The 135384-nt window shown below is 56.0% G+C and overlaps 8 protein-coding genes and 1 long non-coding RNA gene across 18 annotated transcripts; 4 read left to right on the forward strand and 5 right to left on the reverse strand.

Moving 5' to 3' along the window:
- Window positions 1–969: 969 nt before the first annotated feature.
- PRPF6 (pre-mRNA processing factor 6) lies at window positions 970–45730 on the forward strand. The gene is made up of 21 exons (XM_028095689.2): window positions 970–1153; window positions 2785–2953; window positions 4045–4163; window positions 8683–8761; window positions 9225–9401; window positions 9634–9789; window positions 17008–17102; window positions 17458–17614; window positions 18445–18607; window positions 23428–23546; window positions 24701–24919; window positions 31981–32103; window positions 35828–35949; window positions 37642–37780; window positions 39428–39547; window positions 39896–40072; window positions 40534–40667; window positions 41387–41478; window positions 42657–42771; window positions 44773–44899; window positions 45447–45730. Exons 1-21 carry the CDS (start codon window positions 1083–1085, stop codon window positions 45597–45599), a joined length of 2826 nt encoding a protein of 941 aa, XP_027951490.1. The 5' UTR covers window positions 970–1082; the 3' UTR covers window positions 45600–45730.
- Window positions 45731–45820: 90 nt separating this feature from the next.
- Window positions 45821–50428, forward strand: CUNH20orf204 (chromosome unknown C20orf204 homolog). 2 transcript variants are annotated; one of them, XM_088026867.1, is made up of 4 exons: window positions 45821–46981; window positions 49401–49676; window positions 49777–49929; window positions 50096–50428. In XM_088026867.1, exons 2-4 carry the CDS (start codon window positions 49449–49451, stop codon window positions 50231–50233), a joined length of 519 nt encoding a protein of 172 aa, XP_087882993.1. In that variant the 5' UTR covers window positions 45821–46981; window positions 49401–49448; the 3' UTR covers window positions 50234–50428. The 2 variants fall into 2 exon arrangements, with proteins under 2 accessions (XP_087882993.1, XP_027951492.1); XM_028095691.2 differs by having other exon boundaries at window positions 45821–49676.
- Window positions 50429–59599: 9171 nt separating this feature from the next.
- On the reverse strand, window positions 59600–60986 carry SOX18 (SRY-box transcription factor 18). Its single transcript, XM_028095685.2, has 2 exons — window positions 60629–60986; window positions 59600–60443 (listed from the first exon to the last, which is right to left on the reverse strand). The coding sequence occupies exons 1-2, from the start codon at window positions 60984–60986 to the stop codon at window positions 59638–59640; spliced, it is 1164 nt and encodes a 387-aa protein (XP_027951486.1). The 3' UTR covers window positions 59600–59637.
- A 9208-nt stretch (window positions 60987–70194) lies between these two features.
- Window positions 70195–81128, reverse strand: LOC148163622 (uncharacterized). Its single transcript, XR_015769054.1, has 3 exons — window positions 78828–81128; window positions 73409–76868; window positions 70195–73023 (listed from the first exon to the last, which is right to left on the reverse strand). It is a non-coding gene; the product is annotated as an uncharacterized LOC148163622 (long non-coding RNA).
- Window positions 72812–81065, forward strand: TCEA2 (transcription elongation factor A2). 4 transcript variants are annotated; one of them, XM_028095718.2, is made up of 10 exons: window positions 72812–73053; window positions 76140–76202; window positions 76532–76637; window positions 77677–77767; window positions 78865–78995; window positions 79210–79266; window positions 79667–79821; window positions 79894–80037; window positions 80579–80650; window positions 80846–81065. In XM_028095718.2, the coding sequence occupies exons 1-10, from the start codon at window positions 72982–72984 to the stop codon at window positions 80852–80854; spliced, it is 900 nt and encodes a 299-aa protein (XP_027951519.2). In that variant the 5' UTR covers window positions 72812–72981; the 3' UTR covers window positions 80855–81065. The 4 variants fall into 4 exon arrangements, with proteins under 4 accessions (XP_027951519.2, XP_027951521.2, XP_027951518.2 ...); XM_028095717.2 differs by having other exon boundaries at window positions 72816–73053; window positions 79891–80037; XM_028095722.2 differs by lacking the exon at window positions 72812–73053 and adding an exon at window positions 74690–74751 and having other exon boundaries at window positions 79891–80037.
- A 702-nt stretch (window positions 81129–81830) lies between the features above and the next one.
- Window positions 81831–87830, reverse strand: RGS19 (regulator of G protein signaling 19). Of its 2 annotated transcripts, none has more exons than XM_028095716.2 (6): window positions 87769–87830; window positions 84634–84731; window positions 84332–84453; window positions 83000–83074; window positions 82682–82916; window positions 81831–82590 (listed from the first exon to the last, which is right to left on the reverse strand). In XM_028095716.2, exons 2-6 carry the CDS (start codon window positions 84661–84663, stop codon window positions 82399–82401), a joined length of 654 nt encoding a protein of 217 aa, XP_027951517.1. In that variant the 5' UTR covers window positions 84664–84731; window positions 87769–87830; the 3' UTR covers window positions 81831–82398. The 2 variants fall into 2 exon arrangements, with proteins under 2 accessions (XP_027951517.1, XP_027951516.1); XM_028095715.2 differs by lacking the exon at window positions 87769–87830 and adding an exon at window positions 87191–87434.
- Window positions 87831–90449: 2619 nt separating this feature from the next.
- On the forward strand, window positions 90450–106339 carry OPRL1 (opioid related nociceptin receptor 1). 4 transcript variants are annotated; one of them, XM_088026868.1, is made up of 5 exons: window positions 90450–91523; window positions 99361–99625; window positions 101988–102066; window positions 103813–104168; window positions 104267–106339. In XM_088026868.1, exons 2-5 carry the CDS (start codon window positions 99508–99510, stop codon window positions 104788–104790), a joined length of 1077 nt encoding a protein of 358 aa, XP_087882994.1. In that variant the 5' UTR covers window positions 90450–91523; window positions 99361–99507; the 3' UTR covers window positions 104791–106339. The 4 variants fall into 4 exon arrangements, with proteins under 4 accessions (XP_087882994.1, XP_027951525.1, XP_087882995.1 ...); XM_028095724.2 differs by lacking the exons at window positions 90450–91523; window positions 101988–102066 and adding an exon at window positions 95139–98857; XM_088026870.1 differs by lacking the exons at window positions 90450–91523; window positions 99361–99625 and adding an exon at window positions 100005–100085.
- On the reverse strand, window positions 91313–92362 carry LKAAEAR1 (LKAAEAR motif containing 1). Of its 2 annotated transcripts, XM_028095727.2 has the most exons (3): window positions 91964–92362; window positions 91600–91722; window positions 91313–91517 (listed from the first exon to the last, which is right to left on the reverse strand). In XM_028095727.2, exons 1-3 carry the CDS (start codon window positions 92351–92353, stop codon window positions 91458–91460), a joined length of 573 nt encoding a protein of 190 aa, XP_027951528.2. In that variant the 5' UTR covers window positions 92354–92362; the 3' UTR covers window positions 91313–91457. The 2 variants fall into 2 exon arrangements, with proteins under 2 accessions (XP_027951528.2, XP_087882997.1); XM_088026871.1 differs by having other exon boundaries at window positions 91313–91722.
- A 3893-nt stretch (window positions 106340–110232) lies between the features above and the next one.
- On the reverse strand, window positions 110233–111243 carry NPBWR2 (neuropeptides B and W receptor 2). The gene has a single exon (XM_028095684.2). It carries the CDS (start codon window positions 111238–111240, stop codon window positions 110233–110235), a length of 1008 nt encoding a protein of 335 aa, XP_027951485.1. The 5' UTR covers window positions 111241–111243.
- Between the last annotated feature and the right edge of the window lie 24141 nt (window positions 111244–135384).

Genomic DNA, 135384 nt, shown 5'->3' on the forward strand with positions numbered 1-135384 from the left:
GCAGCAGGCAAGAGGGAAGAGTTTGCTCCAGGACCCCACTGAGAGGTGCTCGGGTGGGCTGGAGGCTGCCCGGTGCAGAAGGCCAGACTTGGCCTTAAGTTATGCCTGCTCTGCCAGAAGTCTGGGTGTAAGTGGGAGCAGCTGTCCCACAGAAGGAGCAGAGGTACACACAGAGATCCAGAAGTGTATGCAGAGTAGTCATGTGTGTCCACCAGGTCATCCGACTAGTGCCCAAGCCCAGGACACACTCAACTAGAGATTTGCACGGAATTCACCACGTGCCGTGGCCACGTGTGTCCCATACCGAACTGTTCCCGGCATATCTCCTGCATTTATTTATTTTCGCCAATTAGCCTCCACCCTCACTGCCATGTTCAGGGTATGGTGGGGGTGGTTGGGGTGGCGGCGGAGCCTGTACGGGGACCGGTGCCTGAACTGCGGCTCCGGAATCTGAGCGCCAAGAGCTAGAGCCTGCACACCGGGGCACGCGCAGACAGGTGTGCCCACAATCACGACACATACACCGCACACCAGCTGTCCACAACCAGACAGGTGTGCGGCACCGCTCAGATGTGTGACGGTCGGCCCCGTGGCCGAGACAACTCTGAAGGGAGAGGTGAATGAGTGGGCCTGATTCTGAGGGGTCCTTGGCAGCTGGGCTGACTCAGAGAGGGAGGGGGCCCATGGCTCCCGCTCGTACAGGCGGGTCTCCTCGGAAATGCGCAGATGCCCCACGCTCAGTTTTGAGATCCTGCAGGGTTTCTCCAGGATGAGGTCGCTCCCGCACGTCCCCTGCAGGGCCGCCCGCACACCTCGCCACCGTCAGGCGCCTCCGCGCATGCGCCTATCAGATCCCCTCGCCGCAACCGCAACCGGAAGTCGCTTTTCAGGAACTTCCGCCCGGGGAAGGCAGAACGGGCGGGGCTTCGCGCAGCCCGCGAGTTCTGCTTCCGGGGCGCGGGTGACGCATTTCCCGCTTGCTGTTCCCGCTGAGGAGCCGGAGTCGTCAGTGGTCTTTTTCGCCTTCGGCCGGCCGCGGCTACCGTCCCGTCCCTTCCCGGCCCCTAGTCATCACCGGCACCATGAACAAGAAGAAGAAGCCGTTCTTGGGCATGCCCGCGCCGCTCGGCTACGTGCCAGGGCTAGGCCGGGGGTGAGGCCTGGCGCGAACCGCGCTCGGGGGGCGGGAGCGGGCGGCGCGGGCCCCGGGGCCCGGCGGGCAGAGCGGGTCGCGCGCGCTTGGGGCAGGGGCGGGGGGCGGGGGGCGGGCCCGGGCCAGGCCGTCCTCCCTCCCCGCCCTTGTCTCGGGGAGGCCGTGAGATGCGGCTGGCGACGGGGAAGACGAGGAGGACCCGTTAGGGTGTGTGGCCACACGGTCTGGAAGGTATCACTGGGCTTGGCTTACCGCTCGTTGGAGGAGTGCTTTGGGGCCGGGGCAGAGCCGGGTACCACTGCTGCTTGCCCCCGAGATGGGAGCCTCGGGCTTGAGCCGTGCGTTGGCTGTGAGCCCGTGTCCGGGCTCTGAGATGCGCAGTGGGTGACTCCTCGAGCTGGGGTGGGACCTCCGCGGCTCCTCTGCCCAAGCCGGGCAGACCCGCGCCCTCGTCTGAAGCGCGAGCGATCCCTCCCCTGTGCTGTCGGTCGTCATGCGCGGCGCTCAGCCCTGGCAGGGACGGGGTCTCCCGTGCCTGGCGCACAGATGACTGCCGTAAATTGTCGAGTAAACGAGCCATCGTCGTCATTCTGTCTGCCTGGTCCTTCGTTTGTGTAGAACAAGTACTGGGTTTCGTGTGGGGGTGTGGTGTTAGCGTCTGTGGGGAATGCACAGTCTCCCTTACGGATACCGGCTCCCGAGGACCTGCAGTTTACGAGGAGATGTGAGAGATTTGCATTATTAAGTACATAGAGAGAAACATTTAGAAGTCTGGGGTGGCAGCGGTCAGGAATGCTCTGTGGAATGGTAGCATTTGAGCCCCGTTTGACACAAGAGCCGCATTTAGGGATGTAGAAATGTGGTAGGGTTAAAGGAGGGATTGACCTTTTGTGTGTTGGGTAGTTAAGAAAAAAAAGAGCGGCATGGAGGAGGATGAGGGACTCTCACGGAGTCTGTGAATGGAGTGTGCGGCGAGTGGTGTCACAGGGGCCGGAGCTGCAGGAGAGACAGGCGTCAGAGTGCCGTGGTCAGAGCTGTGTTGAAGCAACAGGACGGCTAGAGGCAGGGTGGCTGACTAGGCTCCCAGCTGTGATGGGGGCCAGGGTTTGGGGAGGGGACGATTTCGAAGGTGGACTCAGTAGAACTTGATGACTGATAGGGTGGAGAAGAAGGGAGGGCTGATGGTGTAGTGCCGCTGTGGTACTTGGGATGGCCCTGCAGTCATCAGCTGAGACAACCCAGGGCCGGTGCAGGATGAGCACGGAGAAGGAGTTCTGATGGAGTCACGCTGGGTTTGAGGGCCCGGTTGGATGTGTGCTGGGGGAGATGGTCAGCAGGTTGTTGGAAATGGGAGGGTGGAAGTTGGGAGGGGGGAGGTCTGATGCTCTGGTGAATCTCTCAAGGAGAGTATGGGGTGGTAACCTCCTCAGGGTAGGTCAGAAGGTTTCTCACCTGAAGAGAACAGGACTAGTAGCGTTTGAGAGTGCAGCGTGCCTCGTTTGTTGCTCCCTGGATCTTCTGCAGTTTCTCAGAGATGTTAAAAAAGGAGGTGTTATTAAGTGAGGACTGTGGAGGGAAGAACAAAGGAACACGGTCACCCAGGTAAATGGGTGTCTTGGGGTCTCCTGCAGTGCCACTGGCTTTACCACCCGGTCAGACATTGGGCCCGCCCGCGATGCAAATGATCCTGTGGATGACCGCCATGCGCCCCCAGGAAAGAGGACCGTCGGGGACCAAATGAAGAAAAGCCAGGCTGCGGATGATGATGACGAGGATCTGAATGACACCAACTATGATGAGGTGACTTGTGGTGCACCCCCAGCCAGTCTCCAGGAGGGCTGACCAGCTTCTTAAGCCAGTGCTCAGGGAGGTGGGCACGCCTAGTGTTTCAGTCTGCTTATGGGGTGTCTTTAGCAGTGTGAGGGGGGAGCAGGGAGTCATAGAAAGAAATGTACATTTTGTTGTCTCTTCAGGAGAGATGTACTTGCATTGGGGTTTTGTCTCAGCTGGTCCTTGATGAAAATTCTAGGTGGAATTGGTGATGATACCGTGATTTATTTTGTCTCAGTGCATACTCTCTTACTTAACTAGTATTTGGTCAGTTGAAGTTTTCTTCAGGTGTGTTCCGACAGAATTTTTGCTCAGAGGAAAAAGATTTTTAAAATTTCAATTCTGAAATGATTTTAAACTTCCAGGGAACTTGCAAAAATAGTATGGACAATTCCTGCATACCCTTCATAAGCTTCTCTCCATCTTACACGGCTTTAGTACAGCTACTGACACAGCACTGTTAGCTGCTCTGTAGGCCTCACTTGAATTCCACCAGTTTTTCATTGGTGTCCTGTTCCTGAGCCAGGACCCTGCATTGCACTTAGTGTGTCTCTTAGTGTCTTCCCGTTGGGGTAGCTCCTCCATCTTTCGTGCCCATGACACCCTTTTTTTTAAGATTTATTTTTATTGTTTTTTAGAGAGCGCGCGTGCTTGCTCACACGCACACACGGAGGCGCGCGCGCGCACACACACACACACAGTGGGGGAGGGGCAGAGGGAGAGGGAGAGAGAATCTCAAGCAGGCTCCCTGCTGATCCTGAGCCCGGAGCCCGATCTGGGGCTCCATCTCACCACCCTGAGATCATGACCTGAGCCAAAATCAAGAGTCAGATGCTCAACCAACTGAGCCACCCAGGTGCCCCTCGTGCCCACCCCCCCCACCCCCCCCCCCCGTGACACATCTGAAGAGTACTGGTGAGTTATTTTGTTTTCCCTCATTTTGGGGTTGTCTGATTGAAAAAAAATTGTTCAGCAAGCATTTTATAACTAGAAGTATTCTCTGTTTCTGCTTGAGGGAATTGTGTTGTAGGAAAAGTTGACCTATGTTGTTTTGTGCTTAGTTTAATGGCTATGCTGGGAGCCTCTTCTCAAGTGGGCCCTATGAAAAAGATGATGAGGAAGCAGATGCTATTTATGCAGCTCTGGATAAAAGGATGGATGAAAGAAGAAAAGAAAGAAGGTAAGATAAATTATTGCTCTTTACGCTGTAATTACCCAACTTTATTTCTCTATTATTTTATTTAATTTTTTTAAATTTATTCATTTGAGAGAGTCAGAGAGAGCGAGAGAGACAGCACAAGCAGGGGGAGAGGCAGAGGGAGAGGGAGAAGCAGACTCTCCGCCGAACTGGGAGCCTGACATGGGGCTTGATCCCAGGACCCTGGGATCATGACTTGAGCTGAAGGTAGACGCTTAACCAGCTGAGCCACCCAGGCGCCCCCTATTTACTTAATTTTTTTTTTTAAGATTTTATTTATTTTTTAACAGAGAGAGAGACAGCAAGAAAGGGAACACAAGCAGGGAGCGTGGGAGAGGGAGAAGCAGGCTTCCCACTGAGCAGGGAGCCCGATGTGGGACTCGATCCCAGGACCCTGGGATCATGACCTGAGCCGGAGGCAGACGCTTAACGACTGAGCCACCCAGGCGCCCTACTTAATTTTTTTAAAAAAGATTTTATTTAGGGGCGCCTGGGTGGCTCAGATGGTTAAGCATCTGCCTTCGGCTCAGGTCATGATCCCAGGGTCCTGGGATCGAGTCCCGCATCGGGCCTCCTGCTCCTTGGGAGCCTGCTTCTCTCTCTCTCTCTCCCTCTCTCTCTCATGAATAAATAAAGAAAATCTTTAAAAAAAAAAAAAAAAAGATTTTATTTATTTATTTGAGAGCGAGAGACAGAGAACATGAGAGAGAGAGCACGCATAAGTGGGGAGGGTGGGGCAGAGAGAGAGGGTGAAGCAGACTCCCTACTGAGCAGGGAGCCCCACATGGGGCTCGATCCTAGGACCCTGAGATCATGACCTGAGCCACCCAGGTGCCCCTATTTTATTTTATTTTATTTTACTTTTTTAAGTGGGCTCCACACCCAGCATGGAGCCCAGTGTGGGGCTCAAACTCACAACCCCGAGATCAAGAGCCACACATTCCCTGATGAGTCAGCCAGGCACCCCTGTATTTATCCAACTTTAAAAGAAAGTTTTGTTTTGGCTTATTTCAGACATGGACAAAAATTGCAAGTATAGTACATGTGTCTGCTCAGCTCTGAGGCCACCTGGGTCTTGGTTTATGGCAGCCACACTTGGATAAACACCAGGCAGTTGGAGAGTAGCCTTAGGGTCTGGGGACCGGAACGGGGAGCTCAAGATCGCTTTGGCTTTCCAGAAAGCAATGGGATTTGGGGGATTATTCTTTTTTTTTTTTTAGATTTTTATTTATTTGACAGAGCGAGAGAGACAGCGAGAGAGGGAACACAAGCAGGGGGAGTGGGAGAGGGAGAAGCAGACTCCCTGCCAAGTGGGGAGCCGGACGCAAGGCTCGATCCCAGGACCTGGGATCATGACCTGAGCTGAAGGCAGACGCTTAACGACTGAGCCACCCAGGCGCCCCTGGGGGATTATTCTGACCATGAGTTAGGATTACTGTCTTTGAAATGGGTGTAGTGGTGTTGATTAATGTATATTAAGTAATTTGAAAGTTAACTGAAGGGCGCCTGGGTGGCTCAGATGGTTAAGCGTCTGCTTTCAGCTCAGGTCATGATCCCAGGGTCCTGGGATCGAGTCCCGCATCGGGCTCCCTGCTCCTTGGGAGCCTGCTTCTCCCTCTGCCTCTCTCTCTCTCTCTCTCTCTCTCTCTCTTTCTGTCTCTCATTAATAAAATAAATAAAATCTTAAAAAAAAAGTTAACTGAAGAGGACAAATGAACATGTAAATCCTCATAGGCAGGGATTGTGTCTTGAGAATCTCGTTCCACACATCCGTGTTGGGACATGAATGTGGGGTGTTGGGCTAGGCTGGTGGGGACAGACTGCAGTGAGTCTGGAGGGAGCATGTGTGCTCTGTCCTTGGGGGGCCTGTTTGAAAGAAGACTACTCAGCAAGGCTGTTGTATTTTGTCTTTGGGGGCTCTCAGGTGGGTATTTTGCACTGAACTTTGGTCTAGCAAATTTTTTTTTAAAGATTTTATTTATTTACTTGAGTGAGAGAGCATGTGAACGAGTGGGGGCTGGGGGGGTGGCGCAGAGGGAGAGGGAGAAGCAGACTCCCCTCGGAGCAGGGAGCCCATCGTGGGGGCGCGATCCCAGGACCCCGAGATCATGACCTGAGCCAAAGGCAGATAGATGCTTAATGGACTGAGCCACCCAGGTGCCTCAAGGTCTAACAAGTTTGTTTATTGACGTTATCTCAGTGTACCATTTGATGTGGCAACTTTCTGAATTCCCTGTCCTTGTTTCTAGGGAAATTTAAGCAAAGTGAGCGCATAATCTTTTATTTATTTATTTATTTATTTTAAGGATTTTATTTATTCACCTGAGAGAGAGAGACACAGTGAGAGACGGAACACAAGCAGGGGGAGTGGGAGAGGGAGAAGCAGGCTTCCTGCGGAGCAGGGAGACCGATGTGGGGCTTGATCCCAGGACCCTGGGACCGTGACCTGAGCCGAAGGCAGATGCCCAATGACTAAGCCACCCAGGCGCCCCAAGCACATAATCTTTTAAACCGTAATAAAATATATAGCTTTGTAAGTCTTCTAATATTTATAAAAAATTTTTAAAAATGAAGTTATGAATAAACTTATAATTTTTACTACTGAGAGAACACGTTATCGTTAAAGCGCATCAGGACAGTGAGATGAAGTATAGGCAAGAGGAGGATGATGTTCCAAGTCTGGAAAGTGAGAGTTAACGTGGTTCACTTTCCTCTTTCCATTGCTCATTCTTGTGATTCTGTGACTTCCCATAATGTATGTAGTGTTTTCAGTTTTAGAAGAGTGAAATACAGTTGTTCAGGATTTTTTTGTAATACTTGTTATTAAATTGATGTGCATGAACTTACATATATAGAATAAGTATACGTGGTTTTGCATATTAAGGACGGTTTGATTTCAGTCTTCTGGAATTTATTTAAAAAAAACTGAGTGACATGGATACATGTAGAAAGTCATCTCATTAAGTGTGTTTTTATTATTATTTAAAGATTTTATTTATTTGTCAGAGAGACAGAGCACAAGCAGGGGGAGCGGCAGAGGGAGGAGACTCCCCGCTAAGCAGGGAGCCCGACACAGGACTCGATCCCAGGTCCCTGGGATCATGGCCTGAGCTGAAGGCAGATGCTTAACTGACTGAGCCTCCCAGGCGCCCCTTATTAAGTGGCTTTAGAAAAATGGTTGGCTTTTAAAAACTTTGTTAGGAATGCTTTTCAGGATACAAACCAGTAGAAAGAACAGTGCAGCAAATACCGCTGCCCTCGTGGAGTCTGAGTCCTGGGTCACAGCTTGCATGTTTGTTTCTTCCACACCTGCTGGTGGTCTTTGCTGGGTCGTATCAGGGTCAGTTTATGCTCTGCACTGACAGCACCTTTGTTGCATCAGCAGCATGAACCCCAAAGCTCTAACCCAAAGATGTCCTGAAGCCAGTTCACATCCATATTCTCCTGCTCGTCTTCAGAATAGAGTAGAACTGCATTTTTTCAAACCAGGACACAATCAGAATCACTCCTCATGTCATGTCTCCTTAGTCTACTCCCCTCCGCTGCCTTTTTCACCTCTTGGTGATATTGGCTTTTTGAAGAGATCAGTTGTTTTGTAGAAGGGCCCAAGCTATGGAACGGCTGCCTACCTCCTCAGGTATCCTTTAACTTGTTCTGCTCGCACTATTTCCTGTGGAGTGGAAGTTGGATCCTGAGGCTGCATTCAAATCAGGTAAAACGTGTTTGACCAGAAAGTCTTGATAGGTGCATCTGTGCATGTTGCTTCACATCAGAAGCCACAAGGACTGACTTTCTCCAGCTGCTGGAGCGGTGTTTGTCTTTTCCAAGCACATCATTTGTCCTAATACATTCACATTCCTGATATTTTCCTTTTACCTTATGGAAGAGAATGTAAATTTCCATGTTAGGAAGTATTAGCTATGTGGGTCACATTAACTCTGGTTTGCTTAACTTGGTTGATGCTTTGTCACAGTAACCCACAGATTTCTTCCGAGTGCCTAGACCTGGTCCTCGATCACCAGAACCCAGTAGCTGTCCATCCCTGAAGACCAGTTGCATGGGTGGATAAAACAGCCCATGAGTTCTGGCAGGTGGAGCAGAGAGCTGTCTTGACAGGTGCACTTGCTGCTTCGAAGGGAGGGAGGCAGTGACAGGCAGAGAGTCAGAAGGGCAACTGGGGACAGTGGGTCAGCTTTCCTGAGTCTTTGTAGGGTGGCCCTACCTTTGGAATTTTGTAGAAGTTTAAAGCTGTAAATACACTCATGTTCAAATACAAGTATTTGTATCAGAGTAAGACAACTTGTTTTTATTTTAGTGAGTTTCTGCCTATTTTCATTTGGTAAATCATTGAGTCAGTATATTTGTGGATGTATTCATTGCGCCCTTTGATTTAGCTGCTTGGGTGTGGAATTATGCTTCTGGTGGTTTAAGTATAATAAAATGACTTTGTTTCAGAATGGGTTTCAGTATTTCTAATGCATGCACACATTTTACTTCCTAGGGAGCAAAGGGAGAAGGAAGAAATTGAGAAATACCGAATGGAACGCCCCAAAATCCAACAGCAGTTCTCAGATCTCAAAGTAAGTGGATGGATAGCATGCACCTAACCTACTCAGCAGAGAATTGGGTAGAATTGATGAGACTTTACTAACTTTGCTTTTTTGCTCTTTATTAGATTCAGATGGTAGAGGAAGGTCCCTGCTTTAGTGTGTTTAATTTTATGTGTATGTGTGCAAAAAAATCTCTTCCTCCACTGAAAAAAATGGGACATATGAGCTTATTTTCTTAGTAACTTTAACTCTATTTGTACATAAAGTTCTCCACCCTGTGTCTTCTGGGCTTTGACAGAGCAGTTTACATTTGAGTGAAGTAGAGCAGATCCAAGAAACTGAATTTTCTAAGTGAAGTAGATAATTTCTGCATCAAAATTCCTTCTAAACCATGACGATTTGGGGGTTAGGGGTCAGGGAGAACATAGTTATTTTTGTGCATATGAAATTTTGCCAGAGAATAAATGTTTTTGGGGGGGCCAAATGTTCCCAGAGGAAGTTGGCAGAAGTCACCGAAGAAGAGTGGCTGAGCATCCCTGAGGTTGGCGATGCCAGAAACAAACGTCAACGGCACCCACGCTACGAGAAGCTGACTCCTGTTCCCGACAGTTTCTTTGCCAAACATCTACAGACTGGGGAGAACCATACCTCAGTGGATCCCCGGCAAACTGTGAGCATCAGAAAAGAAGGCGAATAGGTCTTTAGGCTGCTTGGGTAGACCCGTAGTGGGAGCCTTGGGTGGTGGTAGAGTAAGTGCTTCTGTAGTTCAGAAGCTGGGCTGTGCTGAGTCTGGAGGATTGCATGTCTGTCGGGCTACAATGGAAAGACGTCAGACTTGATAGGGTTCTTCTGCATGAAGATACAATCCAGTGTTTTTGTCCTCCCCCCGCCCCTGCCCCCAGCAATTTGGAGGTCTTAACACACCCTATCCAGGCGGCCTGAACACTCCATACCCAGGTGGAATGACACCTGGATTGATGACACCTGGCACAGGTGAACTGGACATGAGGAAGATAGGACAAGCAAGGAACACGCTGATGGACATGAGGCTGAGCCAGGTGAGCCTGTGTCATGCAACATTTTCCTACAGATTGAGAAAATTGTTTTCTGATTATAAAACTAATCTATGTCAGTGGCAAGTTCATCTTTCAGAGTGCTTTATCACAAGATAAGCAGACCCGTGAGGATGTATTTCCTGTCCCATCGTCAAGAGTGGCAGGACCCTGCACGCAGGCTGGTCTGTGCATCTTCCTACGGGGTATGCACAGGTGCAGTGCGCCCGTGTGGCACTCCTACTCCCTCTTAGGGGGCTGAGGACTGTTGCAGGTGACAGAGGGTGGCCTGGCAGGCAGGCTGAACAAAGGCACTTAGGACAAGCTGCATGCTCTCTGTTGCTGAAGTCTCATCCTTCCATAGAAATTAAGTGCACGTGTACATCACTCAGCCATACGAAAGAATGAGATCTTGTCATTTACAACAATAGGGGTCGGCCCAGAAGGTATTATGCTAAGTGAAATAAGTCAGAGAAAGATAAATACCATATGATTTGATTTATGTGTGGACTTTAAAAAACAAAACAAGTGAGCAAACCCACCAACCAGAAACCAGACCCTTAAACACAGAGAACAGATTGGTGGATGCTGGAGGGAACTGGGGGAATGGGTGAAATAAAGGGGGTTAAGAGGTACAAACCTCTGGTTATAAAACACGTCATGGAGGGAGAAGGACAGCGTAGGGAGTACGGTCAGTAACGTAACGTTGTCCGGTGCCTGCATCTGTTGTGGGGAACACTGCGTAACGTACGAAGTTTTCAAATCATTGTTATACACCTGTTACACGTTGTACGTTAGTTACACTTCAGTAAAAAAAGTTAGGTGCGCATATTTTTCCCCCTGCACTTGAGTGAATTGTTCAGTGCTCTAGAAAACCCTTTCTGATTATGACATGCACACCAGAAACCATGAAGAAAAAGACTTTCAAATTTGATTACATACGAATTAAAAACTTGTGTGTAGTAGAAAACACTAAGGTCAAAAGAACACGCAAACTGGAAGAAGAGTGCTCGTGTGCTTGACTGCCAGTGGTGGGGTTGTGTGTAACACTCCTGTGCACACGCAGATGTCCAGGCTACACTCTCACACCACCGGGGCATGAAGTAGGGGTGTGGAGTGGGAGCTTCATGTTACATTATTTTAAGGAAAAATTTCACATGTAATTGCAAGTGGAAAGATAGCGTAGTGCTTGATGCAGTAGGAAACTTGTACATTTTAATTGAGCTTTTACTGTACTTGAATTTTTTATGGTGAGCAAATATTTTATAATAAAAATCAGTAGCTTGTAAATTTAAAAAATTGCAGCTTTTTATGTTCCTGGCTGTGTACTCTATAAACTGGAGAATAGTTCACTGTTTATGGGTATTGTGATTTAATCTTTAATTGAGGGACTTTTTGGGTTTCTACTTTTTTTGCTATGACAAACCATGTGTTGGTGAACGTCTTGTGAATCTGTCATTTAAACATTTTTATAGTATCTTTAAAGTAAAATTAATGGATTTTTTTTTCATTTAAATACTAAATTGTCTCTCCCGCATGTGGCATTTCAGAGTCTGTGGGCACTGGGTTGAGGGCATCACCTCTGTCGTCATCACTGATTTGAGGGCAGGACCCCCTCTGCCTCCCCCCCCCCCATAAGCAAGCCTTGGTTTAGTTTTCGGTTTTATTAGTGGTGAGGTCGAGCATCTTTCCCTGTATGTTTTAGTCAGTCTTTGGCAGTTTTTCTGTGACAAGCTTCTTTTGTCATTTGCTCTGCCCATTTCCCTCCTTTTTTTTTTTTTTTAAGATTTTATTTGACAGAGGGAGACACAGCGAGAGAGGGAACACAAGCAGGGGGAGTGGGAGAGGGAGAAGCAGGCTTCCCGCGGAGCAGGGAGCCCGATGTGGGGCTTGATCCCAGGAACCTGGGATCATGACCCGAGCTGAAGGCAGACGCTTAACCCACTGAGCCCCCCGGGCGCCCCTCCCTCCTTTGTTTTCATGAGAATTATCATCTCTGTTGCATGTGTCTTCTGTACTTGTTACTCTTTTAGACTTGTTTGTGGAATATAGAAATAAATTCTTTATTTTTATTTTTATTTTTTTAAGATTTTATCTTTTTATTTGACAGAGAGAGAGAGCACAAGCAGGGGAAGGGGCAGAGGGAGAAGCAGACTCCCCACTGAGCAGGAAACCTAATGCGGGGCTCCATCCCAGGACCCTGGGATCATGACCTGAGCTGAAGGCAGACGCTTAACAACTGAGCCACCCAGGCGCCCCAGAAATAATTTCTTTAGAAAAACTTTATATGGTAACTTTTTTGGGGTAAAATATGTATGATAAAAGCTACCATTATAACAATTTTTAAGTGTACAGACAATGACATTAAGTGCATTCATACTGTTGTACAGCTGTCGCCACCACTGGTCTCTGGAACTTTTTCATCTTCCCAAACTGAGGCTCTGTCCCCATGAACTTCCCATTTCCTACCCCAGACCCTGTTAACTTCTGTCTTTATGAATGTGACAGCTCTGGGTTCCTCCTGTGACTGGATCCGTACAGTATTTGTCCTTCTGGGCCTGGCTTGTTTCACTTAGCATAACATTCCCAAGGCTCATCCACGTTGTAGTTGTGTGTGTCCATATTTCCTTTCTTTTTAAAGCTGAAAAATACTCCATTGTATGAATGGATGGATCCCGTTTTATCTACTAGTCTGTCAACAGACACTTGGGTAGCTTCCACCTTTTGGCCATTATGCATAGTGCTGCTGTGGACATGGGTGTGCAGATAGCTGTTTGAGTCCCTGCTTCTAGTTCTTTTGGGTATAAACCCAGAAGTGGAATTGTGGATCATATGGTGATTCTTTGTTTAATGTTTTGAGGAGCCTCCATACTGTTTGCCAGAGCAGCTGCACCATTCTATATTTCCAGCAGAGCAGTGCTGCGTAAGGGTTTTGGTTCCTCCATATCCTGGACAACATCTGTTATTTTCTGATATTTTGGAAATAGCCATTGTGATGGGTGTGAAGTAGTATCTCATTGTGGTGGTTCTCCTTCATGTTTCCCTGATTAGTGTTTTTGAGTGTCTTTTCATGCGGAGAAATGTCTTCTTGTGTCTTTTCCTTGGAGAAATGTGTACTCAGGTCCTTTACCCATTTTTTTTTGATAGTTTTACAGTTATATTCACAAATAAAACATGCACGTAAGCCGTCTTTTCATTTTCTTTGCTGTGCAGCCTGGCATTGAGATTGGTGACTCTGAGGGCCAGCTGGGTTGCTCTTTCCACAGTGGCTCTGCAGTTCTTGGAGGAAAAATTGTGAGCAGTCTCTTCACAGTGGATTTGTTGCGCTCAGCACCTCAGGCTTCTTGACACTGGGATTAGGAACTTCCAGAGCCCCTGGCAGTGTGTGCATTGTCTTGTTGCTGCTGTAATCATTGCTGGGCGTCAAGATCTGGCCCTTGAATCTTGCATGCACCCTGCTGTCAGTGCCTCTGGGTTTCCACCGGTTGCACTTAATTTTGACATACCGGTCTGATTGGTGCTGGATGAACTTTTTGGTCCACTTTTTGATGATCTTGGGCTTCACCAGAGGTCAAGGGCAGCCTTGATGCTGAACAGGAGATGGCTGCCACCTCTGCAGCAGCACTGGGGAGGAGCTGCCCATTTTTTTTTTTTTTTTTAAGAGCAGTTTTTAGATTCACAGCAAAGTTGAGATGAAAGGACAGAGATTTCCCATGTAACCTCTGTGCCTGCACATGCACAACGTCTTCTGTTACCAACGTCCTCCCTGGAGTGGGCCATTTATTAAAATTGATGAACCTACATTTACGTATCGTCACCCAAATCCATAGTTTATGTTAGGATTCATTCTTGGTGTTGTGCATTTTATGGATTTGGACAAATGTGTAATGACATGTATCCACCATTATGTAGTCGACTTTTGAACAATGCAGGGGTTGGGGCATTGACTTCCTGCTCAATTGGAAATCCGCATATAACTTTTTACTCCCCAAAAACTTAACTGCTAAAGCCTGTTGTTGACTGGAAGCCTTATTGATAACTTCAACAGTTGACGAACACATTTCACATGTTATATCTATCACGTACCGTACCCTTAGAATAACATAAGCTCAAGAAAAGAAAATGTTATTAAGAAAATCATAAGGGAAAATATATCTATAGTACTATGTCGTATTGAAAAAGATCCATGTGGACCTGTGTAGTTCAGCCGGCGCTGTTCAAGGATAAGCTACAGTATCACAGAATAGTCTCACTGCCCTGAGAATGCTCTGTGTTCTGCCTGCTCATCCCTCCTCACCCCCTAACGCCTGGCAACCACTGATGTTTTACTGTCTCCATAGTTCTGCCTTTTCCACAACGTCACATAGTTGGAACCATACCGTGTGTAGCTTTCTCAGATTGGCTTCTCTCACTTAGTGATATACATTTAAGGTTCCTCCATGTCCGTCCTTTTTTTTTTTTTAAATTCACATTAGCCTTAATTTTAATAAGATTTGGCATCTTTTTGCATGCTTGATGGCTGTTTCTTTAAAAAAATTTTTTTTAATTGAAGTATAGTTGACACACAATGTTACATTAATTTCACTCCTGTATGTTTTTTCATGGCTTGACAGCTCCTTTCTTTTTTTTTTTTTTTAAGATTTTATTTATTCCAGAGAGAGAGAGAAAGCACATGCATGAGTGGGGAGAGGGGCAGAGGGAGAGGGAGAAGTGGACTCGCTGAGCAGGGAGCCTGACGCGGGGCTCGATCTCAGCACCTTGAGATGACCTGAGCCGCAGGCAGACACTTAAGAGACTGAGCCACGCAGGCGCCCCGACAGCTCATTTCTTTTATCACTGAATATTGCTCCATTTTCTGGATCTACTGCGGTTTATTTATCTCTCATCACTTACTGAAGGACATCTTGGTTGCTTCCAAGTTTTGGCAGTTTTGAATAGAGCCGCTACAAACATCTGTGTGCAGTGTTTTTTTGTGTGTGTGTAGATAGAAGTTTTCGACTCCTTTGGGTAAATATCAAGGAGTGTGGTTGCAGGATTATATGGAAGAGTATGTTTAGCTTGGTAAGAAACCACCAAACTGTCTTCCAAAGTGACTGCGCCATTTTGCATTCCCACCAGCAACCAATGAGAGTTCCTGTTGCTCCACACCCTCACCAGCCTTTGGTGTCAGTGTTCTGGGTTTTGCCCATTTTAAGAGGTGTGTAGTAGTATCTCACTGTTGTTCTCATTTGCATTTCTCTGGTGACATATGTAGAGCATCTTTTTTCATATGCTTATTTGTCATCTGTATGTCTTCTTTGGTGAGGTGTCTCAGGGTCTTTGACCCTTTTTTTTTTTTAAGATTCTATTTACTTATCAGGGAGCACACACAAGCAGCGGGGAGGGGAGAGGGAGAAGCAGACTCCTTGCTGAGCAAGGAGCCCGACGCCAGACTTGATCCCAGGATCATGACCTGAGCCAAAGGCAGACACTTAACCGACTGAGCCACCCAGATGCCCTGACCCATTTTTTAGTTGGATTGTTTTCTTATTGTTGGGTTTTGATAGTTCTTTGTGTGTTTTGGGTATAAGTCTTTTATCAGATATGTCTTTTATGGCTTGTCTTTTTATTTCCTTGACCAGTGTCTTTCAGAGAAATTTTTTAATTTAATGAAGTCTAGTTTTCTTTCTGTTGTGGATTGTGCCTTTGGTGTTGTATCTAAAAAGTCATCACCAAAGGGTGTAAGGTCTGTGTCTGGTTTTGTTTTTCTGCATGTGGATGTCCAGTGGGTCAGCACCATTTGTGGAAGAGACTGTTGCTCCATTATGTTCCTCTGCTCCTTTGTCAAAGACCAGTTGACTGCATTTCTGGGCTCTGTTCCCCCTCCCTCCCCCCACCAAAGTAAGTTCTGTGCCCAACACGGGGCTTAAACTCACGACTCTTAGATCAAGTGTCACATGCTCTAGCAACTGAGCTAGCCAGGCGCCCCTGGGCTCTATTCTGTTCCACTGATGTACTTGTCTAATTTTTCAACATTACACACTGTCTTGATTACTGTGACTTTGCAGTAAGTCTTAAAGTTGGGTAGTATCAGCCCTCTGACTTTGTTCTTCAGTGTTGTGTCAGCTACTGTGGCTCATTGATTTTCTATAGAAGCGTTAGAATCAATTTGTCGATATCCGCAAAAATGGCTTGCTGGATTTTGACTGGGATTGCGAGGACTCTGCAGATGAAGATGGGAAGAAGGGACATCTTCTTCCTGCCCAGGAACATGGACTGTCTCTCCATTCATCTAGTTCTTTGATTTCTTTCCTCAGAGTTTGGTAGATTTCCTCATAGAGATCGTGTATGTATTTGTTAGATTAACACGTAAGTATTTCACGTTTTTGTGCTAACGTAAATGATACTGTGTGTGTTTTTTTTTAAAGATTTTATTTATTCATTTGAGACAGAGAGAGAGAGCATGAGCAGGGGGAGAGGCAGAGGGAGAGGGAGAGGGAGAGGCAGAGGCAGGCTTCCCGCTGAGCCAGGAGCCTGATGCGGAGCTCGATCCCAGGACCCTGGGACCATGACCTGAGCCAAAGGCAGACGCTTGACCATCTGAGCCACCCAGGCGCCCCGGTACTGTGTTTTTAATTTCAGATCCCTTTTGCTCATTGCTGATATATAAGAAAATGGTTGACTTTTGTATGTCAACCTTGTATCTTACAATCTTGCTAAAATTGGTTTTATGTTGATTCTTTGGATTTTCTACATAGACAGTCACCTACAGACAGAACTTTACCTTTTCCACCCCAGTCTGTGCCACTTTCCTCCTTGTCTTGCTGTGTTCCCTAGGACCCTCTGCCCATGTTTCATTTGGGTTTTTTTGGTTATTGTTTATCGTGGTGATTTTAAGACTCACAGCTGGAGAGAATGGTATAATGAACTGCTGTTAGCATGTTTAAAGAAAGTTAGCTGGAATAATCTTTGATTTCTAGGTTTCACTCATTTTTAAAACTTATGTTTAGTTGAGTTTTTTTCCTGGGCCTTTTATGATTTCTTTTTTATGTATTTATCTTTGTTTTATAGATGTGAAATTCGTTTGTGATCATCACAAACTGTTTGAGTTAAGGTTTTCCTACTTTTACAGTTTCCATGTTCACTCATGGTCAGGATCATGGGAGGGGCTCCAGGGGCCTCTGGGTACTTGGTTTTGGGCATCTTTGACTCTCTGCAATCCACTTGGCTTGGCCTGTCTTGTAGGTGTCTGACTCGGTGAGTGGACAGACTGTGGTTGACCCCAAAGGCTATCTGACGGATTTAAACTCCATGATCCCAACCCACGGAGGGGATATCAAGTGAGTGCTCTGTGGAACTGGTAGGGTGGGGTGGGATTCAGGTTGCCTAGAATATTTTGGATTTTGTTTGAAAAATATGCAGCCAAAATAGGATGTGGTTACTCCAAGAAATACACGGTGAAGTGGGTTGGTTTTCTACGTATCTCTGTTCATTGTGGATATTAAATGTGTTATGAATAATATTCCAAATTTGTGTGCATGCTGAGAAAGCACCTTGCTAACAGTGTCCTACACTGCTACTTACATCACTTAGGACATCACATTTGACAGTCGCTACACGGGTGCCTGCACTCTGGGGCCGGGCACATCCTCAGTAGTGTGGCTGCTGACCCTGTGTGCTTTCTCGCCCTCACAGTGACATCAAGAAGGCACGGCTGCTCCTTAAGTCTGTTCGGGAGACTAACCCTCATCACCCACCAGCCTGGATTGCATCAGCCCGCCTGGAAGAAGTCACTGGGAAGCTGCAAGTAGCACGAAACCTTATCATGAAAGGGACAGAGATGTGCCCCAAGGTAAGGCCCGAGTTAGGGCATTTTCCTGGAAGGCTGTACCATGCCAACCCCAGGGGGAACCTGGGTGTCTGTCGTAGGCAGGAGGGACGTGTCCCGTGGGATGTGAACTCGAGGTAGACTAACCTACCTGCCTTTTGGTGTTGAAACTGCAGACAGGAGGACAGGCAAGAGGGAAGAGGGGAAAAAGTGGGAAAAGGCTTTTCCTGCTTATTTTCACTTAAGAGTGAAGGCCCACCTACGATTAGTTTAATGGCAGGATAACCTTAACAAGAAAGGTAACTTGGTCAGCTTTTCCACCCCACCTAATGTAAGAAACATAAAAATTAATGTAACTCTTGGGAGACTATTCCAGCACTTTTTTGGGAGGTAGAGTGACTAGACAAGTTTTAAAAAGTCCTATGAGAACCTGTAAAGGTCGCTCTCTGTTGTGCAGACTAGGGCGCCCTTGGCAATGAAAGATACCCTCTCTGAATACTTACGCCAGGACATCAGGCATAAAGGAGAACTCAGGCCATCGCACAGCCAGCTGCTGATAGGTCTCTGTTTCGTCTGTTGGTTTGCCTGTCACCCTGAAGGGCAGACTATTCTCTCATGGTGCTGTTGTGTGTCTCCCCGACTTGGGGACACAGAGGTGCTGTAACCACGTTCCCAAGCAGTGACATTACAGGGGTCTCTGGTGTAGGCGTACTTGAGGCCAAGCTGATGGATTTTTGTTTGATTGTAAAACCTGGGGCCATAGGTCTGATGAGCCCAGCCCCTCCTGTTCCTGAGGCTCCATCTCAGATTCCAGTCTGCATGTACACTTCCTATTCTTTCATTTTGCCCCACAGAGTGAAGATGTCTGGCTAGAAGCAGCCAGGTTGCAGCCTGGGGACACAGCCAAAGCTGTGGTAGCTCAAGCTGTCCGTCACCTTCCACAGTCTGTTAGGATTTACATCCGAGCAGCAGAGCTGGAAACAGACATTCGTGCCAAGAAGCGGGTTCTCCGGAAAGGTGAGCCTCCCTGGGAAGGCCATCACCAGCAGGCGCGTCTGGGGCTGTGGTCCCCCTGAAGGAGGTGCTGTCTCTTCTGTTCCTGGTGCCCAGGCTCTTGGAGAGCAGACTTTTTGCTGCTTTGCTCAGTTTTTTGGTGGTACTGGCTAAGGAATGGGTAGCATTTTGGGGCCTTTTTCTGGGCTGGGTTGTCCCTGCTCCTGGACTGTCTGGGACTGGGAGGCAGTTTCCGGTTTGGGTTTAGGTCCCACTCCTGCCTTTTCCTGTCGTGTGCCCTTGAGTGAAGTGAGCAGGTTTTCCACATCTGTAAGATGAGAGCAGTACTCACTCGGAACCTGCTGCTTAGGGCTCGATGTGGGGGTGTATTTGAAGGGCAAGCCAAGCCAGTCCAAAGCAGGTCTCGGGGTGTTGGTCCTTTCCACCATGAGGAGCCTGATGCTGTGGCAGCTAGCAGCACATCATTTGGTTCTAAGGCTGAACCAGTTGGGTAGTCACAGCAGAGGTGTGCATTAATTGAGCCCCTCCCATCTCCTGAAGCCTGTGCAAGGTCACGTGACAGCACCTCATCGTCTCACCTGGTGCTGCAAGCAGGGTGGCGTGTGCCGTCAGCTCCTGTCAGTGCGTGGTTTGCATACGGGGGAAGCCGATTCCATCCAGGATTCACTGCCGAGATGGAGCTTTTGTCGTGCTTTGTCATTATTGTGGAGTTGGTATAAAGAGCAGCATTTCTCCCTCCCCCGAACTGTGCTTTCAATCTTCGTTCCAGAGCAGATGCGAGTCAGAGGGTTGATGTGGAGTAAACTCGTGCAGATGGCATATTCTACTTGAACTTGTAGTGCAGGTCAAATAAAGTATATTTTGTGGGATTGAGGGCAGTTTTCAGTGAGGTTTCCAACTCTTATTGTTAAGATGTGTGTTTGAGTAAAATATTAGAGGTGTGTGACATCAGGCCATGCGAGTGTTATCACATACAGTTTCTGTGTTTGATAGAGGCCAGGCAGAGTCCCCCTTCTGTGTGACCATGACTGTGTGCTTCTGTGCATTCAAGTGTGTTTTCCTCTCTTGGGTCTGGTTTCCTGTTTTGCTACCCATTAAATACTCAGAGCCACTCTTAAAATGAGGCCAGGAACAGAAAGTTAGAACCTGTCTTGGTTTATAGGAATCAACTTATCTTGGGGTGCCTAGGGGGCTCGGTTGGGTGTCCAACTCTTGGTTTTGGCTCAGGTCATGATCTCGTGGTGGTGGGATCCAGCCCTGCCTTGCGTGGGGTTCTGCACTCAGCGGGAGTCTGCTTCAGATTCATTCTCCCTCTCCCACCCCCTCTGCCCTTCTCCCCTCTCCCCCTCTCCTCTCTCCCTCTCAAATAGATGAATAAATAAAATCTTAAAAAAAAATCAACTTATCTTTTTTCAGCCAGAAAAATAGTTCTTTAATGACAAACACATTAAACTCTGGGTAATTAGCATTATTTATTTGGGAAAGCTCTCCTGAATCTCGCCTGCCACAATCTCGTGATGAATGGTCAGAATGTCTTTGTGGCCACTCCTTTTTCACCACCAGATTACCTGGGTTCATTTCCAGCTGGCTTCAGATTTGGAGAGGGGAGTGGGGCATGGAGGTGGGGCCTGCAGGGCCTGCAGGGCAGTGTTGAGTGATGGCTTTTCCAGGACGTCCTGGATCTCTAGGGCAATGGCTGTCCTGGCTCTGCTTCTCTCAGAGAGTTGTGCTAAGGTAGAGAGAACACTGAGTCCGCAAGCCGGCCTCTGCCCCTGCTCCCTGGTCTTAGTCCTGGCCTGCCCCCATCCTTAGACTACTTCCAAAAACAGCATTCTTTTTTTCAGGTGCCACTTCATTTAGTTCTTGGTGAAAATCAAGATGACAGTTACTTCCATCAGTGACTCAGGACACCCTGCCAGCCCTTAGTCGCTGGCATGTGAGCTCTGGGTCTTAGTTGGTTGGCAGCTGACATCTTAGTCCTTTGTTGGGAGAACTTGAGCTTGGAATGCTAGTCTGACACCTGAAGAGGCCGAGTGACCTTGAGTGTGATACTTGACCTCTGAGCTGCGATATCCTTGTCTGTAAGGGCACATGTGGGCCTGTGGCTGGGCCATTGGCTGCTTCCTGTCAGTTCAGCTCACCACGATAGGTATGAAGCCCTATGTTACTCTGTAATTAATACAGTCCTATAAAAGCGAGGTTACTTTGCCCCGAAACCCTGTGTTGGGGTGCATAAAGCACAGCAGCCTCCAGTGGCTGTCACTGTTGGGTCACTGTGAGCACAGGGATAGCACCGGAGTGTCCTCCCTGCAGGGCCAGAGCTGTGTGTGCCCATCCTCTGCTGGCAGGTATATCTAGTTCCGTCTGGTCTTTTCCCGTCTGGGCTGCCCCTTATACACCGGCTGGGTGTAGCCTCTCAAAGTAGCCTTACAGCATGGTCGCTGTCTCTGGGAAGACCCTTGGTAGGAGCTGGACCGGCTGGCAGCAGTTGGCTTTAGCTTTATCGTCTGGATAGCTGATGGGACGCCAGTGGAGGAGTTCCCACTGTCTCCCAAAAAGTGGAGACACAGGTTCCTTGGTGTCATACCCATCTCTGGGTGAAGTTAGTGACTCTGAAGTTAATGACTTCAGTTCCACCTGGAAGTTCTGTGTGCTAGAGGTTGAATTATGAAGTTCACTTCCACTGATACCCAGTGTAATAGGGAGAAGGAAGGCAGAGGCAGAGTAGTCAGCATGCGTCTGCAGAAGCAGCAGGAGAATGGGTGTAGTTCTGTGTCCTTGTTTCTCTGGCTGGTTACTGGACTGCTAGCACCTTACCTGGTCAGGGTTCTTTACCTGGACCAGTGACTCAAACTATTATTTCTGAAGGGGCTAAAGCCTCAGCGGTCTTGCTTTCTTGGGCTGCTGTACTCCCATGAACTAACTCTTGGAAATGGGAATACTGAGCCAGGCCTTAAGACTCTGGGCTCTTGTCCCCCAGGACACTGTGGCAGCTCAGTCTCACCTTGGGCGTCAGGGCTCCTTTCTTCAGCCAGGGCTGGTGCACTGGCGTCAGAAGGTGGAGAGATGCATGCCTGTGTCGGTGTTCAGTGTGGGACGGCTGTGGCTGTGTGCCTTGGTGGGCACATCTTCCCTTGGGAGGAGACCTCCTGACAGCAGAGTTCACAGGTTGAGGTGGGAACCAGGCTTTCCCAGTGGGACCTTCAGTCGCTTGGATGTCACTCCTTTTTCCTAGACCTATGTGTTTTGGCTGTGTGAGAACCACCACTGTAGTTTGTTTTGGTTTTTTTTTTGCATCCTGTAAGGTCAAGGCCTGTTGCTTTGGGGTGTTTCTCCCAGCCAGTGTTTTGAATGCTCTGTAGTGTCCCACTGTTCTGCCAGGCCTTGGCTTCGAATGATGGGGGTGTGGTAAGGCCAGGGTATCCCATGGCCTGACCCCTTTGCTGCATGTCTTTTGCTGTGAGGTAAGTTTCTTGAACACATGATGAGTGTGTGGTGCTGGCATCCAGCTCTGTGGATGGTGGTGCTGGCAGAGTTCTGTAGGCAGGGAAGGCACATCCAACAGTGAGAGCCAATCCCTACCCCTCCCGATGGATTGGGTCCAGGATATCAGCCTAGTCCAGGGGCTGACAAGGGAATGGTTCTCTGGGAAGGGACTTGGCTCAGTGGTGGGCTCAGTGGCACCCTTGGGAGGGATTCTGTGAACCCCGAATGGCCCTGTGTGATCCTGCTACATGTACACAGCCCCATGGAGCAGGTGGGGGCCATGTGCCCCCTGAGGCCTGCCAACTGCTTCTGCCGGTGAGGGAGGCTCAGCATGTTGCATCCTGGCTTCCTCTAGGTGTCCTAGGTGGCCCCAGTCTGTGCCCTGATTCCATGTGAGAAACTTTGTGGGTCTGCGGATTCTGCACTGTTACATATTAGGAATGTTTTCTACACGCTTGGCCCTTCTGTTTCTGAGAAACAAGAACCCCTTTGGGATCTGCCTTAGAGGTGCTCTGGCTTCCTGCTGGTGACCTGAGCTGTGCTTTTCTCTGTCAGCCCACCCCTGCCAGGGGCTGACTAAGGCCCTGACCTCACTCTCCTGATACTCATACCGCAGAGCTCTGTGTTTATCTGCCTTCTGTTGGGGGCTTTTTGGTAAATTGCATATGAAGAAAGGTTGCTTAAACAAAGGTTTGGAAGTTTCTGGACTGCACAAACTGGTAGCTTTTTCTGGGAGCCTGTCCCCCTTCCCTGATGTCCCTACATGTGCTGGCTGCCTGTGGGCCACCAAAGGAGCCCACCTGCTCCGGAGCGCGTGAGGCTCGGCTGCCGTGATCGTGATGTCACCACACAGCGTGTGGCTCAGGGGCCAGGAAGGAGCTCACGCCCAGCCAGCCCTCTGATGCACGCCAGCCTGGAGATGCGTGTATCCCAGGGCCACTTCTGCTTTCCTTTCCCTTGACCTCTGCACACTCACCCACAACCTGCCTGGCCGAGCTCTTCATGTGAAGGTGATTTTCTTCTTGTGGTTGCCTGGCTTTGTTTTATAACGTTGATTTTCAAGCCTGGATGGGAGCAGAGACCACGCACAGCCCCCTGTGCCGCCTTCAGTCGTCTGCTGTGGCTCAGCCTTGCTTGTGATTCAGGATGCTCCACCTTGATCTTGGTTGCGTCTGCCCCAGACTTGAGAGGCCCTGTATAAGGGGCAGGTGTATGATCCTGGCCTGTCCCTGAGGGAGAGGTCTTCTGACCCTGCTGGCAGCAACATTCTTTGGGACATGAGCATCCTGCTTTTGCTTCTGCTTTTCTGTGACCTTTTCTTGTTTGACCTTTCCAAGCCCTTGAACATGTTCCAAACTCTGTTCGCTTGTGGAAGGCGGCTGTTGAGCTGGAGGAGCCTGAAGATGCTCGAATCATGCTCAGCCGAGCTGTGGAGTGCTGCCCCACCAGTGTGGAGGTGAGTCCACCAGGCTTGGCCTGCGTCCAAGTACAGCGGCGGGAAGTGGCATCAGCTGAGCATTGAACCCTGATTTCTGGGACTGTGAGGCAGCATGAAGTCACAGGAGGCCACCTTGTACTGCAGCTGCCAGGCAAAGTCACGCTCCTGATGCAAGTGCAGAACAGGAACTTAGCTGGTCTCTGGCCACTCCAGAGAGTTCTGTGCACAGCACTCTTTTTCAGGGCCCAGGCCTAATTCAGCTCAGAGTTTGTAAATGGGACCTGAACAGTGGAGGGTGATAGAAAATACTGATCGATCTTTCTCTCAGCCCAGCATGAGCTTGGCTCGTTGCCTCAAAGCTAGTTGGATGTCTTTAGTTTCAAACATTCTGGTTCACAACATTCTGTGCGATGATTTTTAGTCTTGGTTTTTTGATATCCAATATGTCCTTAATTATCTTAAGGGTATTGTGAAATTCTCCAAGCAAAATTAATCTTAATTTATTTATATAAAAGTAAATAGAGCCCATACACATCTTTGGTGATGAAATGTTGCAGAATTAACAGCCAGGGTGTGAGAACCCCAGAAAGCTGAACACCCATGTGTCCTTTGTGAAGTCAGCAGTCACGTCCTGCTCACCCTCTGTCCAACACCCGGAATGAGTCTGACATACTGTGTACGTTTAACTGGTGTTTGAAACGTGTGACTGAGAATCTCAGCGTCTCACGTTAACCAGAGTCACTAAGTCAGAAACATAACTGAACAGTTATCAGATCAGGTGAAAATGTTGTACACATTGGTGGGTTCTGTTTAAAGGATCCTTGAGAGCTATTAGAAAGAATTTTGTGGAGGGGCGCCTGGGTGGTTCAGTCGGTTAATCGTCCGACTCTTGGTTTCAGCTCAGGTCATGATCTCAGGGTCGTGAGATCGAGCCCCACATCGGGCTCTGCTCAGCGTGGAGTCTGCTTGAGATTTTTTCCTTCTCATTCTGCCCCTCCCACCCTGCTTTCTTTCTTGCTGTCTCTCAATAAATAAGATCTAAAAGAAGGAGGGAAGGAGGGGAAGGGAGAATTTTGTGGAAGTGTTGCAGCCCAGTAAGGTTGGCTCACCGTTTGACCTGGCAGGTTGTGCTGACTACCGTCCTCTTGTTTGCTGGTGTTCTCTCCATACAGCTCTGGCTTGCTCTGGCAAGGCTAGAGACCTATGAAAATGCCCGCAAGGTCTTAAATAAGGCGCGTGAGAACATCCCTACAGACCGGCACATCTGGATCACGGCTGCCAAGCTGGAGGAAGCCAATGGGAACACACAGATGGTAGAGAAGATCATTGACCGAGCCATCACCTCACTGCGGGCCAATGGTGTGGAGATCAACCGCGAGCAGTGGATCCAGGTGAGGTCAGCAGGTAGGACTCCCCGCTGCGAGCAGGTGTCAGTGTCTGCTTTAAAAATGCACGTTGGAGTCTCTCATAGGGTAGGGGCTGCTGGATGGTACCTGAGGGTTTTCATGTCGGCAGGGGAAGCAGGCATGTGTGGCCTTGCCTTATGTGATTGTGACATAGGTTTTTATAGAGTTGACACTTAAGAGTACGTCTTGGGGTTGGATACTCTGAAGAACTTTCTGTGTATGGACACTGGTGAGTAGTACTGATTTGTAAGTAGAAATAATATGACATAAGGAGAATGATTGTTCCATGGCTAGTGAAGTCTCTGAAGATCTTCTGACCCAGCCTCCAGGCCAGGTGACCTCTCCTGCCTTCCACTTCCATGTGAGCTCTCTGGGCGTGGGCCCCTCATCTCCTGGGGGGCCCTGTCTGAAGTGTAGTCAGCATAGGGGAAAGTGCTTCTTCACAGTGATCTGCTCCGTTCGGCCACAAAGGGCCCTAGAGGGCAAGGCTCCTTGCTTCACCTGCTGCCCCTTGGCACTGGAAGATGGCCTCAGGCCTCCTGTGCCCTCCCTTCTCCTGCTCCTGCTGCCACACTTCTGATGACCATTCTCAGAACAGCCCCCGAGCTAAACTGTCCCCAGTGTGGCCAGGAGGGCCTCAAGTGGTGCTGCACTATTTCTGGGGTCCCTTGGATCAGTGCCCCTACTCTTCCTCACATGGGTATTAAGCCATGTGGCCCCTTTCTGTGTTTAGGCAATTTTTTTTTTTTTTTTTAAATCCTGAATGCGTGAGGCCTTGCGTCTCCCTCTAAAATTTAATCATTGAGATTCAGTCCCTTTATTTCTTTGGTGTTTTTAGCCATGTTGTTACAGTTTTGATGCCTCATCCCTTTGTGCAGATCCACCTGTCCAGCCAGTGTCTTCTTCCCTGTGCCTGAGAGACTGTAATTTTTCTTGCAGTGCAGGTCTGACAGTAGATTCTTCTAGCTCTTACACGTCTGCAAACAGTCTGTATATCACCTTTGTTTTTGGAGGTATTTTAAAGATTTTATTTATTTATTTCAGAGAGAGAGGGAGAGCACAGAGAGAGAGGGAGAGGGAGAAGCCGACTCCCGCTGAGCAGAGAGCCTGTTGTGGGGCTTGATCCCAGGACCCCGGGATCATGATCTGAGCTGAGGCAGACGCTTAACTGACTGAGCCACCCAGGGGCCCCCAATCTTCTCCTTTTAAAATTGGGTTGTATGTCTTTATTATTGCTCACTTATTTTCCATTTTTTACTATCAAGTTGAGTTGTGAGGGTTTTTATATATTCTGGATATAAGTCTCTTTTCAGCTTATATGATTTGCAAATATTTGCTCCCATTTTGTGAGTCATCTTTGCACTTTCCTGATTGTATTGCTTATAGCACAAATGTTTGTAATTTTTGTAGAGTCCAGCTTATCCTTTTTTCTTTTTGTTGCTCATGCTTTAGGTGTCATATCTAAGGATCCTTCCCTAGCCCAAGGTCATGGAGATTTGCTCCTGTGTTTTCTAAGATTTTTATCGTTTTAGCTCTTTTATTTAGATCTGTGTATCTAGTTTTTGTATGTGGTGTGAGGGAAGGGTTTCACTTCATCCTTGTGCACATGGCGAGATTTTGGTGCTATTGTAGGAGCCAGTGGTCATCAGTGTCCGAGGTTATTTGTGGACTCAGTCCTGTCTCCTAGACTGTATACCCTGACGCCAGCACTGTGGTCCTGTGACTGCCGTGGTTCTGTAGAAAGCTTTGAAGTCAGGAAGTGTGAGTCCTCCTCCGTTGTTTACGAGATCAGCTGTGCTTGCTTCTTTGTGTTTCCATAGGAATTTTAGGATCAACTTACTAGTTTCTGCAAAAAAGAAACTTGGACCATCTTTGATTTTGATAGGGATCCCATGGGACCTGCAGATTGCTTTGCGGACCGTTGCCATCCTGACAGTATTAAGCCTTCTGATCCATGAACATGGGATGTCTTTCCATTTATTTATTTAGGTCTTCAGTTTTTTTCAACACTATTTCAGTGTATTAATATTGCACTTCTTTTGTTTTATTCCAAGGTATTTTATTATTTTTGATGCTATTACAAGTGGAATTTTAATACCGTTTTCAGGTAGTTCATTGTTGGTGTATAGAAATACAGTTTGGGTGCCTGGGTGGCTCAGTCGTTAAGCGTCTGCCTTCAGCTCAGGTCATGATCCCAGGGTCCTGGGATCGAGCCCCGCGTCGGGCTCCCTGCTCGGCGGGAAGCCTGCTTCTCCCTCTCCCACTCCCGCTGCTTGTGTTCCCTCTCTCGCTGTGTCTCTCTCTGTTAAAAAATAAATTAAAAAATCTTAAAAAAAAAAAAAGAAATACAGTTCATTTCTGAATATTGAGCTTGTGTTATATGATCTTGATGAAATTTAAATCATAATAAATTTTGTGGATTCTCTAGGATTTTCTGCTTATGGGATCTTGCCATCTGCCTGTTATAATCTTACCCATCCCTCCCCCGGCCTTTCTGAATGCCTTTTTATTTCTTGTCTAGTTGCCTTGGTTAGAACCTCTAGTGAAGTGTTGACTAGAAATGGGGAGAGCCAACATTGTTGTCTTGTTCCTGATCTAGTTGAATATGGTGTTAGTTCTGTAGCTCACTGATGCTCTGATCATGTTTTAAAGACTAATTCTTTTTCTCTCACCATTTTGTTTTGGATCACTTCTATGGCTTTGTCCCCAGAGTCTGTTCTTTAACATCTGATCTGCCTTTTATCTCATCTAGGGGGTTTTTTTCCTCAGATCTTGTCATTTTCATTTCTAGGAATTTAATTTTGGTCTTTGAAAAATGTCTCTCGTGGGGTGCCTGGGTGGCTCAGTCAGCTGAGGTTCCTACTCTTGGTTTCGGCTCAGGTCATGATCGTAGGTCCTGGGTTTGAGCCTTGCATTGGGCTCTGTGCTTGGCATGGAGTCTGCTTGAGATTTTCTCTCTCCCTCTCCCTCTGCCCCTCCTCCCGCTCACGCTCTCTAAAATGAACAAATCTTTAAAAAAAACTGTCTTTCACTTTTTTAATGTGAAACGTTAGATTTTTTGCTGCCTCTACCTGATATTTTGAATACATGGAACACAGTGATAACAACTGGTTTAGTGTCCTTGTCTCCTAACTCTGACGTCTGTCAGTTTGGGATTGATTCTGATACCTACGTTTCCTTTCGTTACAAGTTGCATTTTTTGTTTCTTTGCATAACTGGTAATCTTTGATTTGTTGCCAGATATTGTGAATTTTCCCTTTTTGGGTGCTGGGTATTTTAAGCATTCCTGTAAATATTCTAGACTTCCCGGTTGGGGTGCAGTGCATTACTGGAGGCAGTTCGACCCTTTGGCTCTTGCTTTGCTAGGTCGGACCCAGCAGCGGTGGATGTGGGACAGTTTAGAGCTAATTGTCCTATGGAGGTAAGACCTTTCTGTGCATTCCACCCAGTGACCTGTTTCTCCTGGGGGTTTCCAGTCAGGCTAGTGGAAACAAGCACTGTCCCTGGTCCCCTGTGAGCTCCGATCCTTTCGGATGGTTCTTTCCAAACACTCATGCTGTGTTTGGTGCTCAGTGAAGACTTTAGGTGACCCTCTGCAGAGCACAACGCCAGGGTTCTCTCTCTGTGTTGCACTATTCCTCTCTGGTGCTTGGTCCTGTGTACTGGATGCTCCTTGATCTTCTAGGGCTTGGCTCTGCCTCCTCCACTGGCCCTGCCTGGGTCCCCCTCTCTGCACCGCGGCCTGGAAAGTCTCTAAGCAGGGAGCTGGATCGACATGGGGTTCCCCTTGACTGTTTCTGTATCTCAGTCATCACACCCCTTTGTTACCCACTGTGTTCCATGTATTCAAAACATCCTCCGTTTCATGATCATCATCTGGGTTTGTGGTTGTCTCAGGAGCAGGGGATTCCGGCTGGGTCAGCAGTGTTTCTCCGGTCCTCTGAGGACTTTTGGAGGGTGATGGTGCACCTGCCAGGGCTTGCTGCTCCAGCTCTCTGAGTGCCTCCTTGGTCTCCTTTGAGCCCTGGGAACTGTGTTGCACGCAGTAGAGCTGAGATTCCTGTGCTCCCAGAAATGCCCACCTGTCAATTCCCATTCCTGATCCCCCTTTTGGGACGCACTTGCTTGGCCACAGCGAGTCCATTTCTTCTGCTGTGTTTCCATCTTGTCAGGACAGATGATTGCAAGAGGTGACGGTGTCCTCTCCCCTTGCTCGTTCTCACACCAGCCTCCTACAAACCCTTCATTGAGAACACTGCCCGTGTGCAGAAAAGTATAGCATGAGCTAGAATTTTTTTAAAACTTTCTTCAGATTTTGTGTTTTGCTTTTACTTCTACTAGAACGTAATGAAAAGGATCTGAATGTACATTAGTTTTACTTCAGTAATTTTAAGGTTAATACATACTTTTTGCGTGTGTGGTGTCCTGCGAAGTGTTATGACTTTCAGGTGTTTTGCCTCCTGAGCAAGTCACCGTTTACTGAGCACCCACTGTGTACCAGACTCTGCTAAATGCATTTTACCCTTGCCTTCTTACTTCCCATTTCCTATTGTTTGTGGAGCCCAGTCCAGGCCCTGAACCCACAGCTCTGCTGCAGACAGGAGCCTCCATGGCAGGTCCGGCTCAGCCCGCCTGCGCCCTTGAACCACGTCTGCATGTTTTCCTTTTGTCTCGCTGGTGCCTCTTCTTCTCCTTTCTTTGCTGGTTCTCTTTCTCCTCTTGTAATCTAAATGCCTTGGTGGTTTGGCCCTCAGCCCTTTTTTGAGACTTCTCTGTGCTTCTATGGTGATCTAATCTTCCCACATTGTCAGGAATGTAGCTTCCATGCCAGGAACCCCCAAATGTGGACTTTGCTCTGGGCGCTCCCCACGTCCTGGATCACTCCCCTCCTGCCCTACATCCCCCTGGGACATGTGACAGCACCACAGCCTGATGTGTCCGGGATGCATCTCCTGCTTTCCCCACAAAATCTACCAGTCCGGCCTAGCTCACCGCGGCAAGCAGTTTGAGTCTGTCTTCCCATCTATCCCTGGTCCAGGTACTCCTTGTCACCCAGCTGCGGCCATCCTCGGCCAGACACAGCCTCTCCTGGATGTGGCAGTGACTCCTAATGTATATCCCTGTTGGTGCTCCACCCAGTAGTCAGGGCGGTCCATTTATTTTTTTATTTTTTTTCAAAGATCTTATTTGAGAGAGAGAGAGAGAGAGATCGCATGCACACAAGCAGGGGGGAGCGGCAGGCAGAGGCAGAGGGACAAGCAGCCTCCCCGCTGAGCGTGGAGCCCGACATGGGACTTGATCCCAGGACCCTGGGATCATGACCTGAGCCGGAGGCAGTTGCTTAACCGGCTGAGCCACCCAGGCGCCCCATCAGTCTTATTTTAAAAGGGCCGCCCCAGGGGCACCTGGGTGGCTCAGTCGTTAAGTGTCTGCCTTTGGCTCAGGTCATGATCCCAGGGTCCTGGGATCGAGCCCCACACATCAGGCTTCCTGCTTCGGCTGGAAACCTGCTTCTCCCTCTCCCACTCCCCCCACTTGTGTTCCCTCTCTCGCTGTGTCTCTCTCCGTCAAATAATCTTTAAAAAAAAAAAACAAATGAAAAATAAAATAAGATTGATTATATATGACTCATTCTCTGATTTAAAAGTCTCTGGGTGCCTTCCTGCCACACTGCAGTAGAACCCAGAGCTCTTGCTATGACCTGCAAGGCCCTGAGCTCCGGGCTCGGCCATCGCCCCACTAATTTGCCACTATGCTTCCTTGCTCATTACTGGCCTTCTCATCATGCCTTCTCCTCAGGTCTTTGCTGTTGGCTCTGCTCCCTGCTTGGGATGCTTCTCTGACGCTTGTAGGGCCCCGAGGACCTCTGCGTGGGGCTTCTGTGGCCCCTTTCACATGAAGGTCCAGCTAGGGTCACCTCTGGGTCAGCATGTCCAGCATGTCTCCTGCACCCTGTTGCCCTGACCACTTACCATAAGTCTCTTAGTAGAGAGAATAGGGTGGTTTCTACTCTTTCTTGTTGCAAAGAGTGCTATAAAAGTGTCCCAGTATGTAGGTTGTTTTGCACGTATGGAAACGTATTTGTAAGGTGAATTACTTAAAGTAGAATTGCTGGGTCAATAGATACACTTTTTATTTTGATGGAGAACTTGAAATTGCCCTCTGGGGGATTGTCTATTTGTGCTCCTCAGCCGTGTGCAAGTGTCTGTGTCCCCACCTTTGCCATACAAGTGTCTTGGCACACGTTCTGATGTTACTGATTTGATGTGTATAAAATGTGCTTATAAAAATTAAGAATGGCTTCTTTTCCGATGTTTAAAAGTCTCTTGTAGTTTTGTTTTCTGGAGAACTGTGTGTTTATGTCCTTTGCTTAATTGCATTTTGGTCCTTCCCTAATTGGCGTGCGAGAGACTTGAGTGACACGTTTCTGTGTCTCAGCTGTAGAACCACGACTGTCTTTTCTTTGCACATCCCAAGATCTGCTTCTGGGGCCCACCTGCCCACCTGCCTGACGGGGCAGCCTTGTGGTGGTCCTTCCTCTGGGCTTCTCTCTTACCTTCCATGTGCCAGGCTCCTCCACTCCCATCCCCCGTCTGTTTTGGTGTGAATATGTCTTTCTTTTGTCCATTTTGAATCCTGAGTTCAGACCCTCAGACCCGTGGATACAAATGTTTGTGAACTTGTCTTGATTCCTATTACTTTGGAAGTTTCTTTTGTGTAGGAACCTCTTATAGCCACTGAGTTGCTTACTACAGTACTTTGTATGCAGTAGGTGCTTATGTAATGTTTGTTGAGTGGATAGAAGTGGCTTTGTTAAGTGCTTAGGTATTTGTCTAGCATATATCTGCTTGGTGGCAGGGATGGGTACACCCGTGAACGAGCAGACCCAGTCGGGTGGGCTGTGGCGGGGCCCGACAGACATCAGAACCTTGTGTGCACACCCCACTTGCCATGCAGAGGCTCTCTCGGTCCTCATCCCATAGGAATAGTGTGCCCCCCGTCAGGCACCTGCAGCTCTGGACTATAGTCTTATGCCCCTCTTTCAGGATGCCGAGGAGTGTGACAAGGCCGGGAGTGTGGCCACCTGCCAGGCTGTCATGCGTGCTGTGATTGGCATCGGGATTGAGGAGGAAGATCGGAAGCACACGTGGATGGAAGATGCTGACAGTGTAAGTCCAGCCCAAGGGCCTGGAGTCCATCTGGGGGGGACTAGCCCGCTGTGAGTCCGGCACAGGGGCCTGGATCTCCGTCCATGGGGGGCTAGGCTGCCGTTGGAAAGTGTTTTTGATCTGCTGATTTTTGAACATAGTTGTCAGGAATCCAGTTTTCTCTTCACCCGGGTTTACCTGGGGAGCTACTCTTTGCATACCTCCTGATCTGCAGCGGTCTGGGTGAGCTGATTTTATGCTGTGGACCGGAGGCCAGTACAGAGTGGGCGCCCACAGAGCTCTCCCAGCTGTTCCCTCTCCGCACCCTCCGTGGTTGCTCTTGTAAGTTGCAGTTCGGAGAGTAGTTTCCTACTTTGAGATTATTTCCTTAGAATAGGCTTCCAGAGAAGAAAGCATGGGGTCAAAATCGATAAATATTTTAGGTATTTAATGCCTTAATTGTGGCCCTTCTTTTTTTTTTTTATCTTGTTATTTTGAAATAATTTGAGATTTATAGAAAAGTCGCAAAACTGTACAAAGAATTCTTACATGCCCTTCACCCAGACTCCCCCAAATTCGACCACTTCGCCACATCTGCCTTCTCACCCTCCAGTCATACTCAACAAACCCACATCTCTTACTTTGAACATGCTGCAGAGGGGGTGGCCCCTTTCCTCTAAGTGCTTCGGTGTGTATTTCCTTACAAGAGGGTGTTTTCCTACACAATCTCAGCACAGCTATCAGAATCAGGAAATCATATTGATACCGTACTATTATGTAATTTGCAGACCTTCCCCAAATGTCACCCATCGCCTCCCTAAGTGTCCTGTTAACAGAAGGAAAACCCCAGCTGTGCGATGATGCAGTAGCTTCCCAGGGTGACATTGTCAGGCCCTGGCGGCCCTGATATCTGCAGGAGGGCTTTGGTCTGTCTTTGTTTCTCATGAGGCTGACTGTTGTCAGGACAGGCCAGTGACTTTGTGGAGCCCCCTTGATTCAGGTCTCCGTGATGTTTCTGTACCATGGGGTTGAGGTTCTGCATCTTTGCGGGACGTTGGGTCCTCCTGGCAGGTTGTGTTGGTAGGTTTAGGTGCCTGTTCAACTCTGACCAGCTCAAGTGGCATCTCCACTGGAAGGTTATTCTTGTTCTTTGTAATTAATAAGTGTTTTATGGGGCGGCACTCTGAGACTAAACATCTGGTTTCTTGTCAAACTTTGACCTACTAGTTTGCAGGTCCATTAATGAGGTTTTTGGCCTGTATCAGTTACTACTGTGGTATTTGCCAACCAGCGCTTTTCTAAGATCGTTTCTTCTACGTAGTATTAGTTTATCAGCGGGAATTCTACAGTAATGAAGAGCTTTCCTCTGTCCGTTATTCACATGGGTATTTGCTTCCTTACATTAGCAGAGACTAGGGATCCCGGCTCCGTTCTGTGAGTCTATAGCGCCTGCTCGCCTCACCTGTGTGGAGCCTCACAGAATCTCCTCTCGAAGGCCGCATGTGCCCTGACCCAGACCACAGGTGCTGGCCGCACCATGCATTTCCAGGGGCCTGTGGCCGACGCATGGCCTTGTGCACAGTGATATACTCTTGGTTCTTTTTTTTTTTTTTTTTAAGATTTTATTTATTTATTTGACAGAGCCCGATGTGGGACTCGATCCCAGGATCCCGGGATCGTGACCTGAGCTGAAGGCAGCCGCTTAACGGACTGAGCCACTCAGGCGCCCCATACTCTTGGTTCTTTAGGGGGGACAAGACACAGGCCAACTGTGATGATTTTTAAAAGCTTTTCGTGATGTGGAGACACAAGTATAACAAATATGCTCAGTCTCTATATTGGAAGAAATTTCCTAAATACGTAAAAGAATCCCAGTTCCTGGTTGTTGCGCTCCTTTTTATTCTAGATGTGGGGTTAAACACCTCACTTCTTTTTATTTTCCTTGTCTTTGACAGCATTGGAGGCCCTGGGAGTCAGGTGGAGGGCATTGCCCTATGGCTAACGGATTGTGAGAGCAGAAACCCACGAGCTGTTGCAGATCTTCTCTTTCTTTGTTGCGTCTGCCAAGTGTACCGGAGTGAGCACAGCTGTCTGTCACAGAGCTGTGCACTTCTGGAGGAAGAGCTGGAGTCCCTGTGCTTAGAAGCAGAGTGTTTTCCTGATACTCCCATGGCTCAGGGACTGGCACAGGTCACCCACACCTGAGACCCTGGGCAAGCTGTCCCGTGATCCTGGGGGGCCATGTTAACTGTCCTCAGGACCTTGGTCAGAAGTCACAGAGAGGGGTACAGACCAGTTCGTATGGGGTCTAATCCTCACTTTTCCAGACGCTGCTGGTCAGGACTCACCCGAGGCAGGGCCCTTCCTGGTTTTTGTGGTGGTTGAGTCAGATTGAGGCCATGTGACCGAGGAGGAGCCCAGTCTGAACAAGGGGGTCTTAGCTGCGTGCCTGCTCTTTAGACTCCTCCACACCCATTTCCACGCTGGTGGTCTTTGAACAGCAGGAGGCTTGCTAGTGGTTCTCTTGGAGAATGCGGCTGTCAATCTGGGAAGTGGCCTCAGGAGGCCTAGACGCTGTGAGGCTGCCTGTCTAGTTCCATCCGTGCCGTTTGGATGATCACTGTTGCAGAACTTTGTTTCTGACACACTTCTAGTGGCTTTTCACTTCCCTCAAGACACACAGCTTCTTTCGGTACGAGAGTGCTTCCCGAGTCTGCAGCGTGTGGGAGAGCCACAGGTTTTCCTGGGCAGCCCAAGTGTGCGTCGTGAGGCTCCGTGACAACAGATCTCAGCCTGTCCTAGTGAGAGTGTCCCTGGGTGTCGTGACCATCTAGAGACATTATCACCGTAAACAGTGACTGGTTTTCTTGTGTTGCTTAATGCTAACCAGGGAATAAAATCATTCTTGAGTGAGGAAAACAGCATCTGAAGAGAATAACATGTGTTTATGGTAGGTCTGTTTGAGTGGACGGGTTTTTTCTTTTTTAAGCTGCATTTTTTATTGTGGTAAAATACACATATCCTGGGGCGCCTGGGTGGCTCGGTTGGGCGTCTGCCTTCGGCTCAGATCATGATTCCAGAACCCTGGGGTCGAGTCTCGCATTGGGCTCCTTGCTCAGCGGGGAGTCTGCTTCTCTCTCGCCCTCTGTCCCCCCACTTGTTCACTCTCTCTCCCAAATACATAAATAAAATCTTTAAAAAAAACATACACATATCCTAAAAGTTGCCTTTCCAACCACTTGGAAGGCTGTGACTCTGCATCCAGCGCATCCACAGTGTTGTGCAGCCAGCCCCGCTGCCTGACTCTAGAGCTGCTCCATCCCTCACGCCAGAACCCACACCCGTTCACACTCACTTGAGTGCGTGGGTGCTTGCTGTTTCTTCTTTGTATTCACGTGTGTTTTACAGATTGCTGACGACTGTATCTTTATAGTGGAGAGTATATAGTACACCTAATTTTTAAGAAGGAACCCGTATGTGTAGTGTGTGGTCGCAGCATGCCTGTCTCACTCACCTGTGGCTGGTGTCTGCCGTTTGTCTGCACCAGTTCCTGCTGTTTGTTGAAGGCTAGCAGACAGCCCCAGGCCCCCGTGTGCTTCATATCCCCGTCCTCCAGGACTTCCCTCTCCTGGACTGTGTTTCTCACTGGGTCATCCTGTTGTGTGATTTTGAGCAGAGGTCGTCACGCCTCCTGCTCTGGTGCCGTGCTGGGCTGCCCGCTCTCATGCCTGTCTCTCTGCTCTAGTGTGTGGCCCATAATGCCCTTGAGTGTGCACGTGCCATCTATGCCTACGCCCTGCAAGTGTTCCCCAGCAAGAAGAGTGTGTGGCTGCGAGCCGCGTACTTCGAGAAGAACCATGGCACCAGGTACGTGGTTGGGCCCCAGGTGCAGGGGGTCACTCTCCACCTCTGTGTGTGCATTGACCCTCTGACTGCAGGTTGGACAGAGCTGAATTTAAACCTCATGTCCCCACAGGTGGGCGAGGGCCTGAATTTGAGATCCAGTTCTCTGTGATGAGGGGCGGGGGCTTCCACAACATGTGAGACTGTGAGATCTGTCTTGATGGCTCCTTCTGCCATAAGGTCATCACTGCTCTATAGCTGAGAGACTGAGACACCGAGGGTGTCTGTGCAGCAGAACCTGCAGCTGAGCTGGTGGATGCCCGGTGGCCCAAGGGTGCCTGGGGCGAGGCAGGGGCCTGAGGCCCCACGTCCGTGCTAGGACTGGCTTTAGCAGTATGGGCGGTGTGGCGTCCGGCCCAGGCAGGCATGGTTTTCATTTAAGCTGGGCTGACTCTGGGTTTGGGCTAGTTTTGTGCTCTGAGGAGGTCCTTGACAGTTTTCTCTAATTGTATTCTTTAATTGAAAAAACCTTTTGGGTCTGCCTTATTGGCTGTAACTGCTGATTAAATTAGGTGTTGCAATTTCTGGTGTTCAGGGGGTGCCTCTTCAGGGCACCAGGCCCATGTTGCTGTATGCACCCTCTGCCTGGGCTCTCCGCTGCCCTTCGCTGTGCTAGGGTGAGGTGAGGGGGGCAGGGCTTGCTGATCTCTGCAGGGCTTCTGCTGGGAGCACACCGAGGCTCTGCTTCTTTCCTTTCCTGGTGTTGCTGAATCTCAGTCTGCTCAGGGTGTCTGTCCTTATGTGTTGCTGAGGCTCCTGTCTCCTCCCCACTCCCACCATCTGGTTTGGTGTTTGGGAATTAACTCCCTTGGGGATGCTTTGAGATGACTCTGCTGGCTCACCCCTGTGCAAGTTCACCTGTGACAGTCCAGGTACGGAGCAGGGCCTCTCCTGGAGACTGTGGTTTGTGGATGTGCCTCACTGGCACTGCTACCCCAGGTCCCTGCCCTGGTCTCGGGACCATTCCCTCCCCGTCTCTGGCACCCTTCCCATCCAGCTGACTCATGGAATGGAATGGCGAGAGGAGGTGGGGCGCTATGGATCTGGGGTCCTGGTTCTGCTGTTGCCTGGGAAGCATGGTGTGTGCTCTCTCGGGCTTCACTCCACACAGAGCGAGTCCTTCGTCTTGCTGTTGAGGCCCAAAGAGGTCATCTGTGCCAGGTGCTGCAGCAGAGGGGTGGTGGCCACATGAGGGTTGGGGGCTTCATACCTGATACCCAGGCTGGCGGTATTCTTGCTCAGTAGTGACCAGAATAATTTGTTTCCAATAAGGCAATTTCTTTGGATACCGAAAATAGGTTCTGGGTCATAATCTTTATCGGCGGATCTGTGGTTATAGATGAAAAGAGGTCTCCTGTCACCCAGACCGTGAAGTTATCATTCCCCTCAGGACACATGGCCATAAAAGGGCCCCTGAGAAGTCCCTCCATCAGGCTTAGCCACATAACAATGCCTTGCTTTGTAGCACCCTCTTCAGTAGTTGATTTTAGAACCTTTATGAAGAGAAAAGATTTCCCCACACTCTCCCCATTGTAAAATCTGGTAAATCATTTATAGCACCGAACTTTGGAGCAGTTAACTATCTTTTCAGCACCCACGCTGAGGCTGTGAGCACCCTGCATGCTCTGGTGGTGACTGTGGCCCCCTGTCTTCCAGGGAGTCCCTGGAAGCGCTGCTGCAGAGGGCCGTGGCCCATTGCCCCAAAGCGGAGGTGCTGTGGCTTATGGGCGCCAAGTCCAAGTGGCTAGCAGGGGATGTGCCTGCGGCGAGGAGCATCCTGGCTCTGGCCTTCCAGGTGGGTTGAGGGGTCAGCGGGGCTGCAGGGGGCGTGTGCACTTGAACCCCGACCCAGTGCCTGTTGGGGACTGAGGGCTCCAGAGTGCATGTGCCCTCAAGCCCTCCCCCTGCTCATTGATGGGAGCTGACCTAAGAGAGGGGATGTGTGTGGTCAGAATGCACCGAACTTGGGGTGCTTTATAGGCAGCTGGGGTCCTGAGGGGTTCCAAGAGTGGGAGAATGGCCAGCTGGTGGACCTGCCTTGTGGTAATGGCCACTCACTGTAACCACAGGCCACATGTTCCAGAGCAGAGAACATAGGGCCAATGGGTGATATTGCCCAGCAGTCGCCAGACACCGTTTCCCCACATAAGAGCACAGTGACAACCTCTTTCCTATGTGGAAATTCGATGGTCAGTCCCTGCACTCTGCACGTGGGCCACCGGCTGCAGCCAGGCCTCGTAGGTGGCTGGAGTCGCACCCAGCCAGGCTGACGATGGCTGACGTCATGAGCTGGGCAGTATGAGTGTTAGTAGTTTGCAGCATACTTAATTCTGTGAAATTTTCATTCCAGGAGAGTTAACGTACAGTGTTATGTTCGTCTCAGGAAGTGTGCGACATAGTGATTCAACACTTCGATGGGTTACTCAGTGCTCACAGCATAGGTTGTTTTTTAGGTTTTTTTTTATTTGACAGAGAGAGACACAACAAGAGAGGGAACACAAGCAGGGGGAGTGGGAGAGGGAGAAGCAGGCCTCCCTCGGGGCTTGATCCCAGGACCCCGGGATCATGACCTGAGCCAAAGGGAGATGCTTAACTGAGCCACCCAGGTGCCCCACAGGTTTTTATACACTGTTGAGTGCAGCATAAATGTCAGTCTGCTGTTGCAACCCTGACGAGCATAATAATAAAGTCTGTCCTTCCTTGAGTAAATGCCGCGAGAGGGATTGTATCTGGCCTTTGGCTTTCTGCTGTCCGTTGGAGGACAGCCACATGTTGAGGATGCTGCTCCTCTCTGGCTCACAGCGTCTCCTGCCATCTGCCTGGACATTGCTGCTTGTCCCCAACACCCCCTTCCAGGTGGCTCTCCTCTCCCTGACAGTCACCCAGGGGATGCCTACCAGGTCTATGATGCAGCCAGGCAAGTGTGGCCAGTGGGTGGCTGTGCTTTCAGGAGGCCGTGAGGATACCACCCCTGTGTCTGCTGGATTCTGGGTTGCATGTGGCCCAGTCCTACCCCGTGGGAGCCCTCCACACCATTGGTGATGCCCTTGGCATCCTTCTTTCCTGCTCCCGTGGACACACTGAGATGGCTGGTTTTCCTTGTCACCAGGCTTGGGAGAGGATTGGGTGTGGCAGATCCACACGGGTCGTTTTGAGAGGTCCCTGGGGCTTAGAGTGGGCCCTGGGGAAGATGGCTCTGCCACTGCCGGTGTTGTTGCCTGGGCGCCTAGAAAATGCGCTGGCTGGTTTTCAGGCGGGTCAGCATTCTTGGGCTGGACCCGACTTTGTCAATCTGTTAGCCCTGGAAGTGCTTGGATCACACTGTCCTGCAGCAGAGGGGGCCCCGGCCCCATGCCCAGGCTGGCTGCTTTTGATTAAGTGTAACCTAGCCCTGGCCACTTTGTTCTGATCCCCTCCTGACACTGTTGCTCTCTCCCTCCAGGCCAACCCCAACAGCGAGGAGATCTGGTTGGCCGCTGTGAAGCTGGAGTCAGAGAACAATGAATATGAGCGAGCCCGGCGGCTGCTGGCCAAGGCGCGGAGCAGTGCACCCACTGCCCGGGTGAGCAGGCTGCCTGGGTCTCATGGGGTCCCCAGGGCCTGTGGCGTCAGGAAGCTGTGAGGTGCCCACTAAAGCCTCGGTACACTAGGCTTGTTGGTTCATCCTTGACTTTGACACGTGTTTGTGTATTTAGGCCCCCATCTTGTTGCAGGGGATGCAAAACAGCTTACGAAAGTCTGTAAAACATGGTGGGGCAAATGACATTTGAGGGGAGCTATGGTGTGAAGCCTGTGTCCTCCTGGTGCAGGTGCCTGTCCTGGCTGGGCCCAGTGCTAGAGGTGGTCATGCTGTCCAGACAGATGGTGGGGGTGGGGGCGGGGGCTGCCTGACAGCGTGTTTGCCTCGCAGGTGTTCATGAAGTCTGTGAAGCTGGAGTGGGTGCTGGGGAACATTGCAGCAGCCCAGGAGCTGTGTGAAGAGGCACTGAAGCACTACGAGGACTTCCCCAAGCTGTGGATGATGAAGGGGCAGATTGAGGAGCAGGAGGAGCTGATGGAGAAGGCTCGGGAAGCCTACAACCAGGGGGTGAGCCTGTGTCCTTGGCTGCAGCTCAGAGCTTCCCCTTGCAGACGGAACACCTGGCCCTGGGGTGCCATCTGTCCCCCCTTGTATGGGAATTGGAGGCCTAGGGGTCAGTGACTTGCTTAGGCCCCAGCAGGGCCAGACCCTGGTCCCCTCACTCAGACCTGTGCTTTTCCTTCTGCAGAGCCTTATGCACTGCACTCAGTGAAGCGTGGTTACAGCTCACCTCATGTAAGGGCTGCTGTGTATGCTCCCCATACGCACGCGGGCACACACAGCCGTGTAGTTGGCACACACGTACGTGTGGCATGGCCATGTACATAAATCTCCACACCCAGATGTGAAACGGGCAGGTCTCTATGGACGCAAGCATCCCCTACTCTCCCGGCCTGAGGAGCTGGCCACAGCTGTCACAACCCCTCCCTGACACCAGCCGAGCGCTCTCTTGTCTTTGTTGGCTGCAGTTGAAGAAATGTCCCCACTCCACCCCTCTGTGGCTTTTGCTTTCTCGGCTGGAGGAGAAGGTTGGGCAGCTGACCCGAGCTCGGGCCATTTTGGAGAAGTCTCGCCTGAAGAACCCAAAGAACCCGGGCCTGTGGTGAGTCCTGGCAGACCCAGCTCACCCCTCCGACGGGCTGTCCTCCCTCAGTTGTTCACGAGGAGTCCTTTGTGCAGCAGTGTTTCCAGCTCAGGCTCCGTGGGAAACATGGCAGGTGCTGTCCATGAGGAAGCACGGTTCCTGCCTTGGGAGCGTTCAGCCCGGACACTCAGACGGGCCTGTAGATAGTTGGATGCAGCTTAATTTGTGCTCTGGTAGAAGGTGCCCAGGGGAGCCAGGAGCTAACAGTGGGGGATCGGGGATGGATGAAGCCAAGAAGGTAGACCCCACAGAAGAGGTCACATCTAGACGAGCCTTTAAGGGATGAACACGAAGTTGTCAGGTGAGGATGGTGTTCTGTCCATAGGAAACAGCTTGCGGAGAGGTGCCGTGTAGGGTTCATGGTGTCAGAGCTGGGGTGTGGTGGTTGCCAGAGGAGACCTCAGAAAGATGGGCAGGTCCTGGATGCTGCTGACATGGTGCTCATTGTTCCAGTGGTGACAGCATGCCAGCCGGACCTCGTCCTGCACGTGTTTACCCGCACCTGCATGGTGTCAGGGTCCCAGGCCTCCTCACTTCTCTGGCGGATGGGCTCTGCTTGGCAGCGCAGGGAGCTCCAGCCACGGGGGCTTCCCAGGAACTTCTGGGACTGTAGCTAGGCTTGTCCTTGGGCTTCTGTGCATGGGTGCTGGACCTGCCCTGTGGGCCCCATTCCTCAGGTTGGAGTCTGTCAGGCTGGAGTACCGTGCAGGGCTGAAGAACATTGCCAACACGCTCATGGCCAAGGCGCTGCAGGAGTGCCCCAACTCCGGTAAGCGGCTTCCTGGCTTCCCAGACTCGGCAGGCAGTGGCACTTCCTGAGGGAGTGGATCTCAGGGTTCAAACGTGCTATGAAAGCGTTTTGTTTGTGAGAATTTTAGCTCTGCTTGGTCTTTCAGACATTTGAGTTACGTCTCCAGTCTCGTTGTGGGGAGTTTGACTTCGTGTTCTGATGCGCCCCCATTACTTTTTCTTCTGAAACTTAATTTCCATTTTCTTACCTTGCATCTAAACATACATGTATCATGAACATATTTGGAGTTAAAAAAAAAAAAAAGGATATTAAAAATCACCTATAGGGGCGCCTGGCTGGCTTAGTCGGTGGAGCATCCAACTCTTGATCTCTGGGTCGTGAGTTCAAGCCCCACGGTGGGTGTAGAGATTACTCAGAAAAAAAAAAAATCACCCATAAGCCCACTACTGAGAAATTGTTACTTTTTGCTTATTTGTATTCTTACAGCTTGTGTTACTACACACAATGGAAGTCCTAGTGTGTTTAGTGTTGTGCCTTGTAAAGCTGAAAGCTTTGTTTTGTTTTTTTGAGATTTTTTTTATATGAGACAGAGCAAGAGAGAGAGAGCACAAACAGGGGGAGCGGCAGGGAGAGGGAGAAGCAGGCTCCCCACTGAGCAGGGAGCCCGATGTGGGACTCAGTCCCAGCACCCCAGGATCATGACTTGAGCCGATGGCAGGTGCTTCACCATCTGAGCCACCCAGGTGCCCCTAGAGCTGAAAGTTTTGTGAGAATTTTCCATTATCATCAAATCTTCAAGAAAGTAAATTTTTCAGTGGCTTCATGGAATGTAGCAGTGTGGGTATGCCGGAAGTATACCACTCCCCTGTTGGTCAATTTGAATCTTTACTAGCATTTCTGATTGTTTTGTTCTAATAAATCCTTGGATGTGGAATTACAGAGTTGGTGGGAGTGAACCTTGTAGGTTTGGGGTTCTTCCAACCCAGTCACCACCTGTGATGGTCCGGCCTGTGCCATCAGGGCTGCTGTGTGGCAGGCAGGCCCTGTGGGCAGACATGTGGGAGGTCATAGCCATGGTCAGAGGACGCCCCGGGTTAGAATCTTAGCAAGCCCCTCTCGGGGTAGCCTGCACATGGACAGGCCACTTCTGAAAGCAGAGGTGGGGTCTGAGTTGTGCTCTTACGTCTGAATTGCAGGTGTCCTGTGGTCTGAAGCCATCTTCCTTGAGGCAAGGCCCCAGAGGAAGACCAAGAGCGTCGATGCCCTGAAGAAGTGTGAGCATGACCCCCATGTCCTCCTGGCTGTGGCCAAGTGAGTGGGGGCATCCTCGTGGGGTTGCTGACCCTGGAGACCTGATGGAATCTCTTAGGGTCCTTGGCCACCAAAGCTCCATGATAAAGCACTTTTGCTTTGACCCAAAGCAGGCACATCTCCAGGCAGAGGCCATGCAGACCTATGCTGCCCCAGTGGCCTGGGCTGTCCCTGACCCACAGACAGGCAGCTTCCTGTGGGCCTGGCCCTCCTTTCCTCCGTCCTGGGCTCCTTCTGATGGGAGTGCTCTGTCTGTGGCACTTTTCAGTCTACACCTACACGTGTCCTAGGTTGTAAGAAGGAAACTTGCTGATGTTGGTCCACACAGAATTGAAGTAGTAAGCAAAGCAAAGGGCTCTAAGCAAGGAAGTTGTTTTTCTTGTGTGAAAGTGAGAAAACAGACATTTTCACCTTGGTGACCTCAGGGACAATCCAGGGTCTGTCGGTCAGGCCCAGTCAGCCCGCCTGGGGGTGCAGAGATGTATGTCCTGGAGACCATCGTTCCTTTAGGGTGCATGATCCCAAGAGCAAGAGGAGGTCAGCCAGTGACCTCACACCATCAGCTCGAGTGTCGGGGGCTGGGTCAGGGGCTCTCTGGGGAGGCATGTGGTGTGCGGGGGTGTGGGAGGGAGCTCGGGGCCTTGGGAAGATTGAGTGACGTTGTGGTCGTTGCATGGAGGGCCTGAAAGCAGGATGGGGGTTGGGTGTGTTGAGAGGAGGCTGGGAGGGGACCGGTGTGTTTGAGGTGGAGGGTCATCAGGAAGAGCCTTGGCTGGGCTCCTGGGACTGCTGCTCAGGCCTCACCTTGGGGAGGCGGCACGTGTGGCCCAGGAGCTCCCGTGTGCTGCTCTTGCTGGCTGAGCAGGAGTCGCCCCCCCCCCCCCCCGCCGCAAGGTATGCCCAGATGGCGTTGGCCCCACTTCTCAGGTCCTGCAGGACACCCCCTCACCAGCTGCTGCGAGGCTCCCCACCGGCTCCTGAGGCCCAGCTTGGGCCCGTCTGGGGCCCCCTCCCTCCTGCTCTGGGCTTCCGCCTCCCAGAATGACTGTTATGTATGACACTCTGATAGGGTGGCCATAAAACCTCGTAAAAGGCTTTGCTAAAGTAAATAAGTCACTCTTTGCTGTTCCCAGGTTGGTGTTCTGTGTACCTGCTATCTGGGTTTGTGCTCTTTAAGTCATAGTTTATCTAACACCAAGCAATTAAGAATACCACAAGGCTTAAAAAACAATCAAGCTATCAGGGCATGAAATCACTCCTTGTTGTAACTGAGACCAGCCCAAGCAGCTGCCCTGAATGGCGGGTTCGTTGTGCGGGGGCTGCTTTGGTGCCTGTAGCTACGGGGCCGGGGGAGCCCTGGGCTGTCAGCGGGTCACCCCACCGCCCTTCCCACCTCCTGCCTTCACCGGTGTGTTGGGGAGGGTGCTTATGGGTCCTTCATTTGGTTTCTGACCGTCCTCACTTGTGGCTTCTAGCCCGGGCCTGGGTTTTGGGTGTCTGTGTCTGCTGTGGGTCCAAGTTCCTGGTACTGACCCGAGGCCTATCTTGTCAGTGTTGGCTGGGTTCTGCTGGAGGCTGCCAGGGGTGGGCAGAATGATCTAGAAGGTATCTGTTGAGCAGGTTGAAACTTGACTTTTTCTGATCAAAGTCTTAATGGAGTTTGAAGTTCTTGCTCTATGTGGACTTTTTAAGAAAGAGCTGTTTAGACCCTTGAAGGACAGTTGCAGGTTGGTGACCTGGAGCGACACCCAGGGAGCCAGGCCCCATTCCTCGGCCCTCCTGTTGGGAGCCCAGGGCCTCACCAGGGAGAGGAGAAAACTCTGTGCTGGCCGCAGCAGGGGCTGGGCTCACCGTCCACCTCTCGCACGGGTGAGCAGCAGCCAGAGGAGGCCAGGGCTGGGCCACCCCCAAGGCCTCTGTGGCTTGTGCTGGCCAGCACCCCTCAGGCACCGTGAGATGGGGCCACTTACTCTGGGTCCCTGCACCGATGCTTCTGGACAGGCTCTTCTGGAGTGAGCGGAAGATCACCAAGGCCAGGGAGTGGTTCCACCGCACAGTGAAGATTGACTCGGACTTGGGGGACGCCTGGGCCTTCTTCTACAAGTTTGAGCTGCAGCACGGCACAGAGGTGAGGTGTTGCATACGGCGGCTGGTGACTGGGGTGTGGGATCACAATAGAAATGGGGGTGGGGTGGGGTTCAAGCCCTGAGGATTGGCCTTGTGCCCCGGCGAGTTCTGTCCTGCTCCACACGAGCCTGGGGGTGGCGTGCGGGGGAGCCTGGGCAGCAACCACCCACATTCCCCCCCCCCCCCCCCCCAGTGCTAAACATTGCTAGAATTGTGCTCATGGGGTTGGGGATGGCCAGGCTGTCCTGGGATCCCCACAGGAACTGTGGAATCTGGGCAACTCCTTGTTCAGAGAAGGCAGGCTCGGGGCACTCGTTTGAGGCAGAGACGTGGGGGCTTGACTTGGCTCAGCATCTGTGTGCTGAAGCTAGCTCCTGGGAGGGTCCGCGCAGTGGGGCTTGCCCCCTGGAGGAGGGACTGTCTCAGGAATACACCTGAAAGACAACTCTACCCCCTGCCTGCCCGGGGCTGTGGTGAGTGTGGTGGGGTGAGCAGGAGGGGCCACCTGGGAGGAGCCCTGACTCAAATGCCCGCTGGTGCCTGCTCAGGAGCAGCGGGAGGAGGTGAGGAGGCGCTGTGAGAACGCCGAGCCCCGGCACGGGGAGCTGTGGTGTGCTGTGTCCAAGGACATCGCCAACTGGCAGAGGAAGATTGGGGAGATCCTCGTGCTGGTGGCTGCTCACATCAAGAACACCTTCTGAACGTCCAGTCCCTGTGGGGCACGGTCCTCGGGACAGCACGTGGAGGAGTGCGTGATAGTGAGGGGTGGGGTGGAAGGGGTCCTGAGTTGTCCATCTTGCTCTTTAATTAAACGTTTTCCAGGTAGCGTGTCCGGGTGGTGCCCTGCTGGTTTCCTCCGCGCCCTCGCCCCACCAGGAGCAGACTCGCTTGTGGTCCCGGTGGGCTCACCGGGGTTCTGGTTCTCAAGGGGGCCACTTGCAGACAGCCTGTATCCCGCAGAGAAAGCCTCCTTGGGACTCTGTGAGGAGGACCTGGGCAGCTCCTGTTTTGGGAACAGCTGGGATAGGCTCTCCTGGTGACCCTCTGGGTGGGGGGCATTGCATAGGTCTGCCCACCGGGGAGTGCACACAGCAGGCTCAGCTTCCTAGAGTGCCTCCCAAAGTGTGTTGCTACGGGGTCACTGGGAGGCTCCTTGGGTGTGCGTTCGTGTGTTCAAGGGAAATGTTACTGGAAGAGATTTTCTCACATTTGCACGTGAATTTATTTTTGCTAATTTATAATCAGTTTTGTTCTAAAGCACTTGTAACTGCCCTCATCCCTGGATTGACAAATGCATAACCTGGGAAGCGTATTTTCACTGTGGACGTTGTGTGAGGACAAAGTCCTTCCTCAGGCTGTGGACCTCTGTATGTGTGTCGGGCTGGAAACCAGCGGATCCTCTTAGAAGGGTTGTGTTGGCCGCAGCTGCAGGCATGTGGCCAGAGGCCATGGGTTGCCGGGAGGCCGTGGGCCAGGGAGAGGAGATGCTACTTATTCCATGTGGTGTGGAGAAGAGTAAGCTGGCCGCTGTCCTCACATGTTCATGTACAAGAAGATTCCAGAGCGGCCCCTGGGTGCCTCTGGGTGTCCCGTGACACCGATGAGGGGGCCTGTGGTGGGGCTCAGTCACTGACCCACGGCTCGGCCCTCCCCAGGCAGCCCAGGTTGGGGAGCGCTTGCCTCCACGGCAGCATCCAGGGCACGGGCAGCTTTGCCTGGAGAGGGCAGGCCCTGCCAGGTCCACCTCTGACATTCTGGGAGCCACAAGGACACTGCCAGCCCAGAGCGGGCAGCAGACCATCCGTGTGGCCTGGATCCCACTCACAGACTGTGGATCTGGAAATGCTTCCTCTGCTTCTCACCCTGAGTTGGGCTAGGCCTGAGAAGTGGTGCCAGGAGGCTCACGGGGTCTTCACTGAGCCTTAGAGGAGTCTCCGTTGATCTCTCGGAGGAGACGGGAGGGATCCTGCCTGTTACACTGAAGAGGGAGTCCTGAAGCTTTGAGGAGCTTGAAAACCAGCCCGTTCCTATACAGACATAGAAACCAAGGCCCCTGCAGGAGCAGTGACTCGGCCACAGTCAGGTGAGGCCTTCTGCGGAGCCCTTGGAAGGTTCTGGAGCATCTGGATCATCTAGTGTGAATGTCTTCTCCTTGGCGTGGGGTTATTTGCTCTAAGGTGGGGAAACTGCTTTCCTCTCTGGGAAAAATGAACCTTAGCTTTTCTTCACTGACATTTCTTCGGTTCCAGCTCAAGGCAAGTTGGCTTCTGGAGGCTGCCCTTGTTCTGAGGTGCTGGTTGTGGGGGTGACCCCCCCGGGCACTGCCAGACCAGGGGTGTGGTGGCCCAGCTCCCCGAGAGCCTGCTTGGGCAAGTGGCCATGACCTCCCCCAGCAGAAGACCCCCTCAGCCCAGGAGGCCTGAGCGGCAGGAGGAGCCTGGGAAGTCCCGCGCCTGGGACCTGCTGGGGCAGGACCCCCCCCCGCCCCGGACGTCAGGGTGCGGGGCCTGGTGGCTGTGGCGGGGCTTAGGTCCAGCTCACCTGGGAGCCAGGTTCCCAGAAGGGGCAGTACCTACTGACCACTGGAGGGGTGCAGACAGGCAGGTCCCTGGCCTCTTCTGGCTACCCCCCTGCCACCAGCTGGACCCTGCCCTGCCCACCGGACACCCCACCTCCTCCTCAACAGTGCATATCTTCCTGGGGCTGATGGCTTAATCTGAGACCCACTGGATGGGAAGAGAGCCCGCAGCTGCTGGGCTCCAGGGTCAGGTTAATTGAAGAAGCAATTGGATAGGAGGTGGGGAGAGGGAGGGTTAGGGCTGGGATCCTGGGGCCTCCCTCCTGCTCCCTCCCTCCTTTGCTCAGAGGAGCCAACTTCAAAAGCCTTGTCTGCCTGCCGCCAGCCTGCCCTGCTGCAGCCTGTCCTGGGAAGCCCTGTTGGCCAGGCTTGGAGCAGGAGGACCTGGAGTGGCAGCCACACTCCCTCCCTACCTGGGGACCCAGGATCATGTGCAAGGCCCACTGGCGGGAGTGAGGGAGGGCCTTGCCCTGAGAGGCCCATGGTGAGTGGCATTGGGCCATTGGGGAAGGGGCTCACCCACGGCCGCAGAGGGTCTGGGAGTGAGCATATCCCAGGGGAGGCTGCATGACCTTCCGTGCCCTACTGGGAAATCCCCCTCGGTTCCCGTCACCTTGGCCTGGCCCTGGTGCTCTTGTCTGTTCTTCCTGGCAGTGGGGGGAGGGGGAAGGGGGTCTGCTGGGCCGTCCTGGTGCCAGGGCTGCCCCGACTGGGCTGGGAGATGGGCAGGCCTTCCGAGGAGCACCTGGGCAGCCCTCCTACCCCATGGGGATCTCTCTCCAGCACCCACAGCTCCTGCTCTGGCTGTGACCTCTGACCTGCCGGGCATGCCTGGGGGCAGGTTTGAGGAGGGGCTACAGCAAATGGCATCTGCTCCTCCTGCCAGTGCTGCACCCCAGGTCTCTGTGCTGGTTGGGGTGCTGCTCGGTCAGGCTCCCCTCCTGGGGCTGGGAAGCGGAGTCGAGTCCTGCGTCTCGCTGGCTTCACATGATTAATTTTCCAGTCGCTGTTTGACTCCAGCCGGGGGGCCTGAGGGTGGGTGTGTGGCCCAGGGTCTGGGAACTAGCTGCTCTCTCTCTTTGATGTTGGGGCTTCTCGGTGGGGGTGGGCTTCTCCCCAAGCCAGTCCCTTCTGGAGGGGGAGGCCTGTAGAAGGACTGTCCGGTGGGGCACCAAGTGGCCCCTTCCTCCCTTGTCCCTGGGGGTTTCCCCAAGCCTTCCCCTCCCAAAGGGGTGTGGCCTTGAGCTCTGAGCCCTCATCCCTGTCCTGGCGGGAGTGAGGGAGGGCCTCGCTGGAGGCTGAGGGGGGGCTGGAGGTGCAGGGGTACCCCATTTCCCATGGCTATGAGAGCTGCTGGTGGCAGATCCATTGATGAGGAGTGGGAGCAGGTCAGTTCTGCCCCTGCTGTGGGGACCCAGAAGTGAGCAGTGTTCTGGGGAGCAGAGGGTGCTCCTCAGGAAGAGAGCCTGGCTCTGGTGGGGGTTGTGTCAGGGAAGTGTGGGGATGAGGTAGGGCACGGCCAGGGGAGAGGCCGTACCCCTAGACCGAGGTCAGCCCTGCCCCACAGTCTTCTGGACTCTTGGCCCGGTGCTGCTGCCGCTGGAGTGCCCTGTCTCCTTCCTGGCCCTTCAGGGCTCAGTGGGCCTGCCTTCCCAGCCACTCCCCCCACCCCATATCATTCACCCCACGGATCTCTGCCTCGAGTGTTGAGCTGTCTGGTTTGCAGGCCTGCTGTCTATCCTTCCTCTGCTCGGTCCATGCCTAGATCATGAACGGCACCGTAACCTCTCCATTTTATACCAGCTCAGAGATTCCCTGGTGGTTGTCTGGGGGGCTGTCCAAAGCAAACTGCCTGAGGGCTTGCTATAGGGGAGGCCCCCTCCCCAGGCCTGAGCACCCCATCCTGACGCAGTGTCCCTTCCAGGTGCCTCCCAAGCCTGCACTCTGGGCGCTCCTGCTGGCTCTGCTGGGGATGGCCCCTGGCCAGGCAGGGCTCCGCACCTGCAGCGTCCCTGACGTGCTCCACCACTACCGAGCGGTCATCTTTGAGGACCTGCAGGCCGCTGTGAGGCAGGGTGGGCCAGGGGCACAATGGACTGGGCCAGCCTCCCAACACCTCCATTTCATTCAGAAAAACCTGACTGGACCTGCAGCCCCTGGATGGCGGGGTCGGGTGGGAGCTTCCTGCAGTGCCCAGAAGGTATGGAGGAGACGCCCCCACCCGTGCCCTCTGGTCCCCTCTCGGGGCCTCCTCATAGGGCTCTTCCCCCAGCCTCCAATTTCCTCCCTTCCTTCCCCAGGAGCACAGTATCCTACTGTCCATTGCGTCCCTGGGTCGGACCCTGCGCAGGGTGGTGGCCCGGGGCCGCCGCGGGGCACTGGAGAAAGCAGCGTGGACCGTAGCCTTGCGCACCGAGGCGGTGATGCGGCGCCACTGCTGGATGCTGCGCCAGGTGTGCGGGGCCGGACCCAGCTCCCTCCCCTCCCACAGGTTCCCCCCCACCCCCCACTGAGCCTCCCGTAGCCCCGCGGTGTCGCCATCTGGGAGCTGCAGGGGTTCGACGCAAGCTTGTGGGGGTAGGGACCGTGGGCACTCGCTGACCGTCCCGTTCCCAACAGCGGAGCCGGTGGCCCGAGAGGCGCCCTCCCCGGCGTCGCGGCAGCCGGAGGAGGCTCCTACTGCGCGCCCTGGACGCCGTCGCCACCTGCTGGGAGAAGCTCTTCGCGCTGCGCGCGGCGGCCACGGAGGGCGCCTAGCGCGCTTCCTGCGCGGGCCCGGGAACAGCCGGCGGGGCCGCGGAGCCTGGGAACGAGCTTCGTTAGGTGACGACCGCGTTCTCTCCCTCTTGGCTCACCGCTGGGTCCCGGCCCCTCCCTTGTCGGAGCCCGCGCTCCTCGGAGGGCCCTAGACCTGGAGGTGATGCTCCGGGCGCCAAGCCAGGACTCAATAAACTGCTGGTGCTGCGGTCTGGTCTTCTTCCCTTCGCCTGCTGGCCGCGAGGCCGGCCGCCCCCGGATCTGCGCCTCGGCGGGGAGCGGGCGCCGGGGGGCAACACGGCACCTGCTCGGGGAGCCAGCCTTACCCGCCACACCTGGACGAGGACGAGGGCGCTGCGCTCCCAGCCTTGGGCAGCAGGGGGCGGCTCGGGACCCTGGATGGGACTCCCCTTGTCAGTGGGCAGCTCCAGGCTGAGGGCGGGGTGGGGGGTGGGGGCTCTAGCGGGCCCTGAAATATCCGGTATCCGTCCTGCTCCACTCTGGAATGGGGGAAGGGGTGGACATGGAGGGGAAGGGAAGGCTGAGCTTTGTGAATTCAGAGCAAAACAACCGGATAAAGGAAACGGGCCTGAAGGGAAGCCAGAGTCGCTGGCCCTGGCTGCAAGTGGGGCCAGGCCATTTCCTGCGGCCCTGGGAGGGGTGGCCACTGCCCCATCTGTGGACCCGGACAGGCTGGTCAGGGATCCACTGTCTCGTGCTCTAGGACGCTATGTTTGTTGGCAGGGTGCGGGGCTGACCCTGGACTCCCCAGCCCACAGCTGCATAGACCTGGGTGTCCATGGCCCCCTCCCCAATCACAGCTGATGCAGGAGGGACAGTGGGGCAAATAGAGCCCCTAGCCAAGGAGGATGCCTGGTGGACTCAACACCCATCACACTCCTCTCTGCCAAGCAGATGGACCGAGGAGGCAGCAGAGCAGGCCCTGGCAGAACAGAGACAAGCCGGGGATGCAGAAGGGCCTTCCTGGTGGGGCAGTCAGCACCAGCACAAAGTGAAGAACTAGAGAAGGTGACCCTGACCTAGCGCCCCGCTGTACATGTGCTAACACATTTAGTCTGTGTGACAGGAACTACTGTCCCTGATGAGACCGAGGCACTGGGAGGTTATCCCTGGTCCCAAATCACACAGCCGGGAAGTGTAAAAACTGAGATAAGACCCGGGCCCTGAGCATGGTTCCACCCCACGTGCGCCCCGTGCCCAGGGTGGGGAACCAAGCTTCCACCCCACGTGCGCCCCGTGCCCAGGATGGGGAACCAAGCTTCCACCCCACGTGCGCCCCGTGCCCAGGATGGGGAACCAAGCTTCCACCCCACGTGCGCCCCGTGCCCAGGATGGGGAACCAAGCTTCCCAGACCTCAGTGTGCACTCAGTCGCCTGCTGCCGCAGTGTGTGGCTGCCCTGGGGGCCTCGTCGTGCGCATGAGGGGGATGCCCACAGTGCAGCTACTGCATGCCCCGTGGAGCATTCCATGGCTCCAGTTTCTGCAGCACATGCTCCGTGCATGTGCCACGGTATGGAGTGGGCCAGTGTGGGGGCTACAGCTGGGGCTAAAGGACATGGAAGGAAGCTCAGCTCAGGCTGAGGAGGTGGCATGGGCGTGGAGGGTCTAAGCTGAGGACGGTTCCTGGAGTCCGGATCAGGAAAGATCCCCATACCTTGCATGGAGATGGTATGTGGGGGCTGGGGCTGTGTGGTGGAGGTGAGGCTGTAGGAGGTGGGCTGGACCTGGAGGGGTGAGGAGTGACCAGGCAATGCCAGGGTCCTGGCCCGAGTGCCTGGATGCGTCCTTGTGTGGGACCTGGAGAGGGCTGATAGAGGAGCAGACGTGTGTGGTGCAGTTCCTGTCGCTGGCTCCCCAGCCTGGGCCCTTGCCTGCATGGGGCGGGGGGTGGGGGGCAGATCCAATTTGGTTGGAGCATAAGGTGTGGGGTCACTGGGTTGAGGGCTGAAGGTCAGTAAGAGGGTCCAGGGGTGTGGGTTCAGGGACAGGGCGGGGACAGGCTCTCTCTGGAGGCCCCCACCCTGCTCCTGTTTCCCCAAGGGCTCCTTACACGTAGATCTGCCCCGGCCCAGAGCCCATGGGGACAGCACTCCTCTCCTAATGGCCCCTGAGCACAGCCTCCTGGGCTGTCAGGCCTGCTGCCCACCCGCAGCACCCCCTTTCTGCTGCTGAGCGCAGTCGGGCTGTCCTGGGGAGAGGTAGGTGGGCAAGAGTGCAGCCCCTCCATCCACGGATGCCTGAGGACAGTTCAAATGAAGAGCAGCTTGGGGTGGGGGCGGTGGGACGGGGAGCAGAGGCCTCAGAGTTTTGGGGATGCAATCCCTGAGTCCTAGACCATGACCACATGAATGGGCACCCTGACCCCACTGTTCTCCCCTGGAGGCTCCTGCCAGAGCCCACCCGCAGGCATGTGTACGTGTGTGAGCGTGCATGCACAGGTGTGCCGAGGGGCTGCCTGTGAGTATGTGCACCCAGGTGTGTGTGTCCTAGATCTAGCCCAGCCCCCTGCCTGGCAGAGCCTCCCTCTTTCAGGCAGCCCTCCTGAAGTCTAACTCTGGTCTGTCCTGGCAAATTGAACACCTCGGGGCAGGGACTGGAGGCCTGTGGCCTGAGCCGGCAGAACCCAGTGCCTCCAGGCTTGCTCCCGACTTGTTCTCAGCGTGAGCCACCCCTCCCCATCCACTTTCTGCCCTAGTGAGTGGCGTCCATGCTGGGCAGAAGCCCCGCATGTCTTGCCAACCCCCCTGATGATAGGCCAGCGTTATGGGTGTGGAGACCTGGGCCCTTGTCCCCATATCTCACACTGTATCAGTTTCCTGGGGCTCTTGTGACAAATCATCACAAATGGTGTGTCTTAACACAGTAGAAACTTCTTCCCTCACGGTTCTGGAGGCTAGAAATCCAAAATCATTGTCATGGGTTGGAAATCAAGGTGTCATTGGGCTGTGTTCCCTGCTGGGGCAAATCCATCCTGGCTTCCTGCAGCTGCTGCAGGCTCTTCCCTTCACGTGGCCTTCTCCTTCTTGTGAGGGTCTTTGCCACTGGGCTAAGGGCCACGTGGGTGATCCAGGATGACCTCCTCACTTCAAGATCCTGAGTCACACCTGCCAAGACCATTTTTTTTCTAAATAAGCTCCCACCCACAGGCTCTGGGAGGTGGACCTCACTCTCCTGGGGCCACCATCCCACCACGGCCACGTCATTGCTCACACAGGATGGTGGCAAGTTGGGCTTCTGGCTCCTGGGACAAAGTTCACTTGTCCAGGGTGTGGCTATCCCAACCAGACCAGGCCTGGGGGCGGGAATAGAGCCACAGTGACCTGCCAAGACAGAGAGCAGAGGGAAAGCTGGGGGGTGCCCCACTCAGACCCCACCGTGTTCGCTTGCAGGTTCGGCACCCAGACCCCCTTTGTGGCTTTTTCCCCACAGCACAGGCTGCTCAGGAGCCGCTGGCTGGGTCTGACCAGAACCAACAGAGACGAGGGACACAACCAGGACAGAGCTGTGGGCCTGTGCCACGTGTCCCTCCTTGCTGAGGCCGGGGGCATGGGTCGGGGCCTGTGCCGCGTGGCATCGTGTCCCTGTCCCGTACATGTGCCTTCTCAGCTGCTTCCAGGGAGGTGGGGGCTGGGTCCCAGAAGGAGGGGCCGTGCCAGGGTGGTAGATGGGGCCGCAGGGCACGGGCCGGGGTTGTGCAACTTCCTGAAGCCAGGGAGCCAGACCCCCCATGTGCAGCGCCAAAAGGAGGGGGGCCAGGCAGACTTTGAAGGGTAGCCTGGTCCCACAGCCTCCCCAGACTGGGAGCCTTTGAAAGAACATCTGGAACACGGGCGACTGGCAAACTAGTCTCTGGATTTGAAAACCAAAAAGTTAATTCCGACTTTGCCACTTGTGTGTTCCCCACCCCCGCCCACATGCTCCTCTCCCCCCACCCCCACTTCCTACCTCTGCCTCTTTGCAGGCTGCCAAAGACCACATGGGGTGGGGTCCGTGCCAGCCCAGTGTGCTGCCCCCTCTGAGGGTGGCGGACGGCCTCTGCCCTGCCCAGCACCTCCCTCCATGTCCCCTCCCTTATGGTCCACCAGTGCAGCCTGACCGAGCAAGGGGAGGTGGTGGGAAAGATGAGTGTCTGCCCAGACTCTGGACAGATGCGGCTCCCATGTTCATGGAGCCATAGCTGTGGGACAGGATGTGAGTTAGCCAGGCCCTGCATCTGGCTCTGGGCGCCGAGAAGGCATGGGGCCACACTCAGGCCGGGAGGAAGCACCTGCACCCAGACCTGAAGGGTGTGCTGGCCTTGCCTGGCACTTGGCCCTTGCATGTGAATCTGCGTGTGGGGTCCCCTGGTCTGCAGGTGTGCAAGGAGGCGGCCTGCGCCATCTGTGGCTGATGTGGGAACAAACAAGGTCCCCCACACCAGGAAACAAAGCAAATACTCGGGGGTGGGGGGTGTATGCCAGGTGCTGCAGCCCATTGTCCCTGCCAGTGGCCTGCAGGACCCTGGGGGGCTCCCAGGGACAGTCCCCATCCTGTCCCCTCCCTAGGAAAAGACCCAGCTTTGTAAACACAGAAGCAAACAACAACCATCATCCCCCCCAACCCCAATGAACCCCCACCTCCCCAGCCTTCCTCCTGAAGAACCAGCAGGGATTCACACTTGCTGGGGGAAGTGAGTCCTTGTTTTGGGGGAAATGGGAAGGTCAGGACCTGGGAAGGGGAGTGTGTTGTGGGGGAGGTGGGCCAGCCTGGGATTGGACACTGGCCCCTGAGTCACCTCTGGGCTGTGGGTTTTGTTTTTTTTTTTTTAAGTTTATTTTTTTTAGTAATCTCTACATCCAGCATGGGGCTTGAACTCACGACCCCAAGATCAAGAGTCGCAGGCTCTTCCCACTGAGCCCGCCAGGCGCCCCTGAGCTGCGTCTCCATGGGACCTCTGCTCACATCTGTGCAGCTGCATAGCCTGGCTCTGTGAAGGCCTGTCACTGGCCTTGTGGCCTCCGTAGCCCGCCTGTGACCACCGTCGCTTGGGGGGAGGTGGCCGGGGCTCCTCGCCAGGTGAGCAGGCCCTGTCCTCCGGTCCACCGGGCCTGTGCGGGGCGTGAGGCCAGGGGTTCCCGGCTGTGGCCCAAGATAAGCTCCGCACCGGCGGCCACTTCCTGCACCTCCTCACAGCGCCGCCGCCGCGCACCCCTTCCTGTTTTCTCGGGCGGGCGCGCAGGCTGGCAGGAGCGTGGGATACGGGGTGGGGTCCTGGGGCACAGGTTTGGGTGATGAGGGTTGGGGACGGGGTCGTGGGGGACAAAGTGGGGTCACAGGAGACATGTGGAGGTCAGGGAGCTCCCACCGTGCTGAGCTGGCCCACAGGCATCCTGCCTGGCTTCCTCGCAGGGCTAGAGGTGGGGAGGGAGCCCCAGCGGACTTGCGGACACAATGAGGAAGAGCCTTGGCATTCCCACCGCTCTCTCCCCAGTCCTGGGCCAGGGATTCCCACACACCTGGCCAAGACCCTCTGTGGACTGGAGCCTGGTCCATGGGGCCCCTCCCCAGCCTGGGGCAGGAGTGGGGTAGGCTGGGTGGAGGACTGAGCCTTGGGCTTGGCTGTTGGGTTTGCAGGTCAGCTGCTCTGGACTCCCCTTCTGGGAGCAGCTGTTCTAATGTACTTAACCTACCTGCTCAGACTCTGTCATTAGAGATATAAATGTGTGCGGTTTTAATGAAAACACATGTCCACACAAAACCTTTGTACACAAACGTTCACTGCAGCATTATTCACAATCGCAAAACAGGGGAACAATCTAAGCGCACATCGTTTGGTGTGGTCTAGTCACACAGTGGAATATTATTCAGCCTTACAAAGGAATGAAGGACACGACCACATGGATGAACCTTGAAAACATTACTCTCTGTGAACAAAGCCACACTCAAAATTCACGTATTGTATGATTTCATTTCTGTGAAATGTCCAGAATAGGCAAACCACAGGGAAGGGGGCTGGGGTCAGAAAGGGCTGGGGAGTCACCGCTCACAAGTGAGGGCTTCTTGTTGAGGAATTGGGAAAACATTGGAATGAGAGGCGTGGAGGCTGCACAGCCCTGCACGTTTCTCTCCATGCACTAAAACCACCAACTTCTCTGCCAAAATCCTATGTAGTTTCTGTAGAATGTGGGCTACGTGGTGGGATTGTCTGGAGTGCTTGTCCAGTTGAGACGAGGGTGATTTAAGTCCATCCTTGCCTGCCCAGCATGGCCTTGTTGGGATTGGGCAAATAAGCACAGCCTTGGCCCTGACGTAACCCCTGGTAGGCTGTGTGGCTGGTGGTGTGTGTGGTGTCCTTAAATGTGTCTCAGGGGATGAGCATGTCTGCTCAGGAGAGGGTGCACCTAACCTGCTCCCAGCCTCCCTGACCTCCTCCTCTGGGCCGTTTGCTGGGGAGGGTTCGACACCTGGGCCCAGGTCCTTCCAGGTCCAGGCTGGGTCCTGGGCGTGGGAGCTGTGGCCTGTGCCAGGCAGGACTGCTAGAACTTCCTGCCAGGCACTAGGCCCCAGGGTCTGTTCCTGGCCAGCCTGACTCAGCGGGAGCTGGGGGTGGGGACTTCCCTTCTCTGACCCTCCTGGAAGCAGGTGGGTGGAGCCAGGAGGGGGAGCAGTGGGAAACCTGACCCAGGGCTGGAGCCTCCCAGGCCCCGGGGCTGTGGTTCCGCCCAGGACAGCAGCTCTGTCCAGCCTGGGTAAAGCCAGGTCCCTTGGAGAGCTCCCCAGGCAGGGCGCTGGGCAGGGGTCCTTTGAGGAGACCCCTACCCACCCTGCTGTGCTGGCCCACCACTGCTGAGGAGCTGCTATTGGAAACAGCTGCTCTCTGTGGGAGGCCCTCCCATGTTCTGATTCTGCGCCTGGACTCCCCCAGCCCCTGGCGATGGGGACTGCTCCAAATTGGGCCCCCCACTGGCCTCCTGCCCCGCCATTGTGGGAGGGGCTTCTAGGCATCAAGCTGCTCTGCCTTCTCCCTACTGGGGCAATGGTGTGTTCTGTCCCCTGGAGGCACCCTTGTGGCTCCCCATCCTACTGACCCCGAGGGGCCTGGAAGGGTGGACCTTCTGGGTGGGATGGGGGTGGGGTTAATAGCCCAGAACGGAGGATGGGAGACTATTGCTCCAGCCTGTGCCAGAAAACAGGAGAGACAGCTGGCCATGTCTGCTTGTCTGGCACTTTCCCTGTGTGTCCATGGGTGTCTCTGCGGTGGGACGACAGGGGGGACAATGGACAGTGCCTCAGCCCAGGCAGGGAGGTCCTTAGTGGGACTGTTCGCATGGCTGTGAGCAACGGGACAAGCTGGGCGGGCTCTGCCTCCTGCCTGCCAGGCCAGTGGGTGGAGTGAGGGGAGGGGAGGGTCCACACCTGGGTCAGAGGCTCCTGGACTCAGGCTGCTATGGGTCCCCACAGTGGGGCACACTCTGGTCCAGCTGACCCAGGGCTCTAGGGGACAGGCCCAGAGCAGAGCAGGGCTTGGGCCATGAGAGCTGGTGAAGTACACTCAAGGGTCATGCACATTTCTCTCCATGCATGAGCCCAGGACTCAGGCTCCGGGGCCTCAGAGCACCACCCCCCAAGCCCATGACAGATGTGGCTGGAGCGGACCACCCTTTCCCCTTTGTGCCCTGGTGTCCCTGCCGTGCACCATACTTGTCACGCACACTCGGAAGGAGCAGACGGTGTCCTTGGGGTCCTGTGGCTCTTTCTGTGCCCCCACCACCCACTCACGAGTGGGGGGTTCATCTCCTGCCCTCTTCAGATTGTCTGTTTCTGCTCTTTTATGTCTCTGTCTTTGGGTTTTCTGGACCTGGCTGCTGATGGGGCGGGGTTAGGGGGCGCAGGGACACCACCCCACTCTGCCGGCCGCCGTGTGGAGCTCCTGCCAGTCAACACAGAGGTGACGTCACTGCCTCTGAGAGGCAGGATACCTGGAAAAACAGCCCCACAGCCTGTTCACCGCCCCCCTGCCCTCCAACCGCTGGGTGGACACACGCACATCCAGCCGCAGACTCACAGGACAACTGTGTGCACGCAGACACGGAGTGTCACGCGGTCACCCTCATGGGTGCTCCCATGGTCACATGGTCGCAGCATCACACCCACGCTCGGAGCCCCCGTGCACACACGCCTGGATGTGCTGGCTCACCTGCTCTCATGGAGCACAGACAGCCCCTGCAGAACCACGCGCCTCACGCAAACACGGGACACTGAGCTGTGAGAGCCTTTTCCACATCAGGGTGTCAGAGATCAGCTCCCCAGTGGGGGGCAGGGGACCAAGGAATATGGGCTGCTGCAAGTGGGGAAGGGCTAGCGTGAAGAGTCCTGAGCCTCCCTGCTCAGGTCACTGACCTTCTGTCACTGGGCAGAGCCTGGACAGGTCATTGTGGGAAGAGCATTGCTGTCACGGTACTGCCCCTTCTGGGGACTCTGGTTTAAAAATGACAGACGGGGCACCAGGGTGCCATTGTCTGTTAGAGGTGTCAACCTTTGCCACCCTCCTTTGGAGAGGAGGACAGCCCTGAGCCGTAGTCCCTGGGCTTGAAGGAGGTTTTAGTTATGTATTTATTTTTTATTTTATGTATGTATTTATTCATTTAGAAGAAATTTTTAAAAAGGAGATGAGGATGAGGAAACCTGGGTGGGGGGGTGGGGGGATTGCTGATCCCTATTAGGCTTCAGTTAAAATGGGGGTTGGGACAGGAGGGGAATGGAAGGCTGGGAGGGTGGGGAGCGCCCACACCTCATGCCTCCCCCCAACTCTGCTGCGTAGCCTGGAAGGATGGAGAAGTGGGTGCTTCGGGGCCCAAGCGGGGAGGAGGGGGCTCTCTGGGGGAAAGGCACGTCCAGGGTCATTGGTGTACCGGTCCCCCTTCCCCCAACGACCACAGACTCGGGTGTTCAGAGGAAAGAGCGAGTCACTTTATTGTGGCCTCGCCTGGCCCAGGGGCGACCCAGCTCCTGCTTCTCCTTTAAAGCAAACAAACAGTGGTAGTCTTCATATTTAAAAAGCCTTGCTACATTGGTGCTTTTGGTCACTGAAACCCCTTGGAAGAAAAAGTTTAATTAAAAATTAAATACGTTGTATTATGTATATAAAAAAAGGCAAAGTAAAAAATACAGCCTGGTTCTAGAAAATACACTGCAAGAAAAGAATTAGACGCTTCAAAAACTTAACCCTGGCGGGGCCAGCCAACAGGCCCTAGGCCTGGGCTTCCTGGAAAAGCCCCAGCACACGTGGGAACCGCCCTTGCAGGGAGACCTAGGCCTGCCTGCGGGAGAGAGACAGAGCAGGAGTGCACAGCAATCCAGTTGCGCTTAGCTGCGGGAGCAAGCCCCGGGCCCCGCCGGCCGCCTAGCCGGAGATGCACGCGCTGTAGTAGACCGCGCTGCTGGCGTCGGACAGCGCGGCTATCAGGCTGCTCTCCTCCGGGCAGGACATGGCGCGCGGGCCCAGCTTGGCCAGCGCCACGTGGTACGGGAGCCCCGCGGCGTCGGGCCGAGTCCGGCTGCAGTTGAGGTACTGGTCGAACTCGGTGAGGTCCACGTCGGCCCACAGGTCGGCGGCGGGCCCCAGCGTCTCGGCGCCCTCGGGCGGGGGCGCCTCGGGCGGTGGCGACAGCGGGCCGGGGTACGGGCCCGGTCCGGGCGCGCCCAGGGCGCCATAGTAGAGGCCGGAGAGCGGCGCGGCGGTAGCGGGCGCGGTCCTGAGCGCCTCGGCCAAGGGCGCACCGTAGCAGCCACCGGGGTCCCGGGGCAACTCGGAGGGGGCGTAGGGCGCGCGGAAGGCTCGCAGCGCGCAGTCCTCGGGCACCGCGGGTGGCGGGAAGAAGGCGGCCTCGCCGGGCTCCAGGCCGTCCAGCGGCGAGCGCTCGGGCGTGGGCAGCCCCAGGCCGTCGAACTCGGCGCCCAGCGGGGGCAGCTCGCGGAAGGCACGCGCCGGACCAGGCGCCGCGGAGAAGGGCTCGGGTGGCGGCGGCGGGGGCGCCAGGCCCGGGAGCAGGAGGCCGGGCTCCAGCCGCCGGGCCTTGCGCGCCTGCTTCTTGCGGCGCGGCCGGTACTTGTAGTTGGGGTGGTCTCGCAGGTGCTGCACCCGCAGCCGTTCCGCCTCCTCCACGAAGGGCCGCTTCTCCGCCGTGCTCAGCTCCTTCCACGCCTTGCCTGCAGGGCGGTGCGCGCGGGTCAGTGGGCTGCCGTCGGGCCGGCGGCCTGCCGGGCCCTGCGTGTGCCCTGGGCGCGCGGCGAGGGTGGGGCGCGGCCCCCGCCCGCCCTGGCCCACCCCTGCGCTAGGTCCCTCCTCCCCCGACCGCTCAGCTCACCCTTCCCCGCCCGCCCGTGCCCCTCACCCAGCATCTTGCTGAGCACCGCGTTGTGGAGGTCCGGGTTCTGCTGCGCCAGCCGCTTGCGCTCGTCCTTCGCCCACACCATGAAGGCATTCATGGGCCGCCGGATGCGCGACTCGTCGGCCGCCTGGCGCTCCCCGCGGCCGGCCGGGCTGAGGCCATAGCGCCCCGGCTCGGGGCTTCGCGTCGGGCTGCGCTGCGGGCTGGGCGGCGAGGCGGGGGCGGCGGGCGCTGCGAGGGCAGCGGGGGCGGCGGGGAGGCCGCGCGGCTCAGCGGCGGCCCCGGGTCCCGGGGCCCATGCACAGTCGCGGCGGGCTGGCGGGTCGTCCTGTGCGCCGTAGCCGGGCGGCGATCTCTGCATTCCAGCTGGGCGCGGCCTGGTCGGAACGGAGCGCGGGAGCGCGGAGGGTGGATAGCAGGCACCTCGGGGTCGGGCGCGGAGGTTAGGGCGGACGGCGGCGGAGACGGCGGTGGCCTCGAGCCGGGTGGGCGCCCAGATATAGCGGCGCGGGGCCAATAGGCGGCGGGGCGGGCGGGGCGGGGCGGGCTGGGGCCGGCCCCCTCCCCGGGGGCTCCCTTTCTTCTCGGGCCCGCCGGATTCCACCGCAGCCTCCTCCGCGCAGCTGCCCCCGCACCCTCTCTGAAGGAAGGACCCCCTCCCCCCCCACCCCGAGTGGGAATGGGCCGCTGATGTGGGCTGGAGCTTGGAAGGGGGCATCCTCATGGGGGCTGTCAGACTTTCAGAGATGAGCTGCCGTCCCCACCCACGGAGTCAGACCCCCGGACGGTAATTAGGGGAGGGTGGCTGCCCCCTCACGAAATTACATTGGGAGGAGAGGGGCATATTTTAATCCATGTTCTTGGGAGGCTTCCCAAGAAGCCTTCTTGGGGTTTAGCTCAAAAGGACAGGGCACTTTGGAAAAAGCGCCTTGTATCTTGGGGGAGCGTGTTCTGGATAACCGCAGGGCATCATGTCCCCAACCCTCCACACACATGTGGAATTTTCACCACTGGGGGCTTCGAGCCCGTGTCTGTCCATGGGGTTCAAGAAGTCGGACTTCGTGTTCCCTGCATGGCTCCCGAGCCCACTCCCAACAGGGCAAACCTCAGCGTTGGTTGCCCTGGACCCATACCAGAGTGAAGGGAGACCAGAGAGTAGAGGAACCTCCAGAGAAGGTGCAGAGCCCCAGGCCTTGTTCCCCCTCTCCGGGGCCCGTTGGGGTCAGGGGCTGGGGCCAGCAGTAACTGGCTGCCCTGCCCAGCTCAGGCCACTGCTACCACAATAGAGTGAAGCCGGATCCAGGGTTGGGGCAGGTGGAGGGGAAAGGGGGGCCCCTCCCCTGGGCCAAGAAGTCTGGGAGGGTTTCCAGAGGAGCTTCCAGCCTCCTGGAAGTCCGGGAGGGGACCTGGGCTCCAGAAACTGAGGGGTCTGAGGGGTGTCCCCCAGGACTGTTTCCCTACCGTCCAGCTGAGGACGGTTCTCTTGGGGTTGGGATGAGTGTGCTCAGCAGCTCTGGGGTGGGACCTGAGTTTTCCCTCCTGTACATCCATTTATATAGCCTGGAAGCTGTGCAGCCCTCCTTCCCACCAACACCGCAAGTGCTGGGAGCTCCATGGTGCATGACCGCAGGCGTCAGTGACCCTGGGCTTGTGTGGCTAGAGGCCCTTAGTTCCCTGGCCCTTGTCGTGCTGCTCAGCCACAAAGTCAGTGCTTAGGAATGGGGTGGGTCCTCCAGCCCCCCCGACTGGCCCCCCCGTGGCCCTCCTGGTTTGAGGAAAGGCAGGCACCCCCACAGGGGTCCCTCAACCTGAGGGCTGTTGGGTGTCCATCCCCTCTCTCCATGGGGTTCTGTCATGTAGGGTCTTGTCCATCGGCTGGGGGAGTAAAGCCCTGAGTGTCCCAGACTGGTTTCCAGATTCCCCAGGCCCCACAGCTTCGTTCACGACGTGGAGCCTGTGCTGGTGCACTCAAGGCACCAGGAAGCGGATTCTCTGGGTCTAGAGGGAAGATTAGCTTTTCCTGGGAGGCAGCAAGAATGGGGGGCCCTGGGGTGGGCAGGTGCACAGTCCTCTCCCAGTCTGACCAGTGTTAGTGGGTGGACTGGGCACCCGGCAGGGGGTGGGGGGAGAGATGTGTGAGGAAGACTCTAGGTTGGAAGAATGAGTCCAAGGAGCCAGCCCCTGGTAGAGACCACCTTTACCCTTCTAGGTGTGGACTGGGGTTACCAGTCCTGCTGGTTTAGCCTGGGCAGTAGCTGGTCTGGGATGATGGTCACTTGGGAAGGAGACCGAGAGGGTGGTCCGTTGCAGCCTCTCCCCTCATTAGGATGGATGTTCGGATCCTGTAGAGGCCCTGCCTGGCCCTCTGCAGCTCCTGACAGCCCAGAGTTGACCAGGCGGCTCCAAATGCGGTTGTGGGCATCATCGGCATTACCTCACCACTACACTGCCCCCTCCCCCAGGAGCGCCGCCTCGCCTGGCACCAGCCAACAACCCTCCCTCGTGGCAGAGCTGGGCTACTCAGGTGTCCAGCTGTCATGTCCTGTGGGCTGAGGCTGGTCAGGGCAAGAGGAGAGCCTCCTGGGGTGCCCCTGCCTCTTTGGAGTCAGGCTGTCCCTCCTGTGTGTGTGCTGCCTGGTACGGGTCAGGATGGTGGCTCTGGCCCACTGTCCAGATGGGAAGACGGTGGGGGTGGGGACTGCAGTCGGGGTGGCCCTGACCTCAGAGGCACAGGGCTGGGGGACTCCCCAGGGCTCTACAAGGGCTGGTGTGGGTGTGGTCAGCTGTGCTGGGGGGAGGGGCATCAGATGTGTGTGTCTGTGTGTTTGTGTGTGGTCTGTGGGGTCTGTGTGACGGGGAAGGTCTGTGTCTGCCTGCATGAGGGGTGAGGTAGACTCTGGCTTTGGAGTCGGCCCGAGGCCTTTGGAGCCAGGCAGAGGCTGGACTCTGCCATGAGATGGGGTCCCACGGGGTGTAGAATGGGGGTCCTGCCCAGTGAAGTCCTCACCCTCAACACCCACCAAGGGAGGGGTCCGCAAGAGCACACTCCAGCCAAAGTGGGGGGTGGTTTGTGAGCCTGGGGCATTCCTGTGTCTCCAGAACCCGCCTCTGGCTGGCCTGGCCCAGACTGGCTACTGCCCACCCTCATGGGGTCCCTGTGTGCAGCCCCCAAGTCCCCAGACAGAAAGGTGGAGCAGAGGGGCAAGCTTTCTCTGCAAGTGTGGGGCTGGCCTGTGTTGAGTGGACACTGCCCTCCCTGGCCTCCACCCACTCCCTTGCTCAGCTAGGACCAGACCCCCAGGCTCTGGGTGAAGCCTGCAAAGGATGCTGGGCAGTCCCCCTCGGTGGCTCTGGGTGGGGGGTTGGCTGGGCTCTGGGAGTGGCAGACCTCCCAGGCGCTGCCCGGGGCACAGACCTCACAGGCTCCCACCCACCCGGCCCTGGCTGCTGCAGGAGCAGGAGGCTGGGACCAATTACTGAATCCCTTGGGGCCGGACCCTCCTTCTCCTGGAGGGTGGGGGTGGGGTCCCCGTCAGACACAGGTCCAGGTGGAGGGGAGTCTTCTGTCTCCTGAGACCTTGGCTTTGGAGTCAGGCTGCTCAGTTCAGATCCCACCTCAGGGTCCTTGAGACCAGGGCTCTGGGCCTGGCCCTTGTCCCAGGGCTCCTCCTTCAGAGCCCCCCGCAAGGGCTAGGGCAGGGGGCGGGGAAGGCAAGGTACAGGGTACAGGTCACCCCCGACCTCTGTCCAGGGGTCAGGGCTTCTGAGGAAGATGCCCAATAGCCTAGAAGTATACACGTGCGTGTCCCTCCCCGAGTGAGGGGCCTGGTCCAGGTGGACGCTGGGACTCGCGCTGCTCCCTGGGCCTTCTTGCTCTCAGCCCCAGGATGCTAGGCCTGATGTGCACAGAGCACTGGACTTCCAGAAGGGAAGAGGTGGGTGGGGTGGGCATGAGGGAGCTCACCGGCTGCAGCCGTCACAGGGGTCGGGTTTGGCGTCAGTGGACCTGAGTCGCGGGCCGAGCCAGGTGTTTTGGGGACTAGGGTGTCAGTAGCCTTGTGGTGGGTGTCAGACTGGCTGAGGGTCTTGAGCAGAGGGGGTGGGTGTGGTGCTGTCACTGTGGGCATTTTGGGTGTGTGACGAGGACGGGGGCCAGCAGGACTGAACAGGTGGGGGGCACAGGGCCTTGTGGGTGTGAGGAGGGTGATAGAGGAGGCTTCGGAGCACTCTGTGATGTTCCAGGTGTCGAGGCTGTTGCAGAGGCTGGGGTGTTGCTCTAGCTGAGTTGGGGTGCTGGGCTCTGTGAACCCTGGGGCGGAGTGGTGTGGCCTTGTGTGTCCTGGGGGTTTCTGCGAGCTGTGTGGGCCCCACTCAGGCTCAGCAGGGGCTCCATGGGAACCAGGCTCTAGGTTTCCGTGGCAACAGCAGGGAGGAGCCAGGAAACGCCGGCTCAGGAAGGAAGGCCACAGCTGTGAGGAGGGAGCCGAGGGCCAGCCTGGCTGAGCAGGCGCCAGACACTCTGTCTGTCCAGTCGTCCGGCGGGCCGGGCCTGGAGCTCCTGCCCCCAGCTTTGCCCCCACCCCCCGCCCCGCATGCCACCCAGTCCGGGCTCGGGGCAGCTGCTGCCATGGCTGTCTTTACTCAAACCAGGGTGTCCTGGGTCTGGGTCTGCAGGTGTCCCAGTCCTACAGGAGTTGTGCCCTGCTCCCCTCAGGGGCTCTTGGAGGAGCGGAGGTGGGGCTGTCTGGGTGTCCTGGGCAGTGCCCACCCTGACCTCCCTGCCTGGGCTGGCCTGGCCTCTCTCTCTCCTGCCAGGCTCTGGTGACAGTCCTCAGCTGCCCTGGGAATGGAGCAGAGAAGGGGCAGAGCCCCAGTGGGCCCTGCAGCTGTATGTTTCTTTTCTGCTGCTGCCCTAGCTTTGTGACAAGTGGCTTTGATGGCCCAACCAGCTGGGACTGCCAAATGGGCTGGGGGGGCAGGCTTGTGTTCCTGGGGACCACCCATCCCTTCTCACTCAGGGGCAGGAATCATTCGCTCATGCCTTCATTCGTTTGTTATTGAGTGCCTGCTATGAACTCAGCTCTGTTCTAGGAGACAGTGAACAAAACAGACCCAAGCCCTTGCCTGGGGAGGGGGTTCCTGTTCTAGGGGAGAGGGACAGACAATCAAGAGATCCACAAACAAGGCAGAATGTGGGGCGCCAGGCTGTGGTGCGTGCTCTGGAGAATGGTGCTGCCGGCTGTGGAGTCCAGGGTGCTCATGGCCTGTCACTTCATGAGGTGACTTTGGAGCCAACCCCAGCAGGGAACATGGAAGAGAGACGAGGGGATATCTGGAGAGCCTTGTTCACAGTGGGAGCAGCACAGGCAAAGGCCCTGGGGCAGGGAGTTGAGCTGATATGTGGGAAGAGCAGGGAGTGCAGAAGGGAGTGGGCAGGGAGCTGTGTAAGGGCCGGGAGGGTCTCCTTTTTTTCTCTGAAGGAGGGTTGGTGACTTAGGAGGGTTTTGAGCAGAGGAGGGTGTGATGTGACTTAGCTTTCCACAGCCTCAGCTTAGCTGCTGTGTGGAGATGGGCCTGGGCAGCTCAGGAAGGATGGACTCACCACCAGGAAAGAAGGGGAGGGGGTCCGCTCCTGGAGTGGGCCTGGCTTCTCAGCTGAAAGCTGCCTCCCTGAGGAGTTTCCAGGAGGGCAGCGGGGTTGGTGTGCCTGGACCCCTGGGAGATGCTACCTCAGGGACCCCTGGGTTTGGTGCCCTGGGAGTCAGACCTCCTCCTTTCACCCATAACCCTTGACACTGCCCCCCCCCCCCCCCCCGCCCAGGGCCCCTGGGGATGGGGAGGGTGGAGTGGCCGCCAGGCTGGCTGGCAGGGCAGGGAGGGCTGCCTTTCTGGGAATTGTGTGAGGGAAGCACATTGTTCAAGCCTGGAGCAGGCCGCCAGGGCTGCTGCTGGCCTCTGGGGGATGCCTCCTGCCTCCCCCAAGTGCTGCCTCTGGGGAAGGGAGCTGGGCTGGGGACTTTCCTAAAGATGTTACCCTGGGTGGACAGCTCTTCCCATTCTGCAGACTGAGAGGCTGAGGCCCAGAGAAAGGGCTGCTGCAGTGGCAGAGCCAAGATATCTGAGAGCACATGGGACAGGGGACTGTTGCTGGATCTCAGTCCCCGGTCGCTGCCCTGCCCGACTTAAGATGCCAGGATCTGAGGGACGCCTCAGTGGGATTGGCTGGGGTCACAGCTCTACACAACCCCCATGGTGGGCTGGAGGGTCTGGTGGACGAGGTGCAGAGACAGCTGGGTGCCCAGGCCAGGGGAGAGCTGCCTAAAGGTGGCAGGGGATGGGTGGGGGCTTCTGGGGCCACGGGAAGTGAGGTGGGGCTCCATGTGAGCGCGGCAGCACAGGCCTTCCCACTGAGGCCTCTGCCTCCGCCAGAAAGGAAGCACGGATGCGACCTGCTTGGGTCACGGCCGGCTTTGGGCGGGCAGGGGGCGGGGGACACAAATAGAAAAATAAATGGCCTGAGCTTCCGACGTTTCCGGGCTGAAGATGGGGGAGGGCCTCCGGGCCAAAGGTGTGGTCCGGCCTATGTGTCCTGGACCTTGGGGGGTCGCTGGGGTGTCCCCAGGTCCCTCTCAGGGCAGAACTCCCAGGACAGGGCCGGGCTTCCCACAGAGGAGGCTCCTGAGGGCAGGCCTGCGTGTTTCTCTTCTGTGGGGCCTGCCCCATGGGACCGTCATGGGCCCTGAGGGAGGGCCCCTGGCAGCGGGCCTGTGGAGTGTCCAGGAGGGCATTCTGGAGAAGCGCAGGTGCGGTGGGTCTGGGGGGGTAAGCACTCTGTCTCCCATCCCTTGGGGGCTCCTTCTTTGCTCCTTGCTGATCCCTCTTCACCTCTGACCTCCAGTCAGGAGCCCCTGGACCTCCACCCACACATCTACATTTTCATGGCTCAGTCTCCCAACCCAGCGAGGCCCTGCCTCGACTCCCACCACGTTGTCAGGTCCACCTGGCTCTCAGCTCTCTGTCCCCCCGCCCTTCCTGGGCCCATCTCAGCAGGAGAGGCTGGGGGTCCTCAGGGGAGGGCCCCGTCTGGTTCTAGGAGGGTCTGTGTGTCAGGCCTTCAGCCCAACGCAGCAGGGGAGGTCAGTCCGGAGCCGGCCCTCCCTGGGCGTGTGGGCGGGGCCTGTCTTTGGGGCTCCCTTGCTGGGCGGTGGCTGGTAAGTGTGGGTCCCTTCCTGCCCACCCCCGTGTGCTATTGTTTCTTCCTTCCTTCATGAGACACATATTTACTGAGCAACTCTTAGGTGTCCTGGGCTAGGGATGGGGCAGAGGGTGGGTGGAAGGCCTTGTTTTCCCGGCTGAGCGGTCCCTGGGAGACAGACACCTCATGGACAGTCCCAGGTGGCTCTGAGTGTCTGTGCATGAGGACCTCAGGTATGGCATTGAACACACATGTGAGCAACTTTGTGTCCCCTGTGACTTGGGTTGCTTGTGGGTAGCAAAGAGAAATGAAATTCTTCATTTGCAGAGGGGTCAGGGTAAGGTCTGGAAGGCTGCAGCCCTGGGGAGTGCCCTAGTGGGGTACAGCCAGATTTACATAAATCCCCTCCAGGAGAACCCCCACGGTCCTGATGCTACCCTCTGGGGGCAGTGTTCTGAGGGTACCGGATGGTCTGGGGGCCCAGGCAGCTTCTTGGAGGAGGACGTTCCCAAGGTTGGGTAGGGTCTATGAGGGGTCTGGGGTGGGCTGTGAACGTGCTGAGCAAGGTTCCAAGGGTCATGAACTCACGAGGGCCCCCAGACCAGGGACTTTGAAAGTGGAATACTGACTTTTGGGATTGGTGGGTGCTGCCCCAGCTTTAGCCCTGCTGAGGGTGGGAGCCCCCACAGCCCCCACAGATGAGGCCCTCTCTGCCCTACTCTGGCAGCTTCACAGCTGTGGCCAGAATGGACTGCACCTCCCCCAGCGGAGGGCAGCGGACACCTGGCTGGCCAGCTGGTCTGTGGCTCCCTCCTGCCACCTAGAGGCCACTGCTCATCATGGACCACACAGGCCCCGCCGCAGGATCACCCTGTCTGGATCCTGGGCTTCCCATTCATGCTGCGTGGGGCCATACCCCTTCCATGCAGGACTGGACCTGCCAGAGTTCAGGGTTCCTGTCACAGGGGAACAGCTGTGGCCTCCAGGTCTCCAGCTCGGAAGTACCCTGCCTCCTCTGCCACCTGCGCCCACCTGTTCCGTCTACTCCCTCTTCCCCATCACCTGCCCTGCCCTGGGCTGGGCTCCTGGGATGGCCTCTGCAGCCGTACAGCCCAGCCCTCTGCTGGGCATTCCTCTTGCAGGGAGCCCCCACCTCCTGGCTGTCATCCTTCAGGGGCCCCAGTGTCTTGGTCTCCATTCATCTGCAACCTCAGTGGGCCTCAATCAAGATCCACCAAGACATGCCAGGCTCCTTACAAGCTGTCCTGTGGCTTATCGCTGGAGCCTCTGGAGGTGGAGACCATCTAGTTTCTTATGGAGGAGAAAGGGTCCAAGGAAGGCAGGCCAGGATTTCCATTATGGCGGTGTAGAGGAAGGGCCCTAGTTCTCAGCCAACAGCTCCTCCTCTCCTCCGTGTCCTTACCTTGGTGCCACATAATGGGGCAGTGCAGAAAGTAAAGCTCATAGGGTTACAAAGGAAACCAGTTACAGTGAAACACAGTTATCAAAATATTTCCTAAAATATGTGATATAGAAAAACAAAAAAGTGTGATATAGAAACCTAAGCACTTTTTTAAAATAAAGATTTTATTTTGAGAGAGAGAGAGCACATGCAGGAGGTGGGGAGAGGGAGAAGGAGGCTGAGCAGGGAGCCCGATGTGGGACTTGATCCCAGGACCCCGGGCTCATGACCTGAGCCGAAGGCAGACGCTTCACCGACTGAGTCCCCCGGGCGCCCCAGTCTAAGCCCTTCTTTCTTGCTGCAGACTCCAGCAGCAGTGAGCGCCCAGAGCATCAGCAGGACAGCCATGGCGGGAAGTGGCTCTAGTCTGTGCTATGGTCGGTCCTGGCACTGCTGCGAGATGCGGGTCATTGCTTCAAAACCAAAGGAACAACTGTATGCGTCCACCAGAGGGCAGCGGGAAGGGCATGAACATTCCTCCCCGCTTGGTTTCTTTTCTGACGGGCTGTGCGTCCCTGACCCCCAGCTTGAGCCCCGGGGTCCTGTTCTCCCTCCCACCCCACCCAGTGCCCCTGCTCAGCAGCCAGACTTGTCCTGTCTCCCCCATCCCCCAGTCTCTATCCTGCCACTGCCTCTGCCCCTCTCAGCAGCTTGGATAAGATCACAGGGGCTGGGTACAAACTCCAGACCACCAACCACCTCCCAGTCCTGGGACACCGTCTGCACACTTGGGAGCACAGCCCCCCAGCTTCCTGAGCCCCTGCCCTCCTCTGGGTGCCCATTGCTCGGGATCCACCCTGGCTGGCCAGGGTTCTGTGCCTCTGTACCCTATGGACTGGGGACAAAGACCTCAAAGCCCACCCATGGAGTATAAGAGGCAAGGGTCTTTTTTTTAAAGATTTTATTTATTTATTTGACAGAGAGAGAGTGTGCACAAGCAGGGGAGGTTACAGAGGGAGAGGGAGAAGCAGGCTTCCCGCCGAGCAGGGAGCTCGATGCGGGGCTCGATCCCAAGACCCTGGGATCATGACCTGAGCCGAAGGCAGACGCTTCACCGACTGAGCCACCCAGGCGCCCCTAAGAGTCTTCATTCTTAACCAGCTCCCTTAGTTATACTTTAGTCACATCTTTGTGGCTTAAACCATTCAACCAGCCCCACACTGAGAGGCATTCCTTACACTGAGTTCCTTGCACAGAGAGGCATTCCTTACACTGAGTTCCTTGCACAGATGGTGGGACAGTCCCTCATCAGCAGGTCTTCCCAAGCAGGGTCAAGAGTGAACCCCCACTGGTTTTCCAGGGTGTCTGCCTGCCTGCTCTCCTCCCCAGCACCTGGTGCCCATCTGTCTCGTGGAGAAATCAGATGGAGACTGACCCTGAAGCTGGGCCTTGACAGTGCCCTGCCCCAGGGGGCTGTGCTGATGGCCCAGACCCTACCCCAACTGATGCCTTGGCCAAGGTCAGGTGTCTGGCACAAATCTTCACAACCAGGTGATGCTTCTGAGAGGCCTGTCCTGATCTCCTCATTCTTTTTTTTTTTTTTTTTTTAAGATTTTATTTATTTATTTGACAGAGAGAGACACAGCGAGAGAGGGAACACAAGCAGGGGGAGTGGGAGAGGGAGAAGCAGGCTTCCCGCGGAGCAGGGAGCCCGATGCGGGGCTTGATCCCAGGACCCCGGGATCATGACCTGAGCCGAAGGCAGACGCTTAACGACTGAGCCACCCAGGCACCCCTCTCCTTTCTGATTCTACTCTTAGGGACCCAAAGCTGTTTTGAGTTCTCTTGGACATAGATCTGCCTGCTCCAGAGGGTAGAGGCTGAGGGCTATGCTGCCCTCCCTCCCCTGTGGCCCAGGCTTTGTCAGAAGCCATGGCTGAGCTCAGCCTCCCGGGATGCCCAGTTGTGGTGGCTGGAGGTCTTCAGCACAATGGTGAGTTTGCTTCAGGAAATCCTCGAAGCGGCTTCCCCGTCTGTCTCAGAGGCCTGGCCGGGCGGCCTCCGTGGACAAGTGCCTGTGGGCGACGGGGGTCAGCGTGAATCTCTGGGGTTCCTGCTGGTGCCTGTTGTACAGCAGCCCAGCCAGCTTCTGGTTCTCACCAGTCACTGCTTGCCCAGAGCAGGGCTGAAGGCTGTGTCTCCAGCTTCCCAGTGTCCTTGGTGTGGCCAGACCCTCAGAGGCTTACACATGTCCAGACCAGGGGATTCTGGCCATCTAAGGACTTGCTTGGTTGGGATGGGTCAGAGCTATGGCCCCAGCTCAGAGCCGGTCTGGAAGTGAGGTGATGTGTTCACCACCACAGGGCCTCTGTCCTGGAAAACCTTTGCTCCCTCTAAGGAACTCTATGCTTTTTCCTTATGATTACTAAGGAATCTCATAAGTAACCATGTTTTCCTTTTCACTTTGGCTGCTGGGAAGCTCAATCATATCTAATTAATTCCACTGAGAGTCCAAGGCCTGGTCAGCTGGAGTCGTCTGGTCGTCCCATCTGCCACCCGGTCTCACAGTTACTTGGCCTGAATTTCAGTGACTGTGGGGTGGGGCCCACAGCACTACAGACATCAATTCCCTGGCTTGTACCCTCCCCCAGAATTGTGCCCTGTCCAGCAAACCACCCAGCATCGCATCACTGAGGACGTGGCAGACATCTGGAGGGGATGCTCGCTCTGCCCCTCTGTAGCCCTCTACCGGCCAGGACCATCCCTCCAACTGAATGCAGTCTGGCCATTCCCAGGGACCTCCAGCAGCAAAGGTGACAACTGAATTGCTGATGCTTGTGCCCTGACCTGTTCTCAGTGCATGAAGTTTATCAACTGACGACACCCCGAAAGGAGCCCTGTGAGGCAGACAATATTAACATCTCCATTTCACAGATGGGGACACCGAGGCACAGAGTGGTCAGTGATTTATCTGAAGTGCAGAGCCGGGGATTCACAGCCGGCAGCTGACTCCGGAGGCAGGGCCTTGCCCACGCAGCCTCTCCCAGTCCCAGGCATCTTCCGACCCTCGCATCTGGCCACAGCTCCCTCCCACCTCCAGGCGCCACGCACCAGGGCTCAGAGGCCAGGATTCAGGCCAGAGTGCGCAGGGGGTCCGCGCAGGCTCGCGGGGTGGGGTCGGGAGTCCTCCCGCGGGTCCGGCTGTCCTGGGACAGCGGAAGGTGGAAGAAGAAGGCTCCAAGCGGGTGGAGACAGGAGACGAACTCGAACGTGCCTCTATGGGTCCTACATAGTCGGACCACCTGCCGCTCCGGGGCGGAGGGTCGGGAAAGGCACAAACCTGGGGTCGCGTCCGGACCGGCACGTACGTTCTGGTCCCGCGCTACCGCAGCGCCCTCCGCCGGCTAACCGGCTCGCGCGGGGGCTTGTGGGACTGCGAGTCTTTCGGCCCAGTCGGCCTCCGGCGAGGGCCCGCGTCAGGACTACACTCCCCAGGAAGCCATGCAAATCTGCGTGTCTTCTGGGGGTTGTGGTCCAGGGCGGGGCGAGTGCGCGCGAGGTGGGCGGCCGTGGGAACTACATGTCCCACGATGCAGCGCGGCGACCGCGGGGGCCGGGGGTTTGAACGGAGGGTCTCCCGCCCGCGGTAGGGCTGCGTCGGCTGTGACGGGTGCGGGCGACGGCGACGACCGGGGCAGGGGTCCAGGCCCGGAGGCTGAGGCTGGCGCGGCGGGCGCTGGGGGCCCTGCCCCCGAGGCGATGATGGGCAAGGAAGAGGAGATTGCGCGGATCGCCCGGAGGCTGGACAAGATGGTGACCAAGAAGAGCGCGGTGAGGGGCGCGGGCCGCCAGGACCCCGGGACCCCCGCCCCGCCGACCCCCGCCGAGCCTGCCGAGCCCCCTTCAGGGTCGGGGAGACCACCCGAAGGGCAGGACGAGACCCCGCCCCAGCAGAGACTCCCGGGACGTGGGGAGACCCCCGTCGGTGGCCGAGACCCCTGCCCTGGGCCAGCCCTGCCCTTCACTCCCGCACCCACGGCAGAGGCCGCAGTCGGGCCTGGACCCGGTCCGGGGAGCCGCCCTCTCTGGACTCAGACCCCAGCTACCAGGCCGAGACCCCGCAGACCTGAGATCCGTCTCCTTCCTTGCCCCCTAACTCCAGACTACCCCCCGCCCCCAACCCTACCGGAGCCCGGCCGGCGGAAGCTTTCCTCGGTCCCGCCCTCCAGGCCTTGCTGGAGCCCCAGCCTGTTCAGACGTTTCGTACTGGCTGCCCCGCCCCCCGTGTCTTCCTCCTTCTCAGCCTGGGCATCCTCACAATTCACCCCCACCCCCAGGACTCTCCGCAGAGCCCCAAGCCCGGCTCAGAGCCCTCTGTCCCACCCTAAGGCTCCCTCATCCTTTCTCAGCCTTGAGGAGTTTGGAGTGTGAGACTGGACCCCCTTTCCCTCCCGGAGCTACAGCGCTTCCCTTGCCTCTGGTCCGCCTGGGGCTGTGGCCCCCATCAGCCCCCCTTCACAAGCAGGCCAGAGGCCTTTCCTGGTTTAGAGGCCCCCTTTTTTTCCCCTGTATCTGTCCCTGCCCTACAAGAACCAGGTTTCCCTAATAAATTCTTTCCCTTCCGTAGCCAGCACTCAGCCAGCAGCAACTGGGGAGTGGGTAGATACATAGAGACCCTTGGGATAGAGCCCTGGGAGGTCCGGTGAGCCTGGCCTGGGAGTGCCTTGGTGATAGAGCCCCTGCCCAGCTGTGCTCACTGTGGTGCCTGGCCCGTGTTGTCCTGTGGCCAGTGAGTGTTTGGAGGAGGCTGTGCTGTGGTATCTAAGAGGAACCCGGTAGGTGGGGTTCCAATCTCAGCCCCTTTTCAGCTTTGAGATTCAGACAACCTGCATAGCCTCACATAGAAGCATCCTCGGTGGGTGGTACCTGCCTTTAGGATGTTGGCAGGGGTCCTGGCTGGCTCCCGGAGATGCTCAATAAACACAACCTGCTCTCCCCCACAGACTGTGAGCAACTAGTTAGGGTGGTGGAGGAGGCTCAGTCATGGGCTTGAGATCCCTGGGCAGCCACTCCAGGACTGTCGGCTCTCTCAGGTGCTGTGGGTGGTTTTTTGGGTTAAGCAGGCTTGTCCTGGGTCCCTGTTGACCAGGTTCTGGACAGGGTTCTACGCTGGGGCCTAAAAGGGGGCTGTCTCCCAGTCATTCATCCAGCAAGCAGCAGCCCCCTACACACACACACACACACACACACACACACTGTTCACACACACATTGTTCACACACACTTCACACTGTTCACACACTTCACATACACATTGTTCACACACACTTCACACTGTTCACACTTCACACACACACTGTTCACACACACTTCACACACACACACACACACACACACACTGAGTTCATACCCTCGGGGGACCGTGGGCAGCACAGAGCAAGGGTGTGGGAACAACCTAGAGCTGTTTCCAGAGATGACCAGAGAAAGAAGCTGCTTCCTCTCTTGAAGGAGACAAAGAACACCACCCAGGTGGGGTCAGAGATGGGTCCTAGAACCCACGGAGGGCTGGGTGGGCCAGGTGGAGCTAGGGGAGGGTGTGTCCAGGTGGAAGCACAGCAGAGCATGAGGAGGGGGCATTGACCACCCTCTGGACCAGGAACGTGCCTAGGCGTTTGAGGGTACTGTGGCATGGGCAGTGAGGGCTGGCAGTGGTTCCAGTGCCTGGGAGGCCTCTTTGGGGATTTGGGACCCATGATTGGGAAGTCAGGAATTGGGTTTCTGCCTCTGGTCTGGAGCCACAGAAAACTGATCAGTGAGTGGCACTGTGTCTTTGGCTCTGACAACCATCTTTTTTCCCTGCAGAGGTCATTTCAGGGCTGGACTCTGCCCAGCCTGAGGGGCAGAGCCTGCTGGGGGTGATGTGGAGGGGGCTGCAGAGCATAGATGTCACTCAGATTGGGGGGTGGGGTGGGGGGTGGGGCAGGGCCAGGCCTGGGCTTCAAGACACGAAGGTCTCACAACCTTGAGTGTCTGGGTCAGGTTACTTCTGCCCCCTTCATGTCAAGGGGAAGACCCACATGTTAAAACACCAGTGTGTTAAAAAGGGAAGCATCTGTGGAAGAAAGCAAAGCAGGGGAGGAGGTTGGAGGTGTTGTGTGTTGCATGGGGTGTGGTCACAGTTTTAAGTAGGAGGGGCCTTGCCAAGAAGGTGTCCTTTGAATAAAAGGGTACAAATCTGTAGGTATTTGGGAGGTATTTCTGGCAGTGGGGGCAGCAGGTGCAAAAGTCGTGGGGCAAGCAACTTGGCACACTTGAGGAACCTTAAGCTGAGCCTGGAGTGGAGAGAGCAGCCCATTTGTGAATGGCCTTGGTGTGAGGGAGGGCTTTGAAGAAACAGATGGGGGTGGGAGGGGGCAAGGTGGGGAAGGTGGCTGGCCTGAGGATTAAGGCAAGGCCTAGAGGGATTGATGAAGGGTGGGGCCATGGGACTTGAATCTGGGTGTGGGTATGGGTGTGATGGGAGTAGAGTGTTTGGCCTCTGCAGGGGACACTGATCTTGCTCGGGTTGACCCCTCTTGGCTGGTGGGTGAGCCACTTCAAGGAGAAGCTGCCCAGCCCACCGCAAGGGATATGAGACTGGACAGGGGAGTGAGTACCCCTGGGGCCACACCTTCACCTGGGTGCGGCCCTCCTGCTGGGGAGGGGCTGCAGTCCTTGGAGCTGTTTCCTGCAACCATGGTTTGGTCAGTGACCCAAAACACGGGTTGAGTTTGCCAAGCCCGCTTTCCTTCTCATTCTGGCCCTCCCTGGGCATGTGGCCCCAGGTGGATCTCCGAATTGTTATTCCTTGTGCCCCCCTCTTGCATTGTCCACCAAGACCTCGAAGTCATTTATGAAGGTCCCCCTTCTCCTTCCAGGAGGGAGCCATGGACCTGCTGCGGGAGCTGAAGGCCATGCCTGTCACGCTGCACCTGCTGCAGGTAGGGCCCTGTGTGCCTCCTGCCTGGGACAGCTCCTGGGCACCTGGCAGGGCTTCCTGGCCCCTTCCCCGGGGCCTTGGTTAGCACAAATGTCTGTCCCAGAGGAGACCGTCCCTGCTTCTGTCTGTTGCTCAGGAAGACAAAGGGGCATCTACGGAAAACCCACCCTGTTTCTCGCTGAGGATCCTGGGTTCCACATGGGACAGTAGCCCTCGGAAAGGGTATCCACCTCACAAGCTGGTCCCCAGCCCCTGCCCCGTGGGAGCCTCGGAGGGCCTGTGAGGAGGGTCTGATTGCCGTCCCCCCAGCCCAGGCTGCTTGCCTTACAGTCTACACGGGTCGGCATGTCTGTCAACGCCCTGCGGAAGCAGAGCTCGGATGAGGAGGTCATCGCGCTGGCCAAGTCTCTCATCAAGTCCTGGAAGAAGCTCCTGGGTGCGGGTCAGGTGGCGCGGGCTGGGAGCTGGGGCCCCTCGCTGGTCAGCACTGGGTAGGGTGCTGGCAGTGCTGTCCCTGAGCCCGGGCCTGCTGGGAGTGGGGTTGTTCCAGACCTGGTCCAGGAAGGCGCGGGGCTGGGACGACAGGGGATCCATCGAGAGTAAGGAGAAAAGACCGCTGAAGGCAGTAGCAGGACTGCACTGAGGGTGGCCGGGGACCTGGAGGGACCTGGCACAGGTGGGGAGATCATACAGAGAGAGGGGTCAGCGCAGCTAGAGGGCAGGGAGCCGGAGGAGATGCTGGGAGGCCAGGGAGCGGAGAGGGGAAGGAGGCACAGGCACTCAGACGGGACAGGGGGGCAGTGGGTTCGCAGGGATGCCCACCTTGGGACCCTGAGGCCCCCCTCCCTTCCCAGCCTTTCCTGGGCTCTGTCCAAACCCTTGCAAACTAGAGCTTTTGTCCTGGGTCTCTCTAGTCCCGCGTGGCCGTCAGCCTACGCGTTGGACAAGTGTGTTTATTCTGGTGTGTGGGGGATGCTTCTCATCCTGTGGGATGGTCCCCAGCACAGGCTCGGGTTTCAGGAGCCTTGTGGGGGATGTGCTCAGTGGTCGGTGGTTTGCTGTGACCCCCAAGGCCCAGCTGGGGAATGACCACACCTGGTCTTCATCCAAGCTCAAACACTTCATCTGGGGGGGCTGTCACTCAGGGGGCTCCGTGCTGAAGGGTCACTTTGGGCAGATGGCTGTCCTTTCTGCCAGGATGGCGGACCCCAGAGAGGCCTCACAGGTGGCCTGTTTGAGGGGGTAGGAAAGGAGTGTGGGGGCTGTCTTAGGACCTTCTGAGGAGGGAGGATAGAGGGCCCCAGGTATGGAAGGCTCAGCAGCTAGGGTCCTGGCTGGGGTTAGGGTGGGCGGGTTAGGGCTGGTGGTTTGACTAAGGCTGTGCCTTGGTGGTGATCTGCTCCCCTCCCTGGCCTGGCCCTGCCCTCTGGTTCTGCTTCCCCCTGGCCAACCTCTGCCTTTCATGGTACCTGCAGATGCTTCAGATGCCAAAGCCAGGGAGCAAAGGAGGGGCGGGCCTCTGCCCACATCGTCCTCGAAGGAGGCCCCCGAGGCCAAGGATCCCAGGTGGTGCATCTGGAATACTGGTGCTTGTGCCACCCCCCCCCCCCCAATCCGTCCCTCCTGCTCAGCAGATGAAAGTGCAGGTTTCCCTGTGCCCTGGGGCTGCTGAACACATCAGCCCTTCCAGTTCCTTGGAAGGGACTTTCCCCGGGGAGCCCTGCCTGGCCTGGTGGGCCTCTTGCTGCTCGCTTCTCTTCCAGAGCTCCTCTGGACCCTGTGTTTTTCCAGCCCCAACCATATGCAGGGTGGGGCTGTGTCCACCCTGCTGCACAGAGAGCCATGTGGGAGCCCTCTGCTGCCGTCCCCCAGCTCCACATCCGTGTCCTGGGGTCTGGTTCGCACTGGCCAGCTCTGGTTGAGCAGACCCCTTATCCCAGGGTCCCACTGCTGCTGAACCCTTTTCCTCTTGGGTGCCCCAGGCTGCGGCATGACGTGAGTTCTGGGGGTGCTGAGGCCTCACTGCTGCGGCCCCAGGGAGGGCAGTCTTGGAGACTGGGGGTCCTCATGGGGACAGGCTGTGGCCCATAGGCTGCTTTGCCTTTGACCCCACTGGGCAGAGGTGGTGGGAGGCCAGCAAAGGCTGATCTCTCAATTCAGTGTGGTTGTGCAGGGCTATGGGTTCATCTACCCGTCGGCACCTGTTGCTCCCTCCAGGAAGCCCCCCGCTCCCCCTAACTTATGTGGGGGTCACGAGATGCAGGGGTGTGAGGGGAGGGCTGGGTAGATGCAGCTTTGTCGTCAGGCAGCTTGTGGGGAGTGCCCAGTCTTTAAAGGGGCATCTGTGCTGGATGGGGCGACTCCCAACACTATCTGCCTCTCCCTGAAATGGCAGCTGGTATTGAGCCGTGTGGCCCGGTGTTCTGGCCTCCCGGAGGGCAGGGACCCTTACAGGAGATGCTGCCCCCATAGTGCCCTCCTCTGGGCAGAACGCCCCACCCGGTGGGCTTTACTGCCTCTGGCCAACTGGGCAGACCCCGAGGGCATGCTGGGCTGGACTGCGGGGGCAGGCCCATGGGCTGCTGTGAAGGTAGAAGAGACAGGATTTGGGGCATTGTGGTTGTACCGTTGGCTTTTCTGGGGACCCGTGTGTCTTTCTCCAGCCGCAAGAGGCCAGAGCTGCCCAGGATGCCATCGGCCCCAAGGATCACCACGTTTCCCCCGGTGCCGGTCACCTGCGATGCTGTGCGTAGCAAGTGCCGCGAGATGCTGACCGCCGCCCTGCAGACAGACCGTGAGTGCCCCAGTGTGCACCCTGAGTCCTGGGGTGGCCTGAGTTCAGAGGGTCCTCAGGGACAGCCTTCTCCCCTAGCCCGTTGCAGCGGACCCCGGGTGGGGGGCAGGGGGCCTTGGGGTCACCAGAGCACCTGGGTCCTGGGCTTCGGAGCTGGGCAGGCTGGAAGTGGGGGGCAGCTAGTGGGGTGGCTAGCCAGGGCTGCCTCTTGCAGATGATCACATGGCCGTTGGTGCAGACTGCGAGGGCCTGTCAGCCCAGATTGAGGAATATATCCTTTATGTGGGGCTTTGGGATCTGGGGTTTCTGGTGGAGTCATGAGGACAGCCAGGCCTGGCTTCCCCTGGTGGCCACGGCCCCAGCGCCCTCGCCAGGCGGTTGGTTGGTGGACCAGGAGGGCCCTCCCTGGACCTGCTGAGGGACTGATTCTGCCTGCTGGTGGGGCCTGGGTCACCGGGGCTTTGAACCTGCAGCTGGGCCTCAGCCACGGGTGGGTCCGGTGGGGGCCCCCCGCAGCTGCCCCTCCACTTGCTGCAGGCGTGGGTGGGCAGACGGAGTTGCTGGGCTCCCCTTCCCCCCATGTGGCCCTCGCTGGCCTCCCTCGGCTGGCCCCATGGGGTGGGTGGAAGGCAGCAGCACTGGCCTCTGGATAGGTCCTTAAACACTTGCACGCATCTTCCGGGACGTGGGGAACACGGACATGAAGTACAAAAACCGTGTGAGGAGCCGCATCTCCAACCTCAAGGACGCTAAGAACCCCGACCTGCGACGGAACGTACTGTGTGGCGCCATAACACCCCAGCAGATCGCTGTGATGACATCGGAGGTGAGTCCTGCTGGAGGGGCGTGGGGACCGCCCCTGTGCACAGTGGTAAGTACATGGCTCCTTGCCCAGGAGATGGCCAGTGATGAGCTGAAGGAGATCCGGAAGGCAATGACCAAGGAGGCCATCCGAGAGCACCAGATGGCCCGCACGGGGGGCACACAGACGGACCTGTTCACCTGCGGGAAATGCAGGAGGAAGAACTGCACCTACACGCAGGTGCGCCCCGGCCACCTGACCTAACGCTCCCCGGAGCCTGTGCCTGCCCCCAGGGCTCCTTGGACGCACACACTGTGGAGGGCACCTTTGGAGCCTCCTCCGTTGGCCCAGCACCCGTGGGCCCCAGTGAGCAGCATCTCGGGGTGGTTTGCTCTGGGCACTAAAATGGGGGGCCTGGCCTCCCCCAGCATGGAGGGGCCCCAGGAATGTTGCTACTGGCTGGTGGGTGGGTGTGCTGCGCAGCCTGGCAGTGGCCACAGGACGACGCTCAGACCCATGGAGGTGGGCGCTGATGTGGACCTCAAGATATGCCAGGGGTCCCTGGTAAGGTCCCTGGTAAGGGACAAGGGTTGGAGTCACTGGGCAGCCTCAGTGGGGTCCCCCAGAGGGGCCGAGGGGCTGCAATGCCAGCGCTACCCGAAGGGATGGGTAGCCTCCCCTCGCTGTGACTCCAGGGAAGACCTGCATCTCGGGGCCTCCTGCTCCAGGTGACTGAGTCCTGGGGCTGGGGCAGCCCCTCTCACCACAGCCCTCCCCGCAGGTGCAGACCCGCAGCTCTGATGAGCCCATGACCACCTTTGTTGTCTGCAATGAGTGTGGAAATCGCTGGAAGGTAGGTGGGCAGGCCTTCTCGGGAGGTGGGTGTGTCCAGCCTGTGTGGGACCCGTGTTACATGAAATGGGGGACAGACATGCCCGGCTGGCCTCCTGGGGCTTCAGAGCAGGGGGGTGGAGACCCCAGCCCTGCCTCTCGCCCTGCGGGGGTCCTGGGATCCATGTGGCTGATGCCTCTCATCCGTCTGCTGCAGTTCTGCTGAGCCCTCCTTGAGACGCGTGTGAAGCCTTGGGCTGCAGCCAGCACATTGCCACAGCCTTCCCTGCGTCCTGTCGACAGACAGACACTGCTTCTTGAGACCTACCCTGTGCCCCCCTGAACTCCCCAGGGGGCTGTGCATCCTGCTCCCCCATCATGCCTGCAGTACACCTTTCTTCCTTTCTCCCCAAATTATTAAATGTTTCTTTTTGCCATTGTGCAGTTTCTGGCCCTTGGTTCTGGCGGACCATGCACAGTCTTGGGCTGTGAGCTGGGTCTCCTGCCCACCCCCCCCCCCCCCCCCCCCCGCACCACGGGGGATGACGACCCTCCTCCTTGGGATCAGGTGATACTTAGGTTTGGCCCTGATGGAACAGAGATGGAGGGAAGAGCCCGTGGTCCCTCAGAACACTGGGGGCGGACTCTGCCTGTGTGTGCCCATGGAGGAGGGGCAGGTCCTGGGGGTACACGGCGTGGGTGTGGGCATGCACAGACATGGGATCAGGTGGGAGGGGGCCTTAGGCACACAGAGGACCCAGGGTCTCCCGAACCTCCCCAGGCACTGTAGCTCAGGGCCCAGGGCTTATGGGCAGGAGGCTACCTCTGGGTCCCCTAGCCATTCATGACGACTTGTCCTCACCCTGAGCCTCTGCTCCTGACGACGCAGTGAATGGGGTGGGCCCTGGACCCACTACAGCTTTGAATCGCTTCGCCTCCTAGAGATTCAGGTAATGGGGTGGCAAGCGTGTGCCTTGTGGAGGCCACCCCCATCAGCGTCCCGCCCTGGCCTTGGCACCCTCACTGGGGCAGTGTTGAGCACCGCTGCCCACTGGGGCCAGGTCTCCTCTGCTCCCTGCACTAGGTCTGGGACAATTCTTCATTCCTGAATCTCCCCCCAGATGTGGAAAGAAAGGAGAGACGTTTGCATTAAAAATATCTTCAATAATAAGATCCTATTTTGGATGAAAAAGGAATGGAGATAAATATGAAAACATTTTCTTTTTTTGATAAAATACAGTAAGGACATGTTTCCAGGTTTAAAATTAATGAAAATATAAAAAAGAAACTGGCTCCTGTTGCCTCAAGCCTAGTTCTGAGGTTCTGGTTCCGATCTGGGGTGCAGACAGCTTGAATCGGAGAGTTTCCTCACGTCACAACTAGACAATACAGAGGCCCTGCTTCCCATCAGAGGCATTTCTCAAGGTCCCCGGCTGCCTGGGGAGGAGGCCCAAGTGAAGCTGCTGGGTCCATGAGAACTCCTGGGAGGGTCCCTCTCCCCAAGCAGGAGCCCCAGCAGAAGCACTTGGCCAGCCAGCGGGGAGCTGGTTGGGGAGGGGCCGCCTGGTCCCAGAGGCCCTCACACCTGCCTCTTAGCGGGACCTCAGGGTACTAGGTCCCTTGGGTAGAGAGGGGGCTCCAGTCTGGGACTGCCCTCAGGGGTGCTGGGCCCCTGCGGTGTGCCGGACACCTGCTGACACACGCTTGTGCAGGCAACCCAGTCTTTGCCCACTGGAGGGGTCCCGTGTCTGTGCCGCTGTGATGGGCAGCCTAGGCCTCACTGGAGGACTGGGAGCTCCCCCGGAGCAGCAGGGCACGGTAGGTGGGGGAGCTGAGGAAGCGGGGGTAGGAGTCCCGGTGCATGAGTGTGTAGATCTGCAGCTGTGCATCGTCAAATGTGTGTGCGGACGGCTCCTGCATCTTCTTGTTGATGCCTTCTCGCACTCGGGAGTCCAGGCTCACCTGTGGGACAGGGCGCCAGGGTCAGGGGCCCAGGAGGTGTCCCCACCTGCCCCCCACCAAACCCTTGCCCTGGGTCCCCATGGCGGTGCACCTCCTTGGGGGACAGGATGGACACGTAGTCCTCATAGATGAGCCTGGCCTTCTCGTCCACCACGTGCTGGTTGGCCTCAGCCTTGAGCTCCTCACAGGCCAGCCAGAAGAGCATGTTCTCCTCGCTGTACTCCGTGCGCAGGAACTCCCGGAACACGCTTCGTCCCGCTGGGCTGTGCATCAGCTTGTCGAAGGACTGCGCCCAGCTCCGCACCTCCTCAGGGCTCGGCGTGGCGCTGTGGGCATTCCCCGCCAGGCCAGGTCAGGCCTGCACCCCCACCACCCAGACACACGCACACACACGGCTGGCCACACCTACCATGCCTCACAACTGGGGAGAGGCTGCAGCTTGTTCTCCCGGGAGACCCGCCATGCTCGCCGCCGCTCTTCATTCCTACCCGCAGAGAGAAAGGTGGCACTGGCCTCCACGGTGCCTCTGGCCTTGGCATGTGTGCGCGTGCGCGCGCGCGCGCACACACACACACACACACACACACACACACACACACACGGGGCACGGGGACTCTCAGCTTCTGTGTGAACCCACTGCAGGTGGGCAGCTCTGGAGTCTGCTCCATTCACACCTTCCAGGGAAGGAGGGTCTGCACCTGCTGCAGCCCACCACCCCTCCTGTCTCTCCCCTGGGACCGAGGCTGTCTCAGTGGTGTTCGGGATACCGCTCCTGTCTCCTAGCCTCCAGGACTTCACCGATTCCTTGTGCACCTCCTTGACCTGACCTCAGTCCCCACCCCTTTCTCCCAGAGGTCCCAGCTGATGCAGTAAGAAAGCCCCAGCCTATGTGTGTCTGATTCTCCCCAAGGGACCGTTTTCCCTCCCTTGGCTCCTCACCCGGTGTCGGAGCCGGCTTCCACATCCATGCCTCCAGTCAGATCTCCCTCTAGGGCCACTGGAATGTCTAACAGACATTTCGAAACCCAAACAGACAGAGAACTCTGTTCCTCTCCTACCCTATCTGCTAGACCCCAAACTCTCCCTCGGCCCCCACAGCCAAAGTCTTAGTGCCTTCTAATTCTTCATGGCTCCCCTCTCCTGTCTCAGGCCTGAACTGCTCACCAGTCAGCAGATCCCCCTTTGATTCCCCACAGCGCTGTCCAACTCAACAGCCATGGGCTAGAAGCCTGAATAGGGCCAGGCCTCTGTCAGACATGAAAACTCCCAACAGCTTCTCCACAGGCCTACAGAACCTTGTTACCACCTGGAGGCCCCACACCCGCCCTCTGGCAGGCTGCTCTGGAAGCTCATCCCCATTGTCCCCAGGCCAGGTCCCTGCTCAGTGTCCTTCCACCTAACAGTGTGTAGGATGTGCTTCTGTTTCTCCCTCTGTAGGACCCCAGGGCCAGCTCAGGCTGGATCATGGCGGCATCAGCACGTGCTGAGTAAGCGGACAGAGGAGTGCACATATGGTGGACACGGACACATGGACATACCCTCAGGCACACCAGACATGAAAGCCACACATACAGAGGGGTCTGGGCATTGGCCACTGGTCAGCAGGGCCCAGCAACCCCTGGATGAGAGCTGTGGGAGGCAGGGCCTCGTAAGCCATCTGAGGGTCTGGGGGCAGGATCTGGGGCCCCATGTCTACATAGCCCCCCCACCGCCCCTGCCCCCCACCCCAGTCCCCACATACCAGGAACAGCCGCAACAGCAACACCAGCACAAGCAGCAGGGGTTGCGGCTGGGGGCAGCCGGAGGGGCCGCGTCATGACTGGACATCGAGGGGGGCTGGTCTGCCTCCTCTGGCCCTACGTGCTGGTGATATGGGGGCCTCCTCAGCTCCAGGCCAGAACCTGGGGCCCCCACACCTCTTCCCTGACTCCCCTTGGTGGTCACCCCCCTGGCCTCCCGGGCGGTCAAGGGTCTCCCAACTCTTCGCCCCCCCCCCGCCCCCTTTCCCACAATGGGGGCAGAGGCAGGGTGGAGGTGGTGCACCTGCTTCTCAGTCTCATGCGGGGTGGGCATGGGTGGGTGGAGGAGGTCGCCCGGGCTCCGTGGTGCTGGCTCCGGGACCCTCACCACAGCCTGGGAGTCTGAGAAGAGAGGTGGAGGTTCTCACTGAGAACCTGGGACTACGGTCTCTACTTGTCCCCTGGAAGGGGTCCTTCCAAGAGCCCTGGGGGGCCTGCTCCCCTGCCCCCCACCTTCAGGCCACTCTGTTCAGGCTCCTGCCTCTGCCCCAGCCTATGAGCAGGGACAGGGACAGGGAGAAGGGGGCCCCAGACAAGATCTCCGAACAGGAGGTTCCGGGACACCCTCATTTGCTCCGTCCCTGGGAAGCCGGAAGTCTGGGTTCCTCTTTCTTGGTTTCCGGCTCCTGGCCCCTCCCAAGAGGACGGGGGGCCCCAAGAGTCTGGGGCTACAGGTTAATGCATAAGGGTGGTAGTACGACATTCAGACCCCCTCCCTAGCTCCCTCCACTCTGGGTTTTCTGCAGGGGGTGAGGGAGGTGGGGAGGGTGGCTCTCCACCAGGAGCCCAGATCTGTGTGGGCCCCAGAGGATTCCAGCCTGTTTGCAGCTGACTAGGTCTGCAGCAGAGAGATGAGTGGGGCAGGACTTTCTGAGGGTGTGGGAAGTGCAGCAGGGCACCGGGGAGGAGGGCCATGGGCCTCCTGGGGACCGGTGGCTCCTAGGTCCTAGATGCTGCCCCTAGCACCCCAACCCCCAGCTGGTACCTTACCTCGCCCAGGGTCTCCCAGCCTCCCTTCCTCCCACCCCCACCAGGCTGTGGAAACCAGTACAGCCTGGGGTGCCAGAGGGGGAGAGGAGCGGGGGGTAGAAATGGGTCGGGGTGCCCTGCTCCCTGGGTCAGGGATGCGGGACCCCTGGAGGGGGTGAGAGCCAGCATTCTCTTCAATGTCTGTACCCATGTTTCATGGTGGAGGCACCCAGGGGGCACGGGCCCTGGAGCCCCAAGCCAGGGCGAGGAGCCCGATCCTCCCCACCCCCACCCCCGCGAGGCCACCCGCCGATCCCACCAGGGTGGGCAATCAGTGCTCTGGGGGCAGTTTTGAATGCTTTCCCACCACGGCCCCTGCCTGTGCCCACTTTGGCCTAGGTGAGGACCCACAGGGCCTGGGGTGCTCCCCTGCATGGCTGAGCCGTCCAGTCCTGTACCCAACCCCCATCTTGGCGGCCTGGAGGCTCATGACTTGCTTTCACTTTATCTTCTCATGTAATTATCATTCTCCCTGCTGCCCCCATCCCTCAGCTTGTGGACTTTCAATCCCCCTTTGGTCCATGTTGGCCTCTTGGGATCTCCCAGGGTAGGAGGGAAGGGTGGGTGCTCTAGGGCAGGCACCACAGCAGAACCGGGCTAGGCAGCTCCTGGAGCAGGGTTGCCAGGACCGCGTGTGAGTTATGCACTTAGAGCACCCTTGCCTCCAGGACCTGGGCATGCAGAGGCCCTGCCCTAACCCGCATCTACGGGGCAAAGTATAGGGTCCTCTGGGGCTGAGGCCCCTTACCAGCTACCTGGCTTCCCCTGAGACCATGGGGGAGGGGACCCTCCAACTGGGTCCCACAGGCTCCGGGCAAGCAGATGGGGAAGCAGCAGCCCCACAGCTTGCCTTTCCCTCAGGGGTCAAGCTTCTAGGGAAAGGAAGGGGTGTGGCAACCTCTGAGGTCTGGTAGCCAGGCAGAAAACTGCTCTTCCTCCTCGGCACCCCCACCCACTGTGAGTGGGGGCAGGGCCCTGTCCCCTCTCCCCTCCCTAGCATCCAAAGACTCAGCTCTGAATTAGAGGAGGGGCCCTGTCTGGGGGTGTAGATCCAGGGGGCCTCTGGGGCTGGAGGCTGTGTTTGGGGTCAGTGTCTTCTGTCCCAGCTGCAGGCCTGGACCTGGCTCCCTGCACCCTCCTCAGGCTGACTGGGGTCACCTGTTCACTCGCTGTCTGCTGAGGTGATACAGGGTCTGAACTGGGGTTCCTGCCCCTCATCCTGGCATTAGGGAGGGAACTTGTTCCCCTTTCCCAGCTCCTTAGGCTCTGGCCCCCAAATCTGGGGTGGGAGAGGCTGGACAGGCAGAAAGCCTGGCCTCTGGGGACAGAGGTTCCCTTGGGAGCGGCTGCTACTCTGCTCCACAGAAGGAAAAAGAACGTCCCTGAGCCCGCCCAGTCCAAAAAAAGAATAAGAAAATGTGACAATCCCAGAAAAAAATGCCATAACCTTTGGGCAGAGGGCTGACAGAGGGGCTCCTTTCCCTGCTTCTGATGGCACTCAGTACGTTTCCTGTCGCTGCCCCCCATCTGATAGGTGGAGGCGCCCCAGCCTGACTCCTCCAAGGCAGGCCCAGTCTTTCTAACCCTGGTGACCCTTGCCCCCACCCCACCTCTGCAGTGGTGGGGGCAACCTGTTTCTCTCTTCCTCTCTCTGCGGGCAAGACCTGGCCTGGTAGAGCTTGTCTCCTTCTTTAGGGAGGGGACCCTTCCCCCAGCCTCTGACTGACGCCCCCACCCCTATCTGAAGGAACTCGCCAGGGCGCCCCACTCACCATCGACCCAAAGGCGAGGTGGGGGCGGGAGGGGCCAGGTTCCCTCTGGGCCCCACCCTGGCTGCCGAAGGGGCGTGCACTGCAGCAGCAGGGACTCGAGTCAGACGGCAGGAGGTACTCCTGCGGCGTTCTGGAGGGAGGCCGGCGCCGGGAGCCCCGGATCAGCTGGGGCCGGGGGCGCAGCGCCTCCCCTGCGCCTTGCAGGGTGAGTGGCTGCCAGATCCAAGGGGGTGGGGGCGGGGGCGGACAGGGTGTCCCGCCTCGGCCCCTCCCCACCAGGCTGGGGGGGGCGGGAGACGCGGAAACCTGGGTTCTTCCGGCCCCCCCCTTTGAGCAATCACTTCCCCAGGCTTTGAGCGGCAGAAAAAGGGGAACCGGTTGCAGCGCCCCCTCCCCCACGCGCGGGGGAATGGCTCCAGTCCCGCCGCGGCCCAGGGTCCACGTGGACCCCGCGGCTGGAGTCCTTGGGGTGCGGATCCGGGCGCCAGCTCCCGAGGCTCCCGCCCCGTACGGCCTCCGGGCCCCCGGCCGGGAGGGGCAGAGCCGCCGTCCTCGGCGCCGCGCGCGCGCGCACTCACCGGCCGCGCTCCCGAGCCGTTCGCGCCGCCGCTGCTGGCCCGCGCGCCCCGAGGTCCGGCCGGATCGTCGGGGAGGGGGCGCAGGGTGCAGTGCGCAGGCGCCTTGGCTGCACTTCCCCAAAGCGCGGGGACGGGACTTCCTCGCGCGGGGAGGTGCCCGGCCCGCCCTGCCAGGCGCGCCCCGCCCCGCGCTCGGCTGGCCTCGTGCCCCACCCGCCCCCTCCCCACCACCCGGCATATCCGGCGGGGCGCCCAGGTCCCCACTGTCGCCTAGGGGTAGCCTGTGGAGATGAGGTGCTAATAATGGGGCCTCTGGACCCAGGGCGGCCTGAGCCGGTACTGGAATAGATGGGGGCGTGGCTGTGTCCCCCACTCTGTTCAAGGGGGCCAGTCCAGCTTTGCCATTCTTGTGGAAGTTCATGAGACTCTGGTGCAGTGTCTGGCCACAAGTGCCCTCAAGACCCGGGGTCGTAGACGCTCCTTGCCGGCCAGGCCTTGCCCTAGCTTCTCTGGACTGTGGGCTCTCCCCTGTAAAGCAGGGTTAAGAGTGAGCTGGCACCGCGCTCTAGGGGGCTTCCCAAGGAAAGGGGGTCCGATGCCGCGGTGCTGGTGGGTGCTGGGGGTATGGGTTCTTGCATCAGGAATCACCAAATGTTCCTGTCTGTGGGGACTGGGTGAGTCTTTTCCAACTCCTCCAGTTGCCCCAAGATATCCTAAAGTTTAAAGCCACACCCTCCCTTTTGCCACGGATGCCCTGTCCCTTCTCTTTGGCGGACTCCCCTGATATTGTATGATCCGTTACAGCTGTCAGTTAGATTTCTTACCCCAGCATGCTTTGGGCCAGTGTCAGTGTGGCCCCGACCCTGCTCTGGAAATGGTCTGCAGTGTCTGTGCCCCCTGGCCTTGGACCATGTGCATCTCCTGTCCCCCGTGCAGGCACTCAGCCCGCTCGGTTCCTGATGCCCGAGGCTGGCACACAAAATGCCTTCCAGTTGCACAAGTCAATATGCACACGTTTCTCAGAACTCTTCAAGATGGAAAGGAAAGTGGTGATTTTACATGTGCCTCTCATTCATTCAGTGATGATCTGAGTGTACCCTGTGTGCCAGACACTGGTGGGCCCCAGCAGCAAGCGAGACAGGCGGACCAGCCCTGGGGCAGACAAGAAATAGACTGGCAGACTCGGTTAGAGGTCAGGAGGGCTAAGGAGGACCGCGGAGCCGAGGAGGGAGGTGTCACTCAGTAAAGGGCAGGGTTGGCAGAACGGCAGGACAGGGGCCTTGGGAGAGTGGAGGCCAAGCTTGGGGGAGAGTGTGAGACGAGGTCAGAGAGGTGAGAGGGGCCGTGCAGGCTGGGGTGCCTCCTGGGGTGTGTGCCCAGGGGCCTTGGCTGGTATGACCACAGAGCTATCTGGCTGCCAAGTTGACGGGCTGGCCAGGCCAGGGCAGAGGCCAGAAGCCTGTCCAGACAGGAGGTGGCTGCTTCTTATTTAGCCTAGGTCACCGTCCTGAGAGGTAGGTCCTACAGAGTCAGGCCAGGCCCCACCCCCTTGCACCTGGCAACATCGCACAGCCAGGCTGATCCCACAGTGTTTGGTGCGGTGTCTCTACCCCTTCCTGAGAAATGTGTGGCACAGCTGACCATGGGTGGAGGTCAGCACACTTCTCTCCGTACTCATGCCATTCCCTACTCCCTCCGCTCTCCCAGCCCTCCATACACTGTACCTTCTGTGGCCACTCACTTGTGTCCTTTGGCCACTTGGGCCTGTACTCTGTTCCCCTTGCCCCAGCCGTTCTGGGTGTCCTGCACCTTCTCTGGTGAGTCTGTCTCTACACAGAGCACACCCGTATTCCATGGGAGGAATCCAGATGGGCTGGGCAGTAACTTTGCAGCAGGTAATGGTGGATATGGGATTTAAACCCAGGACCCTCTGTCCAGAGCATGAGCATGATTGCAGCCGCAGGAATCCACCCGACCCTGCACAGTCTCCAGTACACTGGGGCCTGGCCTGCATGCTTCACTGTCCCATAGCAGAAGCCTCCTCTGGGCCCCACAGAAATGTCCTCAGCCACTTTCCCTGGCCTCCTCTGCAGACCTCGGGCCCCCCTCCCTGGTATGGGGATCAAAGGGCCCACCGTGTTCTAGCTCAGTGCCTGGTGCAGAGCTGCCTGTGAGGCCACTCTGTTGCTAGTCTTCTCCGCAGGGCTTTGTGTGGTTCCCCATTGCAGAGTAATCCACACCCTTATGGAGCCCTCACTGTGCTCACTCACAGCTCAGGTGAGACCCTCAAGATCTCTATTTTAAAGATCAAGAAATGGAGACTCAGAGAAGTGATGGAATGAGATATGCATTTACCAAACAGATGAAATGGTTCTAGGTGGTCAGTACATCCCCGAGAGACAGAGTGCTGGGGTCCTGGGGAGTCAGGGCTGGCTGTCATCCTGTTCATGATACACGTGGACAGAGAGAACATCCTGTTCAGGGCGTATGTGGACAGAGAGAAAGCCTCCCTTTCCCTGGCGATTTGTCCTCAGCCCAAGCCACCTTCTCTCCCCTTGTTCCTCCTTCCCCAGCTCTACTCAAACACCGCGCACCCCCCCCCCCCCCCCCCGCCATGACTGCCATGCATAGCTCTCACCTTCCTCCCAGAGCTGCCGCAGACTCCAAGCTCCACACACAGTTCTGGGCATGGACCAAGGCCAGGGGCGGCAACAGCACAGAAAGGGTGAAGGGTCAGGTGCAGGAAGAAGGGCTTACTGAGGGCCGCTCAGCAGGCCTCCCTGGCACGGGTTGGGGGGCTTGTCTGAACGCTTTTGACCCCCACCTCTGTAGCTGCTTAGGGACTAGGAGGGAAGAAAAGGGAGACATGGCCGAGTTCTAGGCTCTGCAAAGAGCGCGTGTCAGGGAGAAGAGTACTAAGTTCTCTAAGGGAAGATCTGTCCAGAAAGTTGGGAGGCACTTCAGAGTTCAGAGCTTTTGCACGACGTGGATTTGTCAGAACAGGACACGGGTGGTTTCCTTCCTGTACATGTGTGTCTGTGTGTAAGGCGGATAGAGCAGAGCTGAGGAGGTCATTCAAGATGAAAAGGTGATTTCCTGTCTGGAGAAGTAGGGGCTTCCTGAGGTGGTCTCCTTTTCCCCAGTCTCGGTCCCCTGGAGGACCTCCCCTGCACAGCTGGCTCCAAAGGCCACCTTTGGCTTGTGCAGTCACTTGTCCTGCCCAGAATGTCACCCTCCTCTCTGACCCCTGATGGAATGACCTACAATCTGGGGTCCCACTTGGGCCCCCCTTTCTCCCTGAGCTTGCCCTTCACTTCTGGGGTTGTGACAGTCGCCCCGGCCCAATTCTTATTCCTGTCTCCTCAGACTGGGGGCTCTCAGAGACTTGCAGGGCACCAGGTTGCCTAATGGGGGCAGAGCGGTATTTGAGGGATTACCAGCATCCTCTGTTAATCTGACACCTGCCCGCTTGCATCCTCCTTCTACTTTGTTGGAGGGCACACCCCCTCCCCGACCCCGGCTCTGTGTATCCAGATGTCTGTGATCGGATGCAGGGGAGGCAGCATCCATACTCTCCCCCTTCCCTCCCGGGGAACCTGGAGAGAGGCAGCGCAACGACCAGGGGGCGCTTGGACAATGAGAACTTTATATGGGAGGGTGGGGCGCGTTCGCACCCTGTGGAGTCCCAGTCAACGTGGGAAGATGCTGCCATCAACTTTCTCCTCTAAGATGGTCTCCACGCGCCTCCTCTGCGGGTGAGAGGGGTTGGGGCCAAGTGTGCGGGGAGGAGGGCGGGGATCCCCCTCTGCCCCTTCCCGGGCCTGTGGGCACCTCTTGACGGTCCAGGGGGTCTGGGATCCGCGTTGGCTTCAGCTGCGGCGGCAGGAACAGCTCCAGCCGGATGGCGGCGCGCGCGGACTTCTGCTGCAGGATGAGGAGCGAGATCTCCTCCGCCTGCCGGTCGCGGGGCGGGGGTGAGGGGGTGTTTCTGAGTCTACGCGTTAAGTTTTGCCTTGCTCCGCCCGCCCCCTCCTGCAAGGCGCCTGGGCCGGTCCCTCCCGCCGTTTGATCCATCCCCACCCACCCCTTTCTTCAGCGGACCAGGGTCGGGCTCCCCACCCCGCCTGCCCCCCCACCCCGCCTGCCCCCCAGCCTTCCCGCCTGCGCGCCCCTTCCTTCCGGCCCCTAGCCTCACCCGCATGCGGATGTAGCGCAGCCTCAGGGCACGGATTCGTCCTCGGGCCTCCGCTGCCTTGAAGACGCCGAGGAGCATGTCCTGGCGCACCGCGGGCAGCTCGAGTGACTGCGTACACGCGCGCGGGTCGGGCATATGGTACCCCAGCTCCACTGACTCACGGGGGAAGATGGAGGCGGCCACGCCCACGTCCTCAAGCAGGTCCCCGAAGAGCAGGTGGCGGTGACGCTGTGGGGGGCGCATGGCCGCCAGGCCTTCCAGCGATAGGGCCCAACCCGGCTTGGGGGGCTCCGCCGCGGGCGGCCCCTTGGCGCGCTCCTCACGGGACCCCTTTCCTGTTCGCTCTCGCGGACCCCCGCGCCCAGCCTCCTTCACCGCTGGCGACTGCATCCTGGGCCCTGCCGAGGGAAGAGTGAATCCCATTGGGCACCTACCAGCTCCTCTGGCCCGGCCCCTCTAGGTTCCCCACAGCGGGCTTTAGGTCCTGCCCCTCCAGCCTCTGCGCCCCCCCCCTTTTTTTTCTTTAAGGTTTATTTATTTATTTGAGAGAGAGAGAGAGAGAGAGCCCCCGCGCGAGCGAGAGCGAGAGGAGCGAGGGGCAGAGGGAGAGAGAGTCTTAAGCAGATTTCCGCGCTGATCAGGAGCCCCAAGCCCATCAATCTCAAGACCTCAGCAGAAACCAAGAGTCCGTTGCTTAACCGACTGCACCACCCAGGCGCCCCCAGCCTCTGCACCTTTGGGCAAGCCTAGCACTCATCCGATTTATCCTTGCAGTCAGCCATAAATTTCTGATTCACTTAGTTTCAGAAAATTCCCTTCCTGCCCATGGGCTGTTTCTCTGTCCACTGAGAAAATGCTGAGACCCCTGAGTTGACCTCTGGCCCTACCCAGGGGTGGAGACCGTGTTAAGACTGATCTGGGTGAGGCTTGGTAGGCCCTTCCCCACAATTCTGGAACCCTTGATGTGCCCCAGTCCCCCATGTCTGTGGCTGCCAGTCCGTCAGCAAACCCCCACCCCACTGGAACCCCAGGGCTGCTCTAGTTTGGCTAGCCCTGGCCTAGACCCCTCTGCCTTAGTGTTAGGGGCTGGAGATGGAGGGGATGGGCAGAGGAGATGTGTGTGCGTGTGTTTGTATGTTCTTGTGTGGGTCAGTCTGTGTGTCTGTGGGAGGTCCCACATATGTGCCAGGGATGCTGAAAGCAGAATGGACAGCTGGCTTGCTGCCCAAGGTGGGGTGGGGTAGGGGTGGTGGGGGCAGCCCGTCCTCCTAGCCTGTCCCCTGCTGGGTCTAGATGGAGGAAGGGAGAGCAGAGTCCAGGGTGGTGATAGACCAGTTAGGGCCCACAGGTGGGGAGAGGGAAATGCCCCTAAGGTCCTGGCTTAGCCCTGCAGGCTCCTTCCCAGCCCACAGCACCTCAGGCCCCAGAGCCTGGGCCACATCCTGGCCCACTGTGGGCTGGAGGCAGAGCGACAACGAGGAATCTGCTGGCGGCCAGCTCCCTCCCCCACCCCATTCTTAGCTACAGCGGTTGAGGGCCTGGCCCTTGTCCCCCTTCCCTACACCCCATACTTCCCACTTTCTAGGGTCTGAGGCTCCAACTGAGGCCTGACTCGCTGGGGCTTGTTGACGCGGTTGCCTGGCAACCGGAGTCCCGCCCCCCCCCCCCCACGCGGGAGCTGGAGTGGGGCTGTCCCTGGGAAGGGAAGGGCTTGTGGGGTCCTGGTGCTTGGAGGGCGCCTCCATTCGAGGGGGGAAAATGCCTGCAGTTGTCCCTGCCCCTTCCATGCTGGAGGAGGTGACCGCCAGCTTTTCCAGCCTGGGTGCCCTTTCTTTTCTTCCTGGGGAGCCCCAAACGCACTCTTGTGGGGGCTGTGGGCCCAGCTTCCAGGCTGGAGAGGTCTTCGGCGGCTAGTTTTGGGGCAGAGGGCATAGCTTATGAGACCTTCTTGTCTGATACGTTTTCCCCGATGCATGACCCAAAAGGGCTCCCACAACCGCTGTTGTTCACAGGAAAGGGAAACTGGGGCAGAGCTCAGGACCCCTTACCTCTTCCAGAGCAAGTTTGGGGTCTCAGGGGTCCCTCAAGTTCCCAGAGCCAGGTTTTGCTGAACCCCAAATTTCTGGGTCCTGGGTCCTGGGACCTAGATTTCTGTGATCTATTTTTGTATTTGTTAATTTCATACTATTTTATAACCAATTCACTTCTCAATGTATTAATTCTATAACTCACTCATGCACTCATCAGTTTATTCTACAATTCGTGAATTTGTATGGTCCATGCTACAGTTCACACTAGGCCAAAGTTAGTGCATTAAGTCCATAATTTGTTAATGCATGGGTGACTTCCATGGTGCCTACATAACTGTCCCCTTCATTCATGGATGTCTGCCAAGGGCAATGGTGCTTTTTTGTGGGTTTAGGACCTGCACCCCTGAGATGGGAACTGTCCTGGCTTTGGGGGTGGGGTCTCAGCGGACCAGGAGATTGTTGATTGTTCACCTTGTTTGGGGAAGCTTGCTCTGGCTTCCTGGTGAAAAGGTAAACTATGACTTTGAGCCCCTATATCCCAGAGTGTGCACTACCCTCGAGCTCCACTGAATGACTGTCCATCCTTCCAGCCCCCAAGCCTTTGCACAAGCTGTTCCTGTATGCTGCCTGTTCCTGCCCAGTATGTGCCTTTGGGGTGTGACCTGGGCCTTGGGATTCAGCACCAAACTTGGGGCTTGTTGAAGACAAAGGTCTCTGGAATCCAGAAGCAGTGAGGGCTTAGGGAGTCTGACCTAACAGGCAACCTCCTCCAGGCAGGCCTCCTGGATACATATAGCTCAGGCAGGGGCTGCTTCTGGCTCAACTCTGTGCTCCCACACTGGTGAGCTGTGGGAGACAGGGATCTGGGCTCTCCTCTCAGCTTCCCAGGTCTGGGCCAGGAGGGCTCACAGAAGGGAATTGCTTGCTGGCTCCTGGCAGTGGAGTGGGTTTTATAGGGCAAGTGGGGGCATGCTTTCCTGCAAGAAGGGACTTGTCACTTTCCCTCTGTTTTTATAGGATTGAAAAACTTTGGTATCCCTCCTCCCCAATCCTCCGAGGGCTTGGTACCCACACAGCTCACATTCCTGAAAGTAGCTTCTTCCAGCTTCTCCCCACACCTTGTGGTTCCCTGGGGGGGGGGGGGATGGGGGTGGTGCTACCTGTGTGTCTGGGGCCTAGCACCTGGGAGAGACCACCAGGCAGGTGTCTTCCATCTATTTCTGTGTCCAGGATTCATGTGTTTTTCAAGGGCTGATGGAAATGCTGAGATCTAAAAGTATGTTGGTTGGCTCCAAAGCCTGAAAATAAAACGCCAAAATAAAATTCAAAGCTTTATTAAATGACTATAGAATTTAACATTATATTGAAAATCCACACATAACTCAATTCTCCTGTTGCCTTATATAACTATGATAAGGTTAAAATCACACAAACTAATTTATTATGATGAAACTCAGAATTTTTAAAATCCTTTCACTTTTTAACAGCACAAATGGGCTGGGGGCTGACTCGCCCTGGAGCGGCTGGTCTGTGTGAGGCTTCCGTTGACTGCACTGGGACCCCTGAGCCCAGCCCAGGGATGGCGAAGCAAGCCGAGACAGAGGGGAGCAGACAGAGTGCCTGCCTGGGGCCCTGAGTGCTGGCGTTTCCGGGCTCCGACTCACCGGGCAAGAGTAAAGTGCACTCTCCCCACTTTGTGGGTGTAAACCTCTCTGGGACCCAGGTCTTGCTACAAATGCCATGACTCACGAGTGTAGACCAGGCAGCTCTAGCCACAGTTCGTGGACACACATTCTGTGCTCATTCATGTGAGCTGCATGCCTTGGGCTGTCCCTGGTTTCCCTGTGATGTGGGAAACAAAGGCCAAAGAAAAATTAAATTTCCTTACTACTTACAACCCATTGACAAGTCCTTGAAACAGGCAGAGTGACCTTCCTCTGGGAGCTCAGCTGCCTTGATGTGGACACTTTGCTAAGGGCAAAAGGCAATCTTAGCTCGATTCCCAGAATCCTGTGAATCTATTTTATTTTATTTTTTTTTGAGAGAGCAGGAGAGCTCGTGCACGCAGCGCAGGTGGGGGTGGCAGGGAGGGGCAGAGGGAGAGGGAGCCAGGAGGATCCCAAGCAGGCTCCACACTCAGCCCACAGCTCAACTTGGGACTTAATCTCACGACCCTGAGATCATGACCTTAATCTCACGACCCTGAGATCATGACCAGAGGGAAAGTTACAAGTCCCTTCTTGCAGGAAAGCATGCCCCCACTCGCCCTATAAAATTGAAATCAAGAGTTGGTCGCTTAACTGACTGAGCTACCCAGGCGCCCCTAAGTTTACTTTAAACATATAGAAATTCCTTTGGAAACTTCCTTTATCTCTACCCCCCAAGATGTATGTTGGCAGTCATCCCCCAGGCATATGACCCACCGATATACATCTGAAGGGTTTACTAGATAGTAATAAATGACCTTTTCCTAACAATAGCTAGCCCCTCAGGGTCCTGGAAACTTTGCTTCCAAAACACCTTGGAGGCTTGTGCTGTCCCTAACCCCCTCCCAACTTAAAGGTATATAATCAACCACTCCTCACAAGCCTGGTGCAGCTCTTTGTGCCCATGGGTCCCGTCCCTGGGCTTTAATGAAAACACCTTTTTGCATTGAAGACGTCTCAAGAATTCTTTCTTGGCCATTGGCTCCGAACCTCAACATTTCCACATCACCTGTGTGTTTTGTTTTGCCTGCATGTGACATATGTTTGAGGGTATGCTGCGTGGACACAAATGCTCTCTCACATAACGAGTCCCCTGCTGTCCCCTGTGTGACACCTGTGTTCTGTGTCTTACTCTGGCTGCTCAGGGGTCCTGAGAGGCCTGGGCTGTGTCCTCTGTGCTGCCAGCCCCCTTTGTGGGAGCGCTTTAGGGTCTGGGGAGTATAGTCAGCCTCCCAGCCTGGCCACCCACCAGCCAGGTGACCGAGCCTGTACTTTGGCTAAGACTGTCCCTGTGAGGGGCACTCGCATGGGACGCCTTTCCATACCAGCCTCATGCCGCCCCCCGCTTTCCTAGTCTGTGCCTGAGTAAGGAGGCCACTGAAGGCCACCATGAAACCCAGCTCTGTATGCTCCTGAGTGGGCAGGTGGGCAGAGGCAGCTGGGGCAGTGGGGACTGGGGTTGGCTGCTTAAACCTTGGTGAGCCCAGCGAGGGGAGGCTGCAGGAGGCCAAGCCTCCTTGGGTTCCTGTCCCTGCTGGGCTCCTGAGGTCAGCAGGATCCTGCTTTCAGCTTCATCTGGGGAGTGTGGTGCACGTATATATCTCCTGGGAGTCCGAAGGCCTTGATCTGTGTGTCTGCCTATTCTCTCTTGTCTACTCATGTGCTTCGAGTGCATGTTGGTGTGGGTTCATGTGTGTGTGTCCCACGTGTTTGTGCCTGCGAGTCTGTGTGCATTTCTGAGCATGAACCCATGTTTGTGTCTTCACTCGTGTGTCTATTTGGGCGTCTTTGTGTGTATTTGCAGGCATGTGAGACTGTGCGTCCCTGCGTGTCCCAGGTGAGTGTCTCTGTGGTTGTGCCCTGTGCCTCCATACTGTCCCTGAATCAGCTGCAGTGAAGATGCAGAGGTAAGTCCTGGGGGACAGCTTGGGATGCTGAATCCTAGGGCATCTGCCTGCCCTGTCCTTTCCTGATTTGCCAGGTATCTTAGCAACGCTGCTGCCAGTCGCCTAGCAACCAGGTCCCCATCCTTGGAGATGGATGTTCCAAGCAGGGTCTGGGATATGTGAGCAGAGCCTGTGCAGGAAGAAGGACCCCACGACTTAGAGGCTGTGACTCAGCTCAGGGGTCACCCACATGGCATGTGACCCCAGTGTTGGGACGGAGGCAGCTCCATGGGAACTGTTCAGCTGCATGGGTGCTGGGGGCCCAGGCTGTGAGGGAATGATGCTCAGATGTTGCTCTGGGATCCAGCTGTTGCAGAGACACCCTTGGTGTGTCTCAAAGTGGCAGATGGATCTGGGTTTGAACGCTGTCTCTGCCACTTTGACAGGTGGCTTCACAGCGTTGAGGCTTAATGCTCCTGTCTGCACAAAGGTGATGCTGATTGGCAGTGACCTGGGGTGGTGGGGATGGATGAACTCATGTTCATGATGGACATGTGGAGCATGCAGTAGGCACACAGAGTGCACAGCAGAGTTTAGGCATCCTGCTTGTCCACAAGGCTCTAATCCACTCAGGCCTCGCCAGGCAGGGGCACCGCTGTGTACCTACCCACCTGTTGGCCTGCTGTGGCTCAGTTCCCCTGGCAGACCAGCGGAGGGAGCTGTTCTGGGCACAGAAGGCCAACCGAGGCTGATCTGAGTCCACCCGAGGCAGTGTCTCTGTGTGTTAGACGAGGCCCCACACCCTCGTCCAGTCTATGCGTCTTGTGTGCGTCCCTGAGTCTCTGTTCCATGTCTCTGTGTGTGTCCTTCTGTGGCTCTCTGTCCCTTGACTCAGTTCCTGTGTGGATCCGCGTCCCTGTGTCTGTGTGTGGGAGTCTGTCTCTGTCGTTCACCTCTAAGTGTGTGCCCTGGTCCCTTGGTCTGTCCAAAGGACGTCCAGTGTGGGGCCTGGTGACCCCCCTTCCCTGCGGCCCCCTCCTCCAGCCTGCGTGGCTCCTCCTCCTCGGGAGCGGCAGTCTCCGCCCCACCCCCAGCTCCGCGCTAGGCTGCTGCGTCTGGTCTGGCGTCTTCTGAGAAGGAGCAGCCGCTCCTGCCGCTCCTGCCGCAGCCCCATGCAGACCCGCTCTGGGGCGGCCAGTGGATCCCAGTGCCGCTCTGCCGGTGCTGACGGTTAGAGTGTCGGCAGTCTCAGCTCCCACGCAGGTTGCTAAGGTAAGGCCTAAGCTGCCGGGGGTCAGGGGTCATGGACAGACTGCAGCCCTCGGGCAGGACTGGGGAGGGGCAGTAGGAAGTCGGCCCATGTCCTGTGTCCCAGGTGTTTCTGGGTGTGTCTCCTGTGTGCGCCTGAGGTCAGGTTTGCACCTGTCTGTGGGTGGTGCGCGCACATGGATGGCTGTGTGTCTGTGAGTCCCTGTGGGTGGGCACGTGTCTCGGTGTGTAACTGCATAACCATGTCCGCTCGTCCCCTGTGGGAGTCTGCCAGCCACATGAGACCGTGTCCTTGTCTGCACACATGCCTCTAGATGTGTCCCTGTCTGTGCATACATGTCTGCTTGTCTCCATTGTTTCTGAGTGTGTGCGTGTGCCTCTGCATCTAAGGCTGTCTTCGGTGGGGGGGCGGTCCATGTGCCTGGTGGGCTGCACACACTGTGCTTGGAGGCCTCAAGTCGGGTGGGTGTTGGGTGCTGTGGTCATGTGTCCCTGTTCTCTCCCAGGTACCAGGTGACTTTGCACACAGGGAGGTGGCATGGAGTCCCTCTTCCCTGCCCCATTCTGGGAGGTCCTCTACAGCGGCCATCTGCAAGGCAACCTATCCCTCCTGAGCCCCAACCACAGCCTGCTGCCCCCCAACCTTCTGCTCAATGCCAGCCACGGCGCCTTTCTGCCCCTTGGGCTCAAGGTCACCATTGTGGGGCTTTACCTGGCCGTCTGCATTGGGGGACTGCTGGGGAACTGCCTCGTCATGTATGTCATCCTCAGGTAGGCTGGGGACCCGCCCACACTGCTGCAGAGGGGAAATGGGCAGGGGGCTGTTTGGGTGGGCCTGGCAGGTAGAGACTGGCACTTTTCCCATTCAATTTCTGGTCATCCTGTCAGGCACCGTCAGGGTCAGGGTCAGTCCTTAGGCCCTGGATGCTCACGTCTTCACGGTTGGGGCACCTGACGGGGTGGGGGGAGAGGAAAGGATCAGCCCTGCTCACCCCAGTCCTGGCAGGGGGGAGGAGGGAGGGTGCAGCTGTGTCCCAGCAGGAATGTCACCCTGACTCTTGACAGGTAACACTCCCTGATCTGAGCTGTGGGCCCAGCTCCTCGCCGAACCACCATGTGAGGATCTCTTGGACCTCACCGTGACCCTGAGAGGCAGCTCTTGTCACTGGCAGCCCCTTCCCTTCAGCTCCATCATCACTGCTGGAGTCTGGGCCGACTCCAGCATCTGCTGGTGCTCAGACTGGGAAAGCCTGTGGGATCAGGAGGGGTGGCCAGGCTGCAGGATAGGGGAACATCATAGGGGAACAGCGTGGGGACAGTGTGAGGACATGCATGTGCATGTGTGTGTTCATGCGCACACATGTAGGTGGGCACACAACGGTTAGTGCACACATGTACACATGCGTGTGTGAGAGTGAGCACATGTGAGTGTGCTGCATGGTGTACACGTGTGCACACACTTGTACCTTAAAGCCGGACATGCATGTATGAGCATGCACGTGTACACAGGAGTGTGAGTGTGCACGTATGTGTGCCCATATGTGTGAAAACCGGTGTGTGTATGTGTGAGTGTGTACATGGACATGTGCAAGGTGTGTGTGTTGGTGTGTATGGTGCACATCCTTACTCAGGGGCCAGGAAGAGCAGCCATCTGTCCCCAGCGCTGAACCCCAGGGGCCTGGACTCACATGCCCCTCTGTGGCTGGAGGGTGTGCTGTGGTGACAAGTGCCCCAACCTGTGGTGGTCTTGCTCACGCTTCCTGTCATGACTGCTTCTCTCTATCTCTCCTCTGCACTGGGGCATCCAAACTCAGAGCCACATCCTGATTAGAGCAGACAGGGAAGGTCCCCAGAGAGACTGATGTGCAGGGACTGGCCCGAGTGTCAGCACAGTGTAATCTGAGCCTGTAGACTGGGGTCGGCTGCCCCAGGAATCAGAGACACTGGTTCCAAGCCCTGCTCTTTTTAAGAAACTTTATTTTTTTAGAGTGGTTTTAGGTTCAAAGCAACATTGAGAGGAAAGGACAGAGATTTCCCATATACCCTCTGCACCGCCCCCACATACATAGTCTCCCTTGTTACCAACATCCCCACCAGAATAGTGCATTTTATAATTAATTACAACTCAGTTTTACAACTGAACCTACATCAACCACATCCTGATCACCCAAAGTCCACAGTTTACACTATGGTTCACTCTTGGTGTACGTTCTATGGGTTTTGACAAATATGTAATGACATGTGTCTACCATGTAGTATCACACAGAATAGTCTCACTGCCCTGAGAACGCTCTGTGCTCTGCCTGCTCATCCCTCCTCACCCCCCAACGCCTGGCAACCACTGATCTTTTACTGTCTCCATAGTTCTGCCTTATCCACAACATCACATAGTTGGAACCATACCGTGTGTAGCTTTCTCAGATTGGCTTCTGTGATATACATTTAAGGTTCCTCCATGTCCTTTCTTTTTTTTTTTTAATTCACATTAGCCTTAATTTTAATAAGATTTGGCATCTTTTTGCATGCTTGATGGCTATTTCTTTAAAAAAATTTTTTTTTAATTGAAGTATAGTTGACACACAATGTTACATTAATTTCATGTGTACTCCTGTATGTTTTTTCATGGCTTGACTGCTCATTTCTTTTTTTTTTTTTAAGATTTTATTTATTTCAGAGAAAGAAAGCACGTGCTTGAGTGGGGAGAGGGGCAGAGGGAGAGGGAGAAGTGGACTCGCTGAGCAGGGAGCCCGACGCGGGGCTCGATCTCAGCACCTTGAGATGACCTGAGCCGCAGGCAGACGCTTAAGAGACTGAGCCACCCAGGCGCCCCGACAGCTCATTTCTTTTATCACTGAATATTGCTCCATTTTCTGGATCTACTGCGGTTTATTTATCTCCCATCACTTACTGAAGGACATCTTGGTTGCTTCCAAGTTTTGGCAATTATGAATAGAGCTGCTACAAACATCTGTGTGCAGTGTTTTTTTGTGTGTGTGTAGATAGAAGTTTTCGACTCCTTTGGGTAAATATCAAGGATTGTGATTGCAGGATTATATGGAAGAGTATGTTTAGCTTGGTAAGAAACCACCAAACTGTCTTCCAAAGTGACTGCGCCATTTTGCATTCCCACCAGCAACCAATGAGAGTTCCTGTTGCTCCACACCCTCACCAGCCTTTGGTGTCAGTGTTCTGGATTTTGCCCATTTTAAGAGGTGTGTAGTAGTATCTCACTGTTGTTTTAATTGGTGAGGTGACTGTTAAAGTCTTTGGCCCTTTTTTTTTGAGAGAGAGAGAGAGATGGGGGGAGGGGCAGAGAGAGAGAATCTCAAGCAGACTCCCTGCTGAGCTTGGAGACCAAGGTGAGGCTTGATCTCAGGACCCTGAGATCAGGACCTGAGCCCAAACCAGGAGTCAGATGCTTAACCGACTGAGCCACCCAGGCGCCCCAGGTTGTCTGTTTTCTTATCATTGACTTTTAAGAGTTCTTTGTATATTCTCGACAGCAGTCCTGTATCACATGTGTCTTTGGCAAATCTTTCCTCTTGTCTGTGGCTTGTCTTCTAGTTCTCTTGATCCTGTCTGCTTTTTTACCAGCTCTTTTCAAGACCAGTTAGATCCTCTGAGCCTAAGTGTCCTCCTGCATAGAGTGGGGGATCAAAATAGCATTTTTGAAATCTTAAATGAGATAAAATCCATGTGAAGAACTTGGCACAAGTGTCTGCCATTGTGGTCATTGTTGCTGTTATTTGGTCATAATTCAGGCCTGTTTGTGCTTACTCCTAATCCCTCTCTAAGATGCAGAACTGACCTCAGATTCCTTTATGGCAGCCTAACTGACACGGAACATTGTCATCTCTGGTGTTTCCGCTGCCAACACTATCATCACCACCATCATTACTCCCATCTCTACTACCTCCAGCATCACCATGACCATTGCTGCTGTTTCCACCACCACCACCACAGTTACCACCTCCACCATCACCACCACAATTACCACCTCCACCACCACCACCATAGTTACCACCACCACCACCACCAATATAGTTACCACCACAATTACCACCTCCACCATCACAACCATAATTACCACCACCACCACCACCACCACAATTACCACCTCCGCCATCACGACCATAATTACCACCACCACCACCGCCACCACCATCACCACAATTACCACCTCCACCATCACCACCATAGTTACCATCACCACCACCACCACCACCACCATCACCACCATAGTTACCACCACCACCACCATCACCACCACAATTACCACCTCCACCATCACCACCTCCACCATCACGACCACAATTACCACCACCGCCATCACCACCACAATTACCACCTCCACCATCACCACCATAATCTCCATCACCACCATCACCACCATCATAACTATTAATTCATTTCAACAAATATTTATTAAGCAGCCATAATGTCCCAGGACCTGTTCCTTGGATACAGCCAGACCTCATTAGCAACCCTCCCATTCCTGTCACCATTTCCTGTTTCTGTCACCAGACTACAACATGGACTCAGAAGGACTTGATGTGCTCTTACAGACTTTGGAGCCCATAGAAACCTCTGGTATCTGTAGGGCCAACCTTGTAGTCCGTGTAGGGTCTTCAGGAAGACTTGGAAGGAAGGGAGGGAGGACAGGTCCTTTTTCTTATGATTCTTACCCCTTTGCTCCCATGTGGAGTCAGATGTGTGCTCTGCTACCCTACACACCCAACTTTTTCAAAGCAGACCAGTCTTTGGGTTTGGAACACTTTTGTGTGTGCCAGAAGGACTGTTTGCCCCCAGGCTCCATGCTGGGCCCAAGAATCTGCATTTAACAAGGGTCTCAGAGTGGGTGCTCCTCGTGGTGGCAATAAGAAGGGCCCTGGGCCTTTGCTGCCAGGTCCAGCCAGGGAGACTAGATGAAGCCTTCCTTCTCCCTGTGCTCTCTGCAGACACACCAAGATGAAGACAGCTACCAACATTTACATCTTTAACCTGGCCCTGGCAGACACTTTGGTGCTGCTGACACTGCCCTTCCAGGGCACAGACGTCCTCTTGGGCTTTTGGCCTTTTGGAAATGCCCTGTGCAAGACGGTCATTGCCATCGACTATTACAACATGTTTACCAGCACCTTCACACTGACTGCCATGAGTGTGGACCGCTATGTAGCCATCTGCCACCCCATCCGTGCTCTCGATGTCCGGACGTCCAGCAAGGCCCAGGCTGTCAATGTGGCCATCTGGGCTCTGGCGTCTGTCGTCGGCGTTCCTGTTGCCATCATGGGCTCGGCACAGGTCGAGGATGAAGGTCAGTGGGGTGGCCCCTCTTCCCCAGTGCTGTTGTCTCCTGGATCCCAGAGGGTCCCTCCTGGTTTATCCAACTTGACCCCGCTTTTCTCCCTGCAGAGATTGAGTGTCTGGTGGAGATCCCTTCCCCACAGGACTACTGGGGCCCCGTGTTTGCCATCTGCATCTTCCTCTTCTCCTTCATCATTCCCGTACTCATCATCTCCATCTGCTATAGCCTCATGATCCGGCGGCTGCGCGGTGTCCGCCTGCTGTCTGGCTCCCGAGAGAAGGACCGGAACCTGCGGCGCATCACGCGGCTAGTGCTGGTGGTGGTGGCAGTGTTTGTGGGCTGCTGGACGCCTGTCCAGGTGTTTGTGCTGGTCCAAGGGCTGGGTGTTCAGCCGGGCAGTGAGACTGCTGTGGCTCTCTTGCGCTTCTGCACAGCCCTTGGCTATGTCAACAGCTGCCTCAACCCCATCCTCTATGCCTTCTTGGACGAGAATTTCAAGGCCTGCTTCCGAAAGTTCTGCTGCACTCCTGCCCTGCGCCGGGAGATGCAGGTGTCTGACCGTGTGCGCAGCATTGCCAGGGATGTGGCCCTCGCCTGCAAGACCTCTGAGACAGTACCACGGCCCGCATGACTAGGCGTGGACCTGCCCATGGTGCCTGTCAGCCCACAGAGCCCGTCAACACCCAACACGGAGCTCACCCAGGTCACTGCTCTCTAGGCTGACACCCAACCTGTGTCCTGAGCATTGCCAGACTCGAGGACTTCACTGTGGCTGCAGAGGGCCTGGTGACATCATGGGACAGGTCAGACTAAAGCTGCCCTCCTGGTGCAGAGCAGAGAGGGGACACCCACCAGTGAGTGTGCCTGGCCAGAGCCCATGCCAACACCCTTACGCATCACGGGCACTTCTGGCCCCTCCCCTGCTGCACCCTGTGTGCTCTTGGTGTGTACACACCTGGCGGTGACAGCAGCCCATGTCCTTGTGCCATGTGCTCTCTGCATGGAGCCCTGCAGCCCCTCCTCGGGGCAGCCGGATGAGCTCGGAGCTGCCTAGAGAGCTGGCATGCCTCTGTGGGCAGTAGGGCTTGGAGTTGCTGATATGGACTTGCCTGGCACTCAACTGCTGTCACTTCCTTGTCCCCCACTCCTGCTTCTGAAAGGTTTCTCAGAGAGGCTTTTCGCTCCAGAAGCACAAAGAACTGTCAGCCACAGATGTGGCTGTCCAGGTGTGCAGACGTGGCTCAGAAGGAAGGTGGGCTGCTTGATCACCTCAGGCCACTCTGTCATTCTTGAAACAGCCCTGTGTGCCTGGTCTTGGCTGCACAGTGCTGGGGCCGGGGGCGCGCTCTGCCATGTTCTGTCTAGGGGTCCATGGGTCTTCCTTGGCTCTCTTGAAATCAGAGTTCAGCAGCTATGCAGCTGACAGGACCCTGCGCTCTGCTTGGACCCTGGTGGACTTGGAAGAGGAGTGGCAGTTGGGGTGGGTTATGCTCTGCCTCTGCAGTGACTGATACTGGCTTTGTTTACAAGCCTCCAGGTGTCTGTGGGGAGGCTTGAGCTTCCTGCTGTCAGGACTAGTCTTAAATGGTGACAAATCAGGGTGGCTTCACATGCAGAGCTAGTATAAGGGGTGAGGCTTGACAGGGTCTCCTTGAGCCAAGTGTGAGAACTGCCTGGTGTGGGAACACTGTTCGGGGGGAGAGGGTCTCCCGGCGGTGGTCACCGGCGAAGCACCCTCCCTGGTCTGCAGATGGAAGCTGCAGTTTGGTAACTTTGCAAACACTCTTCCCTGCAGATAAACTATTGAAATACAACACTGAAAAGACTATTCTGCCTCCACCTGTAAGCTGAGCTGCAGACCTCAGCCAGGTGACCTTAGTCACCTGCAAACAATAGGAAGCACTGACTTTGGGCTTCTCCTGCTTCAGGGAGCCCTGGCTCTGTGGGGTCATTCCTGGGGGGGATGGAGCTGTGCTGTCTGCAGTGGGAGGCTCTGGAGACTGTAGCTGCCACAGCTGGGGCATTTTCATGACAAGGCTGAAAGATCTGTGATTTGTGCTGGTGTAACATGTATCTTCATGTATTTATGCATGCAACAAGTGTGAATTCCCCTACATGTAACCAACCCTGATCTTGCTTCCAGGGGTCATTGGGGGCCATAATAAATCCCTGCCCACTGAGCAGGTGTTTCTGACTCTTTTGGGGTGGGGCCGTTGGGGTAATGAGTCCTCCCACCTGCTCTGTGCTCCTCACCTGGCCAGACTCTGTCTTTAGTGGACGGTACCCCTTGGAGGTTGCAACTTCAAGAAGGCGTGATTAGTTCATGATGCCCTGGAGGTCTGTTACCTTTTCTTCAGCACAAATAGTTTCTCCTTGAAAAACCAACTCCTGCAACTCTATCCTGCCCCCTGCTGCCAGAGGTTCCCTGTGGATCCAGTGTGTGTGGGGGTGCTTTTCCCACCTGGGTCACAACTTTTTTTCACCCCATTTAGTCTCAGCAGAGACCCCCTCCCTGCCCCAGCCCTTTTCTCCTTCCTTGAGCAGACCCAAGGGGAGTTCTGATGGAAGATGAACAGAACAGCCTCCCTTCATGGCCCTGAGATGTGGACATGCCTCCTGGCTCCGGTGTGGACCCAGTTCTGTCCAGGTTGACCCTACAGGCGGATGACCCTCTCAGAAAGAGGGGCTTCAGAGGGGGCAGCAAGGGCGAGCTCTGGTTGCACCGGCAGATAGGCCAATATGCAGTTTCATACAAGTTTTAGTGATGGGCACTTTGCTGTTAAAATAAGTATTTAGCGGTGCCTGGGTGGCTCAGTCGTTAAGCATCTGCCTTCGGCTCAGGTCGTGATCCCAGGGTCCTGGGATCAAACCCCACATCCGGCTCCCTGCTTAGCGGGAAGTCTGCTTCTCCCTCTGCCACTCTCCCTGCTTGTGTTCCCTCTCTCGCTGTGTCTCTCTCTGTCAAATAAATAAAATCTTAAAAAAACAACAACCAAGTATTTCGCATCAAGGGAAAGTTTGGGAGTGATGGGCCTACAGCGGCAGGTACATGAAGTGTGCTCAGGAGATTGTGTGATTCTGGCGGCGGCGGAGGGGGCTCAAGCGTGGGTCCTGGAGGATGCGGAGCGTCCTGCCGCGTGGGCTGCGCATCCAGGGCCGACCCCACAGTGAGCACCAGTGCCGAGATGGGTCGTGAGGGGTCAGATGCGCCGCTCCCGGCAGGGCTGAGGAGCCTGCGAGTAGCTCGAGTAGCTCGCGGCCGCCGGAAGCGGGGTCACAACCCTAGCTCTGCAGGACCGTGCCTGGCTCTTGCCAGCCGCCCACCTCCACCCCCACCACTTCTCGGACCAGTTTCCTCCCGCCTCCTCATCCACCCCGCCTCGGCCCCGCCCCACCTTCGCCCTCCCCTTTACTCCCACCAACTCCTGGGTTTGGTCAAGTGTCCCAGCTTCTCTCAGCCCCCGCAAAAGGGACGGCTAACCCTTCCTTGCGGGTTTGTGGGGGAAGGCCCAGGTTGTGGAGAGGGCCGGGGCCGGGGGTGGGGTCAGCGGCCGGGTTGCACTGCTGGGGATGCGGAGGGCTCTCCTGCCGCTTTGGACTTTGCCCACCAGGGGCGCTGTGACCGCGGGAGCTCCGCGGTCCGCACCGGCTGGGGGATTTGGACCCCGGAGGGGAGCTCCGGGCTCTCCCTGGGTCGAGGAGTCCAGAGGTTCGGGACACTCTCTCCTCTCGCCCCAGCCCATCTCAGGAAGTCACAGTGGTGGGTGTGGAGACAACCAGCGTTGGCGTGGGGGGCGGGTGTTGGCCTTTCCCTGGGGCTCCGCCGCTCGCTTGGGCAGGATATTGGTGAGGATTCACCTCTCTCCTCGTCTTGGCTGGCCCGTGGTTCCCGGTCCTTGGGGTCTCACCCTTGCACGAGGACCCTCCCTCCCATCGGAGGTGGGGATGGGGCGGGGTTATGTGCGCCGCTTGGCTGATCCAGATCTGCCTGGGTCCCCACCATGGTGTTCCCGGTGTTGCTGGGGCCAGGGGGCAAACGGGGGCAAGGTCTCTTATTCTCGCGCCCCTCCCCTTCCCTCCTCTCGCCTCGACTCCTGTTCCCTGTTCTGCTTCTCAGGCAGCTGCTCTTTGTTGCTTCTGCGCCCTGTTCACTCACTCATTTGCACCTCACACTTGCCTGCACCTCAGGTGGGTGTTGAGAGTCTCAGCTCCTCTCCTCAGGAAGCTTGCAGGGGCAAGGCCGGTGCGGAGGTGGTAATTAGGGCTGCTACTGGTAGAGGAATGACCACACCGCAGGGAGGAAACAGGACCCAGAATCTTCCAGGAAGAAATGTGGGTGTTAGTGATGGTTTTAAAAAGGTCCACAGCCCCTGCGTGTGGGCTGGGTTTAGTGACTTGCTTCTAATGAATGGAATGTGGCCAATGGCTTCCAAGACGGTCTTACATGGTGTGGAGGCCTCCTCTTCCTTCTCCCTCTCCACCTGCTCGCCCTGTGGGGCCAGCCGCCCCGTGGGGAGGACGCCCAAGCAGCCCTGGGGAGAGTCCACCTGGCGAGGACCTGAGGCCTCCTGCCACGGGCCACATGAAGGGGCCTCCTTTGAAGCAGCAACTGCGGCCCTGGTCCAGCCTTCCGGTGACCAGAGCCTCAGCCAACACCTGGTCACCTCAGGAGAGTCCCTGAGCCAGAACCACTCCAAAACTGCTCCCAAATTCTTGACCCACAGGAGCTATGAAATAATAAATGTTTTCAGCCATTAGGTTTTGGGGAAATTTGTTATACAGCAATGGATTACAGTGTTGTCAGGGAAAAGAACAGGGCAGAGGTGGTATTTGAATTGTTTCAGGCTGAGAGAGAAGAGCGGAGAGGGCTGTGGGTCTGAGCTCCAAGAACCCATGTGACTGGGGAAGCTAGAGTATATGAAGGTGGCAGCCATGCACTGTGGGGTGACCTTACGGGCCGGTGAATGGTGGGTGTTGCACGTCAGGTGGACACACTGCGCCATGAGGACTACAACCAGTCTGGGCCCCTGTGAGGGTATTGGGAGGTGCCAGTGACTCAGAATGGCACAGCTAGAGCACCAGGCATAGACCCAGCTGGGAGCCACGGGGCCAAGGGTGGGGAGCCTGGCTGAGGCCCACCGGGGCAGTCATCAGGGACTTGATGCCCCTCTTCCCCCCTCCTGGTAGAAAATGGTCTCTGAGCAGCCGGCACCTCAGTGTCCTCACCCTGCCCCCTGAGGTTCAGCATGGAGCTCCTGCTGGATGAATCTAGGCCCCAGCCCATACTTCACGGAGAAAGGGGTCCAGATACCAGCCCATCCAAGTAACAGATGCCCTCTCTAGAGGGTGGGTGTGCAGAGGCCCTGGCAGAAGCACCCTGGGTCCTATGGCAGGATATGAGGGGGCCACAGGTGGCATGGAGGGCACAAAAGGGGCGTGGGCCACAGCATGGGGGGGTCAAGAGAGGGCACACAGACGGCACAGGCCTCCTGGTGAAATGCCACCCAAGTTTCAAGCGATGAGAGTGCATTCCATGGCCTTATTTGAGGACTGAGTCTGTGGCTTTTGCAGTAACACTTGGCTTTCCTGCCCCAGGTGTTCACACTTTTATCATCTGTTAATACTGTCTTGGGAGGAGCCAGCCTGATGTTCCCGGTTGTGGAATGCAGTGGTGGCCCTGGGCTGAGATCACAGTTCGGGTTTCTTTCCCTCCAGATTACGGTTGTCAGGGAGGACGGGGAAGGAGCATCCAGGGAGATTGTCCGTCTGTCTGTCTTTCAGCAGGTGAGTAGAGTCAGGATGTCTGTTGTGCCAAGAACTTTGGCCTGGGTCAAATCAGCAGGGTGGGTCCAGGGCCTGTATCCCTGCAGCTCCTCACCCAGGGGCTGTCCAGGAGGCAGCCATGGGAAGTGACAGGCTCATGGTCATCCCTGCAGGTGTGGTGGCCAACCTTCGTGGGTCTTTCTCTCTCTTTGTGGGGAAGATAGTGATGGCATGGGAACAAGTAGGCCATTCCTCCGAAGTGACAGCGCTTTTCCTAACAGACACACTGGGGGTCTGGCGGGTGGGGTGCTCAGGCCCCTGGGCACTGGAATGTGCTCCGGAAGCTGTTTCGGAAGCTCTCATCCAGGAAGGCATAGAGGAAGGGGTTGAGACAGGAGCTGGTGTAGCTGAGGCTGGTGATGACGTAGGAGATGCTGATGACCAGCGGCGTCTGGGGCAGGTCTGTGGTCAGGGCCACGATGGAGGCCAGGTGGAAGGGCATCCAGCAGAGCAGGCCCACGGCCAGCACAGCCAGGACCAGAGTGGTCACCTTCCGCTTGGCCTTGCCCAGAGCTTTGGCTCTGGAGTGGAGTTGCAGGGCCCACAGCCGACGTAGCAGGTCCACATAGAGCACACAGAGGGTGCACATGGGCACCACAAAGCCCAGGACCAGCATGTAGATGCGGCTGGCCTTGAACCAGGCCCTCTCAGGCTGTGGGAAGCTCAGCCCGCAACTCGTGACCTGCAGCTCATTGCTGTAGACACCGGCAAAGGCGAAGAAGGGCAGCACCATGATGGTGACACTGATCCAGACACACAGGCTGGTGATCTTTGCCCCCCGGAGGGTGCGCCGGGGCACATGGCGGGACTGTGTGGTGGCCAGCACCACCAGGTAGCGGTCCACACTCATGGTGGCCAAGAAGTAGATGCTGGAGAAGATGTTGTAGTGGTCGATGGCCAGCACCAGTTTGCAGAGCAGCTCCCCGAAGGGCCAGCGCTGCAGCAGGTGCTCCGTGATGTTGACAGGCAGCACCAGCGTGAAGAGACCGTCGGCAATGGCCAGGTTCAGGATGAACACGTTGGTCACTGTTTTCATTTTGGGCACCCTCAGGATCACATAGATGACGGCCGTGTTGCCTGTCAGCCCTATGGCACAGATCACGGAGTACACTGCTGGCAGGAACACATAGAGGGCTGGTAGGGGCTCACGGAGGGTGATGTTGTGCCTGGTGCCATTGTCCCAAGTGTGGTTGGTGCCCATTGCAGCCTGGAAGGGGGAGCCTCTGCTTTCAAGGGGATCCAGCCCAGCAGTCTGCATCCTGAGGTGGGACCCAGGGCCGGTGGGAGGTGCCTTGGAGTGGGGAGTCTGGGTAGGGGCCTCCTTGGGCTGGATTCTGAGAAAGAGACAAAGAGAACTTTGGGATCTGACTCTTAGCTTAGAACGGCAGTGGCCTCAAGTTCTCTGGCAGAGGCTGTGGCCATTTTGCCAGGGTTGAGGATGCACGGGGTCTCTCTCCATCCTCCCCTGTCCTGCCCCTGTGCGCAATTTACCTGGGATCAAGGCAGTGCCTTTGCAAACACACCTCCCAGGCTCACCCCTGCCCTCTTCAAATCCAGGGGTCCTGAAGCCAGAGTCCGCCCAGGCATACCCTCTTCAGGGCCACCTGCTCTTCACCCCACTGACCTGTCTGACGACACGTGGCCCCAAGTTGGTGGCCTCGGTGGGCGTGTGCAGGAGGCCAGTGCAGGCTGTGGCAGGAGGGAGGTGAGGCCCACTGACAGGCTCTCACCAGGGTCCCTGTCGGCTCTTGACTGTCTTGGGGACGCTTTTAGGACTTGCCTGGTCAGCAGCCTCAGCAGGAGGTGGCTTCCTGGCAAGGTCTCCAGCCCGGTGACAGCGCTAATGAGCCCTGAAGGAGGGAGGCGGGTCCTACCGGTTGAGGCGGAGCTCCGGGAACAGTGGGGGCAGAAGCTGCGGTAGCGCCTGTCCTCATCCCCAGGGTCGTTGCAGTGCTCACTCGCTTGGGTGGATTCTCCAGTGGGTGGCCCTCGTGTGTGTGTGTGTGTGTGTGTGTGTGCACGCACACATGTGCCTGTGTGGGAGGGCATGCAGTGCAGGGGCCTCTGGCGGGCCCAGGTCTGTTGGGGGGGCATGTCTGTGTGGTCCACTGAGCACATCTGTACTTTTGTCTGTGGGTCTCTGTGGACCTGGGCACCCTTATCTGTGTGTGAGGGGGCCTTGGCGGGTCTTGTGCCAGACCCTATGTGTGTGCATGTGTGCATGCATGCACCTGTGTCTGTCTGCATGTGGTTTCTGTGGTAAACTCTGTACCTCTGTCTGGCGGGCTCTGTATAGGTCCCAGCTGCATGTAGTGATCTGGGGGGTCTGGATGTCTTTGTGTAGAAGCAGAATTTGTTGCCCACAGAAAACCCAACTTCTCTCTCTCTCTCTCTCTCTTTTTTTTTTTTTTTTGCTGAGAGAAGAACACGTACGTGTGCAAAAACTACACACAAGGTGGAAGTCTGCGGAGAGAAGGTGATTGGCTCTTGTCCAGCTCCTGGTCCCTCCGTGAGCTGCCCACTGCCACTATCCACTCTCAAAGACTTGTTCGATCCTAATACCCAGACTGCTGCCCAGCACCATCTCTGGCTGGTTCCTCAGCATGACTTCTGTGTTGAGGCTCTGTGTGTTTCCAGTCTGGGGAGACATGGCTGCCTACAGCCGGCAGGGTGTCCCCCACCCTCCCCACCTGCCTGCTTCCCTCACCAGAGTTGCCATTCCTGTGTCCCCATGGCCTGAGTCAGGACAGGAGCCTGGGCAGTTGCCCAAGCACCCTGAAGCCACCAGGTCTGAGGCCATGTCTGGGGGCACCAGCCTCCCCTCCCGTGGGCCCAGAGGTGGTCACAGCAAGGTGTGGGGGGCCTGCCAGCCTCAGCCAGGGGCTCCAGCCGTCCCTCCAGGGCTAAGCCTCCACCCGGCAGGGGACCCTCAAGGTAAGAACCACTCCACACCCTGGCAGCTCCAAGGATCCTGGCCTCCAAATAAATGGGCCTTCATTCATCTTCACGCAGGAACATGCTGGCATTTGTCTCCGCTGTGTGTAGGGCACTGTAGCTAGAACTTACTTTGGAACAATTCACTGTCCCACATGAACACCCTCAGATTTCATATATTTTTTTTAAAAAGACGTATTTATTTATTTGAGAGCGAGAGCAAGAGCGAGCGAGCGGGGTGTGGGTGGAGGCAGTCTTTTACGCAGACTCCACGCTGAGTGTGGAGCCTTCGCAGGGCTTCATCTCACGACCCCGATCTCACGACCCTGAGATCATGACCTGAGCTGAAACCAAGAGTTGGACACTCAACCGACTGTGCCACCTGGGGCCCCAGATTTCATAGAGTTGAATGAGGAGATCTCTTTGAGACGTCAGGGAGCCCTGTCCTCCTTGCTTCTGTGAACCAGCCTGGGCCTGGATCCCCTGGCTGGGAGGGTGCGGCTCTTTGGCCCCGGGAGGACAGGCTCTGGAGCATGGGTGTGCTCGAGGCTGAGAGCCACCAAGGCCAGGGGCTGGAAGTCAGGAGGTGTGAGGAGAAGCCATGTGGGGGGCTCCTTCCTACAGTCTGGGGCTGGACTTCGTGATTTGGGGGTACTTGTGTGTGTGGGGGGGTGTGGTGCTGGGTTAGCTCACAGTTCCTGACCACCGGAGACAGGATGGAGAGAAGTCTGGGCCTCGTGTCTGGAAGGCCCCATTCCCCTGGCCGTGCAGCCTATGGTGGGCTGTGCCGAGTGGCGGACCACTCTGGGCCTGGATGTGGGCCTTCCCTGGGAGAGGTGCTGGGGGTCCCCATCCCCTGCTCACCTTAGGAGGGGCCCAGGGCTCTGTCTCCCCTCTGGCCAGCATGTAGCTGATTGGTGTCCTGACTTGTCCTGAGCACAAGTCCTGGGGTGGGGGTTCTTCACGGTGAGGCCTGCCCTTGATGGGGCCCTTGTAACCCTCTTGCTTGGCCCCCTTGCAGCAAGACACCAAATACCACCCCAAACTTTCTCTGGAGCTGGTAATTCTAGGCAGGTCTTTTCTCAAGCCCTCGGGAAGGGAGCAGCCCAGTATCAGAAGTACGAGAACTCTCCTGGGCTTCCCCTATGCTTCTGGCTCCCTCTGAAGCAAACCTGAGTCTGGGTTTCACCCCACCAGTGTCTGGCTGGGTCTGGGACTCTGAACCCCTCCCAGGCCTGCTCTCTGCTCTCCTGAGTCTGTCCTGGGGGCCGGCCTGGCTTTCCACTCAGCCTATCACACCTGAAGTGGGATGGGGGTGGAAGATGGGGGGGTGGGGTCCCACGGTCAGCAGGGGCTGGGGGAAAATGGAGGCACCGGCTGTGGGCGCTCAGGACCCCAGGGAGCCAGCTCCAGCCTTGTAGGTGCAGTGATGCCCAGATGCCTCTTCCCAGCCTCAGAAGCACCTCATCCAAGGCCCCACTGCAACACCATGGCCCAAGGGCCGCATGCCTCAGCCCTTACTCCCCCAGCCCTTCGTTCTGCCCTGTGGGTTGGGCATCGCATGGGTGTCATTTTGTGGAAATGGTTTCCATTTTCAGAACCGAGTCAGGCGAGGCCTGTGGAGAGGAGCCGTGGAGGAGGGAGCTGTGGAAGGGGGTGTATGTGATGTTATGTGTTGGTGAGCATGGATTTGTGCATTGCTATGTGCAGCTATTCACATGTTGGGAGGAAGCAGATCCAAAGAGCCCAGGGGAGCTCTAACTCCACCAGTGTTGTGGGGAGTGAGTGTCAGGACCCTGAGACAGTGCAGAAACGAGCAAGCTCAGTCGTGACACTTTTTATTTATTTTTTAAAGATTTTATTTATTTATTTGAGAGACAGAGCTGGAATGGAGGAGAGGGATAGGGGAGAGGCAGAGGCGAGGGGGAGGGGCAAGCAGACTCCTTGCTGAGTGTGGGGCTCCGCCAGGTGCCCTCTTTGTGATAGCTTTATTCTCACTGTTGTTTCCGTTGGGTGTGGCAGTCACCTTCCACCCGTCCCTGACTAAACCGGGCGACTTGGGTCTTCACACACACACACACACACACACACACACACACACACACACACACACACACACTGCTACAGGCCTCTGCAGACACATGGAGACATACAGACTTCCGTGCACACACACGCACCCACACGGGGCTTACCTGTGCGCCATCTCAGCTCCTTGCAGGCAGGTCTGGTGGGTGGGGGCGGGGGCTTTGCCCTGCAGGCTAGAGTCCAGGCTTGTCTGCTCTCCTGCTGTCCCCCTCACTGGCTCACCAGGAACAGGGACAGCCTGTGGCTTGCGGCTCCTGCAGGTTAAGTGCTCCTCAGAGTGCCTGGGCCTCAGCCATCTCTCAGCAGGTAACTGAGAAGCTTAGTTCACTGGAAAAAGACAAATGATTCAGGGCCCATTTCCCTATGATGGGAACCAGGTTCTCCCACTTCTCCAGGGAAGCAGAGAGAGCTCTGTATTTATTAAACAGAGGGGAGCTCCTCCCCTTCAGGACTCCCTCCCTGCCACTGGGCGCCCAGCTGCCTCCCCCTCCCCCAACAGTGGGCACTGAGCTGTGCCCAGCGGGATGTCATGGCTTGGGGGTTCCTGTGCCAGGCTGAGAGGGAGGCCTCCAGCTCAGGGAAGGTGGGAAAGTCCTCGGGGCAGCCAGCCTGAGGCCCTACAAGGGCTTTTGCTCAGTCAACTCTCGAATACCCCAACCCTAGCCTCAGTGTCTGCTCCACAAAAGAATACAGCAGTGAACAAAGAAGAAAAACCTCCTGCTCTCATAGGGCCGACCCTGTAGTGGGGAAGCATCAGTACAGCGTAAAGCTGTGGTCCAGGACAAGGCACGCTAGGGGGAAGCAAAGCAGAGGGGCCTTGCAAGTGTGTGTGTGGAGGACAGAGGGCCACGGGGGAGGGAGGGGCCTTCGGGAAGGAAGGAGCCAGGGGCTTTGTCTGCCCTACTGGGGGTACTGGCTCTTGTCTGTGTGGACGTTTTGAGGAGGGGTGGATGGTCCCGCCAGGTCCTCAGGTGGAGAGGGTCTGTGAGGTGAGGGGTGGAGAAGGCCAAGGAGGCTGGGGGAGGGTCCTTGGCAGGAACCCTGTCTTGGGGGTCTGTAGGGCAGTCTGATCAGAGGACAGGGTAACATCCAGAGTCCATCCAGCTGTGGGCAGCACCAACCCCACCTGAGGTCTTTGGGAAGCAGGGTTTGGGGCAGCCTAGGCCGCGGCTTGAGGCTGGTTGCTCACAGCCTGCCCGGGCCTGGCACCTGCCCTGCCCACATGCGGCCCCGCTGCCCCCAACACAAGCTGAGAAACACCCAAGCAGGAAGGAGGCCTGATGGCTTCCCAAGGCAGCCCAGGCCCTTCTCAGCCTGGGAGGGTCATTGAGGTCCATTACCAGAGAGCTTACTGCTTCCCGTCCCCCAGAAACTCAGATCAGGAGGGATGGGGGGACTCAAGTAGAGATGGAGCAGCAGATGTGGGTGGCTTCCTGGTGGCAGCTTCCCCTCCTTCCTGAGACAGGCCCTGCTGGGTAGGACCCGGGGGCCTGTCCCACGTTTGGGGGTGGTCTCCTGGGTGGTCTTGGTGCACCTGGTGAGAGGGGTGGAGGGGTGTCTCCTCCCGTCCTCCAGCAGAGTTCCTGTGTTCACTCTGAGAGCGTGGGCAGGGCAGAGAGGGAGGGCACAAGCACCGATGTGTCCCAAGTGGGAGGGGTCACAGGCATATCTGTGTATGTAAATATGCATGTTGGGGGTGGGAGAGTGTGGATGTAGCTTGACACCTTCCACCTGGGCCTGGAGTGGCCCAGCACCCTGGGCCAGAGATGGACCCAGGAAGGAGCCATCCATCAGCAGGTTTATGCCAAAGCTCAGTGGGTGGGCAAGGTTGAGTCAGGCTCACATCAGCTCCCACAGAGCCATGATTCAGACCCGAAGGCCAGGCCGAGGGAAGACTCTAGAGGTGGACAGTCCTTGGGCCTCCATGTGGGGCTCATGCCACATAGCTCAGCTTGGTTCTGGTCCCAGGGAGTGTGGGCAGCTGGCCTTTTCCACAGGTGGAGCTGGGTATAGGATGCTCCACAGGCCAGACCTGTTGACCTTGGACCAGGCTCTCTGTCTATGAGCAGATGATGCAGGGGTGGGACGGTTGGAGGAGCAAGGCCAGGGGGAAGTGGGCCTCCCATCTCCTGGAGCCTCCCCAACTCCCGGGCAGGGAGGACGAGACTGAGCTGGCAGCTAGTAGGGCCAGAGTGATGGGTCCTGCTGGGCAAGGTTCCTCATTCCCTTACCCCTACCCACATGCCTGGCACCAACCCCAAGCTCAGAGGATGGAGCCTGGCCTGAGCCTGCTGCAGAAGCTTTGCTGACCCTGGGGCCCTGTACCAAGCATACCACACACACCTTCCCACAGTACACAGATCTCAACACACCTCTCTCCCCCCCCACCCCCCGCCACATTCCCACAAACTCCTGGTCAATTCCAGGCCCGCCTGCTGTCTTTAGATCCAGATGGTGGGGTGGGGCTGTCTGAGATGGTCACTGAGGCTGGGCACCGGCGAGGGGCCCTCTCTGGCTGAAGGAGCATCAGTGGTGGGGCAAGGTGGCCAGGGCAGGTATGGGGCCCCCAGGTCACATGCTTGGTGCCCACATTCTCACTGCACGGGTGAACACACATGTGCATCCTGCCCTGTGTTCACAGCATCTTGCTCACCCTTGCTCATGTGCAGTCACCTGGAGACACTTCCGTGCCCCACGTTGGGTCTGCACGTGGCAGCGGTACATGTCCCTGCTCCTGAGTCTCTGTGCGTCTGGGGGAACATTTCCCAGGGGCTCTACCCCCACTCTCGCCTTCTCTTCAGCCTCTGTGGCCAGTGACCATGGTCCTGCTGTGGAGGAAACCAGCAGGCCAGGTGTCTGCAAGGCTCTGATGCAGGGGGGTAGTTTGGATGCTGGAGGGGGGTTTGAGGAGGGGCTGTGCCTGGGTCTGGGGGAAGCAGTCCAGAGGCAGGGGGAGTGTGGGGAAGGAGGCAGGGCTCAGCTGGGGGGCGTTGGAGCTGGCTCCGACCTCTCCCTCCAAATCCTTGTCCTCTGTGCAGGTCCTGGTGTTTTGGTCCACAAGTCAGTGTTGGCTGCTGAAGGAAGGGGGCCTCCAGGAGTGGAGGGAGGCACCTCAGCCTGGTGACTCCATCCATGGCTCTGCCCCACACTGGGCCTCCTGCTGATGGGACTGCCCTGGACTCCACTCACCCTTCGGCTCACTGGTACCTCTGCTGGTCCGAGTAACAGACATTGACATTGGCCTATGCATGCACCAGGTCCTAGACTTAGTAGTAGGAGCCGGATTAGGCTGTGACCTAGGTGGGTTGGGCTAGTGCCTCTGTCTAGGGCTTATGGGAGGGGCCTTTTGCTACTGCCCTGGCAGTGGTCAGGAGAATGGGCCGAGGCGGGGAACCCCCAGACCCAGCTGAAGATGGAGCAGAGCCAGGCCGGCCTGGGGATGGGGGATGGAGGAGATGAGGGGCCCAGGGGCCCAGTGTCACAGCCAAAGCTCCGGGTCTATCTTCAGGGTGGCCTCCTGCCCTGACCAGGGTCCCCTTCTTGTACGAGAGTCCCTCCAAGTGCTTCACTGGGGCTCCTTCTCTGTCTTGTCCCTGGACCTGTGTCTTCAGGGCTGTGTCTAGAGCCCAGGCCTGGGTGTCCTTCCTTACCTGGCTTCTTCTTGAAGCTCCAGGAGCTGCCAGGTCTTGGAGGACGCTGTGTGCCCCACACCTGCCCTGGGTGAGTCAGCAAGGGCCCAGCTCCTACCCACCTATAGGCTCTCTAGTGGCCACGACAACCCTGTCCAGACAGATCATACCTGGTGTCCACTTTGGGTGTGCTCTCTCAAGAGCCCCATGCCTCCCCACCTGTGACCCTGTGGCCTTCAACATCCCATTTGTGGGAGGGAGGATGACCCGCTGTCCCGGTTTACCTGGGCCTCTCTGAGTTTTAGAACTGGACCTCTGAACTCCAGGAAACCCTTTGGCCCTGGACAGACCATTTATCCGTGGGGCCTGTCAGGGTATTTATGAGAGGGCACTTCCCCTGGAGGGAAGGCTGCCTGGTGTAGCCCATGGGGACCAGGCCTGGGCTCCGCCAGATGACTTTGTGTCCCCCACCTCCACACAGGGCCCAGGCACCTTTCCTAATTCCCTTGACCCGCCTCCTTCTGCTTTATCTGAATGCCCACTGTGGGCCAGGTAACACCACTGGTGTTTTCTTGGCCCACAATGACCCAGGAGGCAGTTACACCCCTAGCCCACTCTGGAGGTGAAAACAGGAGGCTCTGACGGGGCTTCTCCAGCATGAGCTTGCCATCCTAGTGCGACAGGACATGTTTAACTTCCAAAGGGGCTGCTGCCATCAGCATCATCCACAGGAGGGTACCTGGGGGCTGGCCCTGGTATCAACCAACGGCTGCTCCCTCAGGAACCTGGCAGGTGCCGGAGCAGCTGGAAACTCGGGGTCCCTGCTTCCTTCCCAGGGGTCGAGGAGTGTGGCTGTGAGCCGAGCTCACGCTCTCACTGAGGAGATCCTCAGAGCTGCTGGCTCAGGCCATGGAGGTGGGTCCTGCCGGAGGCCTCTGTCCACACCCCCAGGCAGTTGTCTGGAGTGCAGATCTAGAGCCAGCTGTCCTTGCTGTGTGACCCAGGGTGAGGTGCTCAATCTCTCTGAAGCTCCATTTCCTCATTTGTCAAGTTGGGATCATCATTTTCCTGCCTTGCAGTGTGGAGGGGATTAGGCCGAGATGGTGCCGGCCAATGACTCTGCTCATTGCCTGTACAAGTTGGGCCCAGTGCTTGTTGGTGCTGGAAGAAGTCTGCATATTCCTACCTGCCCATGCTGCTCTGGAGCCGGTCTGGGGTTTCAGCCTTGGGCTTGGGCAGCTCAGATGAACACTGGGAACCGATGGTGACCTCACATCGACTGTGAGTGGGACAGGAGGCTGCTAAGGGGCCATGAGCTGCAAGATTCAGGGGAACAGGGCTTCCTGGAGGTGGGTGTGGTGGGGGGATCATCAGCTTGTGCAGGGAACTGGGAAACCAGGAGGCTAGCTCCTGGCCCAAAGCATCTTGAAGCCCCCCTCTCCCAAGAGGCCTTCTCAGATTAGTTCTGTCCAACCCCAAGAGGGGCAGCTATTTTCCCCAAGTCTGGGGTCAAGGGCAGGATCCCCTCCATCTCCCAGGCCAAGGGGGTTCTGAGCAGTGCAGTCCAACCCTGACACCCAGTGGCCAGTTGTGAGCACTGCTGCAGAGAAGACAGGCCCGCTGGAACCCGGACAAGCCCTTTAAGAGGTCCGAGGGGTGGGACCCCAGACTTGGTGACAGGACTGCATGTGGTTCATCCAACACATCTGTGAGCTTCTGTGTGGGGGACATGTTCCTGAAGATTCAGAGACACGTGGGTCTCACCCCTGGGGTTGATCTTTGTCAGGCTAGTGGCTTGTCTTCGATGGGCCAACGTTGATGGGGTCTTGACAGGTTTCTGAGAGAGGCTGTGTCTTGGCTGTTCTTCCAGGGGTGAGTAGCGGTACCTGGGGAGGGTGGAGGAACATGAGAGGGGGAGCAAACAAGACTGGAGATGGGGAGGGTGAGGCTGAGGGCAGGTGGGGGCTGCAGTGAGAACATTAGTGGGTCTCTGTAGGCGTTGGGAGCTACAGGTAGTTTTGCGTCCACATTTGTGTTTCAGAGCAATCATTCTGGCTGCTGGATGGATGCGAGGGTTGAGGGTGGCAGTAAGTGGCCAGCCTCTGAGACGCCAGGCTGGTGGGGGAGTGGGGCCCTTGGAGGGGAACTGTGGGCTCCAGCGCCCTTGAAGACAGAAAGGTGGTGACATCTGATGTTGGGAGACCTGGGTTGGAGCCTCAGCTGCCAGCTGACCTAGGGATGGAACAGGTGCAGAGGGGTCCATGGGGAGGGGCTTACCCTGTCTCAGCTGCCTGGAGAAGTCTTAGTGAAGTCCCTGCCTGATGCTTCAGTCGGCTTTCTTTCCAGCTGGGCAGGGGCAGTGCAGAGCTCTGGCGGCAACACTGGTGGCCAAATCTTACATCTCCAGAGAGCAGAGAAGTGGGTCCAGAGGTATTTTGAGGGTGGGGAGGTGTCTGGGCAGTGGAAGGCTGCCTGGAGCCCGGAGGGACAATAGATGGGGCAGGGGCCTGGGGGCCTGATCAGGGACTTAGCAGCTTGAAAGCCTCCAGAGGTGTCCAGAGGGGCTTTGGGGACTTGATGTTTCTTTTCTTTTCCCTTTTTTAAAGATGACTTATTTATTTGTTTGAGAGAGGGGAGGGGAGAGTGCATGTGAGAGGGGGAAGGGGCAGAGGGAGAGAGGGAGGATCCTTAGGCAGACTCAGCACCGGGTGCCCAGCCAGATGCGGACCTTGACACGGGGCTGATCTCAAGACCTGAGCCAAAACCAAGAGTCGGACGCTTAACCGACTGAGCCACCCGGGGTCCCTGGGGACTTGACATTTCTGTGTGATCTGTGTGAAAGTGTCATCCCTACATTGGTGTGGAGCTTCTGTGATGGGCAAGAGAATATGCATGTGTATATGCAGTGTTGTGAGCACGTGTGTAAACTGTGTGTTGTGTGTGCACGTGTGTGGTGTTTATACATAGCATGTCGTGTGTGTGTGTCTGGTGCATACACTGCACGTAATACGTGCGTATGTGTGGTACATACATGGCGTGTGCGCATGTGTGGTGCATACACGGCATGTGGCATGTGTGTACGTGTGGTGCACAGCCTGTGTGTTGTGTGTGCACATATGTGAGGTGTCTGGGAGTTCTCCTTTCTGCTTCTGCTAGTTTCTTCAGTCCTTCTCTACTTGGCAACCAGACTGATTTTTCTAAAATCCAGTAGGATTATGTCATTTCTCTTTGAAATCCTTTAAAAACTACTCATTAAAATATTTATGAGTGAAATGATGTGATCATGTTTGGGATTTGCTTCAAGATAATCTCGTGAGTGTGGACATAGAATAAACAAAATGGGAGAGGTCTGGAACTGATCTTTGTTAGAGCTCAGTGACAAGCATGGACAATCCTTGTGTTCTTCTCTTTACTTCGGTGTATGCATGAAATTTTGTCAGGATAAACTGTAAGTCAAAAGACTTTGAGGGGCGCCTGGGGGGCTCGGCTGCTCGGTCGTTAAGCGTCTGCCTTCAGCTCAGGTCATGATCCCGGGATCCTGGGATCGAGCCCCGCATCGGGCTCCCTGCTCCGCGGGAAGACTGCTTCTCCCTCCCCCACTCCCCCTGCTTGTGTTTCCTCTCTCGCTGTGTCTTTCTCTGTCAAATAAATAAATGAAATCTAAAAAAAAAAAAAAGACTTTGCAATGTCAAAACAATTACTGGGTGTCCTGTTGGCTCTCCCTTCCAGATTTTCTTTCATTATCTTTGAACTATCTTATAGCTCTATAATTGCAGAAAATTGATAGTAATGCAAATGTTTCTTGTTCACTGAAATGCAAATTAATTTTGTCTGGTGGAAAGCAACTGATGATTGCTCTTTGGTAGTGACCAGTGGTGCATCTACTTACTACAATTCATTGATTGCCTATATATACGTTTGTGGTTGTAGCATTTTATTGGTTTCTTCATCAATGAGTGTTGTGGGTTGAGCTGTGTCCCTTAAAAAGATAATGTTGAAGTCCTAACGCCCAGCATCTGTGAATGTGACCTTATTTGAAAATCAGGTCTTTGCAGATGTGATTAGTTAAGGTGAGGACATACGGGAGTCAAATCCTTATTGGAAGAGGGAAATTTGCACACAAACACAGAAGATACAGCAAGAGTGCCAGGTGGCGCATGATGGAGGCGGAGATTGGGGTGACGTGTGTCTATAAGCCAAGGAACCCTGGAGGCCACAGAAGCTGTAAGAAGGAAGAAAGTGTGCTCAGCTGGAGGCTTTGGAGAGAGTGTGGCCTTGCTCACACTTTGGTTTTGGAGTTCTGCCTCCCCGAGCTGTGAGAGAGTAAAGTTCTGTTGACTGAAGTACCCTGTGCGTGCCCACCCCTCCCAGTCTGCGGCAGTACTTCCATGCTGCTTGCTCTCTCCAGGAGCTCCAAATACAGGGGTCAGGACTCCAGGAAATGAGGTGGGTGGAGGGGAGGTCATGGAGATGAGTTTGTACTTTTTCCTAAAGGCAGTGGGAGGCATTTGGGAAAAAAATTACAAAAGACAAAAACCAAATCATTCTAAAAATGTTAAAGAATAAACTTTTTCAGGTAAGATCATGATTCTCACGTCCAAGATTTTGTTTTCTTTTCTTTTTTAAAAAGATTTCATTTATTTATTAGAGAGAGACAGAGACAGAGAGCACAAGCAGGGGGAGCGGCAGCGGGAGAAGCAGGCTCCCCGCTGAGCAAGGAGCCCGATGTGGGGCTCGATCCCAGGACCCTGGGATCATGACCTGAGCCGAAGGCAGACGCTTGACCAACTGAGCCACCCAGGAGCCCAGATGGTCTTACTTTCATGAGTTCTCACTCCTGGGGCGGAGAACAGGGTGTGCAGCTTCTGCAGATGATGCTGGCAGAGGCCAGCCCACGGGACGGCAGGGGTCATGTGTTGAAGGTGGAGCACTAGCATGTCTGTCCTGGCTTGCTGACACTTTATCAATCAGTCCACAAATGACAGTGAAAGTGGCTCTGGCCTCGTGGCTCCAGATGTGTGTGTGCATTGTGTGCACATGTGTTTGTAGACACAAGGTGGATGCTCCCTGGGACCCATGCCCTGGAGGGTGAACTGCAGGTGCACCGCAGTGTAATACATTGGGGGTGGATACACTCTACTCTGTGCACTGCAAGATGGATGTACTGGGTGTAGTGCAGGGAGGACCCTCTGCAGTGTAGACTCTGTGGTGCAGAAGCAGCCCTGGGAGTGGACAGTGGGGGCCGACTATGTACGCTGCTGTTCTGAGGCACCTGGCTGGGCCAGGAGGCAGGGTGAGGATGGCTGCTGGGGCTGTGGCTGGGCTACCCATCAGATGAGGCTGAAACTCAACCCTGAGCCCAGGTCAGTGTGCCCTGGTGGGCGTCATGTCCTCTCTGACATGCTGCGGGGACCCTTGTCACTCGCTATCTGTCCTCACGGCCCCTCGGCCTGAGCTCTGTCTGTCCCAGTGGAGCCCTGGGAGCCGCAGGGGGGTGTCAGGCCACGTTTCTCCCCGGGGTCGTTGGGTCATTGGTCTTGGTCCACAGCCGTGTTGGAAAGAGTCCCTGACACTTGCTTCAATAGCTTCTGTGGAATTGTATTAACCTCAGGACCGCACCCCACTGCCTAGGCAGGTCAGGGCAGGCCTGGCACCCGGGTTTTCTTTATTTTTATTTTTTAAGAGATTTTATTTATTTATCTGAGAGAGAAAGAGAGAGCACGAGTGGGGTGGAGGGGCAGAGGGAGAAGGAGAAGCAGGCCCCTGGGATCATGACCTGAGCTGAAGGCAGATGCTTCACTGACTGAGCCACCCAGGTGCCCCTCTTTCTTTATTTTTAACTGAAGCCTGACAAACACACTGATGCATTCAGATCCAGTGTGTGCCCCTGTGGGCCTTCACGGAGAGCCCTAGATCACACAGAATGTGGCCCCAGAGCAACCCACCCCAGGTTTAATAGGGCCCCCAGCCTGTGTCTCCTCCATCATCTGCCAGAGGGTGGCAGAGTCTCCTCATGTTTGCCCACCCGGACAGGTTCCAGGCATTCTTGGGGGAGGACCCCGTCTGTGGGGTGCTGGGAGTGCCAGAAGCTCCCATTAGACTCTCAGAGGGGCTGGCATCAAAAGGAGGGGGTGACTGTTGCCCCAGCCCGTGATCTCCCAGCACTCAGAATCACTTGGGGGTGGTCCCCAACCCTAGGCCCAGGGTCAGAACCTCTGGGATTGGCTACAGGATTGGGAATCTTAAAAAGTATATATAAATATTTTAATACATTCTTTTTCCTTTTTGGAGGAGGGGAATAAGTTATACATGCAGATGGTTCAAGCAGAAAAATGCACAAGGGAGGGACACAGTAAGGAGGAGCCCTCTCTCCCCTGCTTCTCAGCCACAGAGAGTGATCTGTTCTGCCATCAGTCTCTCACGGGCCCTTCAGGGCAGATCTGTGCTACACACACACACACACACACACACGTGTGAGCACTTCCATGGAGCCTGTCCACGTGGCCCAGTGTCTGCGAGAAGCCCCACATGGTCCACAGAGCTGCTGAGCCATTGTGGATGGGTATTCAGGCCGTTTCTGATCTTTTCCTCTTGGATAGTGGTGCCAGTGATGTCTTGTCTTAGGCTGGGTTCCTGGAAGTCCTGGGCAAGAGTGTGCAATTGTAACTTTGAAAGATCTGTTGTCAAGCTGCCCTCCTCAGAGCTGGCCCTAGACCCCGGCCCCGCAGCACTGTGAGGTGCCCCGCCTGCACTCTCCCCGCATGTCTGTGCTAACAAGCCCTTGAATCTTGGCCAGTCTACGGGGTTTGAAAGAGAAGCCCCGTGGTTAGAGATCACATTTCTCCCCTAGCAGTCAAGTTGAACAACTTTTTATATGTTTAAAAATTATAATTTCTCCTTCTTCTATAAATTAATCCTTGACCCATTTTTTTATTGGGTTGTTGGACTTTGTCTTATTGATTTGTACAGCCGTTTTGCACAGTAAATCTTTATCCCTAAGTACTTGCAAATATTTTTCTTCATTGGTCATTTGACTTTTGTCTTTGTTTATAGTAGTTTTGCCTTATAGAAATATTTTTACTACGTGAAGTAGTAAAATTTTTTATAATTTGGGCTTTGTAAGCTCAAAATATTCTTCTTATGCTTTCTTCTAGTACTTCTTTGGTTATATTTAAATATCTGTATCTTTGGTCCATTTAGGATTTATTTTGGTATAAAATCCAAGTTAGAGATCTGTGTCAATTAGGGTCCAGGTAGGAGACACACGTCATCTCCAGCTGGGAAACTGAGGGGAGCTGAATAAGGGGATTAAGATGTGGGCAGAGGGACCACCCGGAGTAAAGTGGGGTCCACACTTGGATCCAAGAGGGCCCAAAGAAGGCCGCCCTACAGGAGCTGAGACCTGTGGGTGAGAATAAACACCTCAGTTCCAATCTCCTGCAGGGCTCCTCAGCCAGGAGGCAGGTGGCTAGCAAGTGCACCATGGCTCTGGGCAGAGGTGGGAGACGAAGTGTCGGATAGGCTGGAGGTTGGGCACGTCCAGCCACAGATGGTGAACCAGGTATTCAGTCAACACATTGACTTGGGAAGGGGGCTTTTGAGGCGCTCCCCAGGGGACTTGGACAGAGCCTCTAGGGTACAAGGTGGGACTGGGGTTAGGAGGCTCTGGAGGCCAAGGGGAAGGGTCTGTGTGGGATGAGCTGGCCATGGGCTGGCAGCCCTCTGGACGGAGCTGTGATCTGCCTCTCCAGCCCCGGGCTGTCTCTGCTGAGCTCGCGGGGCCTCTCTGGGGTGGCGGGAGGGTGATGCTGGACTGTGCGTGGAGCAGAGTCTGCGGGGATGCACAGTGCCGGGGAGGCCATTGGTGTGAACAGGGTCCCCCAACCTCCTCCCAGACGAGGACCCACAGGCCAGCGAGTGCATCGTGTCGCACCTCATTCATTCATCCACTCAGCAAGAGGTCAAGCCCTTGCCAAAACTTATGTTTCTTGACCTAAAATTCTATATTAAAACAATATTAGACTATAAATTGGTGTAGCAAAGTCCCAAACATTGATAATTTTCCTCAGGATGACTGTTTGTACACTTTTGGGGAAAAAAAGCCAAGGGGCGCCTGGCGGCTCAGTCAGTTAAGCATCTGACCCTTGGTTTCAGCTCAGGCCCTGATCTCCGGTTTAGGAGATTGAGCCCCGCGTCAGGCTAAGCGCTCAGCAGAGAGTCTGCTTGAGATTCTCTCCCTCTCCCTCTGCCCCTCCACCCCCTCTCTCAAATAAATAAACAAATACAATCCTAAAAAAAAAAGCCAATTCTTAAAACAGTTGTTTTTGGTGCTTTGCTTTGATAGTTCCTTAAACACTCGCTTTGACTGTTAGAAATCCAGTGCTCAGGTAGGTGGGGTCCCTGTGGGTGGAGCCTGGACTGTGCAGACCTAGGAGAGGGGAGTGGGAGTTTGGGTCCAGCACAGGCTGCCCCAGGAAGGGGCTTGGCTGTCGTCCTGCAGGAGCCGCTGCCGACTGCACCCTGGTGTGGGAGGGGCCAGAGCCACAAGGCCACCAAAGACCAGGGCTGTGGTGTGCGAGGGGTGGCCCCACGGTCCATGGCAGGTCAAAGGGGAAGGTGGGAAGACCAGGAGAGCTGGCAGGATGTTCCTCGTGGGGCACCTGGCAAAAGGGGTCCAGGATCCACAGGATGTCCTGCCCCACAAGGCTGCCAGCCCAAGGGCTGACTGGCTCCGCTAATGGCAGTTGAATTTGGGGAATCCCTAGGGGCCCAGGCAGGTGCAGTGTGGAATGGGCTGAGGGGCTGACCTGCTGCTTGCCTGACCCTGTGGCCCACCACCCGGTTTGCTTGAATGAGGGGGTTTCTAGGATTCTCGGTTTTAAAATTAGGACAGTCTGGGAAAACCTTGGCGAGTCAGCCACCCTGCTTGTATGTCTTTGTTCTTGATGTGGCTGAGCTAATAGGCAGCTGCCCCTGCACCTGAGGGGCTGGAGCCCTGCAGGAAAGAGGGAAAGAAGCCAGGTCAAAGTTTCAAGCTGCTTCCCCTGCCCCAGACCAAGGGAGCCATAGATGTAGAGGGCAACTCTGCTCACCACACTTACCAGCTCACACACGAAGTGTCCAGTCTGGTCCTGCAGCGTACTGCTGGGACTTGGGCCATCTGAGACCCCTCGTTTCCCTGTTCCTGGCAAAATCCTCTGTACACCCTGGATCTTGCCCATCCTGCGATTCCCTTGGTGGCCAGGGCCCGAGTATGTGTGGAAGACAGGGAGGGTTGCCAGGGCTCTGCTCACCTGGAGTGAGGTCATTTCTCCTTGTCTGTACAAGGCTGGACTGCTCTGCATTTTCATGGTAAATTTGTTTTCTGAGCCGTTGTTGAAATTCTGGAGGCAGAGAAAATGCATTTGCTCCATCACCTTTCCGGATGTGACAAGTCCTATAAAATCTATTAAAGCCTTTAATGAAATCCCTGCTCAGAGCTGCTTGGTGAATGAATGTGGAATCAGAATTTAAATTAAAATGTTGTTTTGTAGTCTGGAGGCTTTGCCTGGGAAGAAATCAAAGGGACAGTTCACCTTTCTACCATCGTTCTTAGGCTCCTTGGGTGATTGTGCTTGGTGGCCCTCTGACTGGGTGCTGCGGGGCCTTCCTCTGACCCTTGGTTGGGTACGGCATGGGATGGCGTGGCCTTGGCTGCCCTTATACCCAAGATTGTCCCCACCTCCGGCCCCACAGAAAATGCCATGTAGAGGGAAGGCAAGGTGCACCTGTGGGCCAGGTAGCCATTCAGGACTGGAGATAAATGCATTTACCTACAAGCAGGTGCAGTGTTTGTGTTCAGAGCCCACACTCTGGGGGGACAGACATGGCTGGAAGATGTGTCTGTGGCCCAAAAAGGGAAGAAGCGCAGGAATGGGGGTGTGGAAGGCCTGGTGCGGGTGCAAGGAACCGCACTTGGGAAGGTCTACAAGGAGTCAGTGAGGAGGCGTGGGGGTGTGCGGCCGGGCTGGGGAGGAGGTGCCCTCCCTGCAGGACCCCCTCTCTCCTCCGTGGGCGTCTAAGTCCTGCCCTGTGGACCTCAGACACGCTCAGCAGTCCGTCACTAAGATACAAGCCCAAGGCCTCTCTCCACCTCCCTCTCTTCACGGCCCTGGAGAGGCTGCTACCCTGGGGTCTTCTGCCGGCCTCCCCCCACCCGCACGGCGGCCCAGTGGGACAGACAGGTGCAGACACAGAGATCTTGTACTGCGGTCCTCTGCATGGAGGATAGCCATGGGAAATCACACTCAGGACACCAAAAGGGGCTTTTCTTCCTTATTTTCCAGGTTGGATTCTAAAAAACCCCCAACACATGTCTCAAGCACGTAGCAGGGAAGTGATGTAAGGCGTGAGAGGAGGCTGGGGGAGGAGGGTGGGTCCCGGACGGAGGCCCAGAACCCCACACTGTGGGCAAGGGAAAGCAGGAGCAGGCCCGGGCAGCAAGCTGTGCAGGTTCCGGGGTTGAGGTGCAAAGGGGCAATAGCCGAAGGAAAGTGAGGAGCCCCAGCTGCATGTGGAGGGTTGCACCATTCGCAACCAGCAAGGTTTATTCCCAGAAACATGGAAATGTTTATAAATCAATAAAATCATCACTGCCAAACAGAAACAAAGGGCAATAGGGGTGTGCACGAGTGGGGGAATGGGGAAATGGTTTGGGGGACGCTGTGTGCCGCCTCCATCTCTCCCCAAAACAGTGGCCCTACAGTGCTGAGCTGCACAGGAGAAGCAGGGTACCCACAACCCGTCCTGGGGCAGCCCGCAGTGGGTTTCCTGAGAGTGAAGGGCATGATGCACAGCTGTATGGCATGGAGAATGTTCCAGGCTCAGAGGTCCTCGGGAGCCAGACCCAGGAGAAGCCTCTCCTGCCCTTGAAGACCATCCTGAAGTTCTGTGTCATTGGCTTCCAAATTGGGAACTTGAGTGTGTGGTGCCTCCTGCGTGTCCATGAGTCACTACAGCCCCAAACAGTATGAAAGACACTCAACCTCCCTAGTCACCCAGAAAACATAAGAAGCTGGCAAAACCAAAAACTCAGATACTCTGAGGACAGGTGAGTAGAGGTGGTGAACTTTATGCGGTGGCAAGAGAGCGACCAGCATGAACCATGGAGAAACGGATTTGAGGCATCGGCGTCCTCCGTAGCAGCAAGGATCAGCGAGGCAAGCAAGGACACAGGGTCACTGACAATATACATGTCATGACAAAATACTGGGCCCGCGTGTCCCTCACACGTGGTGAGGAAAATCCAGACATGTGGTGTACTCATTCATCATAATTCCACACAGGGGTTAAAACCAGCCGGATCAACTCTGAAACACCTCAAAAATAATGTTGAGCAATAAAAGGAAGCTGCAAAAGGTTTTGCTTGTGATCACATTAATGTAATCTGCAAAGAAGGTTGTGCATTTTTCTTGGATATGTATGTAAACATGCAGAGAGATGACGCAAACCAATTTTAGAGATGCTCCCTCTAGGAAGGATGGTGAAGGCCCAAATGTTTCTCATTGTCTTTGTTTTTGAACAATTTTCATGCTTAAAAAAACCCCTAAAACATATTATGGGAGATGAGATGAAAAGGCAGCATGCCGAAGGGCATTTACCCCCAGGTGGTGGAGGAGTGAGCAGGTGGAGGTGGGGCTGGGCAGAGAGACTCTGAGTGTTCCAGGCAGGATTTTGTAGCAGGAGGAGCTGAAGAGAAGGGAAAGAGTCCAGGACAAAGGCATCTGGAGAGGATCAGGGGTGAGGCAGGTGCTCAGTTTCTGGCCTCAGGGAGGGCTGGTGCCAAGCAAGTCACGTGGTCTCAGAATGACACTTGTGGGGCGCCTGGTGGTTCAGTTGGTTGACCGTTTGCCTTTGGCTCAGGTCATGATCTCCGGGTCCTGGGATCGAGCCCCACATTGGGCTCTCTGCTCAACGGGGAGTCTGCTTCTCCCCCTACCTCTGTTATCGCTTTCTCTCTCTCTGTCTCTCTCAAATAAATAAATAAACCTTAAAAAAAATGACACTTGTGGGAACCTGGGGTCAGGTGGAGACATGCATCATACCGCAGAATCCGAACAGTAGAGGCAACGTGTGGCCCAAGGAGGGGTCACGTCCTCTCCATCCAGGCTTCTGGGGTCAGGTGGACAGTCAGAATAGGGCTGGGCAGGGAGGCATGGAGTGGAGAGGGCTGGAGGGCTGAAGAATGGCCTCTTGCGCTGAGGCTGAGAGCACGCTTAATCATGCATCACACAGAGAACGTCTCACACAGAGCATTAAAGGCTGGCTCAATCATGGAGCTGTTTCCTGTGGCTCAACAAGTTTGTAATAAACACAGTTAAACTTTTATTTACGGCACAGCTGCTAATTGCACCATAAACATTTTTCATCAAGCAATTGCTGTTTACTCATTTGCCAATCAGCTCATTATCCAACTACCTTTCTCCGCGCTCCCGATATTCCCACTTCCCAAATCCTGCTGTTTGTCATGACTGCCCCTGCAGCTGTCCTCTAGCCCCAGCTCCAAGGCTGTGCCCACCCACTTCCTGGCAGGTCACCCCTCCTCTGCAGCTTGGCAGGCACTCATCTGTCCTGCTGCCCCTGCTCTAGAAGCCTCGTCCCGTCTGTGGACAGCCCTGCTGACCGGTACTGGCTGGTCCTCCTTCTCTGGCTCCTGAACCTTGCAACCCCCACGACACGCCTTACCTTGTCTCTCTCCTTGCTTTTGTCACAGCCCCTCAGCTTGCTCGGAGGTCTCCAGCCATCTCTCTACAACACTGGGGATTACAGAAAACTGCAACTTGGGATCCCTGAGGTTCATTCCTGTCCTTAAGCCAGCCGTGTCCCTAATACCCAGCTCTTGCTGTGTGCTTGTTGGTGCCCAGGATGGCTTCATCTCCTGGGAGGCTGGTCTCACACCTGTTCATGCCTTTTTTGTGTTCACTCACTCAACACTGAGCACTTCTTGTGTATGGGATGTGCTGGGAACTCTTCCCCCCAGCATTGCAGAAGCCCTCATCCCCTCCTCCCCACGTTCCCTCTGCAGGCTGGCCCCAGAGTGAGCCCACACAGTGGAGCCTGGGCTAGTGGATGGAACAGACTTTACACCCAGCACTCTGGATTCCCTGATGCCTGCCCCGCCAGACAGCAGGCCTAGGGCCTTGGCTTCTGAACTTTCTGAGAGTGACTGGTTAATCTTCTGGGTGGCATTTCTGGAGTCCTCTCTAGTCCCCCTCAGGACAGAGAAACGGGCTGAGCACTTCCTGTGGTCAGAGCCTCCCGAGATATCATTCTGAGGGCCTCCCCTCTATGCTGGGGGTCCAGCCATGTCACATGGTCAAGCTTGGGAGGAGGACATGTTTGCATGGGAGCCTCTTGGGAGGAAAGGGAGAGAGAACTACCCCATCCGACCAACCCTTTCTTTTCTTAGATCCAACACTATTAGAGCCCCTCCGATGGGTTTGAGTGTCCAGGCTAAAGCCTGCTGGTAGGAAAGGCCATCAGGGCCCCTCCCCACAGGGGCTCACTCCAAGGGGGAAGGGCAAGTCCAGGTTCCACACAAGGGCCTGGGGACCTGTGGGCAGTGCACAGGCAATAATGTGGGGAGCCTCAGGCTCATCAGAGTCAGGCGTCCTGGCCTCCCAGCAGCCTGCAGGGAGCGGCGGCAGAGGGCACAGTGTTCCCCGACCAGGGTCCCAGGCCCAGCGTTAGCAGAAATGAGCCCCGACCCAAAACTTAAAGACACAGGCAAAGTTTCACTGGGGTCACAGCTGCAGCTGAAGGGACACATGTTCATAACAAATGTGTCAGACAAGCTCCCTGAACAGTAGCCAAGGACAGTTTTAAAGGGGCTGAGGTGGGAAAGGAGTGATGTATAGGGCGGGAAACCCCAGGGAAGTGGGTGCACAGGCACAGCGACAGAATGCATTTCTTCATACATGGTGGGTTTCATCCGCTGGGCATTAAAATGAGGGGAAAAGTTGGGAAAGGTAAAATTTGGTGACTATCCTGTCTCAGATCCGTTTGAACCGGTCAGGGCTTGCTCCTTGGTCCATGCTTCCCTCTGCAAGAACAGTGGTGACAACCAGCAGGAAGGGAGTGCCCTGGGGTGCCTGGGTGCCTGCTGCAAGCGCCCCGCGGGCCCCACCCCTACCCCAGGCGAGAACCATGCTGCAGGCCTGTGCAGGACACAGGTTCCACAGTGGTACCTAGTGGCCGTGACTGGAGCAGCACTGCCCGCTCAGCGGTGGGACTCCGAGTCTCTCCCAGGGCCAGGGGCAGGAGGGGCCCCCTTTGGGCTGAGTATGCATGTTGGAGGAGGAAGCTTAGGAAGGAAGTCATGGACTTTGTGCTAATCGAGGGTTTGAATACTAATTGCACACAAATCAGCGAAACAGAAGCCCACATCTGGATTTGAATCTTGAGCTGGTGAGGGACCATTATCCCCACTCACCTTCTCAAATGTTTCCTGACCCCTTCTCTTGGGGTCCAGGGGAGGATCTGGACCAGGCCTGCTTTTCAGGTCTCCTGGTCAGGTGGAGAACAAATCTGTCATAGCCACATCAAAGTGGGACAGGCGGGCCCTAGGACACTCTGTCTTCAGGCCTGGGCATAGTACGTGGGGACTGGTATTTGTCAAGTATATCAGTGGACCAGTGGGTTGGGCTGTGTGCAGCCCAGGGACCTGGCAGGATGCCTTGGACCAGCCTGTGGGATCTGCACATGTAGGGGAGTCTGTGGGCCCTGTCTTGTCCTGGGATTGGACACTTTCCGGCTCTGAGTCTGGCCCTTTCTCCCTGTGCCCACCAGCCCCAACTCCAAATCTGGCAGGGGGCTCAGGCTAGGCCTGTGGTCAGGAGACAAAGAGCTGCCCGGGCTGAGGCCCTGGGCAGCTGAGAGGCGTCAGCTTGGGCTGGGGGATGGGCTCCTGACTTCTTGGACAATACCCTTTCCTTCCTTCATACCCCTCACCCCCAGACTCTGTTTTCAATCAGTTCAATTAGTACAACTTTAAAGCAATTAGAGAGAATTAGCAGCCGGGCTGCTGCAGGCATGTACCCCTGGCCCCACCTGCCCCATCTCCCTTTGTCCCCAGCTGGGCAGCTGCCCTGGTTCTCCTCAAGAGCCAGCTCAGGCCTCACCTTCTCTACAGGGTCTGTAGAGGGGAGGGCAGGCAGCCCCGGGGAGACTCGCAGAGACACGGGTGCTGACACTAGAAGTGGGACAAGTAAGGGGGACAAGGAAATGAAAATCCATGGGGTTGCTTTCAGAGAAGACAAAGAGGGAACACGGGTTCAAAGCTCAACCCCTGAGCCAGGGTGCTGAGTGCGAATTCAACCAGAGCCAGCCCCTCCTCTGTGCACCTCCCCTCCCTCCCCCACCTCCCTCCACTTCTCCCTCTTCTTCCTCCTTCCTCCCCTCCCTTCCTCCCACTCACTGACCTCCTTGACCTCTCTTGCAGGGAGAGGATTAAACCCTTCCCCTCCCTGTGCTGAGGGCACTGGGTGTTTGTGACTCTCCTGCTCAGATAGCTGCTCCCACTTTTGTGATCTCAGAGGAAGAAAGGGGTGTGCAGCACTTTTCTGGGGAGGGGGAGATGTGCCAGGCTCTGCCTCCACTCTGTGTCCTCCAGGGGGCCCCAGGTGGGACCCCTTGCACTCCTTGGCCAGGTAGGAAGTTGTGCCTCAGAAGGAAACGTCTGTCTGGGGCTCTGGCGTCTGCATTCTGCATACCAGGGCGAGTGGGTGCCCAGCCCTGCTGCCCTGTGTGTGGCAAGGGCCTTCCGAGCTAGCTCCAGAACAGCATGGGGGAGGTGGTTCCTCTGTGCTGCAGAACCTCTGGTCGGAGGCCTGGGCCCCTCTTCCAGGAGGACGGATGGAGCGGGAGCAGGCCAGGTGCAGGCCCGACTTTGCAGACAGAACCCTTTGTACTGGGACCCACCCACCCCTCCCCAAGCCTTCCGGCCCTGCCCCTCCCCACTCCCCCAGCCTCTCAAAGAAGGCCTGTTCTCCAAGCCTCCTCTGGGAGACAACCCCCCCCCCCAAACCAGTGCAGCCTCCCTGAGATGTGTGTGGGCCTCAACAGGGCCCTTCCTTCTTTCACCCACATCCATACTGCTCTGAAACTCTTAGCAGGCCCTGAGCTGGGCGCTGGGTAAGGCAGCCCCACACTGTCCCTCATCCTCTCCCTGAGGAGTTGGATGCCAGGCAAATGGTGGTACAATGACTGTGCCAGTCCATCTGATAAGGCTGCCAGGAGGAGAGGACCAGCAGAGCTCTAAGGACACCAGACCTAATCTGGAAGCTTCCCAGGGAAGGCTCAGCAGGAGGATCCAAGGGGAGGAGCTGGGTGTGGCAAATCCTGGGAGGTGGGAGGGAGCAAAGCTGAATGTGGCTGAGCTCTAGGGAGAGAGGCCTGAGGCCTGAAGGGGGTCTGGCTGGCAGGTGGAGATCTGAAGCGGGGGGAGCAAAGGACTGGGTGGTTGCTGCTGTTGGGGAGGTGCAGGGAGGTGCTGGGTGTGTGTGTGTGTGTGAGGTCCCGTCTGTTCTCCAGTCTGGGAAGGGGCCTGCCTGACTCAGCAGGGATAACCTCATGCCCTCACATGTCATAGGGCCAAGCGAGGAAGGCCCACACAGTCCCCTGTGGATAGCTGAAATGGTCTGGGCAGGTCTCTGCGGGTATTTGCCCCTTGATGGCAGGAGGTGACGGGAACCAGCCCACCTCTACTTGTTAAACTG

The sequence above is a fragment of the Eumetopias jubatus genome, unplaced genomic scaffold (genome assembly GCF_037043125.1).
Source record: "Eumetopias jubatus isolate StellerSeaLion01/CBP00866 unplaced genomic scaffold, mEumJub1_p1.0 scaffold_9, whole genome shotgun sequence".
Lineage (NCBI taxonomy): Eukaryota > Metazoa > Chordata > Mammalia > Carnivora > Otariidae > Eumetopias > Eumetopias jubatus.

Excerpts from the sequence above, each read along its gene's own strand:
- PRPF6 (XM_028095689.2), top strand. The coding sequence starts at position 1,083 with ATGAACAAGAAGAAGAAGCCGTTCTTGGGCATGCCCGCGCCGCTCGGC. Across the intron at positions 9,790-17,007 it reads TGGACATGAGGCTGAGCCAG|GTGTCTGACTCGGTGAGTGG; the intron begins GTGAGCCTGTGT and ends CCTGTCTTGTAG. Across the intron at positions 24,920-31,980 it reads ACCGCGAGCAGTGGATCCAG|GATGCCGAGGAGTGTGACAA; the intron begins GTGAGGTCAGCA and ends CCCCTCTTTCAG.
- CUNH20orf204 (XM_028095691.2), top strand. The coding sequence starts at position 49,245 with ATGAACGGCACCGTAACCTCTCCATTTTATACCAGCTCAGAGATTCCC. Across the intron at positions 49,677-49,776 it reads CTTCCTGCAGTGCCCAGAAG|GAGCACAGTATCCTACTGTC; the intron begins GTATGGAGGAGA and ends TTCCTTCCCCAG. Across the intron at positions 49,930-50,095 it reads ACTGCTGGATGCTGCGCCAG|CGGAGCCGGTGGCCCGAGAG; the intron begins GTGTGCGGGGCC and ends CGTTCCCAACAG.
- LKAAEAR1 (XM_088026871.1), bottom strand. The coding sequence starts at position 92,353 with ATGCAGTCGCCAGCGGTGAAGGAGGCTGGGCGCGGGGGTCCGCGAGAG. Across the intron at positions 91,723-91,963 it reads TGCGCTACATCCGCATGCGG|GCGGAGGAGATCTCGCTCCT; the intron begins GTGAGGCTAGGG and ends CGCGACCGGCAG.
- NPBWR2 (XM_028095684.2), bottom strand. The coding sequence starts at position 111,240 with ATGCAGACTGCTGGGCTGGATCCCCTTGAAAGCAGAGGCTCCCCCTTC.
- SOX18 (XM_028095685.2), bottom strand. The coding sequence starts at position 60,986 with ATGCAGAGATCGCCGCCCGGCTACGGCGCACAGGACGACCCGCCAGCC. Across the intron at positions 60,444-60,628 it reads GGTGCTCAGCAAGATGCTGG|GCAAGGCGTGGAAGGAGCTG; the intron begins GTGAGGGGCACG and ends ACCGCCCTGCAG.
- RGS19 (XM_028095716.2), bottom strand. The coding sequence starts at position 84,663 with ATGCCCACCCCGCATGAGACTGAGAAGCAG. Across the intron at positions 83,075-84,331 it reads TGCTGTTGCGGCTGTTCCTG|GAATGAAGAGCGGCGGCGAG; the intron begins GTATGTGGGGAC and ends CTCTGCGGGTAG. Across the intron at positions 82,591-82,681 it reads CCATCCTGTCCCCCAAGGAG|GTGAGCCTGGACTCCCGAGT; the intron begins GTGCACCGCCAT and ends CCTGTCCCACAG.
- TCEA2 (XM_028095717.2), top strand. The coding sequence starts at position 72,982 with ATGATGGGCAAGGAAGAGGAGATTGCGCGGATCGCCCGGAGGCTGGAC. Across the intron at positions 73,054-76,139 it reads TGGTGACCAAGAAGAGCGCG|GAGGGAGCCATGGACCTGCT; the intron begins GTGAGGGGCGCG and ends TTCTCCTTCCAG. Across the intron at positions 79,267-79,666 it reads GTCAGCCCAGATTGAGGAAT|GCATCTTCCGGGACGTGGGG; the intron begins ATATCCTTTATG and ends AAACACTTGCAC.
- OPRL1 (XM_028095724.2), top strand. The coding sequence starts at position 99,393 with ATGGAGTCCCTCTTCCCTGCCCCATTCTGGGAGGTCCTCTACAGCGGC. Across the intron at positions 99,626-103,812 it reads GTCATGTATGTCATCCTCAG|ACACACCAAGATGAAGACAG; the intron begins GTAGGCTGGGGA and ends TGCTCTCTGCAG. Across the intron at positions 104,169-104,266 it reads GGCACAGGTCGAGGATGAAG|AGATTGAGTGTCTGGTGGAG; the intron begins GTCAGTGGGGTG and ends TTCTCCCTGCAG.